At 44.5% G+C, this 144,179-nt stretch overlaps 1 protein-coding gene across 5 annotated transcripts; it reads right to left on the bottom strand.

Annotated features, from left to right (window-relative positions):
- Positions 1-28,700: 28,700 nt before the first annotated feature.
- JCAD (junctional cadherin 5 associated) lies at positions 28,701-132,487 on the bottom strand. 5 transcript variants are annotated; one of them, XM_025397190.1, is made up of 5 exons: positions 132,360-132,487; positions 86,175-86,296; positions 63,275-63,614; positions 42,149-45,903; positions 28,701-33,818 (listed from the first exon to the last, which is right to left on the bottom strand). In XM_025397190.1, exons 3-5 carry the CDS (start codon positions 63,553-63,555, stop codon positions 33,784-33,786), a joined length of 4,071 nt encoding a protein of 1,356 aa, XP_025252975.1. In that variant the 5' UTR covers positions 63,556-63,614; positions 86,175-86,296; positions 132,360-132,487; the 3' UTR covers positions 28,701-33,783. The 5 variants fall into 5 exon arrangements, with proteins under 5 accessions (XP_025252975.1, XP_025252977.1, XP_025252976.1 ...); XM_025397192.1 differs by lacking the exon at positions 86,175-86,296 and adding an exon at positions 60,515-60,554; XM_025397191.1 differs by lacking the exons at positions 86,175-86,296; positions 132,360-132,487 and adding exons at positions 60,515-60,554; positions 75,375-75,476.
- Between the last annotated feature and the right edge of the window lie 11,692 nt (positions 132,488-144,179).

Here is a 144,179-nt window from a genome sequence, read left to right as displayed (position 1 = left end):
GTCACAGACCATTATGCTGAGACAGCAAGGTTTGCAACAGAGAAAAAGTTTAATGATCACACCGATTGACGAGATGGGAAGAGACCCTCAAATCTGTCTCCCCCAGGAGTTCTGGGCTGGTTTTTAAAGGAGATCATGGAGGGTGAGGGGCTGGAGAACTGGAGTTGTTGATTGGTCAGGGTAAGAGAGGGTGAAATCATTAGGACGTGAAACCTTGCACTTCAGTGAGTCAGCTTCTGGTAGGTTCCTTCAGACCAGCTGACCTCAGTAGCTTCACTGGTGCCCAGGACCTGAAAGAATATCTCAAATGGAAAATGCAACATTTTGTAATGTTCAAGTTGTGATCTGTAGAGCAGTTAAGGGGAAATGTAACAGGTTCTGTGTGATTCTGGGGCAACAGACAGCAAAGCACTATGAGGAAGGGTCAGAGAGCAGCTGACCCCAGAACTAATGCTGAGTGTGTGCAAGCCTGGTTTATTTTTGTTTCTCTCCCTCCCTTCTTCCCTGATTAATTTTGTAAAGTTTATAGGGATGGTTTTGGAAGGAAGGAAGGAAAGAAGGAAGGGAGGGAGGGAGGGAATGAGGAAGGAAGGAAGGAAGGAAGGAAGGAAGGAAGGAAGGAAGGAAGGAAGGAAGGAAGGAAGGAAGGAAGGAAGAAGGAAGGAAGGAAGGAAAGGAGTTCAAACAGCCCCAGATGCATCAAATAGTAGATCCCTTTTTTCCTGTGATGATTCTTGTTTTTTCGCTCACTAACCATGGGGTCTGCATAGGCAGATGATGAGAAAAATGCTGCTGATGGTGGGGTTGGTGGCTCAGAGATGGACATTCAGAGACCCATGCCAAATCTCTGTGATGGCAACGGAGCTCACAGGTGGGGTGGGCAGTGAAAACAAAGCTGAAAAAGAAAGGCAGGTAAGCCAACAGGTGGAGGGGAGACCTCAGAGCTCCAGAATGCAAATGAGTTGTCTAGGTATCTTATGAAAATGCAGACCCATTAGAGTTGGGGTGGGGTCTGAGAGTTAGAACTCATAACAAGCTCCCAGGTGCCATTGATGCTGTTGGTCACCAGACCACACTTGGAGTAACAAGGGTCTACAGGCCACAGGTGAGAGATCTTGGCATTAAACACAGTGTATCTGTAGCAAGAGACTTGGAAACAGTCATTGCCATCCTCAGCCCGGAGACCTCATGTACTCCACACATCACAGAGCATGGGGGTTCCCAAACCTAAGGAAGGAAAGGTCTTGTGAACAGTAAGTTAATCCACCCAGAGGCAGAAGCTTGAGTGAGAAAAGAGGGTAGATCCCATCAACTCACAATTAACTCACAGAGTGATTTTAGGCAAATCTTTATTTACTCAATTTCCTTATTGAAAAATTGGAGAAATCTGCTTGAAATGGGATCATGCCTGCAAGGGCTTTTAAAAGTCCAAGCAAAGAATTCTTGCCTTTGAAGCGACTTCTCCACTACTCTTAGGGCTGAGAAGCAAGGTCAAAGAATCCTAAGTCAGGAGCATCTTAAGAACCCCGAGACCAGGAATTCCTACTTGGGCTGGTCATTTGAATCATCTGGAATAATTTAATAAAAACACAAGTCCCAAGGCCTAATCCCCAGAGAATCTTTATTTATTAATATAGATTAATTTATTAGTCTATAAATCTATATTTAGTCATATAAGTGGCTCATGCCTATAATCCCAGCACTTTGAGAGGCCAAGGCAGGAGGATCACTTGAGACCAGAAGTTCGAGACCAGCCTGGGCAATATAGCAAGAACCCCATTTCTACAAAAAAAAAAAAAAAATTGTTTTAAAAGTTCACCAGATTACTCTTATACTCATTTCTCTACTTTAAGCCCTATTTCAACGCGGTATTTCAAGGCCTCTCAACCTCATTCCCAGGCATCAGCAGTACTGGCTTCACTGTTCTCTCACCTCCTGACTCTCTCTGTTGCTCTCTTCCACCCAGTCTGACTCATATGCATATGTATTTTTAGTTAACTTTTTAAACAAACCAATATTGATACAGGATTATTAAAGCCCTATAGTTTACATCAGTGCTCACTCTTTGTGTAGCACATTCTATGGGTTTTGACAAATGCATAATGACATGTGTCCACCATTATGGTATCATATAGAGTAGTTTTACTGTCCCCCCTCCCCCCCAATTTTTTGTGCTCCACTTCCATCTCCATCTTTCCTCCAGCTTCCAAATCCAACCCCTGGCAACCACTGGTATTTTTACTGTCTCCACGGTTTTGTCTTCTTCAGAATGTCATATAGTTAGAGTCGTCCAGTACATTCATATTAAAGTGTTTTTCAGATCTGCTTTCACTTAGCAATATGCTTTTAAGGTTCCTCCATGTGTTTGCATGGTTTGATAACTCATTTATTTTTATTGCTGAATAATCCATTGTCTGGATGTACTGCAGTTTGCTCATCCATTCATCTATCAAAGGGCATCTTGGTTGCTTCCGTGTTTTGACAATTAGGAATTCATGTGCATACTTTTGTGAGGACATGAGTTTTCAACTCATCTAGATAAATACCAAGGAAAGCAATTGCCAGATTTTATGGTAAAAGTATGTTCAGTTTTGTAAGAAACCACTGAATTGTTTTCCAAAGAGGCTGCACCATTGTATTTTTCCACCAGCAATTAAGAGGTCCTGCTGCTTGACTTTTTTATTTTATTTTACTTTATTTTATTTATTGAGATGGAGTCTCGCTCTGTCGCCCAGGCTGGAGTGCAATGGCGCAATCTCAGCTCACTGCAATGTCCGCCTCCTGGACTGAAGCAATTCTCCTGTCTCAGCCTCCTGAGTAGCTGGGATTACAGGCGCCTACCACCATGCCCGGCTAATTTTTGTATATTTAGTAGAGATGGGATTTCATCATGTTGGCCAGGTTGGTTTTGAACTCCTGACCTCAAACGATCCACCCCACTTGGCCTCCCTAAGTGCTGGGATTAGAGGCATGAGCCACCATGCCCAGCTCAACTCATATATTTTAAATTTATTTTGATCTAGTCAGTCACTTATTTGGAAACCCTCCATGGATATTTGCTACTTCAGTATAAAACTGTGGTTTAGGGCCAAGTGCAGTGGCTCATGTCTATAATCCCAGCACTTTGGGAGGCTGAGGCGGGAGGATCACTTGAGCCCAGGAGTTTGAGCCAGCCTGGGCAACACAGCAAGACCCATCTCTACAAAAAATAAAAAATTAGTGGGCCAGGCGCGGTGGCTCACACCTGTAATCCTAGTACTTTGGGAGGCTGAGGCAGATGGATCACAAGGTCAGGAGATCAAGACCATCCTGGCTAACACAGTGAAACCCCATCTCCACTAAAAATACAAAAAATTAGCTGGGCGTGGTGGTGGGCACCTGTAGTCCCACCTACTCAGGAGGCTGAGGCAGGAGAATGGCGTGAACCCCGGAGGCAGAGCTTGCAGTGAGCCGAGGTCGTGCCACTGCACTCCAGCCTGAGTGACAGAGCAAGACTCCATCTCAAAAAAAAAAAAAAAAAGAAAAAAAATTAGTAAGGTGTGATGGTGCACTCCTGTAGTCCCAGCTACTTGAGAGGCTGAGGTAGGAGGATAGCTTGAGTCCTGGGATGATACTATGTGTATGGTAGTGGCTAACATTTTGAGGAGTGCTTACCTGTACTGTTATAAGTCCTTTACATGCAGTATCTCATTTTAGTCTCACAATAACCCTACTAAGCACTATTTGTATCCCCATTTTACAGATAGGAAACTGAGGCACAGGTTAATTGGCTTGTCCAATTTCACATAGCTGGGAGGTGGCAGAGGTAAGGTTTGAGCCCCAGTGGTCTGGTCATAAACTTTTGCTTGTAACCACTAAATCAGACTCTTTCTCATGTTGACTCTATACCTTTATTTTTCATTAAAAGATGTATTTTCTGGATGTATTTCCATGTCAGTTCATCTTATCTTTTTAGTGCCTGCATAATGCATATAATTTCATTCTGTTATGCTCTATGTCTTATTTAATTTATTTTTATTTTATTTTATTTTTGAGATGGAGTCTTGCTCTGTTGCCCAGGCTGGAGTGCAGTGGTGAGATCTCGGCTCACAGCAACCTCTGCCTCCCGAGTAGCTGGGATTATAGGCATGTGCCACCATGCCCAGGTAAGGTTTTTAATTAATTTATTTATTTATTTTTGAGGCAGAGTCTCGCTCTGTTGCCCAGGCTGGAGTGCAGTGGCATGATCTTGGCTCACTGCAACCTCTGCCTCCTGAGTTCAACTGATTCTTCTGCCTCAGCTTCCCCAGTAGCTGGGACTACAGGCACACACCAACACGCCCAGTTAATTTTTGTATTTTTAGTAGAGACGGAGTTTCACTGTGTTGGCCAGGCTGGTCTTGAACTCCTGACCTAGTGATCCACCCACCTCAGCCTCCCAAAGTGCTGGGATTACAAGCATGAGCCACTGTGCCCGGCTTCTGTTTTATTTAATAATTTCCTATTGATGTTTAGATTGTTGGCTTTTTTGTGATTGTTGCCCTCAGTGCTGCAGTAAGCCTCCTCCATGCTCGTATAAGGGTCTCTGTGCACACATAGAGACGCCGAGAACCGTAATTGCAGAATGAGATGTGCACCTGAAAAACTGTGACTGATAAGTGCCAAATTGTCCTCCAATTTTCATTCTCACCAACTGTGTATGAAAGTGTCCATCTCCCCCAGAAATAACTCTGGATATGAAAAAGTGTACAACTTTTGGTGAGCAGAACGAGTTTAAATGATCAGTAGGCGTTTCCTGCTTCCCACTGGGAAGGAGTGGAGGAGGTGGTTGTGAGGAGTTACAGAAGTTACAAAAGACCCTGTGCTTCAACTTGTAGATACACACCCTGCACCCCTTGCTTCTGCACTGTGCGTCACCCCACCGCACGCCACTTGCATGGAGAATAATTTGGTAGAACATTTTTTTTACCCCTATGAATCTACTTAATGGATCAATTCTTTAAAAATTGAGGTACAACATACTCACAGCAAACTACACAAAGTGCCCTCTGCTTAAGCATACGGCTTGATGGGTTTTGCTATGTCCATGCTCCATAACACCACATCTCCACACGGGACATTCCCAGCATCTCAGAAGCCCTCCACACTCACCACTGCCTCTCCAAATGTGACCACCACCTCAACTTAAATTATTATAGATTCACTTTGCCTGTTTGTGAACTTTGTATAAATGGAATAGTAAACTATGTTATTCTTTTGGTGTCTGTTGTTTCTTTTTTTTTTCACTCAATATTATTTTTGGAATTTATCCTTGCTGTTGTAGGACATAGTAGCTTATTCATTTTCATTGTTGTGTATATTTCACTGCATGGAAATCCCATCATTTAGGTATCCATTTGCATTGTTTCCAGTTTGGGGCTATTCTTGCATATGTCTTTTGGTGAACACATTGCGTATATACTGAAGAACAGAATTACTGGGTCCTAGGATTCACATAGGTTCAGTTTTAATAGATACTTGGAACCAGTTTTCCAAAGTGATTGTACCAATTTATACAACTACAGCCATAACTAAGAAAATGAAGAGGTAAGCCATAAAGTGGGAGAAGATCCTTGCAATACATTTCCTAACGAAGGATTCATATCTAAAATATGTAAAGAATTCCTACAATTCCAAAGAATTCCTTATTGATTTGTATCAATAAGAAAAAGGTAGGCAACCCGAAAGAATCATTCAAAAGTCTTGAATAGGCAGTGGAAGTAGTTCCCATTGCCCCACACCCCACCAGTTGTATTAGTCAGGATTCTCCAGACAAACTGAACAAATAGGCCATATATAGGAAGAGATTCATTATAACGAATTGGTTTAACATGAATATAGAGGCTGAGAAATCCTGTGATCCGCCATCTGCAAGCTGGAGACCCAGGAAAACCAGTGCTGTGATTCCAGTCTAAGTCCAAGTCCAAAGGCCTGAGCTAATCACGCGAATCCCAGTCCAAGCGCAGCAGAGGACTGACGTTCCAGCTCAAACAGGCAGGCTGGAAGCAAAATTTTGCAAACTCACTCTTCCTCTGCTTTTTTTGTTCCATTCAGGCCCTCAAAGGATTGGATGATACCTACCCACATTGGGGAGGAAAACCTGCCTCATTGAGTCCATTCCTTCAAATGCTAATCTCATCCAGAAACCCTCGCAGTCACATCCAGAAATATTGCTTAATGTGGGCACCTTGTGGCACAGTTTAGATGACACCTAAAACTAACCATCACACCAACGCTTTATGCGGTCAATCTTTTAAAAATTTTGAACCATTTGGTGTGGGAGTACAGACACTTCATTGTGGTGGTTTTTTTTTTTTTTTTTTTTTTTTGAAACAGAGTCTCACTCTGTTGCCCAGGCTGGAGTGCAGTGGCATGATCTTGGCTCACGGCAACCTATGCCTCCGGGGTTCAAGTGATTCTCCTGCCTCAGCCTCCTGAGTAGCTGGGACTACGCTTGCCCCCGCACCATACCTGGCTGCCTTTTTGTATTTTTTTAGTAGTGACGGGGTTTTACCATGTTAGCCAGGGTGGTCTCAATCTCCTGACCTGATCTGCCTGCCTTGGCCTCTCAAAGTGCTGGGATTACAGGCTTGGGCCACCACGCGCAGCCTCATTGTGGTTTTAATTTGCATTTCCTTGATGACTGATGGGGTAGAATACGTTTTCCTATGTTAACGGCCATTTGGATATTGTCTTTTGTGTCTATTCAAGACTTCGTAAGGTTTCTTTGGGGTAATCTACCTTTTCCTTATTAATTTGTAGGAATTATTTATATATTTTAGATCTGAATCCTTTGTTAGGAAACGTATTGCAAGTATCTTCTCCTACTTTGTGGCTTGCACTTTTATTTTCTTAGTTGCATCTTTTGATTAACAGAAGATTTTGTTTTTTTGTTTTTTTGTTTTTTTGAGACGGAGTCTCGCTCTGTTGCCCAGGCTGGAGTGCAGTGGTGTGATCTCGGCTCACTGCAACCTCTGCCTCCCAGGTTCATGCCATTCTCCTGCCTCAGCCTCCCGAGTAGCTGGGACTACAGGTGCCCACCACCACACCTGGCTAATTTTTTTGTGTTTTCAGTAGAGACGAAGTTTCACCGTGTTAGCCAGGATGGTCTCGATCTCCTGACCTCGTGATCCACCTGCCTCGGCCTCCCAAAGTGCTGGGATTACAGGCGTGAGCCACCATGCCTGACCAGAAGTTTTATGTTTTAATGTAGCCCAACTTACTTATGTTTAAGTCAGTTTGTGTATATGTGTATAAGAATACTCTGCCAATCCAAAGCCATGAAGATATTCTCCTGTACTAGCTTTTAGAAATTTATGATTTACCTATCACATACAGATCTACAATCCAACTGGAATTGATTTTATTAATAGTAAAAATTAAATTTTAAGGATAAAATTATTAATAAGATTAATAGGGGTAAAAATTAATGTCTCCTTCACATGCAATGTGGAATACTCCAAGGCACCATTGATTGAAAAGAACATCCTTCCTATTGCATTGTCATAAATCAAGGGGCCAGTCCGGGCACGGTAGCTCATGCCTGTAATTCCAGCACTTTGGGAAGCTGAGGTGAGTGGATCACCTGAGGTCAGGAGTTTGAGACTAGCCTGGCCAACATGGAGAAACCCCGTCTCTACTAAAAATACAAAAATTAGCCAGGTATGGTGCTGGGCGCCTGTAATCCCAGCTACTTGGGAGGCTGAGGCAGGAGAATCACTTGAACCCACGAGGCAGAGGTTGCAGTGAGCCGAGATCACGCACCTGCACTTCAGACTGGGAGACAGAGCAAGACTCTGTCTCAAAAAAAAAAGTAAAAAATAAAAAAATATATAGCACATACAATTCTGTACAGTACATAATACTTGATAATGATAATAATTAAACAACTATTACTGGTTTATATTTTTACCATCCTATACTTCGCATCATTATTTTAGAATGTTCTCCTACTTATTAAGAGAAAAAAGAGTTAACTGTGAAATAGCCTTAGGCAGGCCCTTCAGGAAGTATCCAGAAGAAGGCATTGTTATCGTAAGAGATGACAGCTCCAAGTGTGTTACTGCCCCTAAGACCTTTCAGTGGGACAAGATGTGGGGATGGAAGACAGTGATATTGATGGTCCTGACCCTGTACAGACTTAGGCTAATGTGTCCTAGTTCTTCTTCTTCTTCTTTTTTTTTTTTTCCTGAAGACAAAGTCTCTTTCTGTTACCCAGGCTGGAGTACAGTGGCACCATCTTGGCTCACTGCAACCTTCTCCTCCCAGGTTCAAGCAATTCTTCTGCCTCAGCCTCCCCAGTAGTTGGGATTACAAGTGCACATGCCATCATGCCTGGCTAATTTTTGTATTTTTAGTAGAGATGGGGTTTCTCCATGTTGGCCAGGCTGATCTCAAACTCCTGACCTCAAGTGATCCTCCACCTCGGCCTCCCAAAGTGTTGGGACTACAGACGTGAGCCACTGTGCCCAACCTGTGTCCTAGTTCTTAACACCACCACCACCAACCCAATTAGAAATAGGAAAAAAGCGTATAGAATAAGAATATAAAAAATATTGTTGTACAGCTGTACAACATGTTTATGTTTTAAGCTAAGTGTTATCACAAAGAGTCAAAAAATTAAAAAAACCTTAAAATTGCATAAAGCAAAAAATTAAGCTAGGGTTAACTTATTATTGGAGAAAAAAATATTATTAGTAAATTTAGTGTAGCCCAAGTGCCCAGTGTTTATAAAGTCTGCAATATACGTGTACAGTCACGCCCTAGGCCTTCACATTCATTCACCACTCACTCACTGACTCACCCAGAGCAACTTCCCATCCTGCCACCTCCACTCATGGTAAGTGCCCTGTACAGGTGGACCATTTTTTACCTTTTATACCTTATTTTTACTGTACCTTTTCCATGTTTAGGCATGTTTAGATACACAGATGCTTACCGTTGTGTTCCAATTGCCTACAGTATTCAGGACAGTCACGTGCTGTACAGGTTTTCAGCCTAGCGGCAATAGCGTGGGTGTGTAACTGGCTATACCAGCTAGGTTTACATCAGTGAACTCTGCTGACACGGCTCCAACAAGTAGAGGAACACTAGGTTCTTCCTCTGGAGTCGAACTGGAAAAAAACCACACGGACGGAAGTGGAATGGTTTTAAGGAGCAAAGGGTTTAATAAAGAAGAAAGGAGGAAGGAAGAGGAAAACAGCTCCCTTCTACAGAGACACAGGGAGGCGGGATTCCAACAAAGAGAAACCCCAGTGTGGTGGAAACCAGCCAGTTATTTGAGGAGGCGGGAGGAGGCGGTGTCTGATTGCATGGGGCTTAGGGGATTGGTTTGACCAGGCATGTCACTCACGTGGCCCTGGAAAAAAAACTGGCCCTCCCACTCTAGCTTTTAATATGCAAATGTGGGGCGCCATGATGTTCTCCACACGTGTGATATGGGGGCGCCGCCATGTTGCCAGGCACATGTGAGAGCAAGGACATATTTGGGTGGATCCTGTTTCTAATGGCCAGCATTTGTATCAAGGTTGCCGGCCTAGCTCTAAGAGCTGGAGCTTTCCTGCTAGACAAGAAACGTTTCTTTAGCTGCTTTAAAAGAAACAAAAACTTTCCAAGATCCCCTTTTCCTCTCTATCTACCTAAAATAATTTCTTAGTAACTCCTGTAACACTATGATGTTCACACAATGATGAAATTGCCTTCACATTTCTCATAACATATCCCCACCATTAAGTGACCTATGACTGAACATGTGTGTTCCTTATTTTGTCTGTTTCCCCCACTAGAACGCAATCTCTTTCTCTGACAGTCGGGTTTTTGTCTGCTTGGCTCTCTGCTGTCCCCTCAGTGTCTAGCATAGATGCCCGAGTGAAGCTTATGATGTTGTGAGTGTTCAATGAGATCACGTCTGTAAGGCAGCAAGGACAGTGCCCAAAGGCCAGGAGAGCCTCAGGACCTGGTGATGTCTGCCATCATTGTTCTGATGGTGGGGAGTTGGCAGGTGACTTCTCTGTGCCTCACAATCTGTCCAGGGCCGTGCTGGGGTCTGCCCACCATCAAGGGCCTCTGCAAGAATAGAGAAGTGAGGTGCCTTATGTGAGTCCTTCAGGCACTGAAGCTTCCAGAGGGCCCCCTCCCTACCATGACACCGGCCTCCACCCCCAGCTCTCCCCAGGACGGGGCTGGAAGGCTCCCACGGATTGCAGCAGGCCCCTCCACTCCTGTCTGGCACCTCATTACCAGAAAGACGTGGACCCACTGGAGCGAGTTCAGAGAAGCGCAGCAGCCCCAGGGAGGCGAGCTCGGGGGCTGATTTACGAGGCAAGGCTGGTGGGGGGGGATCACGAGAGCAGAAGACACCCTGGGAGCGCAACTATGAGATGTGTGCGGCTGGCGTGGGGTGGGTGTTTCTTGAAACATTCCAGGATGAAATGAAGGAGAGAAGCTTTGAGACTGGTTGTGGCGGGAGGTGTCCCTGACAAGGAAAGCCTCACGTCAGCAGAACATTCTTTCCATAGGAGAGTGGGAGGTTACTATTTAGAAAGCAACAGATTAGACAAGATCCAGCACGGTGAACTGTGATTGATGAAACTCCCTGAACCAGCCTGGATAGGATACCTTTAGTCTCTAGGACACTCAAGACATTGCCAAGGATCCATGATCTTGTCATCCTCATCCTGTTGGGCTCAAGAGCAGCCAGGGGAGCATACTTAACTTGCTGAAGTGAAAATAAACATGGACAAGTCAGGGAAAGGGCTGAGGAGAGTTCTGGAGTGTTTACACATAGCGATCTGCCAGGCCTTGCCTCTCAATAAACCAATGCCTTAGAGAAAGGTTTTTCAGCCTCAGAGCTCTTGACATTTTGGGCCAGATCACTCTTTGTTATGGTGGTTGTCCCTTGCATTGGAGGATATTTTGCGGCATCTCTGCCTTTACCCACTAGATGCCAGGAGCCTTCTACACCAGTCATAATAAAAATATCTCCAGACATTGCCACAGGTCCCCCTTGGGGGCAAAATCACCTCTGGTTGAGAACCACTGCCCCGGGTGAGCTAAGCATGAGAATCTGCTCTCTGTTCTGTCTTGAAACTCAACACTTTGACATGTTGTGAGCATCTTGCCATAGTGAACGTGTTTCAGAGATATTTCTTCTACCACACAGCTTGTGGATATAATCCACACACCATGGGGTGAAGAAAAAACTACCCCATGTTGGGCTTATTGAGAGAGGATCTTACATGGAGACTTCCAGAACACTTTTTTTGTTTGTTTGTTTAGGAGATGGAGTCTGGCTACATTGCCCAGGCTGGTCTTGAACTCCTGGCCCAAGTGATCCTCCCACCCAGACCTCCCTAAGTGCTGGGATTACAGGCGTGAGCCACTGCACCCTCCCCCTAGAGCATTTTTCAAGGATCTCTTTGACTCTGTATGATTTTCATCTTACCCTCCAACTATAGGGCCTGATTTGTAAGTAGGGTGCTCTCCATCATCATAACCTTTGGCCACTCCTGGGATCATAAGAAAGACTGATGGATTTCAAAGTATTTGGAAAATAGAGGCAGGCAAATTGCTGTTCTTGAGAAGAGAGGAGTTAACAGTCGTGCTAAGAGTGGTAGCGTGGCATAGAGGTTATGATCCCTGAAACTCACGTGGATAATGAATGTTTTGAGATAAGGCTCAGCTGCTGTAGCCAAGAGACCAGAAAGACGGTGCCTGAAGGAAGATAGATGTTTATTTCTCTCTCATGTAATGGTCTCCACGTTGGAGGACTGTTTCTGCTAAATAAATCAGAGCATTGACCCTCACTGGCAAGGACCCAGCTGTCTGTCTTGTGATTTCACCATCTCCTAGGGTGTTGCCCTTGGCTGCAAGGCTGGGGCCAGGTCATGAGATGTCACTGAAGGGAAAAAGAGAGTCTGGGACAGCAAATTCCTCTTGAGCAAGTGAGGCAGAAGTGGCACCTGTCTCTCTGAAAAGAACTTGGTTATATGGCCACACCCAGTCACATGGAAGGCTGGGGAGGGTGGACTTTAGCTGTGTGGTCAAGTATTCGGGAAGTAGGGGAGAACAGGCCAGAGAAGGAAAGCAATGTCTACCAAACAAGGAGTTCAAGTTTGAATCATAAAGTAAAGCACCCTTCAGAAAAGGACTAATCCATTTTTCACAATTTCTCTAGATTGTATTTGATCTCCTCAAACTCCCTGCATGTCCTTGGATTTGGGGTCAAAGGCTGTTCAAAGACAGGCATTCTGTCACTCCCAAAACAAACTCCCGAGGGAGAGACAGTTAAGCCATCCCAGGACAGGGGTTGCTTGAGAGCAGATGGGGGATGGTCCAAATTTTTGGTAGGTCTTCAGGGGCCTTCCTTGCAATGCTGGGATGTGGCCAAAATCGCCTTATGGCTTTTGAGGGTTGTCAGCAATGGGCAGACCCACATTTTCCTACTTCCCTGAAGAACTTCCGTGCCGGAGGAATTACCCTCCCAGCCTGGGGGTGAAACTAACTGTGCATAACCAAAGGGCAGATGGAAAATAGTAGAAAAAGAACAAAAGGGGCCAGGCAGGGTAGTTCACGCCTATAATCCCAGCACTTTGGAGGGGAAAGGCAGATGGATCACTTGAGGTTAGGAGTTCAAGACCAGCTTGGCTGACGTAGCGAAACCTCATCTCTACTAAAAATACATAGTAGCTGGGTGGGGTGGTGTACACCTATAATCCTAGCTACTCAGGAGGCTGAGGCAGGAGAATCGCTTGAGCTGGGAGTCGGAGGTTGCAGTGAGACAAGATTGTGCCACTGAATTCCAGCCTAGGAGACAGAGTGAGACTCTGTCTCAAAGAAAAAAAAAAGCTCACTTTGGGAGGCCGAGACGGGCGGATCATCTGAGGTCAGGAGTTCGAGACCAGCCTGGTCAACATGGTGAAACCTGTCTCTATTAAAAACACAAAAAATTAGGCAGACATGGTAGCAGGCACCTGTAGTCCCACCTACTTGGGAGGGTAAGGCAGGAGAATCGCTTGAATCCAGGAGGCGGAGGCTGCGGTGAGCTGAGATCACGCCACTGCACTCCAGCCTGGGCAGCAGAGTGAAACTCCTTTAAAAAAAAAAAAAAGCTAATCGAAAAGGAGCAAGAGAGCCTCCACTTGCCCTTGGTTTTTGGTCCAGATTCCTGAGCAGAGTCCTGGGACCTGTGTCTGGACAGGACTAGGAAGGGAACAGAAATGAGCCCCTTCCTTTCCCACCTCCTAGACAACATCAGGAAGGGCTAACCAAAGGAAGGAGACTGGGAGCGGACAGAGGACAGGTCAGAGGTGAGGGGGAGGGAGGGGTAACTGAGGGCTGCATGCCCTGCCCGTGATGCTTGTTTTTCCTATGGGGATATTTGATCCCAGTTCAATCCACTGCCAAGATTCCCTGAATGCAGGTGAAGTAAGATGCCAGGCAGCCTATTTAACATGTACACAAAGCCAGCCCGACTCCCCAGTCATCTGCTGTTGGAAGTACCCAAGGGGAGAGTTGCGTGGGAGCTCTGCTGGTCATGCGACACTTGTCACAAGCCCAGGGTGTGGAGAAAGGGTGGATTAACCACAGAAAGCCTGCACAGCCAGAACACCCCTGGATCCTCTAGCTGGGGAGAGTGTCTGGTTACCACGCACAAATGATATGCAGAATTTCTCATGCCTGTAGAGTTTGCCATGGTTCTCTGTTCTTAGAGGGGTTTTTTCGGGTAGCAGATGTGGCTGCACGGTAGAGTTTTATCAAATCACCGTGGCCTAATCCAAACACCAAGAAATTCTGATTTCGTTGGTCTGGAGGAACACAGACAGCAGTCTTTCTGAACATGCCTCCAGGACTAAGACCCACTGACATGTGGGAGCTCAAGTGATCTTCCAGTTACCCCACTGAGAAAAGGGGAACGTTTCATGGATAAGAAAACAGTCTCAGCAAATGAGATGATTTGCTTAAGATTATCTGCAGACAAGTCATTAGATTCTCTTGTCCAGAAACCACAATGTAATTGTCCCTTGGAGGAAAAAAATAATGTCTTTTAAAGTGGATTCATAGGTTTTGTGGTGTCTACAGATACTGTGATTTTATTTGACTCTCACAAAGTGAAGGAAGGAAAGCCATCTGAGTACCTGGGGTCCCCCCTGCATTCTCCATGTGCCATACTCAGATGCGGGAGAGTAAGGAACATTCAGCCAGTGGTTGACATGTGTTTCCAATGCAGGAACATTTGTTCCACATGTTTTTGGGCTCACCAGGAAACTCAGCCATCAGATATTCATGTCTCTCTCTCTTTTTTTTTTTTCCTTGTCGGGCGCAACACAAGGGCTCCCTCCACGTTGGAGAATTCTACTTTCCCATGGCTACCCTCGATCAGTCACTGCCACCTTCCTCAAGAAAATATCACCCCAGGGCCTGAAAGCAAGCTGTTTAGTGCAGAGCCTGGAACGTCTGAATCGCAAAGACAGGCTTGAACTAGAATTTCTGGCTCGAGACGTCTTGAGGCCTGCAGAGAACTAATACAAGAATAATTTTGTATTGAAGAATAATTTTGTAATGCTGCAACAAGACCCTCAAGAGGTTTGGGGATCCTGACTTATAAACAGGGCGCTCTTCTCACAGCTGCCTGAGGATGTTTGGGGCTGGCATCCATGACTCCCAGGATGGGAGAAAGAGTTAAGCTAAGGGACACTGTTGCCTTTGGTGTGGTAATGGAAGTGCAACTGTTGTGTACACGCATGATTCCCCTCACCTACAGCACATATAGTATACACACCTGCAGCACACGTGACACCCAGAGCATGTGCACTCCACACACGCTCTCACAACACCTGCATACACAACACACACATGCAACACACAAAATTCACAGTGCATGTGCACATAATTCAAGTTCACACAACTCCTGTATACACAACACACATGCTGCACACACAACACCCAATGTGCACTCAATGCAAGCTCACAACATGCATGACACATGCACACCACACACACATGCAACACACAGAATTCACAATACATGTTCACTCAACACACACCACGCACATACAACACACAGGACACACCATACATGTGCACACAACACAAGTTCACACAACACACGTAGCACATGCATATACTTCACACACACACACACAACACACAGGACACACAGTACATGTGCATTCATTGCAAGCTCACAACACACATGCATATACACCATACATACATGCAGCACAAACAACACAGTACATGTGTATGCAGCACACCCCCAATCCGGCTTCTTGGGGACTTCACTGAGCACTTTCAATAATTAGCCAGCAGGGGACAGCATTGCAAAGGCTTTGCAGGACAGGCATGCTCCCTCAGGAGGCAACAAGTGTCAAAGATTCATCAACTTTACAACCTACATCCAGTTGCCTATTATGTACCAGGCATTTTGCTAGGTGCTTCCAGCCATGATAAAAACGGAAATGTCTCTTCCTTCAAGACTAAACTTCCTTCAAAAACTCGAGAGGTGGAAGATGGTGTGGGGGTAAGGGGTTGCGACTGAGAACCATCACGTGCCGCCTGGCTCCGAGGCTGGGCTTGGGTAGTAAAGTCACTGCCTTGGATCTAGCTCTGCCACTTAGTCTCTGCCCCTTTTCTGTAACATGAAGCAGTGTCTTGCAGAAATACAGTGTGAGCTGCACATGCAATCCAAACTAAATTCTCTAATCAGGCGATTAGAAACGGGCAGGTGAAATTAATTTTAGTCATATGTTTTATATAACCCAGCATATCAAAAATAGTAATATATACGGCCAGATATGGTGTCTCACGCCTGTAATCCCAGCACTTTGGGAGGCCAAGGTGGAAGAATCATCTGAGGTCGGGAGTTCAAGACCAGCCTGGCCAACATGGTGAAACCCTGTCTCTACTAAAAATACAAATCTACTAAACATACAAAAAAAAAAAATTAGCCAGGCATAGCGGCGGGCACCTGTAGTTCCAGCTACTTGGGAGGCTGAGGCAGAAGAATCGCTTGAACCTGGGAGGCAGAGGTTGCAGTGAACAGAGATTGCTCTACCTGCACTCCAGCCTGGGCGACAGGGCAAGACTCCATCTCAAAAAACTAAACAAAACAAAACAAAATAGTAATATATATAGTCAATGTGTGATATAAAAAGATTGAGCTAATTTACATTCACTTTTTGTATGAAGGCTGCAAATCCAGGGTGTATTCTACACTCACAGCACGTCTCAATTCGGACCGCCTGTACACTATGCACTCAGTTGCCACCTGTGGCCGGGGCTTGCCATATTGAACAGCCATCCAACTAGAGTTTTCAGGCCTTGCAGGGTGTTAGAATCACCTGGGTGGTGGGGGAGTGGCTATTAAAAAATTTCTTGTGCCCAAAACAACAAAACAACAAACAAATACAGTGATCAGGCCCTACTATATTAATTCTAGTCTGTCTGAAAGCCTGAGGCTGTCATCCAAATACCAAATGCCAGCCTAGCCCATTTATTTTCCCTTTCCAGTGTGTACCTCCTTCCTTCACATCACACACACACACACACACACACACACACACACACACACACACACAGTTTGAAGTCTGAAATTAGGAGGATCACTTGAGCCCGGGGGACAGAGGTTGCAGTGAGCCAAGATCACACCACTGCACTCCAGCCTGGGCAACAGAGCAAGACTCTGTCTCAAAAAAAAAAAAAAAAAAAAAAAATCCAAACCACAACATAAAACAGAGGATAAAGAGAAGATACAGTCTCGCTCTTCTGTATTTCTTGGTTGCTGGACCTTGTATATCCCACAACCTTTGCTGACATCCCTCAGAGAAGCTCCGTCACTTTGTCCTCCTGCTGCCAGCAGATGCCAAGTCCCGGAAGGGCCCCTCCTCTTGTCACTGTCCCTCCAGGCCTGGCAGAGCCAGTTCCTTTGTTAGTGAGGAAGCTGTGATCCCGGGAGCAGTGGCCCTTTCCTCTCTGGGCGGAACACGGAGCTCAGCCTCTGCCCTCCCTCTCTCTGCTCCTCCTTGTCACCTTCCATTCACAGGCCTGGGACAAGGACCCTCCGGGATCCTTGCCTGCAGTCCTGTTGGTTGGCAGGCGCTGCTGATTGGCATGGGCTGACAGCTTTCCTGAGGGGGATGTCTGGAGGCCACCAGCTGCCTCCACACACAGGTGCCCAGGTGTGTGGCTGCTTCAGTTCCAGCAGTCACCACCTTTCTGGGGAAATTCCATGCAGGATGAAGGGCTGAGGGAAAACCCCATGTACTTTGGGACCCCAGGACAAGAGGATAATTGTGCAAAATCCCATTGACATCACTTTTTCTCTGCAGGGAGCTGCAGATTAATGGTAAAAAAGCAAATGAGCAAAGTAACTCCTAGTTACCCCATCCATGTTGGGGAAGAGAAGTTTGGAGACACTAGTGTTTCTAGTTATGTAACATTTATTTTCTAGACCTAAGTGTCTACTCTGCCATGGTATTAGCTGTCCTTGGAAGCGTCCCTAACCTTTCCAAGCCTCTGTTACCTCATCTGCAAAATAGGAATACCTGATGTGCCTGGCTCTCAGGGTTGTTGTGAAAACAGAAGGAAAACAGCAGCTGAGCATTGTCAAGGACTGTGACAGGGCTGAGGTTTTTACCCCATTTGTCAGGTTACAAGTGGGCCTGCCAGTTACATGAATGGGGATAGAAGACACAAGACTCCTGGGTCAGAGCTAAGGGAATTTATTACTCACTGCAACAGCAGTAGCCAGAGTCTCGGCATTTTCTTGCGTGGGATCTGTAGACTCCAATACCCAGAGCGCGATGTGAAGAGGCCCGGTGAGACGGTCACACCAGGCAGGAACGCTGAGTTTAGGAAAGTCACTTATTTTTAGAATGGGTAGGAAGCCTGCCTGACCTTTGTCCCTGAGAGAGACATTATCTTTATTCTGGGCAGTCAACAAACCTACCCTTTCCTCTGGAGAGAGAGACACTGACTCTATCTTCCCAGGCTGCTCTCTGCACAAACACCCTTGGAAAGCTAGTCCAGAACAAAAGCAGTCTGTGCCTCTCTTGGCAAAACAGGCTTCTGCCTTTCCAGGCAAGAGACCGACGGAGAATTTTCTCCCCACCACAGCACTATTGAGAAAGTGCAAGTGCTATGTACGTGTAAGGTACTTTAACCTCATTTACCCTCACAATTGCCCTGTGAGGTGGGAGGGGGTAAAAATGACCCTATCATGATGCCTATGTGGAAAGAGAGTCAGGCATGAGAGGTTCAGCACGTGTCCAAAACCACCCAGCTATTTGGTGAATCACCGTGTCTAGCACTGAGAGATCTAGACTCTAGGCCCTCTGCTATTTCTACTACACCACTGGCAAGATCATCTTTAATGCCCCTCAAGTCTCACTCATTCCCACTAGAATCTACAAATTGTGACAGGCCATCAACAGTGAGCAGTCAGCACCATTAGAAACCTCTGCAGCTTCCAAGGCTGAGTTCATTTGAAAGCAGGCAATGTGTGTTAAATAACCAGGCTTTGTTCCGGGTTATCAAAATTCTCCCACAGTCTGCTCCAACATGCCAATGTGGGTGTCGAGGGGTTACGAGGGAGTTTGCGGGCACTCGGAAGCAATTGAGACCCCGTGAGCTGCAGAGTGGTGAGCAGGACTGAGGCGTACGGGAGTGGGAAGTCGCTGACCCTCACACCCGCACTGACGTTGCTGCTCTTCTGCTTTGCGTAAGAGGGTTCATACCGGTTCTTTCTGTGCCAGAAAGAGGGACAGACTCAAAGGTTCTGTGGCCTGGGGCTTGAGGTCTCCCTATTGTTCAGCAAGTGTCAGCAAGGGTCTCTGGCCCTGGAGGGGCTCTCACTGAGCTCCTGTGGGAGTGGGACATGTAGGATCCGCAGTTCCTACACTGTCTCCTACGGGGCTTCAGCTTGGCTTGGACCTCTTTCCTGGTGCACAGTATGACTGCTGATCGACACTCACTGAACACTTAGCAAGTGCTAGGCGCTGTGCTATGCCAAGCCCCTCGCACACATCATCTTATTTAATCCTCACAACAATCCTTTCTATGGGTGACATGCTTGCATCGCATGGTAAGTGACAAAGCTCCAACTCGTTGCAGATCTTATCTGGCTCTGAGGCCCAGATATGCTTCCAACAAAGGACTTGTGAGTTATCTTCACATTTTTAGAAATAAAGTTGGGGTCCAGGGAGCAGAGCCCCTGAAAGGCTCTCTTTTGTGCCAGCCTGTCGCAGCAAAGTACTTCCAACTAGATCTTTAGGTAGACAGGTCTGCAGGTTCTGCTTGTAGGAAAAACAGCAAGCAATTAGCACAACCCGCCTGGATGTGGGGCTCAGTGAACATTTCCTTCCTTCGTTGGCGTGCACGTACACTGCCCTCTAGCGTTGAAACGCCAGCAGGCTGCTACCTCTGCTCAGCTTGCACAAGTCCCTCGCCTTCCCATGGGTAGCAGAACAGAGCCCGGCATTTCCCACTCTGAAGAATGGGCCACTTCCCACTGAATGGCCTCTCCTACACAAAGCGCAAGGAACCCCGCATGAAAATGTTCCGAGCATTTTTGTGCTGCCTGGGGCAGCTGGCCACTTTCAGCAGGCTTCACTCTATAAGCAGCTTTTTCCTCTGAAAGTGACTTCTGTACACCATTTATTATGATCTGTCATCTCTGAAGCCATTTATTTCAATGGCTAGTGATAAGTATTGATACTTGACAGGATTTTCAACTTGGATTTCACAAACCTCACATATATTTTCTATTCTCTCCCATGTCAGTATTCCTTTAGAAATCAAAACTACATCAAAAGAGATTCACCTGATTGCAGAGCTCAGTCTGTGAAGTCGGTGCCTCCGTCGCCCCGAGATTCCTAGAGCTGCCATGAGCAAGGCATATCAAAGAAACCTGCCCTTTGACAACCACGTTTTATTTTCACCAGAAGGCATCTTCTCTCCATTGTATAATATGTGATTCCAGGGTCTATGCAATGGTTCTGTAACTTGAAACTTCTCTGGATCAAGAGAAAAATGAAACTCTTTGTAGGCATCATTCATTGGGAGCACTCAAACTTAATAAAGATGATCTATTGTGAATGCAATACATTTTCTGCTGGGTTTAGCTTATTTTTCTTCATGGTACAGCCTTATATATGTGGGGTGGATTTGAACCAGATATAATATGGGTACAGTTATCACTCTGCAGGAAATCTCCTCAGAGTAACAGATCTTATCTTTATAATAAAGACAGCCATTTAAAACATTTCGTATAAATCGTACAGCACAAGGTTGGCATAACTCAAGCATAACATGCCGTCTAAGTTCATGCATGTGGCATTTCCCGTAGGCAGAAATAACTCTTCCGATGGCTTCTTGTTGTACTTCCATAATTGAAGACAAAGAAGACAGGTTCTATGGCAACATTATGAGGCCATCAAAATGAATGCTCCAAGCCCCACACTTAGTACTTCTTCTTTTCTCTACAGCAATTACAAGTTTTTCTTTTGTTTTCTGACCTTCTCAGGTTCAAGGTCAAACCTCCTAATAAGTTTTCTATTTCTGCAAAACAATTGCTTCTACACTCGGCAGGTTTTCTTTTGGGTTTTTCTTTTTCTTTTCTTTTCTTTTTTTCTTTTTTTTTTTTTTAAAAACAGAGCCTGGCTCTGTCACCTAGGCTGGAGTGCAGTGGCACCATCTCAGCTCACTGCAACCTCTGCCTCCTGGGCTCAAACCATCCTCCCACCTCAGTCTCCCAAGTAGCTGGGACTATAGGCATGAGCCACCATGCCTGGCTATTTTGTTGTTGTTGTATTTTTAGTAGAAATGGCATTTCACCGTGTTGGCCAGGCTGGTCTCGAACTCCTGACCTCAAGTGAACCACCCACTGTGGCCTCCCAAAGTGCTTGGATTACAGATATGAGCCACCTTGCCTGGCCCGCTTTTATCCTTTGTGTTACAAATGATCCAGTTATACTCTTTTAGTTATTTTTAATTGCACAATTAAATTATTGTTGACTATAGTCACCTGGTTCTGCCATCAAATAGTAGCTCTTATTCATACTTCCTATTTTTTGTAACCATTAGCCATCCTTACTTTCTGCTCCCTTCTGTCCTCCCCAGACTTTAACTGTCCTTCTACTCTCCATCTCCATGAATTCAATTTTTATTTTTAGCTCTCAGAAATACGTGAGAACATGCCAAGTTTCTCTTCCTGTGCCTGACTTATTTCACTTAACATAATGACCTCCAGTTCCATCCATGTTATTGCAAATGAAAAGATCTCATTATTTTTTATGGCTGAATAGTATTCCATTGTGTACATGTACCATGTTTTCTTTATCCATTTGTCCACTGATGAATACTTGGATTGTTTCCAGATCTTGGCTAGTGTGAATAGTACTGCAATAAACATGGGAGTGCAGATATCTCTTTGATACACTGATTTCCTTTCTTTCAGGTATATACCCAGTAGTGGGATTGCTGGATCAAGTGGTAGCTTTATTTTTAGTTTTTTGAGGAACCCCCAAACTGTTCTCCATAATGGTTGTACTAATTTATATTCCCACCAACAGTGTATGTGGATTCTGTTTCTGCACATCCTTGCCAGCATTTGTTACTGCCTGTCTTTTGGATAAAAGCTATTTTAACTGAGATGAGATGATATCTCACTGTAGTTTTGATTTGCATATCTCTAATGGTCAGTGACACTGAGCACCTTTTCATATACTTGTCTGACATTTCTATGCCTTCTTTTGAGAAATGTCTATTCAGATCTTTTGCCCATTTTGAAATCAGCTCATTAGATTTTTTCCTATAGAGTTGTTTGAGCTCCTTGTATATTCTGGTTATTAATCCTTTGTCAGATGGTTAGTTTGCAAATATTTTCTCCCATTCTGTGGGTTGCCTCCACTTTGTTGATTGTTTCCTTTTTTATGCAGAGGCTTTTTAACTTGCTGTGATCCCATGTGTCCAATTTTTTTCATGCAGTACTTGTTTTTTATAGTAAATACAGATAAGCAATCCATTCATACCTACATACCCATAACCCCAATTCCAGAAGTGATTATTGTTAACATTTTGGTGAAAACATGTCCAGGTTTGTTCTAAATTTTTGTTGTACTATGGTATTGACTTCCTGCTCTACCAAAATAAAATAGCGGACCTGGTGTACTCTGCCTCCCTGTTTTGTCTAATATCTAGACACAACTTTGCTTCAAAATAAATATTTATTGATAACTCACGTTATTGATATGTGCCAGGAATTTTGTTAGCCCCTGTGGATTTGTGAGACAGACACAGTCCAAACCCTCATGACACTGTTGCCTAGGAGGAGGGGACAGTGACATTCGATACTTTCAGCACTCTCCATTACAGTCTTTACAATGGTATGAAGGGGAAGCCTAAACCAGAACCGCCTAACCTCACCTGGCCAGGTCAGGGGAGATGCTGTGGACCACGAGGCTCAAACAGACATGGTGGGTGAATGGAAATTGACAGAAGAGAAGGCGAAGGCCAACCAGCACAAATGAGTGGCATACACAGGTGCCAAGATAAAGGACCCAGAGAAGAGCTGGTGGATGGTCTATTGTACTGTGTCTGAAGACACCTCAAGTGGCTATGGGACGGCTAGCATTAAAATCACATATGTACTAGTTAAAATTGAAGTGTTCTGGCCCCCATGCCGGATGCACTAAATCAGCGTCTTCTTCTCTTTTAACACATTCCAGGCACTGGGATACACATTGAAGTTTGATAGCCAAAGCCCTAGAGTCCCCATGGCTTGTGTGTGATGGCCAGGGAGCTCTTGCAGTGCAAGTCTTACAGGGTCTTCCAGAACCAGCTCAGCAAGGGAATCCATAGGAAGCATGGGGGACAGGCATATTTGCTGAATCATAAAAAGCAAATGAATGAAGGTTAGTTACCGTATTTCATCAACTGCACGGGCACTTTTTTTTCACATTTTAATTTCTCTGAAATTGGGATGCACTTATAATCAATGGCAAGTAGTAATTTCATCAATAGCCTTTTCTTCCTTTTTTGTAATGAAGCAAATAAAATGGCGCATCTTCTGCATGTGTTGAAATACAGCAGTTGTCTTCTCCCATAGTCCCCCAGCCTCTCCTTCCTCATCTAGAAGACCCACGTGAGGGGATAGTCTACACCCTTTGGAATATTTGCTGCCATGTTAATTTGTATTGCATGAACTTTCTCCCTGGACACAATTTTGCCCCTGATATCTTTCATCACTTTCTTCTGGCACCTGTTTCATTTTTGCCTTTAGTCACAGAGTCTGATTTAAAAAAAAAAAAAAAATTGAAATCTGTTCTGGGTGCATCCTCTGGATTTATAAAGGTATCTCTATAAATAAAAATCTCAATAACCAGGAAAGTGAGTTCAGAACGCTTCCTCTGCAACTGAGACCAGCTGAAAGAATGAAACAGAAAGGCAGAGCATTCAGCAGTAAAACTTAATATCTGAACAGAGAGGTCTGTTCTGGGGTTTCCAAGGCTTTGGGCTCCATCTCAGGCAGGAAGGCAGCGACAAAGGCCCTTCCTGGGGACTTTCTAGTAGGATGCAGGGGGCTGTGTCGTTCCATCCCTCTCTGTGTCATCTAGTCCTAACCTTTCCTCTTCCCCCGGCCCCAGTCTCACCCACCAGCTGCCCCTGCCCCAGCTGCCCTGATGGTTTTCTCCTGAAGATGTTAGGACCCTCATGTACAGCCTCTGCAGAAAATGGGAAGGGTCTCCTCTGTAGAGCACACAAGGATGGATGAGGTCTGCTGTTCCTAGAACCCAGAAACTTAGCATCTAGACCCCTGTGTTTGCCATTCACCTCTTCTCATGCATCCCTGTTATAAACAGCAAGGGCCACTGTCTGGGCAAAGTCATTTCCTCTATGGAAGGGGCCTTTCCCAGGAATGTGAGAGTTTGCACTTGACAGACCCTGGAACTAAATTACACAGGCAACTGCTTACAGATAACCCTCTTGGCCTTGTGGTTGCTCCCTTATTAAACTGAAGGCACTACTAACCTGCTTCCAACCTTTTTTTTTTTTTTTTGAGACAAAGTCTCCCTGTTGCCTAGGCTGGAGTGCAGTGGCATGATATTGGCTCACTGCAGCCTCAAACTCTTGGCCTCAAGCGATCCTCCTTCCTGGGCATCCCAAAGTGGGGGGATTAAAAGTATGAACCACCCCTTTCTTCGTGGTAGCATGTTTCGTTTTTTGGTGAGACAAAATCATCCTGCTGCGTTTGAGGTTCTGGTCACATCAGCTAGTCATAGAGACACAGGATGCACACTAGCTGCTTGGTATTGTCATCTAGTGAGCTTTCATCTGCCCTGGGGCTAACACTCAGCTCATCGATGGTTTAACTGTGTTAGGGCCTGCTGGTTGCCAGTGAATAACTATTGTAACTCTCTTTATTGGCAACAGAACTTTGATTTTATTTAGAACCACAGTGGTGCCCAGTTAAGTGGACTACATTTCCAGGACTCCCTTGCAGCTTGATCATGTGACTGAATTCTTGCAAATGGAATACAGTCCTTCTGGGGTATCCAGGGGATTGGTTCCAGGTCCCCAAAGGACACCAAAATCCATGGATGCTTAAGTCCCTTATATAAAATGATGCAGTATTTGCATATAACATTTATATGTCCTTCTGTAAACTTTAAGTCATCTCTAGATAACTTATGATAGTTAATACAATGTAAATGCTATGTAGTTATTATACTGTAACAGTTGTATTCTTAAGTTGTATTGTTATTTTGTTTCTTTTTCTTGATATTTTTGATCTGCAGTTGGTTAAATTTGTGGATGCAGAACCTGTGAATATAGAGGGCTGACTGTATATGCAGAAGAGTGTAGGACTTCCTGAAGTCTCTTTAAAGGAAGCTAACTCATCTGGGAGGATAATTCTTCCTCTTGTCAGCTGCCTAGAAAGTGTCCAAGATAGCCGGCACGATAGCAGTCATCTTGGACCATGAGGTTACTTACCTTCAGGATGGAAGCCATTGCAAGGATGCTAGAAAAGAAAGATATAAGGAGCCCAGATCCCTGATTGACAAGGAGCTTCTGTGCTGGCCCTGGACTGCCTGTCTCTGGGCTCCTTTGAAGTGTGAGACAAATAAGCTTTCACTACACTTAAACCGCTGCTATTTTCAATTTTCTGGCATAGGCAGCTTAACCCAATCCTAACAAATGTATTTCGTATTGTAAGAATATTACCTTTGAATTTCATGACTAAATAGAGGATCATTCTGTCATCCTCCTAGGATGCAACAAGCTAAAAGGAACAGCATGGATGTTGGGGTTAATGTGAGTAGGTCTGAATCCCTGCTTGGCTGCTAGCTGTGTGCTGCAGGCAGTAATTCAGCCTCTCTGTACCTGTTTTGTCTCCCACAAAAGGGTGTGTGTTAAATTAATTAATGCATATAATATGCGATGCCCACAGTAAGGAACCAACATGTTGTGCATTTTATTTTAAATACTTAAAAAATTCTAGGTATAGATTGAGGATCCCTTATCCAAAATGTTTGGGAAGAGAAGTTTTGGATTTTAGAATTTTTTGGACTTTGGGATATCTGCATATACATAATGAGATATCATGGAACGTAAGTCTGAACAATTTTTTTTTTTTTTGAGACGAGTCTCACTCTGTCATGCAGGCTGGAGTGCAGTGGCGTAATCTCAGCTCACTGCAACCTCCGCCTCCCATGTTCAAGCAATTCTCCTGCCTCAGGCTCCTGAGTAGCTGGAATTACAGGTGTGCGCCACCACACCCAGCTAATTGTTGTATTTTTAGTAGAGATGGGGGTTTCACCATGCTGGACAGGCTGGTATCAAACTCCTGATCTCAAGTGATCTGCCCACCTTGGCCTCCCAAAGTGCTAGGATTACAGGCATGGGCCGCTGCGACCGGCCAAAACATGAAATTCATTTATGTTTCATACACACCTTAGGCATGTAGCCTAAAGGAAACTTTATATAACATCTTAAATAATTTTGTGTACTCATCACATGTGGTCAGGTGTGAAATTTTCCGCTTGTGGCATCATGGCATTCAAAAAGTTTGGGATTGGCCCGGCGCGGTGGCTCACACCTGTAATCCCAGTACTTTGGGAGGCCGAGGCAGACGGATCACGAGGTCAGGAGACTGAGACCATCCTGGCTAATGCGGTGAAACCCCGTCTCTACCAAATATACAAAAAATTAGCCAGGCAAGGTGGCAAGCGCCTGTAGTCCCAGCTACTCGGGAGGCTGAGGCAGGAGAATGGCATGAACTCGGGATATGGAGCTTGCAGTGAGCCAAGATGGCACCACTGCACTCCATCCTGGGTGACAGAGCAAGACTCCGTCTCGAAAAAAAAAAAAAAAAAGTTTTGGATTGTAGAGCATATTGGATTAGGGGTGCTCAACCCGTAAATGCAGATTTGGGTTTATTTCCACACAAGCTGACCCTGTTACCATAATCTTAGAAATGTACCAGTGGGGCTGGGTGTGGTGGTCATGCCTCTAATCCCAGCAGTTTGGGAGGCCGAGGCAGATGGACCACTTGAGGTCAGGAGTTCGAGACTAGCCTGACCAACATGGTGAAACCCTGTTTCTACTAAAAATACAAAATCAGCTGGGTGTGGTGGCGCATGCCTGTAATCCCAGCTACTTGGGAGGCTGAGGCAGGAGAATCACTTGAACCCAGGAGGTGGAGGTTGCAGTGAGCTGAGATTGCACCATGGCACTACAGCCTTTGTGACAGAGCAAAGGTTTGTCTCAAAAAAAAAAAAATATGTATATATATATATATATATATACACACACACACACACACACCAGTGGAGTTAGATTAGGTAGAAATACCCATGGTTCCATGGTTGGCCCTGGTGTGGTGGCTTGCACCTGCAATTTCAGCACTTCGGGAGGCTGAGGCAGGCAGATCCCCTGAGCCCAGGAGTTTGAGAATAGCCTGGGAAAGATGGCAAAATTCCATCTCTAAAATTAAAAAAAATTAAAACAACCAACCAACCACGGTTAATGTACAGGACAGAGTGGGGAAGTCAAGAGAAGAAACAGTGACCAGGGTCTCCAGAATAAATCTCCTCTAACTCCAAGAAAAGCTGGGCTTTCCAGCAGAAACCAAACCAGAGGCCCCCTGGAGCTCATATGGGTTAGCACTCAGTTTCCCATGGAGTTTTGGTCCCCAAAACCCTGAGCAATGTAGGACTGACAGCTTTTCCAGCCAGTCAATTGCAAGCTGACCACTTGGGGAAACACTGGTGTGTGGGGTAGAAGCAGAAAGGCGATTTAGCTGGTGAGACACAAATATCTCCAAAACTAAGTACATTTAAAAGGACCCCAGCAGCCAAATAGTGAGAAAAGCAGTCTATGTGAGTGACTGCAGATTAATGCTTTGGGCTGACTGCCCAGTTTATAAACACCCCAGTGCCCTGCCCTAACGTAAGAAAAATATGTCGGGAGAATTCAATATTGTCAGTCCCTTGGCTGGGCCATAGCGACGGTGATGGGGAGACGCATGATAAGTTACTGGAATGGGGGAAGTGGACCACCCTGGTGAGAGAAATGGCAGGACTCCCACCCTGGCCATGACCCAGTCCGCAGTCACGTACAGACGTAGTTTTCCAATTGTTTTACTCTTGAACCCTTCTGGCAGGACAAAAGACCCTATGGACTTTCAGGTTTGCCAGAAAATAGTTATATAAGCTTAGAGTTGGAAGAAACCAGCTAATTTAGCTCAATCCCCCTCTCCACTTACAGGATGAAGTGTTCCAGGGAAAGGGTGTCAATGTCACAGCTAGTTAATGGCAGAGCCAGGCCCAGGATGAGTCCCCCAATTCCTGGGTTATGTGTTTCATCTTCTAGCATTAATGTGGTCTAGGGATTTTTTCAGTTATATTTTAATATGTGGATTCAATTATCAACCAACTAGGGGACAGTCCTTACTTTAAAACCCACATCTCAATGTGATCTGAAATTTCAGACTACCTAGAGGGCCCTGGGATCCTCAAGCTTTGGGGCTCTGCACATGTGGAGCCAAGGAAGAAATGAGGAAAACAGCTTACAAAAGCTTACGGGAGAGAGAGGAAGCCTACACTGGAAAGAAGGACCATGTTTTTAAAAACTCAGAAACAACAGCTTAGAGGTTTATTGGTCTGACGATAGAAACGATTGGAGAGTATGATGTTGCACCGAGTCTCCCTCCCTTCCAGAACTGCCCTACAAGAAGACAGAAGCCTGGAGGGTAAAACCTACAACACTGCCAGGCAAGTATTTTCCCCAGAAGGCACCGCTCTAGCTTCATTTTCCATGCACTCGACACCCACAATGTGCTGGAGGTTCTCTGTATATTGGATTCTGATGTTCTTTTGGTAGGAGAGGCTGGGGAGGACACAGAAGCCAGGGATGTGATATGTACAAGGCCACATGGTTACTGAGAGTCAATATTCACACCCAGTCCCCAAATTAACTCTTGGCCTCGTTCCACAATGTCAGTAAGCCTTGGGGGAGATGTAAACAGGAGCTTTAACTCCCAGGAAATCCCGGTGGAGACCAAAGGTGCTGGAACCCTGTGGGCTACCTGTCCCTGCATTACCCACACCATCTGAGCTGCTGCCCTTTAGGAAGCAGCCTCTAGGGCAGCTCTTGCACCCACAGTAAAAGACAACAGACATAGGTACTTTCATGCAAAATCTTTATTTGGAACATGTATGTTACTGAGCAGGCCAGCCGCCATCCTGAAATAGCAAGGATATTTACATTGTGCAGAGAAATACAAGAGCTTCTTGAAGACATTCATCTGTGCTTTGCCGGCATTTTATCTGTTGCTTTGTTCTGTTTCTCTCTTCCCTGTGCTCATTATTCTTCATGCACCCTCACCTCTCATCACCTTAAGGCATCCTGTACCAGCCTGATCTGGGGGCGGGGACTGCAGCCAGCAATCGGCCATTACCAATTGTGCCTTTCTGGGATCCTTTCTACCTGTCTTAGGTATTAATGGTGCCCAAAGAAAGAATAAACAGATGAAAGTTTCTGTGGTTGGCTGGGCACGGTGGTGCACACCTGTAGTCCCAGCTACTAAGGAGGTTGAGGTGGGGATAGTGCTTGAGCCCAGGAGCTTGAGGCTGCAGTGAGCCATGACCGCATCACTGCACTCCAGGCTGGGCAACAGAGCAAGACCCTGTTTCAAGGGGGGAAAAAAAAAGTTTCTTTGGGGTTGCAAGGCCTTGTTTTCACCAAATTTTAGAAGTCCCCCCGAGATGTTTCTGCTTAACTTCTCTTACAGGCCTGTGAGGGCTCGAATTTCAGCTGACCCAGGTGGAGAGTACTTCACTGATTTTTATAATCTGGAAATGACTGCTTTTCCCCCTGGCTGGGACATATTGTTTTCATTTCTGTTTGCTGCCATATGCTTCTCAACTTGAACTTGCCTTTGTCTCCTTGCTCCATGACAATGAATGTCTCACATCTCGGCTCTGCTGCAGGGCAGGGGTGAAGGGAGGTGGAAGAAAGAAGAGATGGTCCTTTGGCTTGGTTGTAAGCCCTAGCAGGGCCTGCCTTTCATACAGAAAGGTTCCTCCTCACTTGCTTCAAGGCATGGGGATGAACGGCCAGACAATCTGGACTTGCCTTTGGGTATAAGTTTCAGTCACTAAGCAGAGACCACAGAACAAGGACCTCCCGGTCCTCTGCTGTATTTGTACACACAAGTATCACAGAGCCTTTCCAAGGTCAAAGTCAGGAATCTGCAGGAGCCTTGGCTGCCTCCTCACACGGCTGATGAACCAAGGACTGTTTCGACGGGCAGGTTGCTAGCCCACATCAACCTTTTCAAGAGGCCTCAATCTGAATTTATGGTCTTAATGACTCCCTTTTTCTTTCCAACAAAACCTGCAGGCTGGAGGCCATTCTTCCTTTAATGTTATTTTATCATCTCCCCCTTCTTAGTGTGGTGGGTCCCAGAGTGGACCAACCCACACTCCTGAGGAAGGACCTCCCGCCATGCAGATTCTTAAAGGTCACTGGAATGTGTCTCTTAAATCCTGTCCTGAGTAGCAACTCTCCTCCCACAGACAGATGTACAGAATCTGCAGTCAAAAACAAAACAAAACAAAAAATGCAAAAATCCCCCAGGCCTGCAACAGCTTTGGCTTAAGAAACACACTCCCACCCCACATCCCATCTTTTAAGCTTCATCTCCCCTGCACAAATGGGTCTGGTAGAACAATGCTCCCAAACGCTAAACTAATTGCTTCTAAGAACTTACGACATGGGAAATGTTTCTCTAAGCTCAAATACGGATAGAGAGACAATTCTGCTGCACTGGTCCCTTTGCAAGAGATGCTATCCTGACATTTAACTGTGTATTATTTAATCATTTAAAACAAACAATAATAAAAAACTCAGCCAGAACACACAAACATGATCTTTGGGAGTCACAGGATGAAATGGTAGGTGAATGTTATCTTCCATCAGCCCCTTCTGCCTCTGAGTTGGGAAAGTAGTTGTTTCAACTGATCAGCTTCATCCTTTTTCTTCAGAAGCCCTAAACCGAGATGCTGTCAGAGTAAGTCATTTTGCTACTGCAAAAAAAAAATTATCAGGGTCTGGTTTCAGAGTCATTTGAGTTTTAAAACATAAACTTCCATTAACAATGGCCCTTCACCAACAGTAAAATGGGGCAGCAAAAGTTCTACTTAGAATTTCCACATGAATGAAACCAGCAAGGAACTCTGCTAAGGAAACCAGGATCTCGAAGAACAGATTCATGTTTTAGGGACTTTAAAAGAAGAAATCCAAGCAGTTATGCACATGGACATAATCCTGAAAACCCAATCGGGGCTGGGTGCATTGTCAGTGAGGAGTTTTTCTGTAGTCTGCAGAAACATGAGGTTGAAAGTGATAATATAGATATTTGGTTTTCAGTCATTCAGAAATTTTCTTCAAAGAAAGGCAATTTGAGCTAAATTACCATCATTTATCCCTTCTTTTGCAAATCAAGAAATACTAATCCATTGCGCATGTAATCCCTCATATAATGTTTAGTCCAAATGGTCAAAATTACAACTTTTAATTTTATGAGCTCCAAATTATTAAACACCAACAGTTAACTGTGTGCATGAGAACAACAAAGACAAATACAAAATATAGAAACTTTTTCTTCCAGCCACAAAAAAATAACAAAGTTATGTATGTATGAGAAATAGAAACAACTGAATAATTAGTGTTAAATTCAAGACCTCTGGGAAAGCTGTTGTTGGTTATAGGCTATTATTTACCTTAGAATATGAAAGTTTAAAGGTCAAATTTTCAAGGTAAACGTTTAAAGTTACCTTCCCCCCAAAAAAGATTTACATGTAGGCTTAAGTTTAGAATACTTAAAGTATAAATGTTGATAATTTCAACTTAATTCAGAATGGTTTCAGAAAGACATAACAATTTAAGATAACAAAACACAAGGGCATTGCATTTTGGTTTGGGAATCACAGAAGGTACAACAGTTTTTCTTCCTCGGGGATCCTTCTCTTTCTCTTGAGGAATGAACTAAAATTCAGTAATTTTGATTCAAAGAGGTATTTAGATGGTATCAACAAAATTTCAGAGGAAGTCAGAACGGAGTTCATATACATGTATGGGTATGTATGCGTACGCGTACATGTATACATGTGCACGTACATAAATGTATATACACATATACCTTCTTATGTTTGCATTTAAAGAGGGAAGTAAGACCCCACAAAGACCTCCAGGCGCCTCAGCCCTCATTTGGTACTACCAGGTGACTTGAATGATTCACCAACAACAACAGTGTCTGAACTCTTCCCCACTCAGCTTCTCCTGGGAAGAGGAGCTTTTCGTTCCCTCCGCATACTGCTGCTGTGAAAGCTGGAGCGCACTCTAACTCTTCGTAAGAGCTGAATTCTGGGCTGCAGATAAGTGTTTTGAAAAGATTTGGAAAGATTTTTCGGGGCGACTTAGATTCTGTTTTGTTTGTTACAGTCCAAATACATAAAGTTGTTATGAAATAAAATCATACGGTGCAGATGAGAACAGGCCGGGAGAGCCAGGCCAGCCGTTTTAGGGCCAAAGGACAGATCACCCAACGGTTCACATTTTAGGAATTTGAAATGTCTAAAAATAGATAAGGTGGTTTCTCTAAAAGAAAATAAAATGAAAGAGAAGGGGAAAAAAATAAAAGGGAAAAGGAGGACAGGGGTAAGGAAGGAGGGTAAGAGGTAGTAAGGGAGGGAGGGAGGGAGGGAGGGAGGGAGGAAGGAAGGAAGGAAGGTAGGCAGGGAGGGAGGGAGGGAGGGAAAGGCAGTGATTTAGGGAATGTTAGCTATCAAGAATACCTTACTTAGAAAGAAGGAAAAAATGCATAAACTTTGTGCAGGTTAATGCAGTATTAAACACAGTAGAATACATAGGCCTCATAATACTTTTGTAATGTCATATATATAACGTCCCCAAGCACTTTCTAAAAATATGCAGAGACTAATTCAAGATCATTCTAGATAAAAATACATATTTCTTTAAAGGGGTGGCATGGCGGGGTGGGGAGAAAAGTATGGTTTCAGGGCAGATCCCCACACACATACAAAGATAAAACTATGTTTTTTGGTAATTCTAGTTGATATGGCAGCAAAAATTGTCATAACAATGTTGGCTGGTTTTGAGAGGGTTATTTTCAAATATAACCTGATAGCTACATTTGTACAAAAATCTTTGTGAAAAGTTTATTTTATTAACCCTGTGATATGTCTATATTGACATTTTCTAAGATAAAATAAAAGTAGCAGAGCTGTCAATGGGTAAGGGACAGAGCTTTAAAGCAAAAGTGAACCCTCTTTGGGTTCCTCTCACACAAAGGGATACAGACTCTTAAATAAAATAATACTTCCTTAAAAATCTGCCGCCTAACAATTGTTTACATCATAGAAAAATAGCATTTTCGTAAAAAGAAATAGTCACTTTGTTAAAATGGTCTATTTTAAACCAGCAATTATTTTTCATATAAAGAATTTCTAAATACCCATACAGAAAATAAAAATAGATAATACTGAGTGCAAAGCAGACAATGGCATGTTTGCAACTGATCAAAATATTTCACTGCCAGATAAATAATACCCTTAGTATATTACAGTACAAGTTTTAATTTTTCAGGAACTTAGAAGATATTGCTTTTATTCTCTGTTGGCAAGTTACTTATAAGTAAAGTTACTTCCAGCAGCAGAAGGTCAAATTGATTAGAAATGGATCATACCTATTGATTCACATTTCCCCTAAACTGGAAGTGCTGAAACACCAGGCAACAGCCTGTGTCCCAAACTCCTTCACAAGAGCATGTACTGCAGGCCATGGAGACACAGAGGGGAGCACACCATTCACAGGCCTTTCCAAAGCGTTTGCTGGATCTTCCATGTTGAAATCTTCACCCAGAACGAGAGCAACACCAACTATTTACCAGCTTGGTCAAATCTGTCATGAGGGAGGGTTTCTGTGAAAACTCCTTCCTAATTATAGGCATTAAATCTTCATGCTATAAAAACAGATGGTTTCAACGGACGATCGCTTTATCGCCACAAAGCAATTCTGAGAGGATGGCAAGTTTCCTAGTGGCAGTGGTAAAGAATGTTATCAGGATGCTAAAAACCCAGCAGCTTCCAGCTTCTACATGGGGAAGTGGGCTGACAGACTAAATCTCTCAGCTCCTTGAGAATACTCAATTAGCAACGGAATGCAAGCTCCGCCAGCATTTCCTCACACCCTCTCCACTCTGCTAGGGTCATAGGAATCTGTAAAAAAAGAAAAGAAAAGAAAATCAGCGGTATATTCAACTGCTCTATTTTCTGTTTAATCCTTAGACTACAAATTTGTCTAGGGAACAAAAGCTACAAATGTATAAAGGTTAATTTTTGGACATTTTAATAATAATGTTTTCACTAAGGAGTAAAAAAATATTTGTCAAAAAGGCCTGTTTTCAAGGAATGTGCATAGTCATTACCCAAACACAGATGGGAAAATATGAACTGCTTAATACTTCGGTGGCTCCTTCCTGTTCACCGTGGAACATACGTCACTTTAAACGCAATGTTTCCAAACTGGCAGTGATGTGTTTGGCTGATATTAAGGTAGACATCTTATCTGGCTGATACTCAGGTAGAAGTCTTATCTTTCTTTCTTCTTCTTTTTTTTTTTTTTTTTTTGGTAAATTACAGCTCAAAAGAAAGCTTGCTTTAGAATATGCATCTTTGTGATCAAACGCTGTCGCTTGAAGGCGTGAGGATCCTCAAATCCTGAATGCCTGGCTGGCAAAGAGAGGCTTTCTGTCTCTCATCACCACTGACCAGTAGGCAGCCCCAGGGCTGGATGCTCACCTGTCAGTGGAAGGCTTCCAGAGCCTTCTAACACAGGTGTGTACGAGTCTGGGCCCTCACACTGATCCATTCTACTGCCGGCAATGGAAAAATCCCAATCTGTGCCCAGATGACCTGGATTTCTAAAACGGGACACCATACAAAAGAGCAATCATCCTAAACTGCCACTACTGCTGCTGCTGGGCGCTGCCAAGTCCCACAACCTCCAATTCACAGATGTCTGTCTGGAATCCAGACAAACCTAAGGCTCATGCGTGCGCCTCCTGTGGTAAGATTTTCCTGCCATAGCAGCTCAAAGGCTTCTTAATTTTTAAAGAAAAAATGTTTAAGCAATCTGGAAGGAGTACAGCCATTATGGAAACATTATGGAAGTTCCTCAAAAAAAATTAAAAATAGAACTACCGTATGATCCAGCAATCCCATGACTGGGTATGTATCCAAAGGAAAGGACATCAGTATGGAAGAGATATCTGCACTACAGCATTATTTACAATAGCCAAGTTCACTGCAGCATTATTTACAATGGGCAAGATAGGAAACTACCTAATCGTCGAGGTTTTCATCACTGGATGTATGGATAAAGAAATTGTATAGCTGAGTACGGTGGCTCACGCCTGTAATCCCAGCACTTTGGGAGGCTGAGACAGGCAGATAACCTGAGGTTGGGAGTTCGAGACCAGCCTGACCAACATGCAGAAACCCCATCTCTACTAAAAATACAAAAAATTAGCCGGGCATGGTGGCGCATGCCTGTAATCCCAGCTACTCGGGAGGCTGAGGCAAGAGAATTGCTTGAATCCAGGAGGCGGAGGTTGCTGTGAGCCGAGATCGTGCCATTGCACTCCAGCCTGGGCAACAAGAGCGAAACTCCGTCTCAAAAAAAAAAAAAAAAAAAAAAAAAAAAGATGAAGAAGAAAAGAAAAAGAAATTGTATATACACACACAATGGGATATTATTCAGCCCTAAAAGATAGGCAAATCCTGCCATTTTACAACAACATGGATGAAACTTAAGGCCATTATGGTAAGTCAAAAAAGCCAGACACAGAAAGACAAATACTGAATGATCTCACCTATATGTGGAATCTTTTTTTTTTTTTTTTTTTTTTAAAAAAAAGCTGAAATCACAGTAACAGAGATTAGAAGGGTGGTTGCCCAGGGGCTGGGGTAAAGGAAAAGGGGAAATACTGGCCAAAGGCTACAAACCCTAAGCGATAAGATGAGTAAGTACTGGAGACTGAGTGCATAGGGTGGTGACTTTAGTTACTAATGCCATCATGTACACTTGGAATTTGCTAACAGAGTACATCTCCAATGTTCTCAACACACTTGAAAAACTGGTAACTATGAGAGGAGATGACTATGTTAACTGCCTTGACTGGGGTACTCATTTCACAATCTATAGATGAATCAAGACACCGTGTTCTATACCTTAAATATATGCAATTTTTGTCAATCATGCCTCAATAAAGCTAGGGAAAAAAGAAAAAGGAAAAAAAAACAGCAAGGCTCAGCATGGTCAAAAAAGGTGTTTCACATTAAAAAAAAAAAAAAAAAAAAAGGAAATCTGGAAGTATCTGAAAAGTTAGAAAAACAATCTTTTGGCCAAACGAGGTGGCTCACGCCTGTAATCCCAACACCCAACACCGTGGGAGGCTGCAACAGGTGAATTACCTGAGGTCATGTTGGAGACCAGCCTGGCCGACATGGTGAAACCCCATCTCTACTAAAATACTAAATATACAAAAATTAGCCAGGTGTGGTGGTACATGCCTGTAGTTCCAGCTATTCGGGAGGCTGAGGCACGAGAATCACTTGAACCTGGGAGGTGGAGGTGGCAGTGAGCTGAGGTCGCACCACTGCACTCCAGCTTGGGCAACAGAGTGAGACTCAGTCTCAAAAAAAAAAGAAAAACGAAAAACAATCTTTTCTGAAATCCATCTGGACAACGTGCATTAAAAAGGCCATAGACATTCCAATTTCTCCAGCAGCAAAGCGTCTTACACATCCTCCTCACTCCTTTACAACCTGGCTGAGACAGACGTGCGATACGACAGGTCTCATGACTGTGATGACTGATACAACCTGGCTGAGACAGACGTGCCATACGACAGGTATCATGACTGTGATGACTGATACAACCTGGCTGAGTCAGACGTGCCATACGACAGGTATCATGACTGTGATGACTGATACAACCTGGCTGAGTCAGACGTGCCATACGACAGGTATCACGACTGTGATGACTGATACAACCTGGCTGAGACAGACGTGCGATACGACAGGTCTCATGACTGTGATGACTGAGACAGCGTTCAGAGTACTTTCAGCCCTACATTACTGAACAGATGGGACAGTCTCTGCATTTAGGAAAAGAAGTTTGCGCCTGCTCAAACATCATCAGCTGCACGCAGGGGTAATCTGGCTAAAAGGAAGGGGAGTTCACATAAGTTCTTCCTGACTGTTGATGCTTAACAACATCCGTGAGACAATATAAGACATTAATAGCTGGGTGCTTCATTTCTGTGCTCAGTCAGCCTCAGAGTGCTCACATTCTGAGAGGGTCTGCCTGTGAGCAAAGGTGTCTTTTTCTCCATTGAGAATAAGGTGTGCGGTCACAAAATTATGACAATGTGTGGAAGTCACACTTCCGGCTAGTGGGAGCATCTGTTATTAAGATGCTTAGTTTCTTCCCGGCTAAGCCTCACATTACATAACACTAGGCACTGAACAGGCCATGCCATGTCTGTCTGTACCACCCCACCCAACACACACACCCTTCAAGACCCTTATTATCTGTGCTGTGTTGTACCCACCATCAAGCGTCTTTAGATTACAGATGGTCATTTCAGCTCACATCTTTTTCGTGGTCTTCTGTGCCAGGCACCCTAGAGACACCTCCACAGGACACGCCTGCTGCCCACAGTCCCCTGGGCTCTTTCTTCAGCTCATGGACTGTCCAGGTCCAATAAAATTATAATGTGGGCCACAAAACATTATTTTTTAGAGACAGGGTCTCACTCTGTCACCCGGGTTAGAGTGCAGGGGCACGATTACAGCTCACTGCAGCCTCAAACTCCTGGACTCAAGCGATCCTCCTGCCTCAGCCTCCCTAGTAGTTGGGACTACAGACATGCACTACCATGCCTAATTTTGTTTTTCATGTTGTGTAGAGATGGGGATCTCGCTAGGTTGCCCAGGCTGGTTTTGGGCTCAAATGATCCCCCCACCTCTGCCTCCCAAAGTACTGGGATTACAATCACGAACCACCACACCCAACCATCATTATTTTAAATTTTCTAGTAGCTATGTTAAAACAAATAAAAGTAAACAGGTAAAATTAATTTAAATACTATATTTCACCAAATATATTCAAAATATCGTTTCAATATGTAACCAATATAAAAATGATTGAGACATTTTAGATTCTTTTTTTGCACTAAATCTTTGGAATCTGGCATGTATCTTACACTTACAGCACATCTCAATTTGCATGAGCCATATTTCAAGAGCCCAGTAGCTGTATGTGACGAGGGGCGACGATATTGGACAGCACAGGTCTAGAGGGTAGGGTGGTTACCTGGAGAATTTAGAATCCTGTTTCCTGTGGGTTCCATTTCAGCTGAGGACAACTCACTGAAGACTGTCCTGGTGGGCATTTCACATATTAATGCCCTCGGAGAGGTGCTAATGTCCAGCCTTCTCATGGCGTGATCTGGCATTATGAAGCCTTCCCCGATTTCTCTCATTTCGGGCCTCACACAGATATCTCTTCTCATTCTTCCCCTGGACTCATATTAACAGGGCTTGCAACAGAGGATGACGGAACCAGGAGGTTCTGTGTACGATCAATGCCTGGGATGACACTTCCGAATTGGAGCATCAGTCATCCAGCAAAGATGGGAGTCTGTGACCCGAATTGGTTTTGGGCTGCTGATTTCTTAGCCAGAGGCATGAAAGACCACTAAAGACATGTGAGCTGAAACGATCAACTTTAACCTAAAATAAAGACACTTGATGATACGACAGGCACGACACAAGGGTGTGTGTGTAGGGTGGGGTGGTGCGAATAGACATGGCATGGCCTTGTGTTACAGTTCCAGAACAGATGCTTGAATTTAAGTGGGCTACAAATTTAGGAGCAATGAAGCAGTTCTAGCATGCTGGGGTCATGGGGGCAGCAGTGGGGTGGGGAAAAGATGAGGATTCTTATGTTTAAAACGATTAAATACATCAAAAGGAAAGCAAAGTCCAAGCGCTTATCAGTGACATAACAACAAGGCTTTACTGTAACTTGTGAAGCAACAGTGAGTGGAAAAGTGGACATATGTCAAAAGTATTACTACCTCCATCATATGACCTCAGCTGTTCTCAAAACGAGTGGTTTTGAATATTGAGGCCTGGTGACCATCACATGAAAGGCCCATACAGGGCCACCTGAGCAAAACAAATGTGAGAAATCGTCCCTAACGGTGCTCTCCCCTCCAATTATGGTCATGCACCACAGAACAACGTTTTGGTCAATGACAGGCCACATAGATGACAGTGGTCCCATGAGACAATAATGAAGTCGAAACATTCCTATCATCTAGTGATGTCATATCATAGTGCAATCAATTTCTAAACAAATGTGGTATAGCCTAAGTGTACAGGGTTTATAAAGTCTACAGCAGAGTAGAGGAGCTCTCTGGGCCTTCACATTCGGTTACCACTCACTCACTGACTTGCCCAGAGCAACTTCCAGTTCTGCAAGCTCCATGTATGGTGAGTGCCCTATAAAAGTGGTCCTTTCTTTTTTTAATATTTTATACCATATTTTTACTGTGCATTTTTTTTTGAGATGGAGTTTCACTCTTGTTGCTGAGGCTGGAGTGCAATGGTGCAATCTCAGCTCACTGTAACCTCTGCCTCGCGGGTTTAAGCAATTCTCCTGCCTCAGCATCCCAAGTAATTGGGATTACAGGTGACTGCCACTACACCTGGCTAACTTTTGTGTTTTTAGTTAGAAACGGGTTTTCAACACGTTGGCCACACCAGTCTCGAACTCCTGACCTCAAGTGATCCACCCGCCTCGGCCTCCCAAAATGCTGGGATTACAGGCATGAGCCACCATGCTTGGCCTGTACCTTTTCTTTAGATACGTTTAGATACACAAATGCTTACCATTGCGTTAAAATTGCCTGCAGTATTTTACACAGTAACAGGCTGTACAGGTTTGCAGCATGGGACCAATAGGCTCTACTACGAAGACTAGGTGTTTAGTAGATTCTACCATCTAGGTTTGTGGAAGTGCACTCTCTATGGCGTTCACACAATGACGAAACTACTAATGATGCGTTTCTCAGACTGCAGCCCCATTAAGCGACACATGACTGTATTTGAAAATGCCCGAGGAAGCTGTCAACACGAGTAGCTCTCTAGCTGCAGATTTTTGGCCATTTTATTGTGTATTAGCAAATGCATCAGATGGAGAAGAGAAAAAAATAATTAAATGTTCTGCTTGTTAGTAGCGATGGTTAAAAAAAAAACCAAAAAGGTCATGAGGGAGGTGTTGTTAATAACTGTAAAATGAAAGTCTGCATTACCTGGGTGTTTTTAGATACCTACTGGACCTTCTCATGCTAAACAGTCAAGCTAAAAATGAGGGAGTGCTTTTCTGCACTGGCAATTTTGTGTTATCAAATACTCCCTGGACTGGGCACCATAACTGAGGCAGGAGGATTGCCTGAGGCCAAGAATTCAAGACCAGCCTGAGCAATGTAGCAAGACCTCATCTCTACAAATAACTAAAAAAACAGCTGAGTGTGATGGTGCATGCCTGTAGTCCCAGCTACTTGGGAGGCTGAGGCAGGACAATCGCTTGAGCCTAGGAGTTCAAGGCTACAGCGAGCTACGATCATGCCACGGCACTCCAGCGTGGGCAACAAATTGAGACTCTATCTCAAAACAATCAAAAACCTCCCTGAAATAGGTGTCCATGAACTGAGACATAGAAATATTTACGAACTGGTATTTTATTATAACAGGATTTATTTGTCTTATTTTAAACTCCTTACAATTTTCAGGAAGATGTAGGACTGAGAAAATCATCCTGATTTTATAGATGAAGAAATTTGCTTTAGAAGTCTATGACAAGTTTTAACTAGCCTTAAAGTCTAGTGGGCAGATGTTTTGAGGAGGAAGGGGGACTGCAGAGGAATTACACTGAAGGCTACAATAAATCCCGACAGCTCAAAAAATGGGCAGGTAACTCTTTTCCACCATAATGGCAAAGCCTTCACATTCTCAGTATTCTCTACCACTGCAAAGCCCCAACTTGTCCAACGAGAGGATCCAAGGAGCCCCGATGAAGGATTATTTCAATCATGTATTTTGCATAGGGAGCAGAGGAGCAACACTGGCTAACACCCCTAAGAATCCCACCGTATTTGGGGGAAACTTGAGAGTGCCCATGTACATTTTTTTGTTCAACAGAAATCTCTGACTACTTCCAACTGAAACAATGGCTCTTTTCTATCTGCTTCAATATTCTTGGGTTTCAAAACAGAAAATAGAAAGGGGTAGGAGGAGCGGAACCACCTGTTGAAGACTGGGTAGGAAGAGGGAAGGGCCCGGCTCAGGAGAGAGCATTCCTCTAACTCAACTCGTGGGGGGGGGCCAAGTTTTCTTTTTCCCTTACTGTAAAAAGGCTTGGACTGGGCCAGGCTCAGTGGCTTACACCATAATCCTGGCACTTTGGGAGGCCAAGGAGGGCAGATTACCTGAGGTCAGGAGTTCAAGACCAGCTTGGCCAATATGGCGAAACCCTGTCTCTACTAAAAATACAAAAATAAACTGGGCATGGTGACACACGCCTGTAGTCCCAGCTACTCGGGAGGCTGAGGTAGGAGAAACGCTTGCACCCAGGAGGCTGAGGTTGCAGTGAGCCAAGATCGTGCCACTGCATTCCAGCCTGGGCAACAGAGTGAGACTCTGTCTCAAAAAGAAAAAAAAGGGAAGGGCAGACAAGAGGAGGAGAGGGGAGGGGAAGGGAAGGGGAAGGGGAAGGGGAAGGGGAAGGGGAAGGGTAGGGGAGGCGGAAGGGGGAGGGGAGGAGGAGAGGAGGGGAGGAGACGGGGGAGAAGAGGGGAAGGGGGAGGGGAGGGAAAGGGAGGGAAGGGGAAAGGAGAGGTGGGGAGGGGAAGGGGAGGAGAAGGGGAGGGAAGGGGAGGGGAGGGGGAGCAGGCTTGGACTAAATGACAGAAGGTCCCATCCAGTCCATGGCTTATGATGTGGATCTTTTGACATTTATCTCAACTCTTCTTCTGATCACCTGAGCTCAAGAGTTTGAGACTAGCCTCAGTAACATAGTGGGATCTCGTCTCTACAAAAAAGTTAAAAAATTAGCTGGAAATGGTGGTGCACGCCTGTGGCCCCAGCTACTCGGGAGACTGAGGTGGGAGGATCGCATGAGCCCAGGAAGCAGCGGAGGTTGCAGTGAGCAGAGATTGCACAACTGCACTCCAGCCAGGCGACAAAGTGAGATGCTATCTCAAAAAAATAAAATAAATATGCTGCAAGATCTTGAAGTTTAAGATGGCTTCTGGATAATTCTTCGAAAATGAGGAATCTTTTGATAGAACAATTCCCAGGGTCAACTTGATCTTTTCTGAATATGCAGATTTACATTATCCACCAACCTGGTATTGTGCACTGACTAAAAACTCCAAATGCATACCGAGCACCTGCCTGCCTGCCTGATTCCTCACCTGGGCACCAGAAGTCTTGATCCACGCTCTTCTCCTTTTGTGCTGCCGGATGCTCCTTCTCTTCCCTGGAGATGCTGCCCTTGGAGATGGAGAGTGAGTGGCCCACTCTCTGAGCCCGGTCCCCACTGCCAGGAGACACAAGGCCTCCCGGGAGCCCAGCCTGGCCCCTCGTGGTGGCCTTCAATTCCTCGGCCTCCTCCTGGGAGTCGGCATTCCTGAAGCTCAGGAATCTCATCCGTGACACTGAGCTCACCTCTTTCATTCTCATCAGGCGGTCAGGGTCTGCTCTCCTAGGCGGGGAGGCCAGTTTCTCTTGTAAACTTTCAATCACTTTGGAAGGGCTTCTGAGTCTCTTTTCTGAGCCTGCCACACTTGGGGTTCTTTCTACAAAATGGAACAAAGTGGACCTGAAGGGTGGTTTTGTCTCCACATCCTTTTGTTCGAAGAACTTGGACTCCAAGGGGCTGGGCTCAGGCTCAGGGACGGGGTCTGTGCTGGTGACAACCCCGTCCACATCTGAGTGCTCGAAAGCCTGAGGAGCCCGCCTGGCACTGTCCCTGTCCCCTACAAAGAGAGGGCTCTTGGTCCAGCCACACTTCCTCCTGCCATAAAAGGCATCAGTGGACACCCTGGGGACATCTGCCGGTGCTGGGCGAGATGGCGACTCTTCCTGGGGGGACTCTGGGGTGTAGGCACTTGCATCGGGCTCAGCAGGCTGGTTCTGTGCCACTCTCTGGGTGCCCGGCAGGAGGGACTCCACTGCCACCTCAATGCCCAGGATCCTTGCAGCCCTGGCTTGCAAGGACTCACCTGGGGGGATTTCTATTGTGCTCGCTTCACCCAAAGACCCCTCTAGCTCGCTGGCACCCTGCTCTTGCCCAGGGGTGAGCCCCACAGACCGTAAGTCTGGAGCTGAGAGCCCTCGGTTCTTGTTAGACAGGGACAGCGGGAGCCCTGTGCTCCTCTCTCCACCACTGTCACCCTTCCGAGGGACCGCTTCACTTGGTTTCACAGAGCTGAAAGCACTGGTGATTTTCCGACTTTCCTGGGGCTCCCTAGGTTCAGCTGGATAGGATGGGGGCAGTGGTTTTGCATCACTTGATCTTGACATTCTCATCACAGGAAATGGGCTACCTGCCAGCTCGTCCATTCCATTGCTAACCTCCAGGTGTCTCTTCTCTGCACTCATGCTTCCATCTGCTGACCACAAAGGTGCACCGCCACTGTCTTCCATGCAGAAGCGGCCTGGGGATGGAGGCCAGGCACGTGGGTGGCCAGGCTGCAGCTCCTCACTCCAGCTCTCAGACTTACTCTTACCTCTTCCCGATCTGCACACAGGGCTCTCCGGCACCCACACCCTCGGCTGTGGCTCAACCCTCATTTCCAGGCTGTTTCTGCGGAAGCCCACATCTTCCTGTCTGCAGTGAGCACGGTTCTCCTGCTGCGGCTCTGCCTCACTTCCCTCACTGCTGCTACTGCTGCTGCTACTGCTGCTTTCTTCCTCTTCCTGGAGCTCCTTGTTAAAACTTTCTAACTGACTGATCAAATCCCAGGGACGACGGCTGACCGGTTTCAGGAGAAACTGCCCAAAGAGTTGTTTACTGTTGCACGGGCCTGTGGGCTCCCCCTTCACCACCTCCCGCTTAGGCCCAGGGTGGGCTCCAAGCCCGTGGACATCCATGCAGGGCTGACTTCGGCCTGCTTTTGGCATTGGTGCCTGATCTACGGACAAGGAAGTCCTTGAGAAAGCACTGTTGCTAGATGGGCTGAGGGACCTGTGGCCTTTCAGGTTACGGGCACTTGGCCTCTGTTTGTGATCGCCAGAAGGGAATGCTGTGTGCGCCTGAGCTTCGGAGGCAGCAGGGTCTGAACGTTTTGGACTCAAAGCTGCACAACTCGGCCCTCCTGGCTTTGCACCAGGGAGCAGCTGTGAACTTTGGGGTTCCTCGGAGAAACTGGTTTGTGTTTGCTGATCTCTGTACCGGTGCCCTGGCCAAGAGCCAGAATGCTTGAGTTCTCTGTGCTTTGTAAGGTGGATGAAACTGAGGTCATTTGTTTGTCTGTCTTCTTCTGGTTCCCCTAGATCTTGTTTTTGGAACTCCGTTCTCCCACCCATGCTTCCTGTGAGGGCCTGCAACTCCAGGTCGGTGGAAGACATGCTCAGCAGACTCTGTTCTTGCAGAGCCGGGCTCTTATCAGACCCATTCTTTTGATCAGCACTGGGCTTTAAGTCATTGTTGTCCATATCTCTATCTGGCAGATGTGATTCTGATTTCACTGGGATAGAAACCAAACAAAATATAGTCTCATTCATTTTTGTCTTTGAACTTTTCTTGGTCCGAGTCCCAGTTTGGAACTTTTTGAGCTTGGTTTGAGTTTCGCAGGTGCTCTCGCCCTGTGAGTATGGGGAGGAAACTTGTCTCCCAGTGTGCCCGTGCTGGCTGCCTCTCACATCAGGCCACTGTCCCCTTGCCACACAGCGGCCTCTCTGGTCAGGGAGGCCGCTGTTTTCCCCATCCCCGGGAGGCTGGCCCCACAGCCACCGGGGGCTGGGACTGGCCAAGACCGGGCCTCTCTGATCCCCTGACAGGGTTATTAAGCTCTGTGGATTCCAAATGGCACCATCAGGCTGCATTCCTCCATGAGCCGGCTCTTGGGCAGTGACAGGACTGGAGTTATATGATTTATCGTCAAGCTTTATGTCTTCACAGAAACCCTGGGGCTGAGCTAGTTTAAAATGTCGTAACCGTGGATCATCAAAGGGAATGTACTGAACGAAGCCGTCGTAGGCAGTGACGGGTCGGGGGTGTGCAGGGAGCCCCTGAGGCGAGCGGGCACTCGCACCATACTCATTCCCAGTTCCAGGGGGGCCCGAAGGAGGCTGACCGCTGGCCCCAGCCTTCTCGGTCGGAGACTGCTGTTGACTGTGATCGCCACACACGTTTATGGGCGCTGTGTCTTCCAGGTAGGGGTTTGGGATGTTCTGTGGGGGCGATCTGTATGAGGGCGGAGGCACGTACACTGGAGGTTCCAATCCAGGGTCAGACAGGCAGAGCTCATGCCTGGGGACATAGGCGTCCATCTGCTGGCTGTCCTGAGAGTCACTGCTGTCCGCTCCTCCCCTAGACTGCTGGTGCGAGCTGTAAGATGGGGGCTTGAGGGGCCTCCCAAACTTAGGCCGGGGAAATGGGGCTGAGCAGCCACCCTTCTCAGAATTCCTCGTGGAGTCCAAATTCGGTGTGCAAGTGGGAGGATACGGTGGCATTTTAGGTGAATGTCTTTCATTGAATGGAATGGGAATTTCGGTGCAACTCAGACTCTCGGGGGAAAGAACTCTAGGCAGTGAGCGGGATTTCCCTTTGTTTTGAGAATTCAACACATGTTCTCCTTGAATGAATGGGTACAGGTCTTGAAACAGCCTCTCCCCATCCCCATCAGACATCTGCCTCCCTAATTTCCTTGGTTGGTTCCAGCTTTCCAGGCTGACATTCTGCCACCTGGCAGGACCCGACATTCTCAATTCTTCTTCCCAAACTGGCTTCTTCATCACATGCTCTGACCTTCCTCCAACTTCCCATGGACCCTCCCTCATGTGGACAGGCAGGCTGTGGGCTTGGGCCATTCCTCTGGCCTCCAGGTTTTCATGCTCCCTCGGCTTCTGGCTCCTGGCTTCTTGCCGTCCTCTTCTCCGGTAGGCTTGGTCATTACCAGTCGGGGGATGAGAGGACCGTGCTGAGGTGGGTTGATTATAAAACCTACAAAACAAAGAGTCACAGACGTTAGGCACAGAAGAAACATGTCTTCATCTGCTTCTGTGACTGGCATTCGAAGTCAAACTCAGGTCAGCAACTTGGAAAACTTGGTTCCCAGCCACAGTACTTGCCAGCTTGAAAGAAAACATATCCCATTAATTATGGTTGGAAGACAGCCACATGTTTTGGCATCAAGGGCCAAGAAGGGGCAGCAGTGGGCAGCCCACAAGAATACAGGGATGTTGGGCATACTCCAGAGATGTCAAGGTCCTTATAAACATTAAAATGTTCGGTGGGAGGCTGGGCACCATGGTGCATGCCTGTAATCCCAACATTTTGGGAGGCCAAGGTGGGAGAATCTCTTGAGGCCAGGAGTTCGAGACCAGCCTGTGCAACATAGTAAGACCCTGTCTCTACACAAAATTTAAAAATCAGCCAGGTATGGTAGTGCCCACCTATCTCAGCAACTCCAGAGGATGAGGTAGAAGAATTGCTTGAGCCCAGGAGTTGGAGACTGTAGTGAGCTGTGATGGCATCACTGCACTCCAGCCTGGGCAACAGTGAGACCCCGCCTCATAAGAAGACCGAAAAAATGCCCAAGGGAATGAGGGTTAACCATACAGCAGCATTTTTCAAGGTGTGGTCTTGGACCACTTGCAGCATATTCCTGGCTCAGTCCAGACATTCTGTGCAATCTCTGGGAGGGAATCTGGGAACCTGCTTTTAAAAACACTGCTTTTTAGCAGGGGTTCTGCAACTTTAGTGAGAATCAGAATCACTGAGTCCTGGAATTGCTAACACACAGATTGCTGGGTCCCATCCCCAGCTTCTCATCTGGAGAGGGGCTGGAGAGGGGCTCTATAATCTACAAGTTTCCAGGTGATGCTGATGCTGCTGGTCCCAGGGCCTTACTTTGAGAACCATCATTGCTGGTGGTTGTTCACTCTGACTGCACATTAGAATCCAGGAGGACTTCAAAAATCCAGATGCCAGGCTGTATCCTAGACACACTACATTACAATCTGAAGACGTGTGGGTAGTAAATGCAGGGGGAGGCAACCAGGCATCCGAGATTCTCCAAGTGTCCCCAGGGATTCCCAGTGTGCAGCCAAGACTAAGAAAGATGTCTCTAGCAGAGTCCCCTCATCTCTCTGATGGTAAGCATCACCCAGTGGGCTTGTAAAATATACACATTACCAAGTCTCTCCCTCTGAAAGTTCAGACTTGGTAGGTCTGGGTTAGGGCCCAGGCATTTGTATTTATATTTTTATTTATATATTTATTTTTGAGACAGGGTCTTACTCTATCACCCAGGCTGGGTGCAGTGGTGTAATCATGGCTCACTGCAGCCTCAAACTCCTGGGCTCAAGCAATCCTTCCACTTCAGCCTCCCAAGCAGCTGGGACTGACTACAGGTACTTCACCATGCCTTGCTAATTTTTAAGATGCTTTTGTAGACATGGGGTTTTGCTGTGCTGTCCAGTCTGGCCTTGATCTCCTGGCCTCAATAAATCCTCCCACCTCAGTCTCCTCATGCGTTGGGATTACAGACATGAAGCACCATGCCTGGTCCATCTGTTTGTTTGTTTTTTGTTTTGTTTGGTTTTTTTGAGACTGAGTCTCACTTTTTCGCCCAGGCTAGAGTGCAGTGGCACAATCTCAGCTCACTGCAACCTCCACCTCCTGGGTGCAAGCAATTCTTGTGCCTCAGCCTCCCGACTAGCTGGGATTACAGGCGCCTGCCACCACACCCGGCTAATTTTTGTATTTTTAGTAGAGACGAGTTTTCACCATGTTGGCCAGGCTGGTCTCCAACTCCTGACCTCAAGTCTTCTGCCCACCTCGGCCTCCCAAAATGCTGGGATTACAGGAGTGAGCCACTGCGCCCGGCCCCATCTGTATTTTTAACAAGCACTTCAGAGGATTCTTATCCTAAATTTTGGGAAACACTGCTAGGGCTCACATTGAGATTGACTAGAGGAAGAGGGGAGCCCTGTTCATGGGTTGAAACTCTCTGCAAGGCAGGAAATGGTAGTATCAAATGCAGGGTGTTGTCACTACCGGGCCACACATTAGGATTTCCTTGTGAGCCTTTAAAAAATACCAGTGCTCAGGGCCCGTCTCCAAATATTTGGATTTAATTGGTCTAATGAGAAGCCAGTATATTTCAAAATCTCCCAACTGACTCTAGCATGCCTGGAGAGTTCAGAATCACAGTTCTAACGCAACCAAAGGAAAGTATCTGAAGAACATCATGTGCAGAAATATTAAGCTACTACCCATGAATGATCAGAGACTAGGGCCATATAATAGGGAAAAACCATTAACTGGAGGGAAGTTCAGGGGACTCAATAGTTTTGATTAACCATGGGCTGGGCTGACACTGAAAAATGTTTCAAGTGTAAGATAGCTGTTTGCTTTTTAAATGATTACAGTAATGGATTCATTGTTGAAAATGAATGTTGGAAGAATATAAAAAAGTACAAAAAGCAAAAATTGCTTATACTCTTTCTACTCAGAGATGGTTACTTTGATACGTATCTTCTCGCCTGTGTGCGTGAGGATGTGAATTTTTGAACAGCCTGAGTATTCTACTAGGTATCTGGTATTATGTGAACATTTCAACATTTCCTGACACTTGTAGCACAAACAACAGCAGCCACTTACACAGCGATTGCTGTGTGCTAGGTCCATGCCACATGCTTTCTGCCTACTCATTTAAGCTTCACCAACATCCTTCTGAGGTAGGAGCTACGGTCATTACCATTTTACAGAGGAGGAAACTGAGGCACAAGTGTTCAGTAACTTGCTTAGTCCTAACATTTACTGGGCACTCAATGCATGGTGCTAAGCACGCCAAGTAAATTATTTCATTTCAACGTTATAATTACCACTATTTCCCACTTTTACAGATAAGAAAACTGAGGCATAGGTAGGTTAAATGATTTCCCCAAGTTGCACAGCTTGCAAGGATTTGGGAAAGAGTTCTAAGCCAAGAAATGGGAACCTAAAGCGCTCAATTAACCCCACGTTTTACTTCTTCCAGTGTCATGTAAACCCCCTCAGATGCTTAATGTTCGTGGATGAGTTGTATTCCCTCACACACACGGGATTTACTTAACCCTTCACCAGTGTTGGACATTGATATGGATTCTATTCTAAAACACTTTGAGACACACCACTGTTCACAAACACGGGATGCAGATCTCAGATCATTTAGAGTAAGTCCTTAGAAAAGAAGTGAGTAGATCATGGGGTGTTGTGTGACACATATTGTCAAAATGACCTTAGATAAACTATCCAATTTATAGGCCCTCCTGTCGTGCAGAGGACAGCCGGTCTTCTTGAACCTTTTCATCCCCAGTTATTACAACTATTTTTCCCCATAACTTCTCACTACTTTAATTTGCATTTCTTTGATTACTAGTGAGGTCAATTTCTTTCTCCCCATGTGCTTAGGTGTTGTTATACATTTTGTGGTTTCAAATGATTCCGGTGACACAGTCTGCTTTTCAGCTGGTGGCACAGCGAGTGAACACAACATGAAACCGGGAGGTGCAAGGCCACCAGTTCTATGCAGCAACAGTGCATGAAGCCGGGGAAGAGTCCCTGCTGGGGACTGGGCTGCAGGAGAGCCCTTCCAATCACAGAAGCAGAAGGCTGTGGGCAGGAGCCCTGGTAAAAACTTCTATTTTTATTGCTACTATTCTTATTTTGGAATTACCTCTTTGCCTTAAAAGGTAAAGATAGACCCTCAAACTCTATCCAATGCCGGGTGCAGTGGCTCATGCCTGTAATCCCAGCACTCTGGGAGGCTGAGGTGGGTGGATCACCTGAGGTCAGAAGTTCGAGACCAGCCTGGCCAACATAGTGAAACCTCGTCTCTACTAACAATATAAAAATCAGCCGGGTGTGGTGGTGGGCGCCTGTAATCCCAGCTACCAGCTACCCAGGAGGCTGAGGTGGGAGAATCGCTTGAACCTAGGAGGCGGAGGTTGCAGTGAGCTGAGACCATGCCACTGCACTCCAGCCTAGGCGACAGAGCAAGACTGTACCTCAAAAATAATAATAATAACAATAATAATAATTCTGTATCTCTTCTACCCTCTGATAACTTGTTAGGCAGCCACTTACAGCAAAGCTTAATTATGGGCTGGAAAACCAGAAAATATCCAAAATCAATCTGAGGTAAGGCATTTGCCACTGAACAGCCTCAATGCTTCTGTGTTAACAACCTGTACATGGTATAAGCTATCTTAACACCGGGCACAGTAGTAGGAGGTCATTTTCTTTTGTTGTCATTGAAATTATGTTTTGAGCATTTGAGTTTTGAGTGCTGAGAAGGGGGCTTCCTGGTCAGGTTCTATGCAGATTATTCATTTTGAAAGCCATCGCCACTGGCCCCCCTCCACATCCCTTTCCTCCCTGTCTCCCCACTTTAGCTGAGCCAGGCTTGCAGCTCCAGAAGCCGCAGAGTCTGCCCTTGGGGACTCCCGTGTGACCGCCCATCAGTAGCCTGAGAAATGCTGTAGAACATGAGCCACTGAAAAGTCTTCAGCACCTACTGTCCCTAGGCTCTCAGACTCCATAGAAAATCCAAGGTCAAGACTTAACAACTACCATGTAAGAAGGCATTACAATTGTTACACCCCACTGCGAAGGGCTAAAAGAAATCATTAGGAAGTATGTGGTTGGTGCTTTGCACCAGAAACAATCTACCGTCTTACCTCTGCTCTTAGGCTGATGGTGAGTGGGCTTTTATTAAGCACCGTTCTCATTCCTGACAGTCCTGTGAGCGCTTTCCTGGATTGCCTGACTTTAGGGAGGAAATGATACCATGTGGCTTTGATGCATTTTCTCAATTGATATTTGGGTTTCACAGTGTGCTTAGAGAAGGGGCTAAAATCCTGAGGTGCTACTTGTGCAAGTACACACCACGAGCATAATCGGAAGACAGATAAAAAATGACAGAAATAGGACAAGAATACAAACAGCCCGTCACTTCCTACAGAGGGAGCGTGGTTGGTTTTCTTCTCCACCCAAAAATGTTACATTATCACTTTAACTTTGTCAAAACTGCCATATATAACAAACCAAAATAACTAAGAATTTTGGGTTAAACTTCCTTCTGTTTGCACAAGGTGCCAAAATTCCAATTTAATAAAAACCCAGGTCATCTGGGAAATTTTAAATTATCCACTTTACAACACAGTCCACATATCATAGAAAACTATAAACCATTTAATTAATAAACATCTATTTTGTACCTAGCAAGGGCCAGGCTCTGACAGGTGCAAGCGCACTCGCCATGGGAATTGCTCTGGTAGATTTCTCCTTCAGACAAGTTAGCAAGAATGGCTCGTCTAGTAGCTTCGCTATAGGACGCCCATTACCAGTTAAAATGTACACTGCTGCATATGGTTTCAAAGCCAAAAATATATTTTCTGATACGTTGAAGGAAATGAGATCAAATTTTTCTTTTTAGAAAAATGAAACTAATTATCTTACATTTTAAAAGACATTAACAATGGCACTTTTAAGAAAACATGCTGAACACATTAACACAGGGTGGGAAAAAGATAAGGAAAGCAAGTGGAATGTGATCGCCCAGACAAATTGTGTCCACGAGTTCAATGGGACAAGCAGGGTCTTTACACAGAATTCCCGGGCGAACAGGACGGAGGTGAAACAGAAGTTACGCTTGCCAACAGCCCCATCTCTCATCTCAGGAGAGACGAGGCCAACGAAACAACCGCTAGCAACTGCTTGGGAAATATCTGAAATATGAGCATGTGGAAAACAACATGTTTAACGGAAAATGAGCAAATCTACTCACTGCATATGCAGCAGCTAATTATGAGAAAAATTAGGAGACAGTTCTGTTCGTTCACACGACTCCTTCTCAACCACAATGGAAAATGATACCCTTCTTTTAAAAAGTGAAAGTCTCCTTAGAATAGCAACATTTGCGCCAGGCACAGTGGCTCACGCCTGTAATCCCAGCACTCTGGGAGGCTGAGGCAGGCGGATCACCTGAGGTCAGCAGTTCGAGAGCAGCCTGACCAACATGGTGAATGAAACCCTGTCTCTACTAAAAATACAAAAAATTAGTCAGGCGCGGTAGCAGGCGCCTGTAATCCCAGCTACTTGGGAGACTGAGGCAGAAGAATGGCTTGAACCCAGGAGGTAGAGGTTGCAGTGAGCTGAGATCGTGCCACTGCACTCCAGCCTGGGCAGTAGAGAGCAAGACTCCGTCTCAAACAAAAAAAAAAGAAAAGAAAAAAATAGCAACATTTGGAATGCCTGTAACCATTGGCTTACATTCTCCATCTTCTCAGTGGCCTCCAAGGTCCTCATGAGCCGCACTGACTTGTTATCGCTGGGGCAGCTACAGCCTGGCACTGGGCCTGATACCCAGCAGCACGGGATAGATGTGTGGATTAACTTAAAAAATCAGCTAGAGGCTTGCTGCCCGCCTGATGAACTGGGGGTTCTGTGGGAAGTGAGACAGACAGTTACCCTTCCCCGCTGCATGAACAAAATCCTGAGCCTTGTCCTCCCGTGGGGGCCCTCAAAGTCCAGTCAGCTGTGCTTTGCTGTGGTCATTGGGGTGGGGCTGGGGAGGCCCCACTAAAGCCATGCCTTTATCCAGCGATCCCTTCCTGGTTCCCAAATCTGCAGTCTAGCAGATGCCTACTGCTTTCTATTGCTTTCCAACCCTAGTGTCATGTTCTGGACCAGTGGATGGTCATGGCATGTTGGCCTAGCCTGTTCCTTCAAAACCCACTCCCCTTCCACAGGCATCTGTATCTAGCCATTGGTATCTAGATGCAGAAACTGAGCACCAAGGCTGTAGGTCTCACTGAAAGAGCCAGGAGCAGCGTTCTCTTCTGGTTGGCAGAAGGGGCTTTGGGCATCTCTTTAGAGTGGCTCATATTCACCAACCCCAGTGTCAGGTGCCTAACATGCTTCTGTGATGGCCTCAGCCATGTTCCATTCCAGAATTTGCTCTGAAAGCTCTCTGCATCTGGAAGCCTGCAATTTCATTTTTGGGCATGCCTTGGTCTATTCAGTACCACCCAGCGCAAACGTCCCTCTGACACAGGGTAACGAATGAGCTAATTTTGGAAAGGGGAAATCTGGGGTCCAGAGAAGATGAAGACTGAAGTATAGAGGTTAGCATAAAATTAAAGGTCAGTCAGAAAAGAGAAAACTGCTCTGAAAATATAATGGATAAATATCAGTCTTCAGCAAAGTTCAATTTGAACAAGAATTGTAGGTTGCACTGGCAGAATTGTAACTAGAAAATCCACAAATGCCCAGTCGGACTGCTAATGCGTTGTCAGGCCTGCTTTTTATGATGTCACAATGAATGACTCCAGATGACAGACGGTGCAGATTCAGTTAAAACATAAAGTACCTGGCAGACTATTTCCGGAGGTTACAGTTTTGTTATTTAAACACACACACACACACACACACACACACACACAAATAATGGGTCTGGAAAAGGAAGCATGATAAATTTGAGGACTTAGAAGTGATGCTAAATTTGGACATTTGAAGAAGGGGCACAGGAAAGCAATTCAAAGGCACTTGAGTTATCAACGTGCACAGAGGAAATTAAGTAGGAGGCATTTTGGAAAGGCACCCACTGATAGCGACCTGGATGGAAGCCCTTGAAGTCACAGTTCCTCCACAGCACGGGCTTTGAACTCCTGTGCTTGGGTCTGGCTTCCACAAAGATGAGCTCAGAATGGAAAAATTAAAAAAAAAAAAAAAAAAGAAGTTGGAAGCCATCGCCACTACAGTGCCAACCTGGCCAGCCACAAGACCATAATATTTTTTAAACTCTGTTGGTTAGAAATGGACACAAATTGCTCTTCTGTGGTTGCCAGCAGGTTTCTGAATCATCTTTGGGTTAGGGCTTCAGCAGACTTTTGATTTTGCAAGGTCTAGTCAAGAACTTTTATACACGCAAGTAAGTCAGAGACCACGGTCCACGGGCCCCGCCCCTGGGACTGGGGTTTGGGTGGTTGCTTCCTTTGCATAAATTAGTAAATTCACAGCTGGTGCTGATGTGAAGGATGGAGCCAGCTTGGAAACTGTCGTGGTAATTCTAGTAGTATATCTTTTTAATGCACGTAACAAAATCAGGGGCTGGGAGATCGCTCATGGAAGGGGACGCCTCGTTGATGTGGACCACTGACCAACCTACAGGTAGAGGAGACAAAGAGAGACCCGGCATGGAGGTTCACGCCTGTAATCCCAGCACTTTGAGGGGCTGAGGTAGGAGGATCGCTTGAGCCCAGGAGTTAGAAACCGGCCTGGGAAATATAAGGAGACCCTGTCTCTACAAAAAACTTTAAAAAGAAAAATTAGCTAGATGTGATGGTGAGTGCCTGTAGTCCTAGCTACTCAAGATGAGGCGGGAGGATTGCTTGAGCCTGGGAGGTCAAGGCTACAGTGAGCTGAGATGGCACCACTGCACTCCAGCCTGGGTGACAGAGAGAGACGCTGTCTCAAAAAAAAAAAAGAAAAGAAAAGAAAAAAAAGAAAAAAAGAAAAGAGAAAGAGAGAAGAAAAGAGAGAAGAGAGAAGCAGGATGGAGCAAAGGGATGCAAATGAAGGAAGAAGGGCATAGGTCCACGTGGAAGAAGGAAAACAATACCCTGGAGAAAAGGTAGGTGGAGCTGGTGAGGGTTCCTGGGGCAGCCGCCAGCTGTGTGCAGTAACACGTCCCTGACGAAGGTGCTAGAACCTCTCACTGTAAGTCAGGGCATCTCTGAACAACATCCTTCCTGCAACTGCACTTCTGAGGGAAAAAAGCTGGGTCACAAACCCCTAACCTCTGACTCACGCCAGCTATTCAAATGAGCCCACTCCTTTTACTGATTAACATGGCAAGGACACACTGACGCCTTCTAATCAATGTAAAGGCAAGAAGCCACACTGGGTGGCCCTTAGTCAGCGACAGACTCCCTACAGGGCCATACGCTGACGCTCCTCCCACGCTAGGGTCCCACTGATAGAGGACCCTGTCCCTCCACATCAATGATCACCCTGGGAGCATCCCAGGGCCTACCGGAAGCCACCCCTGAGGGTGTCTTCACAGGCAGGGACAGGAAGCACTAGACTTATGGTTCCCCACCAGAGTGACTAGGAGAAGTCCCGGTGACTGCACGCAGCGCAGACACTGTTCCCTCCCACAACGTGAGGCCCTTCCCACCTGATGGCTGGGTAGCCGGACTGGCCTCGGCTTCTGATGCCTCATCTGTACTGCAGGGACAGAAGCCTTCCTTTTGAGTTTTCTGGGAGGGATGAAATGACATAATACCTTCAAACTGTTATTCATCACTTTCTTGTGGATTCCCTAACTTGAGGAAGAAAAGGTACAGATGGAGAAAAGCAGGCTGAGAAGACAATGTCTGTGGCCCAGCCTTGGGGAGCCCGATGAACCTGCGGTTGACACCCAAAGACAGCTGCCTGGGGTCAATGGAATAGTCCAGGCTTAGGGTACCTGCAGAGGGGTGGTTTCTGGCCTCTCACCACACCATCAGGGAGCAGTGTTGGAACATTGCCAGGAGAGTGTGAGCAGCTGCCCTGGGCACTGGAGGGGCAGTGTGGGTTTAAAGGCCAATACCACGGCTGTCCAGCGGAACGCTCTCGGCAGCGTCCTTAACTGCCCCTGCCTCTGATGTCTCATCTGTACTGCAGGGACGGACTAAGCCTTCTTTTTTGTATTCTGGGAGAAATTAAATGAGATGATACATTCAGAGTGTTTAGCACAGTGCCTGACACGTAAGAAGCCCTTGTTTCATTTAGTATTAACTCAATTAAAATACATTCTCAATGGAGCAACTTATCTTGAAGCTCTGTTTGCTTGATCTCCTGGGGAAGGGGGTGCGGGTGGCACACAGGAAAGGGTGAAGAACCAAGTGTCTGTCTGAAGGTGATGATTATTTCAGATTGGCATTGTCTTTGTCTAAGTTGTAATCAACAGGCCTTCACAATGCCAGGAAAGAGTGACAGAGCCGACTGTCATCACGAGACGCTGTTCCCCCTCGGGATGGCTGGTCTCTGACGAAGAAGCTACACCCATTTCCACAATATGGATGTAGAACAAACCAGTATTTCATTTATTAAAACAAGGCAGGAAGAGAAGCTCTAATCCATTCTGTCTCATGCATATCTAATAGGTAAGGCAGATTATTTCAGTATTTTCATATTTTCTCTTTAATAAGGGCATGTCAGATTTTTACCACGTACACCAGTGTGAACCCCACAGTGCCATCACTGACACAGAGAAAGACCAGCCTCGCTTCTCATTTGCCTTTTTCTAGCACCACTCTCGCTTTCATTTATTTATTTGTTTATTCAACAAATATTTATGGAGTATTTGCGGTGCCTCTGACCCACGGTTCTTCAGAAGCCAAGATGAGGGCTATGAGAGGCAGAAAAGGTGGTCACTATGCGTGGGCTCCTGAAAGCCTGAAGGACCCTGCAGCTGGGTCTCTGGTAATGACACCCTAGGGAGGCTGCCTAAAGGCCCCCAGGCCCCACAGCTGGTGCATAGCAGCCCGCCAGTGACACCCCCAGTCCACACCCTGTCCTTTATCGAGCACGCAGAGGCACAGTCATCTTTGAGGCAAAGGGGCTGGACTGGAAGACCCGCTCGGGTCTCTCTTGGACCCCGCCTCACATTCCCACCCTCAGTGTCTCTCCGTGGGGCCTTTCCTAGCTCTCGGACTCATCCAGTTCTCTCGCTGAAGGCAGAATTCCACATGAACAACTCTCCTCTTGGGGATGGCATAACCACCAAGACACACGAGGCCCTCGGCGGTGCTGCCGCTGGATCTTCCTTGTCATTCCAGAAGCCTGTGCCTCCACACCACTGCACTTCCAGAAGCCTCATGTTCAAGGGACACAACCGGCTTTTTAGTGGGGAAACTGGTGCTGGTAAAAGCCACATGGGGCACACGCGGGAGAGAGGACCAGTTTCCAGGCCCTTCTGGAAGTTTCCACACTTACGAACGAGACCAAGGAGAAGGGCATACAGAAGACAGTGGGGGAAGAGGCGGCCTGCCTCTTCCTAGTGTTCATGAGCATGCCAGCCCTCAAGAGAGACAGGCTTTGCCCCGTAACAAGGTCAAAATCCCAACGGCTAATGCTTAGGATGGGAAACAAGCGGTGAAAAGGCAAATTGTGTTTGTGGATTTATAAGTTTGTAAAAGAAAGAGGAACATAGAAACAGATGTTAAACTTGAAGCATTCTCTGTTTTTGGAAAACCCTTATAAGCAGGATATGATTTAAGAGAAGCTTTAAAAGACCCTGAAAATGAACTGTTTACCATATCCAGTAGCACTATCTAGAATGGATGTTTACTGATCAGATAGAAACCTCCCAAGATGAGGGCCCCAGACCACCACATCAGAGACTCTCCCTAGGTTGCTAAGTCTCTCATTAGTTACGACTGCCGCTGATGACAGGAGATAATTACAAGTTATTCTCATGGGTAACTAACAAAAAAATCTTACCCGAATTCCTGGGGCTATGCAGAGAAGAGCCAATTATGGTATAACTTTCAGCTTCAAACCTCTGCTATGTTAAGAGTATTTTACAGCTTCCTCTGATTATAATATTTCAAAGGAAACACATTAAGGAAACCCTGAGTGCCTGATAACAGCCTTTTACATATTTTAATGATCGTTAAGTATTATTTAGTTTTGGCTACTTGTATTTTAAGCATGCAGTTTCCTCCATGTGCAGATAACACAGTTTTTCCTCTTTGCCCACTTCCTCTTAATCTGTGTGTGTGTGTGTGTGTGTGTGTGTGTCAGCAGGCAAGCTTTGGACATGGCCTGTGGGTCTTTTCCTGGACCACGTAAGTGACTTTCATGCAAAGCCTACAGCCAGTTTCATCACTACACTCTGTTAACTGAGACCATTTAGGAGTGGGCTAGCATCTAGATGAGCTCTCCGCGGAGTCAATGACTTAAAAAGGGGAAAATGCCAAGTCTTCAGTGTTACTTGTCAAATGGTCTGTGAAGAGAACATGTTTTGGGGTACACAGGCAGTCCCTGTGGCCTGCAAACTGTCCTCACCCGCAGCCCCTGCAGCGGGGAAAGCACAGGCATCCATGCCTGGTCATTCCCTCCTCCCCATCCAACCTCCCACTCCCTTGTCCAGCCCCCTCCCCTCTGATCGGAAGGGGCAGACACCCTAACCCAGACTCAAGCATCCACTGGCTGTCTAAAACTCAATTTTTTCAAAAGTTTCAACTAAGAGATGTGGGCAGTTGTCAGCAGTGGGTTCTGAAGCTAAGCCGTCAAGAGGAGCAAGGGTGGAGTCTAAGTCTCCGCCAGCCAGAGGTAGGGGGAAGCAGAAGCTGTCAGGGAAGGGAAGAGGAGCATAAACAAGTACCCGGAGACGCAGAGATGGGTGGCAATGGGGGACAGAGATGAATGAGTCCCCAGGGGAACAACCCACAGTCCAGGGGGACGCCTTCTCATTCCATGTCTAATGAGGCCAGCCAGTCTTTCTCCATTTCCTATGAATGGTCCTGAATCTCTCCATGAATCCTTACAACGACCCCTCCCTTTCCTTTTAGGTAGGTTCCACTTCCTACCTTCCAAAGGATCTATCAAGGAGGGAAACTCTACTGCTAGGAAGTCTTCAGCCCAGGGGCAAGGAAGGCCCCTGAGCCAGGAGTCCCACAGTCAGGCTTCACAGTCTATCTGCTGTGCTTTAAACGCTGGTAAAGTTACCAGTCATACGAACGATGGCCCAACACATTAACATGTAGCTTCCAAAAACAATTACTGTCTACTCATCAATTTAGATAAACTATGTACAAGGAGAACCAACTCTTGGTCCGTCTCCACTACTTACACCTAAGAGATTTTTAGCAAGTTCACATGCTCCTTTGCCTTCCTTCACAACAGAATTGTCATTCTTCTCCTGTCCTAGATGCTCACTACTACTTGATCTGCTAATAGTGAAAGCTCAAAGCAACAGCCACCTCAGCACATTAGGAAACAAGTATCCTGAATGCTCAAAAATCTCATCAAAGCTTCATATTTGTATTTTTTTTCTTTTTCTTTTTCTTTTTTTAAGTTTTACTAGATGTCCCTCGAGTAGAAAGGGAAAAAGACAAAAAAAAGTTTTACTAGATAGAGCTGGTCCTTAAATCAGAAACTCTGTTCTAAACTAATACTAATCATTAGAGGGTAAGGAACAGTCCTGACCATTCTCACCAGACAATGCTGATATTCCAGCTAAGCCCCAGATGATGGATAATCCTGCCTTCCATGTATGCTCCCTTTACAACGTCCACAGAAGAGCAGTGTTATGTGCATTATCTCGTGTAGACAGGTCAGGATGCAGTCTTTATAGGCCTCTCCAGACAGGAAAGGGACACAGCTGGGCTGTGGGAGCTGTCACACGTCCATGCATGCCAGGGAGAGGGTGGAGGACAAGGGACTGAGAAAAGACCATCCAGTGATGGTAACCCCAGGAGCTCACAGAATCAAGTGCTCCTTTCAAACAAAAACAGGCCTTACCTGGGGAGAGCTCAGCCAGGCCCAGCGCTGCTGCAGGGAGGCAGCCCCAAGGCTTCTGGCAGCCCAGGGTGGGTGGGGGAGTTGTAGCCTAAGCTGGGCTCCCTCCACTGCTGCATTGAGTGGCCATTGATGGCCAGTGACATCCTCTGGACTTTGTGTTTGCTATGGTTTAAATGTTTATTCCATCTAAAACTCCTGTTGAAATTTAATTGCCATTGTAACAGTATTAAGAGGCGGGGCCTTTAAGAGGAGATGAGGTCATGAGAGTTCCACCCTCCTGGGTGGGACTGGTGCCCTTATAAAAGGATGAGTTCAGCCCTCTCTTGTTTGATCTCACTCTCACTCTCTCACCTTCCACCATGAGATGACACAGCAAGAAGGTCCTCATGAGATACCAGCACCTTGACCTTGGACTTCCCAGCCTCTAGAACAGTGAACTGATAAATTTCCATTCGTCATAAATTACCTGGCCTGTTAACAGCAGCACACATTGGATGAACGCAATGCTCTTCAGTTATAAGACAATAACCTTGCCAAAATGCCTAGGTCGCCACTAACCTGTCAGAATAAAACAAATTTTCAATCAGCCCCTGTGGCCTTCCAAACGACCTTGACCTCCATCTTTCCCAGGACATCAGTGGGGTGCTGAGGACTGGCCCAAAGTGTGGGGACACACTTTAAGGCAGCCCTCAACCAAGAAACTGCAGAAGAGGAACCCTCCTGACCCTTCCCAACCACGCTGATGGTTTCAAGTTGGACAGGGCTATCCTGGGCTCCAGGCACCCCCTAGACCGGGAGGCCAGCCCAGCAGAGGTCACTGTGTGGGATGGAGGAGGCAGCAAGACCACAGCTGTGCTTTTGAGTAACCAAAGACTGGGATCTGACAGCACCATTTATCCATCAGATTCAGAATTCACATAAGCCATAGTAGTATTGGCTTCTCTTATTATTATTTTTTTTAAAATTTAAGCTGTTTACTACTGACACCTATTTACTTCTTCCCAAAGCACTTTGTTTCTGATGGGGAAAAACAATTCTCCTTCATGCCTACCTTTCTGTTTCCCTCCAATTTTCAGTTCTCTATTGGGCACCTAAAAAATAAAGTCTTTCATTTCAACCCAGGGAACCTCGCAGCCAGTCTCTGAGGCTTGGGGCACTGGGAGGGATGTTTGCAAACATGTATGCATTTGCTGTTTCTACCCTAGGACCAACCTTCAATCCAAAAGCTACTCTACATCACCTAAGTGAATCGGCCAGTCTCAGCAACATGGACAAGAGGCCAGATCTGTCGAGAACTCTGTCATCTGTATGAAAACATCCTAGGGCTACACAAAGCCACTTACCTGAGCCCTTCACTCAGGACGGAAAGAAAGGCAGCTTGCAGATCTGATTATGCCACAGTCCTCAGGAACCTGTTACCACACAAGGGGTTAGAAAGTCCTAAGCGAGTTGTGGATGAGGTTGGCAGCCACACTACCCACACAGAATTCTAAAGGGGTTCTCCTGCCTCCTACCGTGGGACTCAACTCTGATCCAGCCCCTCAAATTTGAGGGAGACCCCACATAACCTACATGGTCCATCTGCGGGGATTCCACAGCCCTGTCTTTACTTCATTAGAAACCGACCGTTCTGCTTTTCAACAGTTGCTACAATGGGGGAAAGAATAAACTGAACTCATGAGCATGTATTAAATAACCATATATGCCCAGTACTGTAAGACTCTGTACAAGAAACAAAAGAGATAGGAGACAAGGTACAATCTCAGTACCTTGAAATCCAGGTTGGAAGATACGGATATACTCAGCACAAAACTAAATGAAAAACAAACAAACAAACAAAAAACAAGCACCAGTTTGTGTGGTAGTCATTAAGGTTATCTGAACCCTCAGCCAACTCACCCATAAGCTCCCTCTTCCAGCTCCATGCTGGAAAATGGTGGTCAAGAAAGTGAAGGCCTTGACAGTAGTCGACTGAAGTGTGAGTTCTAAAGCGCAAGGCGAAACAGAAACAGCTTCCAGCCCCTTCTTCATTGTGACTTTTCCCCGTGAGCCTGGCTCCATCAGTGCTAACTCCTCTGGCCCCTCGCTGGAGAAGCAATCTGACTTGGCAACTTAAACCTGCTTTCACTACGCTGGGCAAAAATGAGGGCTCTCACCTTTGCTTTTCTCCAATAATGTGTTAAGTGCTCTGACTCTGAAACAAAATCCTTCCGATTTTTGCCTGAAAACTGTCAACCGACAAGGAAGGTCCTTTCTCTGCAAGGGTGACCTCTAACCATGGGAGGCGAGTTCGTTCCCATCAGACTTGCCCATTTTGTGTGTTTGTTTCTCTTAAAGAAAGGTCCTTGATTCTGTCTACGTCCTTCATCCATATCTAACTGCTGACATGCAGTTACATAACACACTCTGTGGACTCACAGCTCTTCCTCCCCAATCTGTGCCTGGTCCCAGTGCAGCACTAAAGGCAAATGCAATGTTAGGAAGGGATGACAAAGGTTTCCTCCAGGTGGAAACTGCCTGAGAGAGGGCTTCAGGGCTCCTCTCCCAGCCTGGCTCTGTGGCAAGCTGCCGAAATTCTTTTTTTTTTTAACCATCCTGTTCCCCTAGCCAACCCGCCCTCTCTTTTTGTTGTAAGGAAACACCCACAGATGCAGCTGTATTCAGATGGGATCCCACATTAGGGCCAGTGTGTGTGCAAGGAAAAGATAGGTCAGAAGCCAATGGAATGATATGAATATACCAGAAGAAAGGTTTTGTCTTACAAACTGAGGGGAATACAGACCCCTTTTCAACTCTCCGTAACCTGCAAAATGTTGAATTGTGTCAATAAGAAAGCCAAATACACTGTGAATAGGTGCGTGGTTGTGAACTAGCTTTTATAAAGTTCTAAAATGACTCCTAACTGAGGCAAGATGAAGAGATTACAAGGGAACCAAGCAGCAGAGTCCTAACACATGGCATTTAGCATGATAGAACGTGTTTACTCACTGCTATTTATTGAAGGCCCATTATGGCAAAGCCCTGTGCTAAGTACTGCTGGAACACCCTGAATATCTCAGTGGAAACAAGTGATCTTAGGCTGGGCGTGGTGGCTCATGCCTCTAATCCCAGTGCTCTGGGAGACTGAGGTGGGAGGATTGCATGAGGCCAGGAGTTAGAGATCAGCCTGGGCAACACAGTGAGACTCTGTCTCTACAAAAAATAAAAATTAGCCAGGTGTGGTTGTGTGCACCTGGCCCAGCTATTCGAGAGGCTGAGGTGGGAGAATCACTTGAGCCCAGGAGGCCAAGGCTACAGTGAGTTATGACTGCACCACTGCACTCCAGCCTGGGCAACACAGTGAGACCTTGTCTCTAAAAAAAACAAAAAGTGGCCAGGCACGGTGGCTTACTAATCCCAGCACTTTGGGAGGCCGAGGCGGGCAGATCACGAGGTCAGGAGCTCGAGACCAGCCTGACTAACATGGTGAAACCCTGTCTCTACTAAAAATAGAAAAATTAGCCAGGCGTGGTGGTGCATGCCTATAATCCCAGCTACTCAGAAGGCTGAGGCAGGAGAATCACTCGAACCCTGGAGGTGGTTGCAGTGAGCTGAGATTGTGCCACTGCACTCCAACCTGGGCAACAGAGCAAGACTCCATCTCAAAAACAAAACAAAACAAAAAAAAAACAAAAAAAAAGTGTTCTTGTGTCTAATACCATTTATCCCTCATTGGCCCCGGCCAAACATAGAGTTGAAAGAGTTTGCCTACACATCACCCACTGCTAACTCCTGAGTCAAAAGAGAATGGTGGGTTCACAGTGAAACTTACCCCGCCTCTGAGGTTCTGGAAGCAGAAGTGCTCTGGGGCTCCCCAGGGCCTCTCGGTGTGCTGCGGCGGCTTTCGGAGTCACTCACGTGTCCTTTCCCCGTGGACGTCTTACGATGTGCGAGGGCCGCAGGGCCATCCTCATGCCCATTCTGCAGGCCCTGGCCTGCTCGTGTCCCAGTCCTCGCTGCCTGGCGCCCCTTGGGGTTATCCTCGCGTGGTGCCGGGAGGTCTCTCGACGGTTTGTATCCATGAGAGATCAGGAGGTCTTCTACACTGTACATGATGCCCAGGCTTCAGCAAAGCTCAACCGCTGGAACCATGGTGGTGGCAGGACCCAGCACTGCAGAACAACAGAGAGCTCTATTTGTGACCAGGTCTCCCTGAGGGTCAGTCTTACACCTCCTCGTCCCATGGTCCCCCCACCAAACCAGACCACGGTGATGGACACAACACAGAACCTGCACAGAAAGAGGAGACACAGGGATGGCTCTGCCTGAAACTGCTCTCCATTCTATTCATGTAGAAAGTGGGTGTGGCTCTGGCTCTAGAGGACGTCGTGGAACCCTGAGGACCTCACCCTTCGATGGCTGCCTCTGGTAGAAGAGCATGTGGCACGGCGCTTAAGCAGTGACATCAACACTGTCCACCTTCCCCTTGTCCCACTCACAAAGAGCAGGCGGAAGGAGTGTGGACAAAAAAAATACAGATCTGGGAGCTGCAATGACTCCTTCATGTTTCTAAAAAGAGAAACTACCAATATCCAGCTTAATCTCAGGACATGCCCCTGCTTTCATCCTGTAGACATACCTTTGCTCTACGAGAGAGTGAGATCTTTAATCAACACAGTCATGATATGCTTCAGCGGAAGCGACTGAAGCAGCAACTGCCAGGGCAGCCCCTCCATGGCAGTTAACTAGCAACCAAAAATAGATTTTAATTCTTTGGGTTCACGATGAGAAAACAAACAACACACTGATCAATCATACACACCCAACTCACTATACAATACCAAAGTTCTCTTTTCCTTATGAAAGTTTTTGTTTTTTTTTTTTTTTGAGATAGAGTTTCACTCTTGTTGCCCAGGCTGGAGTGCAGTGGCATGATCTCGACAACCTGCAACTTCCGTCTCCTGGGTTCAAGCGATTCTCCTGCCTCAGCCTCTCGAGTAGCTGGGAATACAGGCATGCGCCACCACGCCTGGCTAATTTTTTGTATTTTTCGTAGAGACAGGGTTTCACCCTGTTGGCCAGGCTGGTCTCGAACTCCTGAACTCAGGTAATCCACCCACCTCTGCCTTCCAAAGTGCTGGGATTACAGGCATGAGCCACCACACCTGGCCTCCTTATTAAACTTTTATGAATCAAATTTCTTTCTAGTAGATCTTGGGGAAAAGTTTTTGCATCTCTCAGCCAAGGATGTCCACACCCAAATCCTGCTATAGTACCTGAATCAACAGCAGCAACTTCCTCCAGTGTAAGCTGCACAAAATGAGAGTGCCCACAAAGAATGAAAATGGGCAGAAACCTACCTGAAAGCAAAAGAGGTAGAGCCACCCTGTTTATTCCTACATGAGGACATCCTTCTTCCTAAGTCTTCCCTTTGATGATAAGGCGTAAGACAGATTGGTCAGCCGGGTCCACCCACCACTGCTTCCACGAGGGCTGATGGTAATGCTGGCCTGGGTGAGAGGCACACAAAAGCCACAAAAGCCAGCCCCACCAGAAAAGCTCAGCCAGCTCCAGCCCCACTTTGCTGGTGGACGGAAATAGAGTTGCTGCAGCCATGGCGAACAATGGCCAGGAAACGCCTGCTGGTCCATGTGCAGGTGAAAGGAAGATGCCTGCAGCATGTGCTTCCTGTCACTGGGAGCTCTTACTTGGGTCGGTTGCACAATTCTGCTCTGCCTGTCCTCACTCTTCATCACCTGCTAGATTACAGTAGGGAAAGTCTCGCCTGTCAGCATGGAGAGTACCAAACTTTGGAAGTTGATAATTTTCCATTATGTCCCTATATTTTATGGAAGCTGACAAGCTCTGGCAGCTACTGTACTAGTAAAAAAATCTCCATAGCAACTCTGCCACTCCTGACACTCCTACTGCATGTCTTTCGGGGAGTTGTACAACTTGGGTCATTTGCTTCAACAGACAAGGAAGGACCAGAGAAGCAAGAGTTTGTTCTTCGACTCAACAGAGCAAGTTCCACCATGTGAGCGATTATAGAGGAATGAGATCCCATCACAAGCAAAGGGCTTCAGGAACACAGAGTCAGGCTTTAGGGCAGGGTCTTTGGTTTGTTTGACACTTTATCCCCAGCAACTTGCACACAGTATGCACTCAATAAATACTTGTTGAGAAAATGCACAAATGAGAGACAGAACTGTTTGAGCTAGGTTTTGAAGAATGGTTAGGAGTTCATTAGGCAAAGAGCATGTGTATGTGTATGAGAAGGGGAACTGGCATTTAAAATAGATTATGAGTAGAATTATCCCAAGGGTAAAGAAATGAGGCTGGGCACAGTGGTTCACGCCTGTAATCCCAGCACTTTAGGAGGCTAGGTGGGTGAATCACTTGAGGCCAGGAGTTTGAGACAAGCCTGGACAACATGGTGAGACCCTGTCTCTACTAAAAATACAAAAATTAGCCAGGCATGATGGCAAACACCGGTAATCCCAGCTACTCAAGAGCCTGAAGGAGGACAATCGCTTGAACCCAGAAGGCAGAGGTGGCCATGAGCCGAGATCATGCCACTGTACTCCAGCTTGAGTGACAAAGCAAGATGCTGTCAGAAAGAAAGAAAGGAAGAGAGAGAGAGAGAAAGAGAAAGAAAAAAGAAAGGAAGAAAGGAAGGAAGGAAAGAAGGAAGGAAGGAAGGAAGGAAGGAAGGAAGGAAGGAAGGAAGGAAGGAAGGAAGGAAGGAAGGAAGGAAGGAAGGAAGGAAAAGAAATGGCTTAGTAACAGAATCCTGGCAGCCTAGAACAAAGTCCCCAGGCTCACTGGTTCAACATCACACACAGGGTCAGCATCACAGTTAAAGTTAGCATTAGGTCTCACGACACTCAGTTTCTCTCTCTTACTATGCTGGGCTCTTTAAAATAAAAGCAAATTGCACTGTACTCCAAGTGGCCACCAAACACACTGAGGAACAGGCATGTGCAGCACACAGCTGGTTGTGCTACAGTCCATTTGTCAGAATGGCAGAGAAGACATAACCCTCACAAAACACAGATGTGGGGCATTTTCTTCCTGGGGCTGGATAGGTTGGTCCAATATGGCTATGTGTTTGCATGGTAATTATATTTAGTAAGAATATCTTTCAATCGTAGTTAATGGATTCTTCCCTCCCCCGCAGCCCAATAAACTCTTCCTCTACAAACTCCAAGGAAAAACCTGAACTATAAACCCAGGATTGCAGCACACATGAAATCTAATAACATCAACTATTAATGACCATCTGAAATGTGCTAGATTCTGTACTGGCACACTTTCATTCATTCTATGCTTCCAGCAAACTTCTCGATGTAGACAGAAACTTCTCCATTTTCACAAGAAAACTGAGGCTGACAGTCCAAGGTTACACAGCTTGTGTTAGATCCAAAGTTTGAACTAGATCTGTCTAGCTTCAAAGTTCAGGCTACTAATTTAGGTTCACCCATCTATATTTTCTTCCTTAACATCAAAAAAGTTTCCTAATTTACCAAATAATCCATGAACATAAATAAGGAAAGATACAAGGCATAGTGGCATTAAAATTGAAAACCATGTATTTAAAAGGAAAAAAATTCTCCTTTATTCTCTAGGAGCAGGATGACTCTTCTAGATGACTCTTCTCACACACCACACACACATGCACATACACGCGTGCGCGCACACACACACACGAATTGATGCCTCACTTGACTATAACGTCTTGATGGCAACGCTGGTGTTAATGTTTAAATGCTCAGTAATATGATTCGTTCTCGAATACACCATGCAATTGCCTTGTGACCTTAACAGACCTCTTTCATCATTTGGGGTTTTGAGCTTTTCATAAATAACATGAGGCTATCATAAAGCATGCTGTATGAAACTGAAATGCATATATAATAAGTGGGAGATGAGTAACTTTAAAAAAATAAATTCTTAAAGAAAAAAAAAGTCCTATATAGAAATAGCCATTCTTATCTGCAACATTAATAGAATTTGGACTTAATTTGAGTAGACAACAGCAAACCACAAATGGGTTTGGGCAAGGGAAATCTGGCAGGAAAGCAGAGGACTAAAGTGGATAGAGCGAGAACAGATGGGGGACCTGTAGTTACAAGTCCTTTCTATTGTAACATGCACAGGGGGCTGGCAGAGGGGATAAGAAAAAAAAGGAATAATAAGAGTAATTTTCAGGAGAAGAAGTACAATGGATTTTAGCCTCAGTGACGAGGATAATGATCATTCCATTAATAGAAATATAGAAACTGGAAATAATTGTTGGTTTGAGAAGATGACAGCTCATTTGATTTTGATTTAACCAACCTAGTCTCACAAAATTCTCTTTTCCCCAAATCATCATCAAATGGATTTTCATCAAAGATTAATTATGTGTCCTTCCAAAGAACCTGAATAAGACCACTTGTGCAGCGATCTTATTGCATGGCACCTTTTCAAAGTTCTTTAAATATTAGCTCTATGGTGTCTATTCAAATGGAAGGGATTATAAAATTAGGAAGTTGCTGTTAACCATCCACTGACATTGAGCATAGGGCTGGGTTACCTCCCGCTTTGCTGTTGGGATGAGTGTCTGTTTCTCAATGGTGCATGGTATTTATCTGTGAGCTGAATCAAGCCTGAGTCACTGCACAGGAGGAAAGGAGAGAACCCTTTGGGTCTCAGTCTTCTCCTGAAAGAGTAAAATGAGAAGGCTGAACTAGAGGTTCTTTAGAGTCCTTCTAGCTCTAGGGAGCAGCCCCCTTTCTCTAGCCTATTCTCGCCTGTGATGAGCAGCAGGCATCGAAGTCAGCTGCCCCAGGAAAAAAGAGTACAGCTTGTGGCCATGACACAGGCAGGGCTAAATAGGTCATCTGAAGACAGAACCTCTGACCTTGGCCTTATTAGCACCTATGCAGAGGCCACCCAAAAGAGCAGAGATAAATGGCCACCCACTGAGGAAAGGAGTGGGTTGGGGTAGGCAGGCCAGAAGCGAAACATCCAGCAATTCTCCATCCCAGAGTGCAGGCGCTTCACACTTACGCCAGTGTAAATTCATCAGGGCACTTGTTTTACATTGCAAGTGCCAGGCACTGGGCTGAAGAATATAAAGACAAATAAGACCCCATCAGCACCCTCCCTTGCAATGCTATGGTCTACACGGTATTATTTCAATTATGGATTCTCTCATCACTAAAGGTTGAGACTGGCGAATGAATGCCATTTAACAGGTACCATCTTCTCCCTTTCCATTTATAAAAATAAACATTTTAATTCTCATATTTACAGTTACAACGCTCAAGACAGTGAAAGGAAACAAAACATTAAGGAACTCATTAAATCAACCAGAGCTTTTTTTCCTTTTTAAAATTGGCCTAGAACACAAACTAAAAATTAACTTTAAAAAGAGAGACAAACATACTATTAAAAAGATGAAAAGCATGGTCATCCTCACCTGTAATCAAAGAAATGCAAATTAAACCAAAATGCCATTATTCACTTATGAGATTAAAGCTTTTAAAAAGCAATGCTTGTTGTTGGTAAGGGCATGAGGAGCTACAAGGGTTCTCCTGTTTGTGTGTGTATAAATGGGGGTGGGGTGGGGGGTGCAGGCTATATGTAAATGAAAATGAGTATTTCCCTTCTTAAAAGTGATTAGCCAGGTTTGCTGGCTCACACCTTTGATCCCAGCACTTTGGGAGGCCCAGGCAGGCGTATCACTTGAGGTCAGGAGTTCAAGACCAGCCTGGCCAACATGGTGAAACCCCATCTCTACTAAAAATACAAAAAATTAGCCATGCATGGTGGCGCTCACCTGTGGTCCTAGGTACCTAGCAGGCTGAGGAGGCAGGATCCTTTGAACCCGAGGCAGAAATTGCAGTGAGCGGAGATTGTGCCACCACACTCCAGCCTGGGTGACAGAGCAGATACTCTCTAAAAAAAAAAAAAAAAAAAAAGAAAAAAAATTATTAATATGTAACAAAATCTTTAAACATCTGAAACCCTATGAAATAATCTCACTTCTTAGGATTCATCCCAATGAAATAATCAGAGATACACATAGTTTTATATAAGGATGTTTATCCAAGTTTTAATTATAATAACAAAATTAGACTAAATGTCTAATTTATTAAAAAAAGAAAAAAAAAAAGAAAAGAAAAAAAACTTCTGGGCCAGGTGCAGTGGCTCACACTTGTAATCCCACCACTTTGGGAGGCTGAGGTGGGCAGATCACCCAAGGTCAGGAGTTCGAGACCAGCCTGGTCAATGCAGTTAAACTCCGTCTCTATTAAAAAGACAAGAAAACTTAGTCAGGTGTGGTGGCATGCGCCTGTAGTCCCAGCTACTCGGGAGGCTGAGGTGGGAGAATTGCTTGAACTTGGGAGGTGGAGCTTGCAGTGAGCAGAGATCGTGCCATTGCACCTCACCCTGGGTGACAATCAGACTCCATCTCAGGAAAAAAAAAAAAAAAAAATTCTGGTGCATCCACATGGTGGACTATAATATGTATACACACGCATAAAATTATGTTTTCAGGTATACAACAGCACAGGGAAATGCTCGTGATACCATACTAAATAATAAAGACAGGATACAGAACCCTATATTCAATGTCATACCAAATTTGTTTATATACATATGTACTTGAAAGGGGAAAAAACACTGAAAGGAAACATACCAAAATATCAGCAGAGGTATTGGACTCTGAGTTAGTTAGTTTGTTTGTTTGTTTGTTTTGAGATGGAGTCTTGCTTTGTCGCCCAGGCTGGAGTGCAGTGACGCGATCTCAGCTCACTGCAAGCTCCACCTCCTGGGTTCATGCCATTCTCCTACCTCAGCCTCCCCAGTAGCTGAGACTACAGGCGCCCGCCACCATGCCCAGCTAATTTTTTTGTATTTTTATTAGAGACAGGGTTTTACCGTGTTAGCCAGGATGGTCTCAATCTCCTGACCTCGTGACCTGCCCACCTCGGCCTCCCAAAGTGCTGGGATTACAGGCGTGAGCCACCACGCCCGGCTGGACTCTGAGTTTTTAAAAAATTTCTTGATTTATACTTTACTGAATCTTATGATATTCTGTCATGAAATGTATTAGGTCCAATCATATGAAACTGTCATTTTGCATGTCAAAAATAGTCAAATATTGACAATTTCATATACTTACTATACTTAATATTAACTTCATATACTTAATATTAGCTTAAGTATATATAACAACATACATAATATACACATTATTATATAATGTTAATATAACAATATTGTTTCATCACCAATCATCATTATTCATAACTTAATATATTACCAACATATTACATAACTTAATTAAGTTATATATAACTATTTCATCATCAGAAAAACACTTTCATAAATGAAATGCTGCTTAGGTTAGATTAGGAAAACGCATCTTTAAAAATATGTTATGTAATTGGAAGACTCAATGACAATAAAAGAAACATTGAAGAAAAGAAAAGAATAAATGAATAGTAAATTACATAAGGCTCTAGTATATGGTACATGTGCCTTATCTGCCAGAGAGACTCTTAACCTGTTTTCAGGGAGCCAAAATCACATGTGCTGCTGAAGAAATCTAAGTTACAACCAGCATTGTAAAAAGGTCTTAATTAGACATTGTTACTCCTCTAAAAGACCTAAAACTTTTCAGTTGTATTCACTGACATTCCATGCTTAAGATGTAATTGGTCCTTCAAATTGTTGGCAGTTCAGTGTAAATATCTTTTCAACTGACAACATTTAGGTCTAATGCTATGATTAATATATAACAAAGTACTTTCTTTAAACAAGAGGTAAATCACCAAGACATAAAACAAACCAGAATGCAGTATGTTGCTAACTGACACGTAGGTTTTTAATGCTTTCCACAGATTTTTTCCTAAGGGTAGAATTGTGTATTTTCCTATGAACAATAGAATTGCTATTTCCCTTTCCAGTCTTAATTATTAAATAACGCAACAGTTCCAGTTGAAGTCCTGGGACACCAAGTTCTCACAGACTGCTGTTACCATGCCACACGTGTGATGACCAACTCTGCCAAGGCACTCAAGTTGTCAAAATCTCACAAGATGTAAAAAGTCATATTTAATCTGTGAAGTAATCATTTTAGGAGGACAACCTTAGCTTTCTTTAAGGTGACAAAAAAACAAATGAGTTGGAAAACTTGGGTCTAAGATCAAAAGGATCTCAGAACGTTAATCTCGCTGGGGTGGATTGGTATTAAGGCATTTGTTCAGAAAAAGAGAAAGAAAAAGAAAAAAGTCCCCAACATTATGCACTGAATTTTTTTCCTATTATCTCTTCTGACTCCTCTTTTCTTTCCACAACTAATGTGAATACACACACACATGCACTTACACACATACACTCTTTCTCCTGTCTTCTCTTTCATCTCTAAATTCTGTGTCACACAATTATTGCTTTGGCTAGCAATATTTTTTATGAGACCCTAAGTACCTCATGAATATTTCTGAAAGATTAGAAGTCATTAAGAAAGGACTCAAACTGGATAAGATTTTTAAATCTTTTGGAATTTTTGGCTGTTTGCAAAAATAGCTGTAAAACATTATCATAGGATAGAATTTTATTCCCTTATCATCATAGATGTCAAGCTCCACATGTAAAGATACCTTAAATAGTCCATTAAACTTACCCTACTTTTGGTTTTGCTTTTAAATATCTTCAGAATTAAAAAAAAAAGCCAAGTCTTTATCAAAATGTTCGACTTAAATTATTTCATATAATCTTTACATTTTTATTTATTTTCTATGTACAAAAGTCATGTAAAGTGATTTCAAAAGTAAACACTGCAAAATTCAGTGCTTAAGTAAAAAGCAAAAGTTCCTAGTAATCCCACTGTGCCAAGAGATAACCAGTAGCAACAATCTGGTTTCTGTTTCTCCAACTATTCTTCCTACACAGACAAGTTGCTTGCTTTTTTTTTTTTTTTTTTTTTTTTCCTTTCCTTCTTTGGAATATATCTTGGTGCTTCTTCCTGACAGTATCTAAATTCTTTCATTTACATACAGAAAAAACAAGCTTTACAGGTCAACTATAAAGATAACCAACAAGCACAAAACTCTAAGGATACTTCACGATCTGATAATAAATCTGCCAGGCTATTTAGCCAGGCTATTCCCAAGCGTATGTATAGAAAGTTGTTGGGAAAGATATTTAGTTCTAGATAATCCAAATTTTTAACAAGACACCTTCAATTCAAATCAAGATAATTGAGGTTTTAGTATCTGGGGGAGGGGTTCCTGTATTTTTCTAAACACCATTTAGTGTTTAAAGAATATATCAAAGCCCAACCTCTCCCCTCCCTGCTGGCATTTGTAAGTCAGTGGACCTCAACATTCCTTCAATCAGCAGGCCCTTGAAACAAAGCACAAGAGCAAGGTTTTAATGAGAGAGATAACCCCTTCTCATCCAAAGGGGTAAAAACAACATCTGTTAAAAACTCAAGTAAACTGCAGTAATGGGTTCAGCCATAGGCCCAGAGGACTTCAGAGACAGAGTCTTTGCTTATCAAAATAAAAACCACAATAGAACAATTGTTTCACTCCAACGCTCTGTGTTCTAAACTCTCTCCAGATTAATTAGCATGGAGTTTCGCCAAGCTCATTAAAAGAAAAACTCCGGACTCCTAAGGATGACTGGTGTTTACTGTCCTCCCAAAATGGCCAGTGAGAACCTGGGGGAGCCACAGACTTCTGGGCTTTCTGTACTGATAACATTTCTAGGATTTATTTTTAAATTGCATGTTAAAAATTAGACTACAAGACTCTTTTCATATTTACTTTTTTTAAGTGAAAAAACTGGTCCTTATTTATTTTCCTTGTATACCTCCAACCCTGTTACATTTTATAGCTGCCGAACAATAGACCACAGGCTTCTGGAATCTGTGACCACTCAGATGAGTTATTAGATAACCCTGATGACTTTGTCAAGTCGTCCAGAGCATGTGGACACTCAGGCCAAACTTCTTTTTTCCTGAAACAGGCTTTCTCCACCCACCCAAATCCCCTAATTCTCCTGGGCCTGCCAAGGGCCTGACCTTCCAGTCTCTGCAGCAAAGGGTGAAGTTTTACAGGAGAAAGGCCCAGCAGATTAAAGGCCTCTGTTCAACAAATATTTGCTCGCCCACTCCAGGCGGACTAACAGTTTGCTACATGCTACATGCCCAGAGTGACACTTAGAGACTTTAGGAAGCTTGTTAAGCTGGTGACTAAGAATCAGACACCTAATGTCAAGGTAAATAATTAAGTCCCAATCCACAGAACCTTATGGAAAACCAAACGACTTTACCAAACTCCCAATTTCACACGAAAACCAACACAAGTCCCATGAAATAGAATCTGCATATGATTTCCAAAAAAGCCTGTATGCATTCTTGCTTTGCTGGGTGGTCTTAAAATTCTAAAATGAACTGACATTCCCAAAGTTTTACCTGTACAGCCCATGACCCTCAGTTTACACCATGCAGACTGCCTTTTTTTGCCAGAGCATTTCTGGCTGCCTGAATCCTACCCGTCAGGCCCCTTCCCCCAGATCTCTGTATTTTGCAACCCTAGCCCTCAATCTCTGGGATGTCTATTCCTTGTAAATCTGAAAAGACAAAAGGTTGGAGAAGGAAAACAAGTTGTGGGAGAAACATCACATTAAACTGTCAGGACAGGAAACCCTGGGAGTTGTGTGGTCTGCACTGCCCCACCCCTCTCCCCAAGACTAAGACCAAGCTACTGGATTTGGGGAGGGAATGAGGACACGTGAGGCGGGTGGAGTGGGTGCGGGGGTGGTAGAGTGGGTGTGGGTGTGGGGAGGTGATGTGCCCAAGCTAATTCCACCAAGGCCTCCACTCCTGAAGCGCGTGGATGACCAAATACCAGGGCATGCCCAGGTAGTGCTGGCCTAAAGTTCTCATTTTTATTTTTTTCTTCAGTAGTGAAATCACAGCTTCTTTACAAACGCCCAGAAGAATCCCAGGCGCTCCGCTTCTTGATAGGAAGCGAGAGGGGCCCGTTTAGCTGCTGGTGCTGGGCCCCACTGTGGCCAGGGCATCGAGGTAAACCCTGGCGTTTTGGGGGTGAACGGACCCCGACTGGAGATGGGGGAAGCAGAGGGTGCCCACGGAGATCTGAGCGCAGAGACCCTGGGTGGGCGGGCTCCAGATCCCATAAAGGAGCTGATTAAGGGGATTTACAGCACTCCTAGGCAGGGCTCCTGCCCTTCTCCCACCCCACGCGCAGCCCGGAGCCGCACTCGCTGGGAGGCAGCCGCGATTAGCGCCCTAATCCCCAGCGCAGACCGCGCAGAGACCGGAGCGGGAGCAGGAGCGGGAGCGGGGCCGCCGCAGGAGCCCCCACCGTCCGGGGCAGTCCAGACTGCCCGGGCAGCGTGGGAACTGGGACCTCGGGGACCCAGCGCGGCGGCTGTCAGCTCCGGGGTGAGGTCCGCGAGGTCGGGGCGCGAGGGCGCGAGGGCGCGGGAGGGGTTGGACACAGGCTGGGGAGGGCGACTTCGAGAGGGAAGTGAGTGACCCCGGCCCCCCAGGCCTTCCGCGCGCCGAGGGGCGACGCGAGTGCTAACGCCAGCCGCGGCCCGCAGTGCCCGCCCCGGGACCCCCACGCCCAGAGCAGGGCACCTGAGGGGAGGGGACACCCCTCCCGGGCTGGCAGGCGCCCTCCACCCCGAGGCTGCGGGGCCAGGCACCGTGCAGGGGGCCCAGGCGGGGCTGCGACTGGGGGTGCGGACACCCCCCACCGCCGGGGTGCCTGGGACCGGAGCGACGTCCCAGCTTGAGAAGTTGGGGGGAGTGCGGGAGGCTGTGGGTGAGGCCAGCGAAGCGCCGTGGGAGCGGCCCTAATGGACGGTGGGAGCCAGGAGGGTTAGACGCTGGGACTTACCGAGCGGCTCCCTCATGTCGCCTCGCGCCGCCGCCGCCGCTCCGGCCGGCCGGGGACCAGCGCGACCCGCCCCGCCTGCAGCCGCCGAGGCCGAGCATGCCCGGAGCACCGCCGTCCGCCCCGCCCACCGCCCGGGCCCGCCCCGCCCACCGTCCGGGTCCGCCCCGCCCACCGCCTGGGGCTGCCTCCTTTGCGCTGAGGGCGGTATCCAGGCCAGGATCTTCCTAGGCTTTCAGGGGTCTGCCCGCGTGGGTCCCGCGGAAGGCACAAGTAGGCTGACCACCCTTCCCTCTTTTCTTGTCACTTGGGTTTGGGCCACGTCAACCCTGTGGAAATGTCCAAAGACACACACACTCTCACAGATACACACAAAGCAAACATATTCATATACACTCACAGTTACACACAAACACACAAAGATGTATGCAAACACACTCATATACACCCACACACAGATGCACACAAACACACTCACAGGAAACAGGCACACACACAGATACAGGACACATAGATGCACACAAACACACAGTCACAGACAAGTGCACACAGACACACTCATATACAGTCAGACGCAGGTGCACACAAAAACACCCATACACAGTCACACACAGATGCAGCCAAACACACTGGCACATATACATACATACGCAGGAACACAGTACAGCTATACACACACACACACAAACGCACCCACATAACACATTGATATTATGAAGAGAAGGAAACAGTGATGGTGACAACAGCTTGAGATATACTTCTTAAAAAAAAAAAGTCTTCAAGTCAACTAATGCGCTGGAAGCCACCTTCAGATCAGCTGGCCCATCCTCTCCTGTGGCAGAGGAGGAAACCGATGCCAGGAGTAGGATTTGCCTACAGGGCAGGGGTAGGAGGGGAGATAGGAGGGCAGTGGGAGAGTTCAGACCAGAATGAACGTTTCCTGACACCAAACCCACTCCATGTTTCTGTTACAGCGGGAAGGGGCAGAAAGATTAGACTGCTGCCTGGGTGTGCTCAGGGCAAACGTTTTCATAATTTTGGAAGGCAGACAGAAGACAAAAAATGTGAAATATTGCTGATGCATTGGGGAGAGACAGGGAATATTAGTTAAGTCCACCTAGACAAAACATGGATGGCACAGCGGACTGGTGACCTTGCCAAATGAGTTTTCAGAAAACTACTTAGCCACATCATGATTTTAGGACCGTATTTGCTGTCAAAACACCAATAACTAACGTTTTTTGCTCTATCACCATGTCTCAGCCCTTCCTATGCATTATTTCTTTTAATCCTCATCACAGTTTGATGATATGGGCATCACTTTACAGATGAGGAACAGGCTCAGGGAAGGGCACAGATGGCAAGCTGCAGAATCTAGCCCAAGACCCTTGCTCTGAACCACCAGAGCAAGGTCGTTTCTTTGTTCTCTTGAATTGTATGTTCCTCATGGTTAGTAGCAACATATAATCTAACAGAGCATAAAAGCTAAACACACTATTGCTGGAAAATAACGAACAATGTAATTGAGTGTTGTATTGTGCATTATCAGGAGTGCATGGGAGGAAACCAGATGGCGGTGATGGGAGCAGGCAGCGTGATCAGGGACTCTATAGCCACGTAGCTCGGGTCCTGGGCTTGGCTTCTCTGCTACTTTCTAGATGTGATACTTTACTTCTGTTAGCCTCACTTTCCTCTCTAACAAAGTGGGGTAATGATGGTTTGCATCTCATAGGAGAGTCATGATAATTCAATGAGATGATGCCTTCTTATCACTTAGTTCAGGTACATATAACAGTGAAGAAAATGGTGGCCAGGCATGGTGGCTCACGCCTGTAATCCCAGCACTTTGGGAGGCCAAGGCAGGCAGATCACCTGAGCTCAGGAGTTCGAGACCAGCCTGGGTAAGATGGTGAAACCCCATCTCTACCAAAAATACAGAATTAGTCGGGAGTGGTGGCAGGTGCCTGTAATCCCAGCTACTAGGGATGCTGAGGCAGGAGAATCACATGAACCCGGGAGGTGGAGGTTTCAGTGAGCCAGGATTGTGCCACTGCACTCCAGCCTGGGCAATAGAGTGAGATTGTCTCAAGAAAAAAAAAAAGGAAAGAAAGAAAGAGAGAGAGAGAGAGAGAAAGAAAGAAAGAGAAAGAAAGAAAGAAAAAGAAAGAAAGAAAGAAAAAGAAAGAGAAAGAAAGAGAAAGAAAGAAAAAGAAAGAAAGAAAGAGAAAATGGTAGCTACTACCATTAGCACTTGCACTGCTATTGCTATTTGGGTTGGAGCCACCAGGGAAGACTTTGAAGGACAAGTGGGCTGTGGCTAGGGGGAGACACAAAGGCTGGGGAAATAGGATTCAACAAAATTTAAAAGATAAAAAAGGAAATGCAGAAGTTTTTTTTTTCTTTTTTTTTTCTGGGGAGTCACAGTTATTAACAGCAGTGATATTCTTGTCAAAAAAGCATCATTCAATGATGGATTGCTTCTGTGACTTATAGAATTCCTGTTTCTCTTCAATTTGCCAACTCAATGAAATAACTTTGTGCTGGGGTGGAGCACCTCTATGTGCCCAGCATGGTGCAGACACCTAGGGAGCCAAGTATTCCTGCTAGAACATTTATCAGCCAGTGAATTGATATTAGGATGTGTTTTCCCATAGAACAATGTCATATTGTTGGGTTTCTGGGTCAACCCCATGGAAGTTTTATAATGTACCTAAGTGCTGCAGAGTTGCAAAAAAAACAGAGAAGAGTTGCAGTAAATCAGAAAACAACGCTGATTCAATGCTAGGAGCTAAGCTAAACCAAACCAAATCAAGTTTAATAAGAAATTGTATTTTAGCAGAAAGGCTGGCAAAGGCAGATTCGATTAGGGGAATGTAATGGGATTGAAATACTGGAGATTCTAGAGAAGATGACTTCACAATTTCAAGATGCTTGTGGTTTCTTGACCCTGCTCTTTATCCTAACATCCTCATTTCAAAATGTTTGGCTTCCGTCTTTCCTCAGTACTGATGTATCCCTAGCCCTGCTCTAATGTTTTCCTGGCATGACTAAAACCATTTCAAATGAAGAAGTAGAATGAAAAGATGGGAAGAGAAAATGGTGGTGAGGCTGGGGATGTGGGGAGAGGGGCAAGCAGAAAGGTGGAAAGTTTTTCTAAAGATCTGGGAATGGAATTAACAAACAGGAAAGAGGGTGTATTCGTCTGTTCCCATGCTGCTAATAAATACATACCCAAGACTGGGTAATTTATTAAGGAAAGAGGTTTAATGGACTCTCAGTTTCACATGGCTTGGGAGGCATCACAATCATGGTGGAAGCATCACAGTCATGGTGGAAGGCAAAGGAGAAGCAAACACACGTCTTACATGGCAGCAGGCAAGAGGGCATGTGCAGGAGAACTCCCCTTTATAAAACCATCAGATCTCATGAGACTTATTCACTATCACGAGAACAGCATGGGAAAAACCTGCCCCCATGATTCAATTACCTCCCACTGGGTCGTTCCCACAACACATAAGGACTATTACAACCCAAGGTGAGATTTGGGTGGGGACACAGAGCCAAACCATATCAGAGAGTAAGGTTGAAAAGATGCATAAGTATGAACAGGTGATTAATTATAAATGTAGGAAGATAATAAAGATAAAAGGTAGTGAAGAAAATCCACTGGACCAGTTTCCACACCATTCGCCAGTACATGGACAAGGGATGGTGGGCAAGACGTGAAAGAAACCAGTGTAACCTCCTGCCCGTTATCCCTACCCACTCCCACTTTCCTGCAATTTGGGTCTCTTGCTTCCGCCTACTTGATCTTGGGAGATATAAACACAGGAAAAAAAATACCTATCGCTTATGTGATGTAAAATATAAACTATGATTGAAAACAGCATTTAACATGAAACTGTTAGAAGTCTGGCATAGTCCTGGGAGAATGTGCCAAGAGCCAGCCCCGGATGCCCAATGTCCCCGCCTTTCTTGAGTCCTGGAGAAGGGATTTCACAGACTCAGGAAGGAACTTGGATTATTGAGTCATTGGGCAGATGTGCAGTAACCAGAGAAATAATGCTTAACAGCCTGCTTAAAGAAAGAAAAAAAATAAAAGCCAAGATCTTGTTTCTCTAACTTACTGCCTGTTCAAGGACCTAGAGTAACCCTCCTCCCTCCCTGCTTTAGGGCCCTTCTCTGTAGACTATAAGGTTTCCTTTAACTGATTTAGATACTGATTTTGTTTTTCTTAGTCTGTAAAGACACTACTAGTTCTCATTTTTAAAAAGATTAATGCTCTTTTTTAAAAACAAATTAATTTGTTGTCTTCATTGACATATAATAATTGTACCTATTTATGGGGTACACTGTGATGTTTTGATACTTGTATACATTGTGTAATAGTTAAATCAGGGTGTTTAGCATATCCATCTGCTATAGTTTGAATATTTGTTTCCTCCAAAACTCATGTTGAAACTTAATCCCCAATGTGGCAGTGTCGAGAGATGGGATCTTTTTTTTTTTTTCAAGACAGAGTCTTGCTCTGTCGCCCAGCCTGGAGTGCAGTGTCGCCATCTCGGCTCACTGCAACCTCTTTGCCCAGGGTTCAAGCAATTCTCCTGCCTCAGCCTCCTGAACAGCTGGGATTACAGACAAGCACCATCGTGCCCAGAGATGTTTTGCATTTTTAGTAGAGATGGGTTTTCACCATGTTGGCCAGGCTGGTCTCGAACTCCTGACCTCGTGATCTGCCTGCCTCAGCCTCCCTGAAGTGCTGGGATTACAGGCATGAGCCACTGCACCTGGCCCAAGAAATGGGATCTTTAAGAGATCATTGGATCATGAAGGTTCTGCCTTGGATTAATCTATTCATCTATTCATAGATTAATTAATCTATTCATGGATTAATAGATTAATGGGTTAATGAAGTAATGGGTTATCATGGCGGGGAACTGGTGGCTTTATAAGAAGAAGAAGAGAGACATGAGCTAGCACGTGAGCACGCTCAGCCCCTCACCATGTGATGCCCTATAGGTTAGGTTGACTCTGCAGAGCCCCCACCTGCAAGAAAGATCTTACCTGAGGCAACCCCTTGACCTTGGACTTCTCAGCTGTAAGAAATAAATTTCTGTAACTGCAAGAAATTTCTTTTCTCTATAAATGACCCACCTGCAGGTATTCTGTTATAAGCAATGGAAGGACTAATACACCATCACCTTATACATTTACCATCTCTTTGTGTTGAGAACATTCAAAATCCTCTCTTCTAGCAATTTTGAAATATACAATACACTTCTTAGCTGCAGTTACCCTTCTGTGTGATAGAACACCAGAACTTATTCCTCCTAAATGAAACTTTGTACCCATTGACCAAAAAAACCCCACATTCTCTTCTGGAGTGCAGTGGCACAATTTCGGCTCACTGCAACCTCCACCTCCCGGGTTCAAGCAGTTCTCCTGCCTCGACCTCCTGAATAGCTGGAATTATAGGCACGCACCACCGCGCCTGGATAATTTTTGTATTTTTAGTAGAGACGGGGTTTCACCATATTGGTCAGGCTGGTCTCGAACTCCTGACCTCGTGATCCACCCACCTCATCCTCCCAAGGTGCTGGGATCACAGGCGTGAGCCACCGTGCCCAGCCAAAGCCCCACATTCTCAATAAAACCTTGAGGTCTCTTTTGTTGGCTTGTTTTAGAAAGTCGGGCAATGGTGGTTACATGGAAACTGTCAAGGATCTCGTGAGGATAGAGAGTAGATTGATGGGTACCAGAGGCCGAGAAGGATTTGGATAAAGAGAAACTGATTAATGGGTACAAATACACACTTAGAAGAATTAAGACCTGGCATTTGATACATCAGTAGGTATCTATGTTAACATTAACCAATTGTTCATTTCAAAATAGCTGGAAGAGAATACTTTGAATGTCCTTAGCTTAAAGAAAAGATAAATATTTAAAGTGATGGATGTTCCTATTACCCTGATTTGATTATATGAATTTATCAGATTATTACATGGATCCTGAAAATATCTACATCTAATATGTATTAAATAAATAAATAAAAAGATGTCACATTGAAAAAAATCTAGAAAGGATTTTATGTCAACAAATGCTAATAAAACTTGTTTGTAGTTATTGCTATGCTTTATATTAATTCACAGACTATACTGCATATATATATATTTTTTTTTTTTTGACATGAGCTCTCACTCTGTCATTGAGGCTGGAGGGCAGTGGTATAATCACAGCTCACTGCAGCCTTGACCTCCTGGGCTCAAGCCATCTTCCTCCCTCAGCCTCCTAAGTAACTGGGACTATAGACACACACCACCATGCCCAGCTAATTTTTGTATCTTCTGTAGAGACGGGCTCTGCCTGTGTTGCCCAGTCTGGTCTTGAACTCCTGGGCTCAAGCAAAGTTACCACCTTGGCCTCCCGAAGTAGTGGGATTAGAGGCATGAGCTACCATGCCCAGCCCTGCATAATTATTTGTAACCAAGAACTAGAAATCTGTTTCTCAAAGTCTGCTCCATGGACCACCTACACCAGGACCAACTGGGGGAGGGAGAGTTGACTAAAGGCCAAATTCCTGGACCTCATCAAACCAATGCAATCAGAATTTCTAAGTTCTACCATTGAGATCCTGGAATGTGTACTTTAAGGAAATGCCCAGGTGATTCTCACATACAGTACAGTGTGCGAAGCAGGGATGGAGCACAATAAATAGAAATGATGTGTGTCAAGAGAGGAATGGATTGGTTGACACATAGTATACAGTGCAAAGACAGTAGCCGTCGACATCATTGTATGATGATGGGGAGTCACATAACAACGTCCTTTTTTTTTTTTTTTTTTTTTTTTTGAGACGGAGTCTCGCTCTGTCGCCCAGGCTGGAGTGCAGTGGCCGGATCTCAGCTCACTGCAAGCTCTGCCTCCCGGGTTTACGCCATTCTCCTGCCTCAGCCTCCCGAGTAGCTGGGACTACAGGCGCCCACCACATCGCCCGGCTAGTTTTTTTGTATTTTTTAGTAGAGACGGGGTTTCACTGTGTTAGCCAGGATGGTCTCGATCTCCTGACCTCGTGATTCGCCCGTCTCGGCCTCCCAAAGTGCTGGGATCACAGGCTTGAGCCACCGCGCCCGGCCAACAACGTCCTTCACGAATCAAGTGCATTAGATGTTTGCTGTTGGCTTAGAAGATTTGACACTAACTGAAACAAAACCTACAACGCTGGGGACCAAGAAGAGAGTGACAGTTTTTCAATCCTATACCTCCACTGTGAGGAGATTGAATCTGCATAGTTACTGCATGAGAAAAATCATTTCTAATTGATTGCTCTCCTCATGTCAGCTTGTTCTCACATAAAGCCACATATTAATGGAAAACAACTTCTCTGTCATGCTCACCGTAGCAAAGAGCTGCTATTTACTAGTGGTAGACAGACATTCCAACCTTCCCCCTGCCTGCAGTTTATAAAATTTTTTGTCAAATTCATAAGGAAACCCCTCAAGTGGGCCTTGATTTATGTCCGTCCATGTACAAAAGGGTAGCACTTATTAGCAGGGTTTTATGGTTTTGAAGCACAGTCATGCATCACTTAATGATGAGAATACGTTCTGAGAACTGTGTTGTTAGGTGATTTCATTGTGCCCTCCAAGGAATGGCAGTGGCTGTCAGGGATCCCGCTGGTACCGGGGGGATGCCAATGTGACTTCAAGTAGACAGGGGTGTGGCCAGCACCGGAGTGGTCCAGACGTGGGCACTCCCTGGGCTGCCTCTCCCACCATTCCATACCTGCTAATCAAGAATGAATCAAAATTAACCCAAGCATTTTTTAACCCCATATGACTTTTTGTTTTTAAAATGGGAAATAGGCCGGGCTCCGTGGCTCACACCTGTAATTGCAGCACTTTGAGAGACCGAGGCAGGCAGATCACTTGTGGTCAGGAGTCCGAGACCAGCCTGGCCAACATGGTGAAATCCCTTCTCTACTAAAAAATATATGCTTGTAGTCCCAGCTACTCGGGAGGTTGAGGCACAAGAATTACTTGAACCCAGGGGGCAGAGGTTGCAGTGAGCCAAGATGGCATCACTGCACTCCAGCCTGGGCAACGGAGTGAGACCCTGTTTCTAAAACACTAAAAAATAAAAATTAATAGCCAGGTATAGTGGTACATGCCTATAGTTCCGGTTACTCAGGAGGCTGAGGTGGGAGGATTGCTTAGGCCTAAGAGTTCAAGGCTGCAGTGAGCCATGATCATGCCACTGTACTCCAACCTGGGCAAAACAGCAAGACTCTGTCTCAAAAAAAAAAAAAAAAAAAAAAGAACTATGCAAATAACTATGAACTACATTAATTGTGAAAAGAATGCTTCCATTTGGGGAGAGAATGGTGTATCAGGCTTTTATTAAGTCAGTGATGTCTAGCAATACAAAAATGACATCAAGGTGGGAGGGAGAGATGAGAACTACTTTTTTTTTTTTTTTGAGACAAGGTCTTGCTCTGTTGCCCAGGCTGGAGTGCAGGGGCACAATCTTGGCTCACTACAACCTCCACCTCCCAGGATCACACAATCCTCCTGCCTCAGCCTCCCTAGTAGCTGGGTTTACAGGCGTGTGCCACCACACCCAGCTAATTTTTTGTATTTTCAGTAGAGACAGGGCTTCACCATATTGGCCAGGCTGGTCTCAAACTCCTGACCTCAGGTGATCCTCCCAATTTGGCCTCCCAAAGTGCTGGGATTACAGACCTGAGCCACCGCAACTGGCTGAGAACTACCTTTGTTTTAATGTTTCTTATGTACCAGGCACTAGACTAGGCCTTGACTTACGTCCTTCCATGTACAAAAGGGTAGCACTTATTAGCAGGGTTGTATGGTTTTGAAGTACAGTCATGCACACTTAATGATGAGAATACATTCTGAGAATTGTGGTGGTAGGTGATTTTATTGTTGTGCAAACATCCTAGAGTACACTTACACAAACCTAGGTGGTGTAGCCTACTACATACCTAGGCTACATGCTATAGCCTATTGCTCCTAGGCTGCAAACCATGCAGCAAGTGACTCTACTCAATACTGCAGGCAATTGTAACACAGTGTTATTTGTGTACCTAAACACAGAAAAGGTACAGTAAAAATACAATATTATAATCTTATGAGACCACCACCGTAGGTGTGGTCCATGGTTGGCTGAAGTATTATGCAGTGCATGATGGTGGTTCTTCTAGTTAAGTGTAAAAGAGGATGTATGGCTGGGCACGATGGCTCAGGCCTGTAATCCTAGCACTTTGGGAGGCCGAGGCAGGTGGATCACTTGAGGTCAGGAGTTCGAGACCAGCCTGGCCAACATGGCAAAACCCCATCTCTACTAAAAATACAAAACATTAGCCGGGCATGGTGGCGGGTGTCTATAATCCCAGCTACTTGGGAGACTGAGGCAGGAGAATCTCTTGAAACCAGGAAGCGGAGGTTGCAGTGAGCCAACACTGTGCCACTTCACTCCAGCCTGGGTGAAAGAGCAAAACTCTGTCTCAAAAAAAAAAAGGATGTAAATCTCCCATGAAATAAAACTTTCCATTTCATTAGTCACCTGCCTCCCTCAAACTCCCATTACACATTGAAGCTGCTGGTGCAGTACTGCATTTATCAGGGTATATCTTGGATTTGCTTACATGATTCTTGATTCAGCTACTGGATTCCAAATACCTGTTGGAAGACACTGTTCATCCCTGCCCTAACTGTGTTTTCTTAGTTTAGACTTAGTTTGTTTATTTGGCCTTCATTAATCACAGGACCAAACTAACAGCCAAGGTTACTCACACCTCCCCTGTGATCCAGAGCCTGCTCTCTCAACCACCTCCTTATCTGACTCTTTCACGCAAGCCAATATTTTCCCAGCCCTGAATCAACCCAGGGCCAGGTCCCGGACAACTAGGGATAACAGTGTCCCAAAGCCACTGGAATTATTCCAACCGGCCATTTCTAGGCTCTTTCCCTTGTCTCTCCTTGCCTTTCCTGTGAAAATCCCAGTAATGGCTGTGGCCAAGGCCTTCTGACTCCTTTCTGCCTCCTGACAAGCACTGGTGCTTACCCCAGGCTTTGCATGGCCTGAGATGCCTCTTGTTTATAGGTCAACTGTGAGTAGCTTTAATCTTTGCTTTCAATAGCATTGGCCTCTCAGATGTCACTTAGTCACCTTTATAAACTACGACCCAGGCACAAATCAACTTCTCCGTTGACCACAGCCTAGCACCATACCTTTGGACAGGTAGATGAAACATGTCTGTTGAATAGAATTTTTGAATACCTCTGAAGTGGAAATGGTCTCTTCAGCTCACATTGTGGAAATCCTGAGTGGGGACTCTTCACCATAGGAGTGAGGGCCAAAGCATTAGCTGAGAACTGGGGGTGACCAAAGGAATGAGGCAAAATGACCAGAACAGCCAGGCGCAGTGGCTCATACGTGTAATCCCAACACTTTGGGAGGATGAGGCAGGAGGATTGCTTGAGCCCAGGAGTTTGAGACCAGTCTGGGCAACATAGCAAAACCCCCATCTCTACAGAAAATTTACAAAAAAAAAAAAAATAATTAGCCACTGTTAATTCTGAGGCAGGAGAATGGCTTCAACCCGGGAGTCAGAGGTTGCCATGAGCCGAGATCACACCACTGCACTCCAGCCTGGGCGATAGAGCGAGACTCTGTCTCAAATAAACAACTAGAAAAACCTCCAAAAAACACTGTATTAATTCTTTAATATATAAAATCCACCACAACCCCATATTTAGACGTGCCTATAGGCATGGTGGCATGCACCTGTAGTCCCAGCTACTCAACAGGCCAAGGAGGGAGGATCGCTTGAGCCTGGGATGTCAAGGTTGCAGTGAGCTGTGATTGCACCAATGCACTCCAACCTAGGCAACAGAGTGAGACCCTGTCTGAAGAAAAAGAAAATGGCCAGAAAATGTTAGAAAATGTCTAGGCTCTCTTGAATTCTTTGTCAATTTGTTTTAAATCTGTTGGGAGTTTTATTTCTGCTTTTTCTGTGTTCTAACTTAAACCCAGCTAACCATCCCAAAACTCATTGGTTAGCCTCTTATGGACCTGAATGACATGTATATCAAGCAGATGGCATGCTATTTGTGTGTTTTGTTTAATCCCACAAAAATCAAAACTTCTAAAGCAAATCAATCAAACCGTGCAAATAAGAGCGACTACAGAGGATAATTAGTGGTTTGTAGGAAGGCCACCCGTAAACATGAAATACAAGTCTGAGAAAAGAAAATAAATCAAATGAAAGTCAGCTTATCAGCCACAGTTGAAAAATAACTGTGAAAGTCCAAAGCCAGTGTCTTATCTAGCTGGAACAATTGGTCAGTGTCTCTGAGGCCCTGGTAACTGTTGCAATGTTTCCTTTCTCCGACCCCCTCCCGCCCTGCCCTGCTAATGTAATGCATTTTTCCCAGTCGGCGCTGATAAGATCCAGCAGGATGTCCTGTGTCATCTGCACTTGCCATCCCTAGAGGCTCCATTCTTGCGTGGGTACCCACAGCAACTTCCTTGTAAAAGAATGAATTGAGCACTACTTTCAAGTCAGCAGGGAACTACGTGCACTTTTTAGTTGTCTCAAATTAGTGGATGTATGAATTATTTGTCCGCATCTTTTTACAGTCTTCCATATAGTTCTAGATGCCTGGAATGTGTATTAGAACTTTTGTTGAAACCACCAAATACCTGTAGGTTGCTATAACTAACTGGTCACAGATGTAGCATTAAATCCACCCCAAGTTTTTTTCCCTGCAGCTACAGCATATGCCGGAGCCATAGTTTTATACATCTTGGAACAGACGCTATTCAGAAACAAAACCAATACGTTTTTTAAAGCAGTACTACCTTATTTGGGGTCAGGGGCTACCTATTTATTTTCCAGGGGCCTGTTTATCAGTAGGCACATCTAAATATGGGGTTATGGTGGATTTTATATATTAAAGTATTAATACAGTTTTGTTTTGTTTTTTTTTGAGACGGAGTCTCAAAAAAATCGCCCAGGCTGAAGTGCAGTGGCGCGATCTGGGATCACTGCAACCTCCCCCTCCCAAGTTCACGCAATTATCCTGCCTCAGCCTCCCAAATAGCTGGGATTACAGGCATGCGCCACCACGTCTGGCTAATTTTTGTGTTTTTAGTAGAGATCAGGTTTCACCATAATTAGCCAGGCTCGTCTTGAACTCCTGGCCTCAAGCGATCCATTTGCCTCAGCCTCCCAAAGTGCTGGAATTACAGGCATGAACCACCACGCCCCAACCTAAAGTATTAATAAAAATGTAGAAGAACATTTCCTAGTTCTTCTAATTATTTGCTGTGACCTCACATGACAAATTGTCCTAATATTATCATTATTGTTGTTTTTACTTTTCCCGGCTCCCTTCCCAGTGAAGTGTAGTATCAACGAGGCACTAGCACGCGGGAAACCTCTGGAAATGGTGACAGACTGTGGACTGTGAGGACAAAAATCTTCTAATGTTGAAGTCATTGCAGGATGGTAAATCTGATTTCAAGCCACGTGATGTACAGTTTTAAGGGCTTAATGACTATGTTTAAGAAAATATACTTAAAAGTTAAGGCCAGGTGCCGTGGCTCACAGCTGTATTCCCAGCACTTTGGGAGGCCGAGGTGGGCAGATCAGCTAAGGTCAGGAGTTAGCGACCAGCCTAGACAACATGGTGAAATCCAGTCTCTACTAAAAGTACAAAAATTAGTCCAGCTACTCTGGAGGCTGAGGCAGGAGAATTGCTTGAACCTGGGGGGCAGAGGTTGCAGTGAGCCGAGATCGCGCCGCTGAACTCCAGCCTGGGAGACAGAGTGAGGTTCTGTCTCAAAAATAAATAAATAAATAAATAAGTAAAGTTAAAAGACAAGTTTTTTACATGTAGATTTGAAACACTAACTACATTGATATGAACACAATAAAAAGGAATTCTGACACTAATACAGTATCGCTTTGGGAAAACAAAATATGCTCCTCTTCCTCATAAAGGCAGGTGAACAGAGGTTAATATTACAAGCTCCATTCATTCAATACTCTGTTCACCTGAGATTATAATCCTAACCTCAGGAAATCTTGACGAAACACTTTATGGTATTTCAATAGTTTTAAGTCTAAATGCTTTTTTAGAAAACCTGAAAAGGCACGTGCTGTTTGTAATACTATTCTGGAAGGAAGGAAAGAAGGAAGGGCAGGGCAGGGCCGGGAAGAAGGGAGGAGGGGAGAGGGATGTAAATTAGAGGCATGTAAATTAGAAGCCATCTGAAGCTAAGAAATGAAAGAAAAAGATGAGAGGCCATGAAATTCCTTTAGTTCATAATTAACACTCTCTGTTCTTCAGTAATGTGTATTTATGTAACATCCCCATTTTCCAGATTACATGATTTATCTTATGTTCTATGCTATATTAGACACTACGTCTACTGTATCTCAATATAAGTCTATGCCTTCCTGCAGCATTTGTATATCCATAAAAATCTCATTCATCACACCAGATTGCAAGTTTTTAATAGAAGACATCTGATGACAATGGTTACTCACAAAATAAACTAAGACTGGAAATGTCATAGTCTGAATCTATGAAATTATAAATCAGTAAATTTATGGATCATTTGAAAAGAAAAAGAAATACTGGTTGGCTGTTATTATTGGTTAGGAAGCTAGAGGTAGGGCCCACAAATCTTAAACTATTTCTGTTTTTTTTTTTTTTTGAGACAGAGTCTCACTCTGCCGACCAGGCTGGAGTGCAATGGCGGGATCTTAGCTCACTGCAACCTTCGCCTCCAAGAGATTCTCCTGCCTCAGCCTCCGAGTAGATGAGATTACAGGTGCCTGCCACCACACCTGGCTAGTTTTTGTATTTTTAGTAGAGACAGGGTTTCACTATATTGACCAGGCTGATTTCGAACTCCTGTGTCCACCTCGGTCTCCTGAAGTGCTGGGATTACAGGCGTGAACCACCTCACCCGGCCACAATTTCTTTGATTCTAATGTGCACCAAAGTTTGAGAGCCATGGGGCATGACCAGTACTAACTAACATTCACTTTACAGGGACAGGTTCTCTTGGGAACACCTGGTCACTCGCCCTGTAGATCTCAAGAACTACAAAGTGATTGATGGCCCCATTTGGGGAGCTGAATGTATTCACAGTAAAGTGCTTCCCAATTTCCCTGTTTATCAGGAGGTAACATAACCCGGAAGAGGAAGAAGTACGTAGGCTTTGGGGTCAGACAGATTTGGGTTGGATCTCAATGCTGCCATTCATTGTGTGTCTTCAAGCAAATGACTTCATGTCTCAGCCTCAGTTCCTTACATGATAATGATCCACAGTCTGGTTAGGAGAATTAGATATTTGGTGAAACCGTTTAGTGCAGAGCCAACATTCTATAAGCATTAGCTGTTCTTATGCTGCCCCCTCCATGAAGTTTCTGTGAGAATGAATGAGAGAAACGCAAAGCACCTGGAACATCATGGCACTCTACAAACGGGAGGTGGCTTCCATTTCTGGGGACTAAATAGAACTAATGAGCAGCTCCCTCATTTACGGAGAACATGGAGGGTTACTATTTCTATATTCATTTACTTTTTGTGGGAAAAATATTACAGAGATGGAAGGTGATTAAGAAATTTTAGAAGGACCATTCCATTTAGCATTTGCAATGGACAGGATAGCAAGATTGTCCCTTCCTTCCTTCCTTCCTTCCTTCCTTCCTTCCTTCCTTCCTTCCTTCCTTCCTTCCTTCCTTCCTTCCTTCCCTCGCGCCCCCCCCCCCTTCTGTAATAGTACTGCAAATAGTATGTGCATTTTCAGGTTAAAACAAAGCATTTAGACTTCTTAAAACTATTGAAATACATAAAGTGTTTGGTCAAGATTTCCTAAAAGGCAGGGTATTTAGAGCTACTTCCATTCTGCCAGGGAACCCAGATAGCACAAGACTGCAAGATAACACTTTAATGAGAAGATTCTTATGTAACGGGAAATGTGAGCTTAATCTGAGCATATGGCTATGAGTGCATGTGCGTGCATATGTGCATGTGTGTGTGTGACACCTGTGTGTGAAGAGGGCAGTAAAAGCTGGCTTTTACAGTTTAGAAGAGTAGTCTTGGTGTTGGAAATCTTGGCAAAAATGCTATGGACAAAATATCCCTCTGATGGTAAATTCGGAGTATTCTTTGAGGCATATAGGATACATTTACATCTCCTCCATTGGATATTGACACACATTGTACCTGTGGCTAAGACATTACTTCACTTCCTTTCACCACTTCTTCCAAGTTTAATTGGAGGATGCCAAGCAGGCAACTGGCCAAGCAGAGAGGAATGGGACCATATTATAAACTCACTGAAAGATTCAGTGATTTCAAATCCTCAGCCAACCTAGCTATCCGGGCCTGGCTTCCATATGTTGCCAAGCTGATAATATCCCCCTCACAGATCGGGAGTCATGAGGGTTGGTGCTAATGTGCACAGCTCTGCACCCACCTAAACACACAATGACGACTTCTAGGCAGAGACAACAGGACCTGCAGCTGTGCTCACCTCCAGCTGCCAGCGATCCCCTCATGGGAGGAGAATTCAGAGGAGATTGAGTGCTTTCAGTGTGGTAGGGCTGTAGATGAAAGGAGAATTCAAAAAGGGTCTGGAAGACGTGGTTATACTCCTCAGAGGTAGGTAGTGGTAGAGGAGACCATGAGGCCTGTGTTTCCTATGGCATGGCCACCATCCCACACAAGACTGCTTTCTGATATAGGAAGGAATACCTCCTTTCCATCCCCCATGTTATACTACTGTTTTTTGTTTTTATAAGAGACAAGGTCTCCCTCTGTTACCCAAGCTGGACTGCGGTGGCACCATCTTAGCTCACTGCAGCCTCAACCTCCTGGGCTCAAGCGATCCTCTTGTCTCAGCCTCCAGAGTTGCTAGGACTACAGGCACATGCTGCCACATATGGCTAATTTTTAAATTTTTGTATAGGCAGGGTCTCACTATGTTGCCCAGGCTGATCTTCAACCCTGGTCTCAAGTGATCCTCCTGTCTCAGCCTCCCAAAGTGTTGGGATTACAGGTATGAGCCACTAGGTCAGGCCAGACTTGTTTTTGAAGGGTTTAATTATTTTGTTTAAATTATGATTGCACAATCTAGAAATATATGTAGAATTCTAGGAAACGTCTTATTCTTCTATGAAGAAAAAGGCCTTGGAATCTAAATGAAAGACTATGGAGTTATCCTACTTTCTGAAGAGAATAAATGAGCTTTAGGAATGGAGGATCCAATACAATCCTAGTTCCCCTTTGACATTATGAGGAAGTTCATCCCATATAAGCTTACAAGTTGCTTCCAACATGTGTTTAGTTGGGTTATTTAGGAACAACATGCTCTTCTCATTCAACCTGTAGGTCTGATGACATTTCATGTAGCTTTAGTCCAACTCTGTGGAATGGCCCAATTGATTTAATATTCACATTGGTACCAATGATACAGGATAATTGCTATTTAATAAATGGGCTAACAGTCAGCTAAAGAGCTGGTGTACCTAAGGTTTCCTCCCACTGTTAGATTTCAGTCCAAAGCCCTACCCTTTTTTAACCCACCCTGGGAAGCTACATCCACGCTGAATACAAATTCTTGTATAAAATGAAGCCAGTATCACATCAGAAATGCCAAACATCAAACACCAACAGATGCCAACCTGTCAGAATTCACGCTGTCAGATTCTGAAGCAATGCACTAGAAAAATGTGATGTGAGCAGGAAGGGGAAAAATGCATTTGAAATGAGGGAGGGTTGTTCTTGTTTTGCTGATATCCATGAAAGGGAGGAAGAAGTCCCTCGGAAGAATGAGGGCGAAAAGCAAAGGACCTCCCATGCAATTGGGTCTACTCCGTTTGCTTGACACAGCTGTATCCTCACCATATTATAGCACTATTTCCAAGCATTGTCATTTGTTCTGAATCATCTAGACTAAAATGACAAACGGAGTTAGCTTGATGCTTCCTGAGGCATATGTGATTTTACTTCCAACTTGTAAATATGGTTCAAACAAGGACTTTTGTTTTTTTTTTTTTGGAGACAGAGTCTCACTCTGTCACCCAGGCTGGAGTGCAAAGGCATGATCTAGGCTCACTGCAACTTCCACCTCCTGGGTTCAAGCGATTCTCCTGCCTCAGCCTCCTGAGTAGCTGGGATTACAGGCGCCCACTACCACACCCAGCTAATTGTTTTTGTATTTTTAGTAGAGACAGGGTTTCATCATGTTGGCCAGGCTGGTCTCAAACTCCTGACCTCAGGTGATCCACCTGCCTCGGCCTTCCAAAGTGCTGGGATTACAGGCGTGAGCCACTGTGCCCAGCCAACAGGGAATTTTTGAGCATTTGTACCTATACAGAAATCTGACAGTTATTTTAGAACATCAAAGTTTTTATTTGATCAAAATAGTTACAATGTACAGGTGTTTGCTGATTGTAGAAACCACAGGTGAAATTGATTTTCATTGTCTTTTTTTTTTTCTTATTTTATGTTTCTTTGAACTAGGATTATCCCTCAAGATTTTCTGTATCTTAATCCCCCAAGTCTGGGGGTCACACTCAGTCAGACAGAGAAACAGGGCTTCCCTTTTCAAAAAAGGGCGGTGTCCCAGGGCTGTTTGGCTACCCCTTTTTAAGTTGTAAGTGAAATTAGGAAGGATTATCTATATGCAGCTAGAACAATATGTAAGGACACATGTGGGTATATGGCATTGCTATCCATTAGAGTTTAAAATAAAACTCGGCTGTGATGGTACCAGCAGACAGCCTGTTACCTTCAACTTCACAGGAATGAAAGTCAGCATGAAAGCAAAGCCATCATGCTTGTCAAGGGTAGAAAGAAACAAAAGACATACTCTAAGCTGGTACAAACCAGCTAGGAGGGCTGAATTGCTCAGGCCCACGTTTCACTCATTTTAAAAGGAATTCTCGGCAAGTGGAGAAGGCACATTCCCCAGCAGAACCCACTTGCCCAGAAGGGAAGGCAGAAAAATGGACACATATTTGATTGAACTTGGAAACGCGTATGAAGACATTTGGTATTGCAGCGTATATTAATGCCTCTGCAAGGCAGCCTGGGTGGGCCACCGAAACCTGCCTCCCAGGGTCACAGCATCAGCGAAAAAACAGCTTCACAGAGTCCGAGTGTCTAGTCTTCTTGGGTGCAAGGTAATGTATTTACAAACCCCTGGCCAGAAGACGGTATTGGGAACAGAGATGCCTAAGCTCCTGGCAAGGAATTGAGCAAATAGAATCAAATAGAATTGACCTTTCTATCCTTTTTTGTTGCTTGCTTTTTGAGATGGAGTCTCGTGCTGTTGCCCAGGCTGGAGTGCCCTGGTGCAATCTCAGCTCACTGCAGCCTCCTCCTCCTGGGTTCAAGTGATTCTCCTGCCTCAGCCTCCCGAGTAGCTGGGACTACAGGTGCATACCACCATGCCTGACCTTTCTGTACTTTTGTTTAACCATTTAAAGTATACATTTCAGTGGCAGTAAGTACATTAATGGTGTTGTACAACCATCACCACTATTCATTTCCAGAAACTTTGTATCATCCCAAACAGAAACTGTATTCATTAAACAATAACTCCCCATTCCCTTCAGCTCCTGATAACCTCTACTCCATTTTCCATTTACAAACATACCTCTTCTGGATACCTCAGACAAGTGGTATCATATAATATTTCTCATTTTATGTCTGGCTTATTTCACTTAGCATGTTTTCAAGGTTCATTCATGTTGCAACACACAGAATTCACTCCTTTGTAAGGCTGAATAATCTTCAATGGTACATATATGACATTTATCCATTTATCTATTGTTGGACAAAAGTTTTTTCCACCTTTGGCCATTATGAATAATGCTGCTATGAACACTGGTGCACAAATATCTGTTTGAGTCACTATTTTCAGTTCTTTGGGCTATATACCTAGAAGTAGAATGGCTGGTTCATATGCCAATTCTATGTTTAACTTTTTGAGGAACTGGCAAACTGTTTTCCATAAGGACTGTATCATTTCACATTCCCACCAGCAGTGAAGGGAGGGTTCCAGTTTCTCCACATCCCTGCCAACATTTGTGGTTGTTTTGTTTTTTACACAGCCATCCTAATGGGTATGAAGTGGTATCTCATTGTAGTTTTTATTTGCGTTCCATACTTTTTCTAATTTAGTTACTAAAGATAGGTATGGCTTTTCCTCTGAAATTCCAGTAGCTTCTCTTGGTCAACCAAACAATGTGTGTGTGAAGCCTATTTCTTCACAGATTTCAGGGCTGCTCAGCAGGGATTTCACCTTGTCACTGTCATACCACACAGCACAGACTGATTGGAATTGAAGGAAGGCAAACGGCTGAATCAAGAAAGGCACTTTGCACTCTCTCTGGGGCAGGATGAAGCGTTTCTTTCTTTTTCTTTCTTCCTTTCTTTTTCTTTAATACACCAGCATCAGAGAACTGCCATTTAGTGCAAAGCAGGCAATTCACCCATCAAGCCTGTGAAGGTAGTTGAAGTAGCTGCTCTAATGGCTGAATGGCTGGACAAAAGCGTCCATTGTGGGGCTCACTGCTTTTGAGGATAACAATGATTGTTCTGATCTGACAGCAAGACCATGAAATTATACCTGTGATAGAAAGAGCTGCATCTTGAACGAGTCGCTCCTCTAATGATCAGCTAACGGCAACAGGTGCCCTTTATACTACTGACATAAAAAGTCACAGGACAATCGTACACTCCTTTTTTGAAGTAGATGTATCTGAGCTGCAGCAGGCATCTCTCTGATGACAGTTAGGAGGATGGTGCCCCTGATTCTGGGACTGATGCTGGCAACATTCAGGAGAGAAAGGTTGTGGCTGGCCTTCCCAAGTACATGCTGGTAAAAGAAGGTCATGTGCTACACTGGTCTTCTTTGTGTGCCCTTGAAGCTGGGTGCTGTGAAGGTAGGTAGGTAAGTGTCCCACAAATCTGGCTCTAGGCTCTAGTGCTCAGACTTTAGTGAGACTATTCCAGCCAACAGCAGGGAAACCCACCTCTGCTGGTAATGCCAGCCTAGAAATCTGGGGGAACTTGTTAGTAGGTCAAGAATAGTAATCATCACAGGGGCTTCTGGTGAATTGGCAACAGAGATCAAAAAGGTAGAAGTGAACTTTGAAGTGATGGAGATGTTACTTTTTCAGATGGACTCTATTGAGTTTTAAGAATAAAAATTTCCAAGAGAAATAATTTGATTGGTCTACTTAATCACCGTCGCCCCTGTCTAGGCAGACCTTCTTTGCAAACCTCTTCCTGGTTCCTGGTCATGGATTGGTTGCCCTTGGGTCAGCTGATTCACCAGGCTCTGATCAGCTGAGGGGGCTTGGTCACATGACACACAACATGGCTACTCCTACTGAAAGAATAGAGGGCAGTGGGAAAGATAATTTCTTTTCTTTCAGAGGCTGTGTATCACAACTATAATTGATGGGCCTGATACATTCATACCTAACTCCACACTTAGGAAAACCAGACAATTGGACTTCACATTTTTCTCCCTTGCCTAAAACTTAGAATGGTTTCTGCAGATCATGAGAATGTGTTATAAAAATAATTTAGGTCAGGCCTTACTTGCTTTTACAATTGTTCCTAATCATCATTATTCATCATTTACTTAATTTTTCAAACAACCCCTCTTCCCACAGAGAGAGCAAGAATGATAAAGAATATCTACATAAGTCTCTTGGCAGAAAAAAACTCCTGTAAGATAGTTTCCTGACTGAGCTACTTGAGTCGAGTAGTTTAGATATTTCCTAGAGGAAGGCCAGGGAGACCCAATTCTCTTCCTGCCCAGTGGTTTTGTTGAATAGTCAGTGAGTGAGGGAAAAAAAATTAAAAGTTCCTTTTCCCTTTTGGAATTCTCATCTTAGAAGAACTACCAAGTTTCAAAGCACCACTTGAATCTTTTTTCTTAAATATTTAGTGTTGAGTTCTCTTAATCCCTGTTCCCTCCTTCCCATATTCAAACAGCAACATTGAGAGAACTCGCCTCTCAGTTCCTGAGGCTTATGACTTTGAGTCAACTTCTATCCCGCCCTTCTCTCTCTTTCCCCAATAGTGAGTCATCTCTGAGTCCTGTATTTGTATCCTCTTGACCCATCCCTTCCAATATATCCCTGCAATTTTGGCACTAGTCTTATGTCTGGGGCTCTTCCGTTGGCCTTACTCTACAGAGTTAGATTTCTTACACAGCCTAGAGAGCAATCTGACATAAATCCCATTTCAATCATGACATTTCTCCATTGACGAATCTATGTTCAAGCCACTGTCGAATTCAAATGCCTGTATCACATGCTTCCTACATTTAAGTTCCCCAATCTCATGATTCATTAACTCACCCCCAGTCAGTAGGACAGCCCCCAACCTCACCACTCTGCAGGCCACTGAGCCAGGCCCCCTGCCCCATCAGTCTTTCTACCAGCCATTTCCCCTCTGGAATGATCCCCTTATTACCCACTCCTGTGCCCCTATTCAACCCAAGTCCGGGAGCTATCCCCCAGCATTAAACCACGGGCCTGCACATACTGCATGCTTTCCAGGAACTGCCCTCTTATGGTCAAACAGCATCTTCTTGTCCATGATGTTTGCTACCCAGATGGCCCCCGAAGCCTCTTTCATGACTTGTTCTCAGTTTAGGGAAAGAGGAAAACAGATTCTCTCTTCTCACCAAAGCAGCTCTATTTTAGACTCGCACCAGGTGTACTTATACCAAAATCTCTAAAGAGCAATGGAACATACCTTTTCTCTGCCCCAAATCTCCTTACTACTGACCACCTGGGATTTCCCAGATGAAGGCAAATGCCTCCTGAAGTTAAGCTTAAAAGGCATCTGTGTTACCTGGAAGGGATAAGACATTATTGATACCTAGTGAATTTGTACCATGGATTATTTTAACAGATTGGCTAGAGCATGAAAGGTAAAGGAGTAGAACAAAGGGCAGCTATATTTTGATGTGTTATACATCAGTCTGGAATTTCTTTGGTTACAAAGGGCAAAAACCCGGTTTGAACTATTTTGGTCAATTTATCTTGGAAGACTTAAATTGAATGACAGAACTGGAGGAAGGGTTGAATGAATAAGTTGGGTAAGTGAAGGCATAGAGCTGAATCTGAGCCCAACATTTGTTTTTTATTTTATTTTCATTTTATTTTTGAGACAGTCTTGCTCTGTCACCCAGGCTGGAGTGCAGTGGCACGATCTATGCTCACTGCAATCTCCGCCTCCCTGGTTCAAGCGATTCTCTTGCCTCAATCTCCTGAGTAGCTGGGTCTACAGGCACATGCCACCACACCTGGCTAATTTTTGTATTTTTAGTAGAGATGGGGTTTCGCCATGTTGGCCAGGCTGGTCTCGAACTCTTGGCCTTAAGTGATCCACTCACCTCAGCCTCCCAAAGTGCTGGGATTACAGGTTGAGCCACTGCACCTGGCCTCCTGAGCCCAAGATTTAAATGCTAGCAGGTACCAGCAGCAGTACCGACATGTTGCTGCCTAGAAAAGAAATCTGTGTACCTAAGAGCTGCCCCTAAAGGGATCACTCACGTCTGCTGCGTAGCGCTCCTGAAATTAGTAGACACTTGCTTGGAAGCTGTGTGTAGTATTATAACCTCCAGTATTGCCTACAATTCTGTTGCACAAAGAACGTCTTTTAGTGTTTAGAGATATCAAATGTGTTTATAGCTAGAGGGTCAGTGGGTACATTAAATTTCCTCATTTGCTGATATCTAAACTGAGCTACATTTGTTTAAATATATCTTTTACGTCTAAGTGTAATTGTGCTTTTACCTTTTTCTTTGAAATGAATTATTATGAATATATATTTATATCTCACACATAATGGTGATGATTAAAACCTTAAAAAGTGCCTTGGAACAGATGGTAGTTTTAGAACAAAACAGATCCATTAGCTGTCAAATCCAGCTTCCCGTAGGATGAAAAATAGAGTTAGTTCTCAGGTAGCACTGAGAAAAGCTCTCACTTAATCTAATACCTTAGGTTATGGATTATTTTGTAAAAAAAATTGGCATGGGAAAACTGTGACAACTCACAAAGTGCAAAAAATAAAATAAAATAAAAAGTCATATTATTCTGTAAGCAAACAACACAAAACCTAATTGAAAGTATATTTTAAAAGATGATATGGGCTGGGCACGGTGGCTCACGCCTGTAATCCCAGCACTTTGAGAGGCCGAGGCAAGCAGATCACTAGGTCAAAAGATCAAGACCATGCTGGCCAACATGGTGAAACCCCTCTCTACTAAAAATACAAAAATTAGGCCAGGCATGGTGGTTCATGCCTGTAATCCCAGCACTTTGGGAGGCGAAGGTGGGTGGATCACCTGAGGTCAGGAGTTTGAGACCAGCCTGACCAATATGGAGAAACCCCGTCTCTACTAAAAACACAAAATTAGCCTAGTGTGGTGGTGCATGCCTGTAATCTCAGGTACTTGGGAGGCTGAGGCAGGAGAATCGCTTGAACCCGGGAGGTGGAGGTTGTCGTGAGCCAAGATCACGCCATTGTACTTCAGTCTGGGCAACAAGAGCGAAACTCTGTCTAAAAAAAAAAAAAAAAAAAAAAAAAAAGCTAAGAGTGGTGACAGGCACCTGTACTCCTAGCTACTCAAGAGGCTGAGGCAGGAGAACAGGACAATCACTTGAACCTGGGAGGCAGAGGTTGCAATGAGCCGAGATTGCACCACTGCACTCCAGCCTGGCGACAGAGCAAGATTCCATCTCAAAAAACAAACAAACAAAAATACAAAAACAGAAAAAGGTGATACAATTGATTTGGAATTAAATGGTGCAAATTTCCAGAGTTTTCCAAATACACATAGTTTTCCTATCTCCATTTGTGTAATCTTTCATTTTTTTCTTAACCATGAGAAGAAGGAAAAAATAATCTCTAATTTTATAGAAGTAGTGTTTTCTAGAGCCAGAGAAATCACTAGAGATGACACAATGATTTGTCCAAGGTCAGACAACTATTTAGAGTCAGAGCAGAAGCTGGAGTCAAGTCTCCTCTCCTTTATCCTTTCTACCACCTCCGTCAAATGCTCAGCAGTCCTTTTCTAAAGGAATGGTTCTATAAATAGTCACTCGTGTCAGATTTTCTGTATGTGTTTGTTCTTGTGGCTCTACTAAGTAAAATGTTTTGATAAAAGATCTTTAAACAACATGTTGCATGACCACAAACAGTTCTCAGGGCAAACAAATATATTTGCGGATGTCCTGTTCTACTCAATAGAGACAGCAGAGTTCTTTGTATACCACAGTATACAGGGTCTAGAGACAGCTAAATTTAAGCTAAAATGCCTATAAGCAAATCTGTATTTAAGTAACGCAATTCATGGTTTTACATGGAAATGAAATGAAACTTCTGTCCATCAGCACTAGCACAAGTCAGGCACGAGTCAGAAACATAGGTGTTTAAGCCATAAGAAAGAAAATGTGGCTGGGCATGATACTTACGCTTGTAATCCCAAAAGTTTGAGAGGCCAAGACAGAAGGATCACTTAAGCCCATGAGTTGCAGACCAGTCTGGGCAACATAATGAGACCCCATCTCTACAAAAACATACAAATAGCTGGGCATAGTGGTACACACCTGTAGTCCCAACTGAGGAGGTTGAGGTGTGAGGATAGCTTGAGCCCAGGAATTCAAGGCTGCAGTGAGGTATGATCTTGTCACTTCACTCCAGCCTGGGCGACAGAGTGAATGAAAAAAAGAAAGAAAGAGAGAGAGAAAGAAAGGGAGTGAGAAAGAAAGAAAGAAAGAAAGAAAGAGAGAGAGAGAGAGAGAGAGAGAGAGAGAAAGAAAGAAAGAAAGAAAGAAAGAAAGAAAGAAAGAAAGAAAGAAAGAAAGAAAGAAAGAAAGAGGGAGGGAGGGAGGGAGGGAGGGAGGGAGGAAGGAAGGAAGGAAGGAAGGAAGGAAGGAAGGAAGGAAGGAAGGAAGGAAGGAAGGAAGGAAGGAAGGAAAACATGCAAATAGGCAAAGAAATTTTATAGAATCTGAAAACTTCACTATTATTCAGAAGTGAGAAAGAGAAATTTGACTTGATATAAAATATAGTGTGATGATTAATTTTATGTGTCAGCTTACTAAATCAAGGGGTAGCCCAGGTATTTGGTCAAACTTTCTTCTGTGTGTTCCTGTGAGGCTGTTTTTTGGATGAGCTGAACATTTAAATTGATAGACTTGAGTACAGCAAATCACCCTCCCTAATGTGGGTGGGGGCCTCAGTCGATCTGTTGGAGGAATCAATAGAACAAAAAGACTGACCTTGTCCTAAATAAGGGAGAATTCCTCCTGCCTGACTGCCTTTGAACTGGGATGTTGACTTTTTCCCACCTTCAGACTCAAAGTGAAACACTGGCTCTTCTAGGTCTCAACCCTGCTGGCCATCAGATTGGAATGTATACCATTGGCTCTCCTGGGTCTTAGAATTCTCAACTCACCCCGAAAATCTTGCAACTTGTCAGCCTCCATAATGGCATGAGCAATTTCTTATAATAAATCAAATCTCTGTCTATCTATCTGTCTATCTGTCTATGTATCTATCTATCCATCCATCCACCCACGCACACACATCCTGTTGGTTCTGCTTCTCTGGAACATGCTGATGAATACATTTGGCAATTATTTGCACTCCGGAAATAATCATAGTCACTCGATCTAAGTTCATCTTGTTTATAGAGTCACTGTTTTCAAACTGGTTTGCCATCACATTAATAAAATAAAGAAACAATCCTGATATGAGAGCAGTAGGTATCCTGATATTCATCAGTTTCTTTTCTTTCAGTTATATAACCTTTCTTGTTTTAATCTTTTGGTTTCTTTTTGAGCTCAGGTTTGGTGTTATATTTTTCCCTATTTCAAAGGAGTAACTTGATTGTCTTTTGGTGTGATTTATACACCTGGTGTCAGTATGATTCAAATTGGGACATCAGGGGAAAAGCAGGCTTAGGTAAAATGATTTTGTGACCTTGAATTGGTCTTTACATTTCTCTAGTATTTCTACATTCATCTTTTATTCATCTTATGGTAAGTTCGTTCTTACCATAAGATTCCTTCTAGCTCAAAGATTCTGTAACAAATAAAATACGTGGTTTCTGCTTCCAATAAATTTGTCATCGAGCTAGAGAGAAGATATTCTGGATTGCAGTACAGGCAAAGGTTTTGCAGAGGCTTTGAGAAGACAGAGATGAAGGAAAGTTGTGTGATCATGAAAAGCTCCTTGACAAGGATGAGATGCCCATACATGATGGGATGAAGGAAGAGCTTCCCAGAGAGGGGCAATGTGAGTTGAGAGCCAAAAAAGTGAGAACTGGTTTCAAGACCAACGATGTATGCTGGGAATCATGTGTGGGGGTGGGCAGTGGAGATGGGGAGCGATGGGTTGAGCCTAAAAAAGTGGCCCTCCAACCACTTTGCAACTGAGCAGAGAGTCCTGATCTCTAGCATCCACCATGACTCAGTTACCTATTCTATGTAATAGTGCCCATGGGTTTAAGGTGATGTCCAATCCATGAACTGCACGATGCCCTACACATCTGCGTAGCGGGAATCTATGACATTGCCGAGTGTTTGTTTAGCCAATGTCAAACACCAATCCAGTTCTTCCCCCAAGAAAGTCTATTTGTTTAATGAAGTCTTTTGAAATGTTAAAATTCAAAATTATGTGACAAATTGGGTGAGTTGTAGGCAAAATTTGTAAAACTCTGTATATGTCTGTTAACTCATTGGAAAATGGGAAATTAAGACTTTTGTCAGCATTAAACTATCACCAAAAATTAAAATTAATTTTAATTTTTTAAATTAAATGTAAAACAATTACATTAAAAATTTATTTTTTTAAAGAAAGGATTTTCCTCAAAAAAGGAACATGTACAAAGTACACTATTGATTAACTATCTTAAAAAAAAAATCTAGAAGCAAAGTCTGCTCATTGTCTGCCTCTTTTGTACATTGAACTTTTCCCCTCCACACCCTTAGTGGACCAATTCATGTAATCAGCATGTCAGCGATATAGGGCATTATCCCCAAGGGAGCATTCACTGACAGGGCAGAAGATAGAAACTACTACTGAGTTTGAAATGAGCTGCATTAGACAATCCAGTTGAGAGCTTACTTCCTTTGGTTTGCAGCTGCCTACAGGATGATGTCAGTTGACAGAAGATGGAAAGTTCTGTGTTTGAGTGCACCAGTTTCTTCAGCTTTGGATTTTCAGCAGTGAATTCAGCACACTGAAAGCCATGTCACAAATCCTGATCATTAATTACCACCCACCCTGGGTGGAAATCCAATCCTACTAATGAAAAAAGTTGTTCAATGCTTCGTTCCAACAAACAAAAGTCATCCTTGCTTTTTAAACTGCAATACTTCCCAGGGCACATACACTGGATGAAACAATGGTGGGGCTGTCCACCAAGCCTTTTCAAACTGTGGATTCAAACTCTTTCCAATCTGATGCATGTGATTTGAAAATGCTCCTATACCTTTTATAAGTAAAGAAGTTAGATCAGTCTGAGAAGTCAGAAATAGTTTTCTAAAAGGGTTACTGATATTTTTCTCTTTTTTAAAAAGGAAGAGCAGATTTCTTAGTGTTGGTAGATTTTTATTTATTGCTAAAGAGCTCCTGCTGTCACCTGTTACAGTGGAATAAATATAGTATACCGAACCCTAGACTCAGGGTCCAGAGACTTGGGGTGAGGAGAGTCCTGACTCTTCCCAAATAAGCACACAGTGTGGTAGGGGAACCCTTATTCCTGCTAGTGAGATAGAGTCTTGCTCCAAACTCCTCTCCACTTTTTTATAAACTCTACCCCAGGCAAAGAGGCTAAGCGGCATCTGATTGTCAAGTCTGGGAAGAGGCCAGGCACAGTGGCTCACGCCTGTAATCCCAGGACTTTGGGAGGCCGAGGTGGGCGGATCACCTGAGGTCAGTTCAAGACTAGGGTGGCCAACATGGTGAAACGCTGTCTCTACAAAAATACAAAAATTAGCTGGGCATGATGGTGGGTGCCTGTAATCCCAGCTACTCAGGAGGCTAAGGAGGGAGAATCGCTTGAACCTGGGAGGTGGAGGTTATAGTGAGCCGAGATCACACCATTGCACTCCAGCCTGGGTGACAGAGAGAGACTCTGTCTCAAAAATAAAAATAAAAGTAAAAATAAAAATTAAAAAAGTCTGGGAGAAGGAGCTGAATACCGTCTAGCACTTCACTCCTTCATCTCTTAGAATGTACCAGTTAGTACATACTCTTGGCCGGTTCTCAAGGAGGGTGGCCTGTGGTTGTTTAGCAGTAACACTGTCCATGGCACGGAAAGTATATCTCATTTAGGGGCATGGTATTAACAAGCCCACTTGGCCAGTAGACTGAAGCATCATTCTCCAGAAAAAATTCTCCATTTTTTCTGTAATACATTTGCCCAACTCAACTAATTCTGAATGTGGGAAGAGAACAAGCGGGGCGGGGAGGTGGGTATTACTTTTTCATTCCTATTGGAAAAGGTCTAGCATGGTATCTGAAACCTTATTGGATCTCTGTAATTTTTTTATTCTTTTTTTTGAACCAGAGTCTCACTCTGTCACCAGGCTGGAGTGCAGTGGCGTGATCTCAGCTCACTTCAACCTCCGCCTCCCAGGTTGAAGCCATTCTCCTGCCTCAGCCTCCAGAGTAGCTGGGACTACAGGTGCGCACCACCACGCCCAGCTAATTTTTGTATTTTTAGCAGAGACGAGGTTTCACCATGTTGGCCAGAATGGTCTTGATCTCTTGACCTCGTGATCCACCTGCCTCGGCCTCCCAAAGTGCTGGGATTACAGGCATGAGTCACCATGCCCAACCGACTTCTGCAAATTTTTACCTAAAATTAGTGAAGGTGGAGAGTGGGTCTGGTGAAAAAGCAAAGTAGGCTGAGTGTGAAAATTAGAAATAGGAAGTTAGTTTGACGATTGATCCAGCTTCGAACTCCCAAAGACAGGTCATTAGCATTAGAATAGAAAACAGGGCAGTCATTTTCCCCACGGGAAGTTCAAGCTAAAACAGTCACCCTAGGAGCTCCAGAACACACCCCTGTTCCAGATCCTGATGGTCTCAGCCAAAGCTGGAGGAGTTCTCACTGCAGGCCTCCTGATTCATTTGTTTACTTAGAGCAAGCAGAGAGATCGGTCAGCTTAGTGTTCAGGTTTTAAATCAAATCGTTTCGGAGATAGCAAGATAAAGGCCCTGATTCAATTTCAGATTCTTTCTCTTTTAAAAATAATAAGATACTGAAATACAATACCTAAAGGCAGGAACTGGATAAGGTCCATGGGAAGAAAAGAAAACAACGGACAGATAATTTATCTGTATCCCAAGGAGAGAAGCAGAGTCCAAAAATAATGCTCATTGGTGGGGCGCGGTGGCTCACACCTATAATCCCAGCACTTTGGGCGACTGAGGCAGGTGGATCACCTAAGGTCAGGAGTTCGAGACCAGCCTGGCCAACTTGGTGAAACCCTGTCTCTACTAAAAAAATAGGAAAATTAGCCAGGTGTGGTAGTGGCGCATGCTTGTAATCCCAGTTACTTGGGAGGCTGAGGCAGGAGAATCCCTTGAACCCAGGAGGTGAAGGTTGCAGTAAGCCAAGATAGCACCACTGCAGTCCAGCCTGGACGACAGAGCGAGACGCCATCTCAAAAAACAAATAAATAATGCTCATTCACCAAAATGGAGCTTTATTTTCCCTCTTCAGTGCAAATTGTAGAAACCATTGATGACAGAAGGACTTACAGATCCTAAATCCCTCTTAGGTTCTATGGTGGCAGTGAATCATTGGAAATATGACGGATTGAGCACTGTGCTGGGGGTGGAGGCTGTACCATGTCCTTGGTAAAGTCATTTTCCCACTACGCATCAAGATTTCGTCCTCTGCAAAATGAAGAAGCTGAGAGCTTTCTTCCCTTGGTGGTGAGGGTGGGGCTCTGGCTCCAGCTCCCTCTACCTGGCGAGTGTGACTGCATCACAGTGGTGTCAGCGAATGGCTACTGGAGAGAAGGCAGAGGCTCGGAGAAAAGCATCTGTCTTCCAGCAATTGAATAACACCTCTTCTCGCCCTGCTCAGTCTGGCTGCCCCATTTGGCAGTCACTTGCAAACTACTGCTGTGTTTCCATCTGTCAAATCCCAGCAGAACATCAGGGATAGAGGGTGTGAAGTGTGGATGCTTCTTCCGTGGTTTTTTTTTTTTTTTTTTTTTTCTACTAATGGCTGTCAGGGATGGAAGTGTTGGAAGACCTTTTCAAAAGTCCCTTCTGAAATACATAAAAATATCTAGAGTTCATTAGATAATTGCTTCATAGAATACAGGGTTACCACCACCATTCTTGTAGCCAGTGACACTGTCTGATTTATCCAAAGGGTAAGAAGTCATTGCAGATGAGTTAATCACTTGGAATAGAGCAGCAGATGCCAGATGTCTAATGAACAGCAAGGCTTTTCTGTATTTTAAGGTTTTTAAAGTACACACACACACATACACATCAGCTCTGCTGTATAAAAGTGATTCACAATACATGAAATCATGATTGTTTCAAAATAAATTCAAAATGACTGATTTGTTTTGTTCCCAATTATGTTGGTGAGAATGGTCAAAAAGAATGTGTGTGTCCATACATTCCCTAGTTAACTTCACGAACAGCTAGAGAATATGTGGTCATTTTTCTTCTCAACCTGATGGGTGCTTATTTAGCTAAGTGCCATCATCTTTTGTTTAGAGGTTATTACCCAAACAACTGCTGGGCCCAGCAATATGATAAATAGTGTTCTTTGTATTCCTTTGTTTCTGAAGCTAATGACACAAAAAATACCCTAAGAGGACATCAAGCTCCCAAACCATCATGAGAACTATTTAGTTACTTGCAGATTTCTTCCAGAACTTTTGAGAAGAACTTATTTGCACAGGCCAGTTGCGGTGGCTCATGCCTGTAATCCCAACACTTTGGGAGGCTGAGGCGGGTGGATCACTTGAGGTCAGGAGTTCGAGACCAGCATGGCCAACACGGTGAAACCCCGTCTCTACTAAAAAAGCAAAAATTAGCCAGGCGAGGTGGCGGGTGCCTGTAATCCCAGCTACTTGGAATACTGCAGCAGGAGAATTGCATCAACCCAGAGCCAGAGGTTGCAATGAGCTGAGATTGTGCCACTGCACTCCAGCCTTAGTGACAGAGTGAGACTCTGTCTCAGGAAAGGAGAGGAGAGGAGAGGAGAGGAGAATGTGAACATTCTACTTCTTATTCTTGTCTACTCCTAAATCCCTTTCCATATTCAGTCAAAAGTCCTATCAGACCACGACACGCAGGACCCTAAAAACTGAAAATCAAGTCACTGTAGGGAACGTGGCGCCTCCAGGCCTCTGGGACACAGCTGTCCTCCCAAGGTGGAAGGATTGGTCGCTTCCAGCTCATTGTCTGTCCGTTAGCTTCTGCTCTAATTCACATGTTATTGATAAATAAGATGGAGGGCGAGGGAGGGAACTGGAGCCAAACCCCACGGCAGGATTAGAAATGCCAGCCGGATGCAGGCAAAGCCTTGGAAAACAACAGGGTGCGTGGCTGGGCCTCCCATAGCCAGCCTGGGCCAAGCTCATTAATCTTCCAGGCCCACTGACTTATTCAGACCACAGGTGCACACGCTGGTCGTCATCTTCATGGCCAAATAAAATCATCAAAACTCTAGAGGAGTAACAACATGGTAGCTTAAAGACAACTGACTGGTACGTTTATGACAGGCTTTGCAATATGATTTCTGACAGTTGTTTGGCATCATTAAGAGATCACTAAACAGAGCTAAGAAAAAATTGTTCGAAAATAGATGTGATTCTGGACGAGATTCTAATAACATAATGGAATCTCTTCCTAAATTTGTCTTTAAAGGAAGCTCTTGTCTTTAAAGGAAGCTCTTGTCAAAAACAAGGCTGAGAGGATAAAGATAGGTTATAACAACACATGAGAACTGGCGTCAGATTTTTCTTGGAGGGGCGTAGGAGGTAGGAAGGTGGGAAGATGTGAAAACATAACTTTATCAACGACTTGAATTTCCTCATAATAGCAATAACTGTTCTTTGTTTTTTGTTTTTAGTTTTTAACAGAGTCTTACTATGTTGGCCAGGCTGGTCTTGAACTCCTGGGCTTAAGCAATCCTCCCACCTTAACCTCAATAAGTGTATTTTAAATAATTTTATAATTATTTAAGTCCTTGGCTATTTAGAGATACCTACGTAATTATCTATGGACATAATAATTTGATGCCAGAGAATTGTTTTAAATAAGACAGGCAAAATACTAAAAACAGTTGAAATTCTTCATTTATGGTGGTTTATAATATTTTCTCTACTTTGGACTAAGTTTTTAAAATATATATATTTTTAGGCCAGGTGCAGTGGCTCACTCTTGTAATCCTAGCACTTTGGGAGGCCAAGGTGGGTGGATCACCTGAGGCCAGGAGTTCAAGAGCAAATGGTTACACCCCGTCTCTACTAAAAATACAAAAATTAGGTGGGCCTGGTGGCACGCGCTTATAATCCCAGCTACTTGGGAGACTGAGGCAGGAGAATCTCTTAAATCCAGGAGGCAGAGGTTGCAGTGAGTTCAATCCCCCACCGCAAAAAAAAAAAAAAGTATATATATACATATATATACACACACATATATACACATATATATACACACACATATATATACACACTCATATATTCATATATAAAGTTAAAGTAACTTTTAAACTCTTTGCAAGTTCTTTAAAGTTTATCTACTTTAGGTCTAAAAGCAAAGAGTAGATTATCGACGACACTAGGGATCCTCTGGAAGGAGAAAGGAGAATGGCCAAGGAAGCAGAAGAAGGGGAGGGGTTTGTCTGGTGAGTCGCTGTGCATGGGGACCCAAGGAAGGTGACAAAGTGGCAGGAAGGACTGAGGACAAATATTCTCATGTTGGTGTGGAACTCCAGCTCCTCCTGGCTTATGCTGGTAGACAAAGCAAAGTAACTGGGAAATTCTATAGTTGTCAAAACCATCACAACCACTCCCACTCTCCCATCTAGTTCCCAAGTCCTCCAAACAGAAGCTAGCAGGCCAATGCGTTGTTCTTAGTTGACCAAACCTAGGAAACAGCGGGCAAGAGAGAATCTCACCACGGAGCACCAGCCCAGCGTTTTATGTCAGGAAGTCCACACGATGAGTGGCTTGAGAGTCCTCCACAAAGAAGCTTTCTCCTTCCTGTGGACAGGATGAATAACAGCACCCAGCCAGCACGTTGGATGCTTGGCATCGGGAGCTTTAACGTTCCCAGCTTTGTCTATCTTTGAACAACCCCCCAAACTTGTGACATGTAATAATTTGTACTTTCACCAGAGTATGGACTAGAATGGTACAAGAGCAATGTTTGAGGGTGAGAGTGAGTCATTTAGCTAGTGAAGGAACCTCGCTTACTGCTTAGCATCTCCACTTCAACTCAGGATTCACTATTTTTCTGCTTGGTACCTCTGGAGGGGTTTTATGGAAAAATAGAATATTCTGTGGCAGTAGAGATCCCTAAATAAATTATGCTTATTCTGAAAGTGAAAAGACGGCAGAATGCTCTAAGTAGGCCATGAGTTTTAGCCAGAAAATAGAGCTTCGGGATAAATTTTAAAATAATGGATTTACCACAATAAACAATTGGAAAAAAAGAATAGAATAGACTATGGAAAGAATTCAAACTTTGCAGATACACTAAGGTTCTAGATATTGAGTCTACCACTGTGTTTTCCAACTTTGAGATGGGAAAGAGCTGTGTTCTTGAGGTAGATACTGAGACCATGCCAGGGAAGGAATCTACCTCTAGCTATAAGCAAGGGAATTGATTCACACTGGGCGTGGTTTAAATGTTGATAAAACCCACAGTCTCCTAGTTTTTCCATGTAGATCCCAATGGCATACTCATTCTATGATAACTTTTTGTGTCCACGTGTTCGTGTTGCTTACAAGATAGCATTCACATCTGGGCACCCACATCAGTTTGGATAATTTGAAACTGGCATTTCAGGGCACATAAGCTGCCTGTGGAGGGGTGTGAGACAGACATAAGACTCACAGCTGGCCCCCTGCAGGACTGCAGAACAAACCGAGAAAGAGGCTGGCTGACTTGCTGCATCAATGATGAGTCTCTTACAGGATTGCTTGGTGCCTTCTGTTCCTGAGCTCCTGCCAAATCATGTCCTGAGCTCTAGCCCCCTGCATGTGGCTCTCTTTTATTATCAGAGCCTCACTCTGATCCTCAGGACTTAATTCTGGTTGGCACCACTAAAGCCATGGGAATCCCGGGGATAGAGTCTAGCTCAGAGAATCAGCAAGTATTTGCAGACCCAAGTCCTTTTGCAAGAGTCTTCAAAATAAACGCTAAACTTCTTGCTTGTGTAGAATATTGGCTGACTGACTATTGCCCGGACTAATTGGGTCCTCTCCTGAGAGCTTGCGCATCTTGTTCTAAAGAGGTTGGGGCCTTCATGGGATTCTGTCTTTGTCACATAATACTTTGCTCAGCTCATGAAGACTTACAATGAGATGGTTGATGCCACAGGAAGGAAAAGAGTGTGATTCTCTTTTGGGGTTGATAAAGGAAAATCATTAGGAACTTGCCTCCCTGCATTGTCATTGCTTTGTTAAGTCAAGATGAAAGTTCATCAACTGCAGACTTGGCACAGTGGCTCATGCCTGTAATCCCAGCACTTTGGGAGGCCAAGACAGGCAGATCACTTGAGGTCAGGAGTTCGAGACCAACCTGGCCAACATGGTGAAACCCTGTCTCCACTTAAAAAAAATACAAAAATTAGCCAGGCACAGTGGTGGGTGCTTGTCATTCCAGCTACTCAGAGGCTGAGGCAGGAAAATCGCATGATCCCGGGAGGCGGAGGTTGCGGTGAACCAAGATCATGCCATTGCACTCCAGCCTGGGTGACAAAGAGAGACTCCATCTCAAAACAAAGACAAAAACCACAACAAAAACAAAACAACAGAAAACTGCTTACAGAGGGCTATTATGAAATATGGGAAATACAAAGGAACAAAGCCGCCCAGGTGCCATAGGGCTGCTGACACTGTACATACAATATTCACCTTTTGTTGAAAGCAGAAGAGCTACTTCTACCTGCATTTTCCCTTATGCAGTCTGGAGGGGACTGCATGGCAGCCTTATGGAAAGAAATCAGTTCTCTTACTGCTCCCAACTAAGACACCATCCTTGCCTTTGGGAAAACCAGCCACCCACTCCTAACTTAGTTTCTTCCCCACACACCTCACCGATTTAGCCCACCTGTTCCCCGTCATTTTCATTTCCCCACCTCCTCCCGAATTTCTGTCTCCCTGATCTTGCTGAGATGTGGAGTCGTTTCCCTTCTTTTCCTCCTCCTACACTCTCTGAAACAAGCACACCAAGTCCTCCATTTGGGAGTGCAAAGGAGGACATCTAGTTCTCACCAGAAATTAGTTTCATTAATTGTCTGAGTTGGTCGTTGGACCCAGTGATTCAAATTTCAGCCCGGGGTGGATCTTGGCCGGTGCACCTCCAGCTAGCGTGTAGTTCTGAGTCCCTTTGGTCACCTCATCCTTTTCCTTAGCATCCCTCTGGCCCTTGAACGAACTTTATGTTTATTCTCTGTGCCCTAGAACTCTGGGTCCTTCCCTGGTTCATGCCTCTATTTTTCTTTCCTGCATAGAACTTGCAGTTCCCATTTTGCCCATGATGGACAAGTTCATGGCTCTCATCTCTTGATGTTATTTTCTGATCCCTGACCCATTTCTTCACTTCTCTGTCAGTTTTGTTGATAGATATTTACTGATCATTAAAATTGATTCTACCCCTGGGGGAATGAGTCATGGCTTTTTAACCTATTATTCTAAATTAATTCCTGGGCCAGGCTTGCAGTGACCCTGTGGCCTCAACAATGGGCACCAGTGTCCCAGGTGCCTTGGAGATATTTTCTCAGCTCCACCCAACAACCCATAGCCCACTTTTCATCTCATCCCATTGCTGAGCTTGCCTCCCCATTTGACCTGCTTTGACTTTGAATTTGGGGCTGGAATTGTGCATTTTGTTCTTTTCTCATTTGCATTTCATGTATCTGAGTACTGGAGCATTTATCCCGCTGTGTTTTAATTATTTGCTCACCTGTGGATCTCCCAGGCCGGATCACAAGCTCCTTATGGTCAAGGACTATATCTCACTCATCTTAGAATCCTGAGTGCCTGGCTCATGAGAGATGCTCAGGAGATATTGATGAGGTTAGCAGCTGAATTCCCCAGAGGAGAAGCCTTACAGCCTCCTATAAGCCCAGACAGTACTTCACTCCTGGAGCAGTGGTAATAAAAAAATGACCACATTAGTAAGTGATAGGCTGTTCCTATTCATCCCAGAGACTTTTTGCAGGGGTTTTTTGTGCATTTCTATTTGCTCATTTGTTTTTCAGTAAGGGGGAACTTCTCTTTGAATCTTGTGGCATGTTAAGTCCACTGACCACAAGTTAGGGAAAAAAATGCAGTGTTTCGCTTTTTTTGTTTTATTGTCAGTAAAAGTCAAGGTTCAGTCCACAGGATCCACACAGCCATCAGAGGGGCCAGTGTATGGAGAAGGTGCCAGGAAAGATGCCATCAGCCTGGGCCATTGAGGTCTCCTCTGTAACCCTGCCTCTCTGTGTCTTCCTGATTCACCTGCCCCACTGCCCCAGGTGCTGGGGACAGAGGCACGTGTATTCCAGACCAGCATTGATGATGGGCAGCCCCACCAAATCAGCCTGGAGCTCAACTCCTGCTGCACCACCAACCCCACCTCCCTGAGCCTCAGTTTCCACATCTGTAAGATGTGGAAAATGCCACCTATCTTGCAGAGTTGCTACGGGGATCAGTGGTAATGCAAAAATGCTATTAGTATTGTTATTATTATGGAAATCTCTAGGCAGGAATCACATTCTCAAGCTAGCACATAATGAAAATCAAGGAATCACTAATGCATTATTCATCACACCTTGACATGACTTTTATGTAACATTCAGCTGAAGTGTCTTCGATCTGTGTCTTCTTATTTGCTATTCTGAGCTCAGAACATAGGATAACTAGCTCATCAGTTCAATGAGCTGGGATTTTTTTTTTTTTTTTTTTTTTTTTTTTTAATGAGCATCTGTTTGTGCCAACATCTCAGGTCCCTGAATGTACCTGTTCTCCTGAGGTTGAGGTATAAATTGATGAAGGCTCAAGTGGTGTCATGGAATGTCTCAAATAGATTAAGGCTGCACGACACGTGTGTGACTTGTATTCTATTTGGAGACAGTGTGGGAAGGTGAATCCAGCAAGAGCTCAGATTTTCCAGCGAGCAAATGTAGAATTTTAATTAGCTTCAAGTCCATTTCTCTGCTGGAAATAGATCTCTGAGCATTTCTTCAATAGCATTACAGTAATTATAACAATTCTGAAAGGAATAAGTTACAGGATGTATTTTTGTAAGCTTAGCAGAATAAGAAAGGCCACATCCAGTTCTGTATTTGGAGCATGCCTGGAGTTGCTGTCAAATGATGCTCAAGAGCATCAATGACAATAATGTAGACCATCCTATCCACAGTACTCTAAGACTGTACTGGCCATGGCACTTCCTACAGTAATAGAAATGCTCAAACCAAATCTTCACTGTCTAATATGGTGGGCACTGGCCACATGCGGCTAGCATAACTAAGGACTGAATTTTAACTTTATTTAATTTTAAATAATTAAAATTAAATAGTCACATGTGGCTAGTGACCACTGTATGGAGCAGCACAGATACCAGTGGTGCTTACTCTAAGCCCCCTGCAGTCTGGGGTATTAGTGGGACAAAGGAGGAAATGTCAAAGGCCCCCAAGGCACCATAAAGCCCACACCCTAAAGCTCAAAGCAAATCCAATTTGCTGAGTTCTCTATTTTTCATCCTACAACATATCAGACGCGTCCAATTAGAAAAGAGATGCAGGGCCAGGTGTGGTGGCTCATGCCTATAATCCCAGCACTTTGAGAGGCTGAGGCGGGCAGATCACCTGAGTCAGGAGTTCGAGACTAGCCTGACCAACATGGTGAAACCCCACCTCCACTAAAAATACAAAATCAGCTGGGTGTAGTGGTGCACTGTAGTGGGCCTGTAGTCCCAGCTACTCAAGAGGCTAAGACAGGAGAATTGCTTGAACCCAGGAGGTGGAGGTTGCAGTGAGCCGAGATCGCCCCACTGCACTCCAGCATGGGCGACAGATGGAAACTCCATCTCAAAAAAAAAAAAAAGAAAGAAAGAAAAGAGACGCAGATGCAGGTACAATGGCAGCACCCCTCCCCAAGAAGTGAAAAAGTTTGAAAGGGGAACAAGACTCAAAGGAGAAAAACAGCCTGGGATTCCTGAGCCCAAGGACAAGCAGCCTTTACCTCAAAGTCGTCAAGGAAATGTTAAGAGTTCAACAACAGATGCTCCAGGAAGGGATAGAGGGAAAAGAGCAACCCGAATCCAGACTTCTGGCCATCAAAGGTGGTAAAATATGGACGGTATTGGTGCACAAATGGGTGAGTTTTGGTGATCTGGAGAGTCCAGCTGCTGGTCACATCTCAGTCCCTCCGTAATAGCACCTTGTGATGTCCTATTGCTCTTGGGAGAGATAACTACTGCGACCCTCAGGTCTGCCTAAAGTAGCTTTGCCCACAGAGCCTGCCTCAGCGTATATGACTTCTCCTGACTCTTTGTTCTCTAGCTAGGCTGACCTTCCTTCTGCTTCCCGAAGGTGCCATGATCCTTCCTCCGCAAGACTTCTATCTAGAAGGTTTCTTCCATGCTACCCCCGTTTCTCCCCCAGCTGGTTCCTAGGTACTCTCAGATCTCAGCTCAAGTGTGCTCCTTGGAAGGCCCCCTGAATCCCCAACCCATCCCCACCACATCTAGACCTGGTTTCTTTGTTAGTCACTCTTCCCCCTGCATTTCTTCTCCACAAACACCTACTTGAATATACACGCGCATCAATGAGATGAACTCGTTTATTCATCTGTAAACTCCAAGAAAGCTGGGATTGTGTTTGGCCTGATTCATTCGCTTTTGTGTCCTCAGTTCCTGGATCGTGCTCAATAAATGCAAAATGAAAGAATGAATGAACTCCAGTTTATTTGTAAGATTTTCGACATGACAAGTGTCCTCCAATCCCTAACACTTTCACATCTTCCTAAAAAATCTCTTTAAGCTCTAGGATGACTCATATTCTCTTTGAGTGCCATTCCAAAGTTCTTACTGTCCAATAACTTATTATCATGAAATCTTCAACCTTAAAATTCCACCTACTTCTCCTTTGTTTGCTCCACTTACTATATCGTCCCCCCAAAACTTCCTGATTTTTTTAAACCTTTGGAGCTCATGTTGCAAGCTGAATCACATCTGTGGTTCTTTTCTTAGCAATGTGCTTGCCTTGATTTTTTCAGTTTCCTTCACTTGGTTTATCTGATAACCTCTGAGCTCCTTATACTTGCTACTAATTACTTAGGTATCTATTACTTAGATAGCCGCATTATCTTTTGAGATTTGTAGTTTATCCTTCACCCAGAATTTTTCTATTATTTTTTCCATAGACTTTCTCTAAACTGTGAATCTTTCTATTTCCTATTCTTTCTATTTTAAAGAAAATTATTTAAAAATGGGGATAATGAAACGTAAACCTAATCCCAATTCATCTTACACCTCATCTTTGAAACATAAAACATCATTGCAAAAGAAAGATTTCCATCCTGGCTAACACGGTGAACCCTGTCTCTACTAAAAATACAAAAAATTAGCCGGGCGTGGTGACGGGCGCCTGTAGTCCCAGCTACTCAGGAGGCTGAGGCAGGAGAATGGCATGAACCCGGGAGGCAGAGCTTGCAGTGAGCTGAGATTGCGCCACTGAACTCCAGCCTGGGTGACAGAGCGAGACTCCGTCTCAAAAAAAAAAAAAAAATCTCAGTTAATTATTTCCAAAGCCTTCAGGGGATTTATTCCTAAATTCTCATTTTCTGTCTCATTCTTAAAGAATCAGGGGTAAAACTCTCATTAGTCCTAATTACCCTCCCTAAATCCAATCAAGTCATTATGCCTCAGGCTTTGTTTTCTTTAGAATGAGTTTCTTCCCTAGTTAAATAATTTTCTCTTTCTAATAGACTTTATTTAGTACCAAATTCTTGATATAAATAACACTACTCTGTAGTAAGTGTTTATTAAGCACTTACTATGTTCCAGGCACTGTGCTAGGGAAATAGCAATGAATAATAAGATGAAAAAAAAAAAATTCCTGTCCTCATGGAGATTATATTTAATGGGAAGGGGTATAATAAACATATGAATATATATAATATAATTTTAAATAATAGGATCTACAAATAATCTATATGCCAAATGCCATATACAATGAAAAAAATCTGAATTTATACTAAAATAGATGTTAGATATGAGTTCTAAATTTCTTTTCAAAGAATCAATATGTCAGTATGTTCAATTCTTTGCCTTCTACTTTTAAACTTAACTTCCTCATAAAGCAACCTTTTTCAATTATCTGCTCCACCCTGACTCATTCCGATTACCTGCTACCTGCTCTGCCCTGACTCATTCTCCACCCTGCATAACCATTTTTCCTGCCAAACCATTCACCCCGTAACTCTCCTTAAATTAGCCAATTGGAATTAGTTTAGCCTGCGCGGTCTGACCGTAGCCAATAGGGGAACGACACAGCAGCAGGGGCCACGTGCTCAGGGATAAGAACCCCTTCCCCTCCCTTGTCCAAATGTGCGCTCACCATTGCTCCATCTGTAAGGGCACATCCTTCTATAGAAGTAGCTTGCCTTGCTGAGAATTAAAAAGAAAATTTTATATTCAAGTGCTATTTATATTTATTTTGCGGCACCAAAACTTTATTTATAACATAGAGAAGGGTTGATAATTCTTGGTGGAAATTATGACTTTGTTTTGTTAACAATGAGTCAAAATCTAAAATATTTGAAATGATTTATTTATTCTGATTTATTATTTTTGTTGTTCTTGTTTTGTTTGGGGTTTTTGTTGTAGTTGTGGTTTGAGACAGATCTCACTCTGTCGCCCAGGCTGGAGTATAGTGCACGATCTTGGTTCACTGCAACCTCCGCCTCCCAGGTTCAAGCAATTCTCCTGCCTCTGCCTCCCAAGTAGCTGGTATTACAGGCACCCACCACCATGCCCGGCTAATTTTTTGTTGTTTGTAGTGGAGACGGGGTTTCACCATGTTGGCCATGCTGGCCTCAAACTCCTGATCTCAGGTGATCCGCCCACCTCGGCCTCTCATAGTGCTGGGATTACAGGTGTGAGCCAGCCCCCCAAGGCCTATTCTACTTTATTCTTAAACAAAGCCCGAGGCATAATGACTTGATTGGATTTAGGGAGAGTAATTGGGACTAATATGAGTGACCAGTGGCCCCTGACACAACCCTCAGGAGATCCTGAGAACATGTGCCCAAGGTAGTCAGGGTGCAGCTTGGTTTTATACCTATTAGGGAGACATGAGACGTCAGTCAACACATGTAAGATGTGCATTGGTTCAGCCAGAAAAGTGAGATAACTGGAAGTGGGGGCTTCCAAGTCACAGGCAGATTCAAAGATTTTTCTAACTGGCAATTGGTTGAAAGAGTTATTATCAATTAAAAGGAATGTCTGGGTTAAGTTAACAAGTTGTGGAGATCAAGGTTTTATCACGCAGAGGAAGCCTTCAGGTAGCAAGCTTCAGAGAGAATAGATCATAAATGTTTCTTATCAGACTTAAAGACTCTGTTCTGCCTGGTGTGGTGGCTCACGCCTGTAATCCCAGCACTTTGGGAGGCCAAGGCAGGTGGATCACAGGGTCAGGAGTTCAAGACCAGCCTGGCCAATATGGGGAAACCCTGTCTCTACTAAAAATGCAAAAAAAATTAGCTGGGCGTGGTGGTGCCCACCTGTAATCCCAGCTACTCGGGAGGCTGAAGCAGGAGAATTGCTTGAAACTGGGAGGTGGAGGTTGCAGTGAGCCGAGATCGCGCCACTGCACCCCAGCCTGGGTGACAGAGCGATACTCGGTCTCAAAAAAAGAGTCTGTTTTATCAGTAATTCCAAAAGGGAGGAGGGTATCATGAGGCATGTCCAACTCACCCTTCCTATCATGGCATTAAACTAGTTTTTCAGGCTAACTTATTTATTTATTTTATTATTATTAATTTTTTTAGAGACAGGGTCTCACTATGTTGCCCAGGCTGGTCTCAAACTCCTGGACTCAAGCAATTCTCCTGCCTCGGCTTCCCAAAGTGCTGGGATGACAGGCCTGAGCCACTGTGCCCAGCCCAGGCTAACTTTAGAATGCCTGTGGCTGAGAGGAGGGGTCCATTGAGATGGTTGTGGGGCTTGGAATTTTATTTTTGGTTCATAGTCTTTCAAGTATAAAGTCCTGTCAGAAACATCTTAAGAAATCTTAACTTCACTTTATTGTGTCCCAGTGAAAGGGGAGATTTTCCACTCATTCACTCAAGAGACATTTGCATGGTGTCTACTGTGGGTAAGGTTCTAACATACATGTGCAGTGTTGCAATGAAGAACAGGAAAGCTTCAACCTTCTGACCTCAGGAGTGGGACTGAAGTAATGAGCAGATGCCAGTGTGTCCTTTGTCTAAGAAAGGCCAGTGAAGGCCAGAGGTAAGCTGGTACTCTACCCTTCAGACCACTCCACAACTCACCTCCCACCTAATCAATTTTCTGTGGCTCTAGATGAAAGAATCCTGGTTATGATTTTTATTATTATTTTATCATGGTAAGAACACTTTACATAAGATCTTAACATACCCTTTTACATTTTTTTCTTTTTTTGAGACAAACTCTTGCTCTGTCGCCCAGGCTAGATTGCAGTGGCATGATCTTGGCTTACTGCAACCTCTACCTCCTGGGTTCAAGAAATTCTCCTGCCTCAGCCTCCCGATTAGCTGGGATCACAGTGGGTGCTTTCCACCACCATGTCCAGCTAATTTTTGTATTTTTAGTAGAGACAGGGTTTCACCATGTTGGCCGGCCTGGTCTTGGACTCCTGACCTCAGATGATTCATCTGCCTCAGCCTCCCAAAGTGCTGGGATTACAGGCCTGAGCCACTACACCCAGGCTCTCCTCTTAAATTTTTAAGTGCACATTACCATATTAACTTTTAGGCATAATGTTGCACAGTAGATCTCTAGAACTTACTCATCTTAGGCAGGGCGCGGTGGCTCAAGCCTGTAATCCCAGCACTTTGGGAGGCCGAGACGGGCGGATCACGAGGTCAGGAGATCGAGACCATCCTGGCTAACCCCGTGAAACCCCGTCTCTACTAAAAAAATACAAAAAACTAGCCGGGCGAGGTGGCGGGCGCCTGCAGTCCCAGCTACTCGGGAGGCTGAGGCAGGAGAATGGCGTAAACCCGGGAGGCGGAGCTTGCAGTGAGCTGAGATCCGGCCACTGCACTCCAGCCTGGGTGACAGAGCGAGACTCCGTCTCAAAAAAAAAAAAAAAACAAACAAACAAACAAAAAAAAGAACTTACTCATCTTGCAAAACTGAACATTTATACCTATTCAACAATACCTCCCGCTTTCTACGCCAAACCCTGGCAACTACCATTCTACTCTCTGCTTCTATGAGTCTGACTATTTTAGATTCCTTATGTACGCAGAATCATACAGTATTTGCCCTCTGGTGCCTGGCTTATTGTATTAGTTTGTTCTCACACTGCTAATAAACACATACCCAAGACTGGATAATTTATAAAGGAAAGAGGTTTAATGGACTCACAGTTCCACAAGGTTGGGGAGGCCTCATAATCATGGCAGAAGGCAAATGAAGAGCAAAGTCACATCTTACATGGCAGCAGGCAAGAGGGCATATGCAGGGGGAACTCCCCTTTATAAAACCATTCGATCTCATGAGACTTATTCACTATCATGAGAACAGCATGGAAAAGACCCACCCCCATGATTCAATTACCTCCTACTGGGTCCCTCCCATGACACATGGGAATTATGGGACTTACAATTCCAGACGAGATTTGGGTGGGGACACAGCGAAACTACTATATCACTTATTTCATTTAGCATAACATCCTCCCAGTTCATATTGTTGCATATGGCAAGATTTTCTCCTTTTTTAATGCTGGATAATATTCCACTGTGTGCATAGACCACATTTTCCTTACTCATTCATCTCCTGATGAATATTTAGGTTGTTTCTGTATCTTAGCTATTGTGAATAGTGTTTCAGTGAACATGGGAGTAAAGCTATCACTTCAAGATCTTGACTTCAATTCTTTGAGCTATATACCCAAAAATAGGATTACCAAAAAACAATATGGTTGTTCCTCAAAAATTGAAAGTAGAATTATAATACGATCTAACAATCCTGGTTATTCTTTTCCTGTAATATTTAAAGGTGTATGTAAGGAGATAAAGGCAAATAATTCAGATTCATACACTTAGAGTTAGAAGGAACTTCAAATGTTATATGTCAAATGTTAAAATAAATGTTAATGCTAAAATTGATGTTAAAATAAATGTTAAAATAGATAAGAAAATACCTGTTCAAATGTTAAAATACCTGTTCAAATGTTAAAGTAGATGAGGAAATGCCTGTATATTTCTGTATAAATACACACGTACAGACACACACACACACACACACACACACTCACAGCCAGTTCTTTTGATCCCAAATAAGCCCTTTCTCTATTGCTACTGTAATAACCTACTGATAATAAATATTTAGGGAGTCAACTTTTCTTTTTCTGTCTTTCTTTCTTTCTTTTTTTTTTTTTTTGACGGAGTTTTGCTCTTGTTGCCCAAGCTGGAGTGCAATGATGCAATCTCGGCTCACTGCAACATCCGCCTCCTGGGTTCAAGCGATTCTCCTGCCTCAGCCTCCTGAGTAGCTGGGATTACAGGCATTCACCACCACGCCTGGCTAATTTTTTTATTTTTAGTAGAAACTGGGTTTCACCAGTTAGCGAGGCTGGTGTTGAAGTCCTAACCTCAGGTGATCCACCCGCCTCGGCCTCCCAAAGTGCTGGGATTACAGGCATGAGCCACCGCGCCCGGATGTAGGGAGTCAATTTTTCAATTAAATTCAACCAACATTTTCTGCTGTATGGTTATGTGCAAAATAGCTTGCAAAGTACTGCACGAGGCCCCCAAATGAATAAGACCTAGTTTAAATTTTCAAGAAGTTTGCCGTATAACACAAGAAATGCAATTCAATGGGAGAGTGGTAAGTGCTATGGCAAAGGCACAAAGGAAGTATCATAGAAATGAACTTCCTTCTTATCATTTCATAGAAATGAAAAGAAATGAACTCTAGTTTGAATAGTTCCTTTTGGAACTAGCCTGCAGGCAGAGAGGGAGGAAAAAGGGTATTAGAAAGAGGAAACTGAGAAGTTAACTTACAGAGGCCTGGGGGCATGTGGCTCATTCAGGAAAAGGAAAATGATTTCAGAGGTCGAGGAGTGTAAGGCCTGAGTTTGTTGCAGGTGGGAGGGAGAGTGAAGCAATTTCGCAAGGTGCTTTACATGCTGTGTTAAGGGAGTTTGGATTTGATTCAGTAGCAGGTTTTTGAGCAGAAGAGTAACTTTATTAGAGCTGCACTTTATACATGGAATCAACCTAGGTGCCCATCAACAGTGGATTGATAAAGAAAATGTGGTACATATACACCATGGAATACTATACAGCCATAAGAAGGAATGAAATCACGTCCTTTGCAACCGCATGAATGCAGCTGAAGGTCATTGTCCTAACAAATTAATGCCAGAACAGAAAACCAAATACCATATGTTCTCACTTATAAGTGGGAGCTAAACATGGAGTGCTCATGGACATACACATAGGAACAATAGACACACTGGGGACCACTAGAGCGTGGAGGGAGGAGGGCAAATGTTAAACAACTACCTGTGGGGTACTGTGCTCACTACTTGGGCGATGGGACCATCCACACCCCAAACCTCAGCATCCCACAATATACCCATGTAACCAACCTGTGCATGTACCCCCTGAATCTGAAATGAAAGTTGAAATTATTTTAAAATTAAAAACATATGCTTGTCAAAAGTTTTGTTTTGTTTTGTTTTGTTTAATGAACTGTGTTTTATGATTAAACTCAGAGAAGAGAGAAGAACAGAGGGTTGGGGGTTGGCTGAAAAAAACGGCAGCTCAATTCTGTTATTCGCATGTTACCTGTGATAATAATAGTTAGCATTGATTGAATGTGCTAAGAGCTTTGCATACATTAGCTCACTTAATTGTCACAACATTCCTGCAGGCTAGGAGCTTTTATTATTTTTACTTTACAGATCAGGAAATCAGTTTGAGAGCTTGAGTTACTTGCTAGAAAGAGGCAGGATGTAGGAACATCCAGGTCACTTTAATTCCTAAACGCACCCTCTTCACTGAACTGCTGTCCTGCCCTGTATTGCTAAATCCAATTAGCAATGATTTCTTTGAGACAGGTATGCATTGAGAGAGGTGAAAATAATTTTTCAACATCCCTATAATGGCAGATATCTGAAAAGATGATAAGAAGACAAAGGCAGAGATTGACTGTGCTGTCACCAGCCCTGCAACTGTGACACTCAACCGCTAAGGGGCTTCTTTCTCTCTGCCTGTTTTCTTCTTTTTTTTTTTTTCTTTTTTTTTGAAATGCAGTATTGTTCTCTTGCTCACTGCAACCTCTGCTTCCTGGGTTCAAGTGATCCTCCTGCCTCAGCCTCCCAATTAGCTGGGATTACAGGCACCTGCCACCACACCTGGCTAATTTTTGTATTTTTAGAGAGCCTGGTCTCAAACTCCTGACCTCAGACGATTCATCTGCCTTGGCCTCCCAAAGTGCTGGGATTACAGGTGTAAACCACCAAACCCAGCCCTTTCTGCCTATTTTCTAGTCCAAATCCTCAGTTTTTGTTTGCATGTACTGAAATAATGCAACATAATTTTCACATTAGTTTCAGAAAATTAAGAATCAGAAAAATAAGGCTATTGTAAAATAATTCACATAATGTTTGTCAAAACCTAATGCCAAAGTGTTATTTTTGATCATCTGCTATGAGAAATTAGCATCGACACTAATTGACATGGCTGCTTTTGATAAGTGTACAATATCAAAAGCTGATTTTACAATTTATGTATAAAGATCTAAAATGGTGATTTTGCATCCTATATTCTGAATTGGTTAAGACTCAGCATTAATGTAACTCTGCTAACTCTTCCAAGCATTTATTTCCTAGTGATCACATCTAGGCAGGAATACAGCACTCCCTTCAGGATAAAATATCTTCCAGTACTAAGACCCCAACCAATATTTTTGTTCCTTCACAATTCCAGAGCAATAGAACCACGATTATAGATTACGCTTCATTCATCATTTTAAAGAGATGCAGGCTGGGCGCGTTGGCTCACACCTGTAATCCCAGCACTTTGGGATGCTGAGATGGGAGGATCACTTGACGCCAGGAGTTCAAGATCAGTCTGGGCAACACAGCGAGAACCCATCTCTACAAAAAATAAAACCTATGAAAAGTTATCTGGGCATGATGGTGTGTGCCTGTAGTCCCTGCTACTTGGGAGGCTAAGACAGGAGGATTGCTTGAGCCCAGGAGTTGCAGACTGCATGGGGCAACAGAGCAATACCTTGTCTCTTAAAAAAAAAAAAAAAAAAAAAAAAAAGGACAACGCAAAAAGGCAGATGTGTCTCTGTAGAACTTTGTCACTGTGAAGCCTACAGTAGCACAGAAGATTAATTTGGATGAATGTTATAGTGCTTTGTCACCCAGGCTGGAGTGCAGTGGCACTATCTTGGCTCACCGCAACCTCTGCCTCCTGGGTTCAAGTGATTCTCCTGCCTCAGCCTCCTGAGTAGCTGGGATTAAAGGTGCGTGCTAATGTGCCCAGCTAATTTTTGTATTTTCAGTAGAGACAGGGTTTCACCATGTTGGCCAGGCTGGTCTCGAACTCCTAACCTCAGGTGATCTGCCCACCTCGGCCTCCTGAAGTGCTGGGATTACAGGAGTGAGCCACTATGCCTGGCCCATTGTAGCTCTTTGAGCTTAAATGTCTTGGAAATTGCCTATTTCCCCATTTGATTTCTCAATTATCCTCCTCCTGACTGGGCATGCTAAGAAGGCTGCCAGCTCAAATGTAGGGAGACCACAACTGGGTGCAGGCAGCCCTGCATGCCTGTCCTCACAGCACTGCTTTCTATGCATTTCTCTTCTGTTGTCACTTACTGTCCCATGGCAGACCTGATTCTTTATTAACACTAGAGAATTGGGGCAGAGCCTTGCACGTCCTTCCACATGGGACTGTTGATGAGTTTGCAGTGGGCTTACACAAATACTCATTTAATTGTCAGAGGTGTTTAAACCAGAGCGACTCCATCTTGAATAGGGGCTGGGTAAAATAAGGCCAGGACCTACTGGGCTGCATTTCCAGTAGGTTAGGCATTCTAAGTCACAGGATGAGATAGGAGGTCACATGATACAGGTCGCAAAGACCTTGCTGATAAAACAGCATGTGGTAAAGAAGCTAGCCAGAACCCATCAAAACCAAGATGGTGATGAAAGTGATCTCTCATCATCCTTGCTGTTCATTATATGCTAATTATACTGCATTAGCATGCTAGAAAACACTCCCACCAGTGCCATGACGGTTTTCAGATGCAATGGCAGTGTCCAGAAGTTGCCCTATATGGTCTAACAAGGGGAGGAAACCTCAGTTCTGGAAATTGCCCAGCCCTTTCCTGGAAAACTCATGAATAATCCACCCTTTGTTTAGCAAATAATCAAGAAGTAACGATAAGTACAATCAGTTGAGCAGCCCACACCACTGCTCTGCCTATGAAGTAGCCATTCTTTTGTTTCTTTACTTCTTTAATAAACTTGCTTTCACTTTACTCTATGGACTCGCCCGAAGTCTTCCTTGCGTGAGGTCCAAGAACCCTCTCTTGGAGTCTGAATTGGGACCCCTTTCAAGTAACATGACGAGGTATCTAAATTAACACATGATTGAATGAAATCAGAAAACACATCATCCAAGGAAGTCAATCCTGAAGCCCCACCATTTCAGAATGAAGATGAAACTTATTTCCTTTTCAATTGCCTAAAGAACAACGACCTGAAAACTTTAAAAAAATGACCATAATGTCTAATAAAATATGCACCCCTATCCTGGAATGCCCCTTTTCTGTCTAGGATACCTTAATCAGTAGGTTATGTTCCAGAAATATGTTCAGGAGCCCTATCTTAAGAATGATGGCAGCCGGGTGCAGTGGCTCACTCCTGTAATCCCAGGACTTTGGGAGGCCAAGGCAGGCGGATCACTTGAGGTCATGAGTTTGAGACCAGCCTGGCCAACATGGTGAAACCCCCATCTCTACTAAAAATACAAAATTAGCTGGGCGTGGTGGTGCACACCTGTAGTCCCAGCTACTTGGAAGGCTGAGGCAGGAAAATCACTTGAACCTGGGAGGTGGAGGTTGCAGTGAGCTGAGATCACGCCATTACACTCCAACCTGGGTGACAAGAGCAAAACTCCATCTTAAGAAAAAAAGAGTGATGGTGTTATCAGGGGTGGCTGTCATGGTGTCAGGAAAGTGTACTTGGCTCCCCGAGGGTTTCTCTTTATTCAAGCTCAGAATTTTGGAGAGGGATACCACATAGCCTTGAGTTTGGGAACACTGCTTTGCAATGGGGTGATGAGAATTTTACCAGAAAGACTGCAGGCACAGAACCATAGTACACACTCAAAGTAAGGGGCTTATAAGGAGAAGATATCCCATCATTCATCGTTCATTCATTGAAGATATCCCAACATCTAGTTCTCACATATAAGCACCCTCGTGGTGTCCAAAGCCAGAAAGAAATGATGGCAGTGATCATCCCCTCACTAGAGTTTTCACTAAGTCTGTGGGAGGAGATTTCAGCCACTACATGCTTCTTCCTTAAGTCAGAATTCTCCAGCCTGGGTAACAAATGCCTTCTTCACAAACTCGCATTTCAGTCTACACATCTATGGAAGGGAAATCCTCCTGAAGTATAAGGGCCCCTTCTATGTGCTCAACATTAAAAAACAAACAAACAAACAAAAAAAACTCTCACATGCTTTTGGCAAATTTTTGTAAGTATGTTCCACAGTGAACATTTTAAGAGTAAACTTTTCTCTGTCCTGAATCCTGAGGAGGCAGAGCTTGGAGTCCTTGGCCCAACTTGCTGGTTGAAACAACAAGGGCTTAAGCTGGAGACAGAGGGCCACAGAGCTACTCTCTGCTGCATGCCCTGGCACCCAGCATCTCCCCTCGTCCTCAGGCTGCCCCTCCCCAGCCCCCACGCTTGGTTATCTTGATAATCTGTCTGTGTGCATTGAGGCCATTCTGTACACTCCTCCACCAAGCGGGAAGACTACGATTGGCAGAGTGGAATTAGCCTTGATGGGATAAAGAAGCCACAGTGGATTCCTGAGGCTGCCTGTACCAGGGGTATCATCACAGACCCTCTGAAATGCACGTCTAGGCTTGGTTCATTAAGGACCTTTCACTCAGAGCATCATGAACAGCAGGTAGGTGGGGTAGGACTAGTTTCATGGTGCTTTAGGAGACTGCAGGGAGGGAAAGAGCAGAGAGAGAAGGTGGACTGGCAAGTTAGTTGCCAAATCTCTCTGTCTCTCTCTCTCTCTCTGTCTCTCTCATCCAACCATCTTTGTTTTGGAAAGCCTGCCCATTCTCTGAACTTCACTGATACCCTTGACCCTTCACTTTTGACTTTCTAACCAGGGTCTCCATTCTGGTCTCCCTAAGTCCTAGCCCACAGTCAGCTGCAGGGTCATATTTGCCCCCACTCTCTGGGGGGGTAAACTCAGATCTCTTGTTGTCTTCTCAAATACAAAGCAAACCTTCTCTTTTTCCTGCTCCCAGTGTCCCTATCTAGTTAGTGGTTCCACCATTTCCCCAAACTTCCAAGTTCAAAACTTGAAGTTATCTCTGATAACTTTGGCCCTCTGTCTCCAGCTCAAGCCCCTGTTGTTTCAACCAACCAGTCACCTAATCTTGTTTTTTTATCTCCTTCAGTGTCTCCCTCCTGTCTGTCCCTGTCACTCTGCTCTCCTTGTGGCTTCCTGAGCTCTGGCTCTCACGATCTCAAACCTTGATTATCCAAATAATTGCTTTGCTGCTCCAGCCTCTGTCCCCATAATCAAAGGAGTGGGTAGACGGCGGAAGGATACTATGCCACGGCAGCATCAGCTGGGGGTGGGGAGGACAGATAATATGGTATAGACGCCCTGATGTATGGACTCCCTGATATATGGGCTCCTTGATATATGGGCCCCTTGATGTATGGACCTGCTGATGTGTGAACCACCTAATGTATGGACCAGCTGATGTGTGGACCCTCTGATGTATGAACTAGCTGATCTGTAGACCAGTTGATGTATGGGTCAGTTGATATATGGACCAGCTGATATATGCAACCCCCCATGTATGGACCAGCTGACGTATGGACCCCCTGATATATGGGCCAGCTGATGTATGGACCCCTGATGTATGGACAACTGATGTGTGAAGCTCCTGATATATGACCCCCCAATATATGGACCAATTGATGTATAAACCCATGGATGTATGCACTCTCTTATGTATGGACCAGATGATGTATAGACTCCCTGATGTATGGGCCAGGTGATGTATAGACCAGCTGATGTATGGGTCAAATGATGTATAGACTCCCTGATGTATGGACCAGGTGATGTATAGACTCCCTGATGTAGGGACCAGGTGATGTATAGACCAGCTGATGTATGGACCAGGTAATGTATAGACCAGCTGATGTATGGGCCAGATGATGTATAGACTCCCTGATGTATGGGCCAGGTGATGTATAGACCAGCTGATGTGTGGGCCAGATGATGTATAGACTCCCTGATGTATGGACCAGGTGATGCATAGACTCCCTGATGTAGGGGCCAGGTGATGTATAGATCAGCTGATGTATGGACCAGGTGATGTATAGACTCCCTGATGTATGGGCCAGATGATATATAGACCAGCTGATGTGTGGACCAGTTGGCGTATGGACCAGCTGATGTATAGACCTGTTGATGTATGGACCCCGATGTATGGACCAGCTGATGTGTGAACCTCCAGATGTGTGCCCCCCCGATATATGGAGTAGCTCATGTATGGACTCCCTGATGTATAGGACAGATGATGTATGGACCCACTGATGTATGGGTCAGTTGACGTATGGATGCACTGATGTATGAACCAGCTGATGTGTGAACCTCCTGATGTATGCCCCCTCTGATATAGGAACAAGCTGATGTATGGGCCAGGTGATGTATGTACCCCCTGATGTATGGAGCAGCTGATGTATGGACCCCTGGTATATGGACCACCGATGTGTGAACCTCCTGATGTGTGACCCACCAATATATGGACCAGCTGACATATGCACCCGCTGATGTATGGACCAGCTGATATATGCACCCACTGAGATATGGACTAACTGATGTATGGGCCAGCAGACGTATAGACCAGCTGATGGGTGAACATCCTGAAGTATGCCTCTCCCCCCGACCTGATACATGGACTGGTTGATGTGTGGACCCCCTCATGTATGCCCTGCTGATGTTTGGACCAGCTGTGGCTCTCCACTCACTCTGGACCTTCCACCCTGTTCCTCACCTGCACACTGCTCCTCCTGGCCATTTGAGTGCCTCACAACCCTTCAGGACCCAGCCCAGGGGTTACTTCTTCTTGGGTGCATTTTCTTCAAAAAAATTGTTTTTGTAGAGATGGGGTCTTGCTATGTTGCCCAGGCTGGTTTCTAACTCCCGGCCTCAAGCAATCCTGTCCCACCATTGACCCATCTGAAGATGGGAGAGACCTTAGGCCCAGGGCTGGGGAATAACCATAATTTGCTCTTCAATTATTCTGCAAATACATACTGAGTTCCCACAGTGATGAACAGTCTTAAGTCCTGAGATACAATAATAGACAGAATCCCTGTCTTCATGAGGCTTTCATAGTTCTAGGAGGAGATAGGTAACATTTCATTTATTCATTTAAATAAGTAAAAATGTGATGTGACATGACGTGGTAAATCATAAAGCTATGTATAAAGAAAAATAAAGCCAGATAAAGGAAATACAAAGTGAATGACTGGACAAATGGCCAACAAGCAAATGAAAAGAGGCTCCATGTCATTAGTCATGAGGGAAATGCGATTCAAATCCACAGTGAGCTCACACTTCACACCCAGTAGGATGACGATCATAAAAATAACCGGAAAATAACTTTTGGCAAGAATGTGGAGAAATTGGAACCTTCCTACAGTGCTGGTGGGAATGTGAAATAGTGCAGCTGCTGTGGAAAATAGTTTGGCAGTTCCTCAAAAAGTTAAACATAGACTCACCATATGATCCAGCAATTCCACTCCCAGGTAGATGCCCCCATAGAGCTGAAAATATGGGTTCAAGTGAAAACTTGTCCACCCATGCTCATGGCAGCACTATTCACAATAACTGAAAAGTGGAAACAACTCAAATCACCATGAACTGATAAAGCATAAACAAAATATGATACATACACACAATGTACTATCATTCAGCCATAGAACAGAATGGAGGACCGATGCAGGCTACCTCATGGACGAACATTAAGAATATGATGCTGGGCTGGGTGCAGTGGCTCACACCTATAATCTCACTTTGGGAGGCTGAGGTGGAAGGATTACTTGAAGCCAGGAGTTCAAGACCAGCCTGGGCAACAAAACAAGACACTGTCTCTACAAAAAATTTTTTAAAAATTAGCTGGGCACAACAGCATGCACCTGTCATCCAAGCTACTCAGGAGCCTGAGACAGGAAGATTGATTGAGCCTAGGAGTTCAAAGCTGACTGCAGGGAGCTATGATTGTGCTACTGCACTCTAGCTTTGGCAACACAGTGAGATCCTGTCTCTTTAGAAAAATTAAATTTAAACAAACAAAAAAAATTATTATGCTAAGTGAAATAAGCCAGACACAAAAAGTCATGTAATGTATGATATCATTTACATGAAATATCCAGGCTGGGCACGGTGGCTCATGCCTGTAATCCCAGCACTCTGGGAGGCTGAGATGGGTGAATCACCTGCAGTCAGGAGATCGAGACCAGCCTGGCCAACATGATGAAACCCCGTCTCTACTAAAAATACAAAAAATAGCCGGGCATGGTGGTACGTGCCTGCAATCCCAGCTACTCAGGAAGCTGAGGCAGGAGAATCACTTGAACCTGTGAGGCAGAGGTTGCAGTGAGCTAAGATTGTGCCACTGGACTCCAGCCTGGGTGACAGAGTGAGACTCCATCTCAAAAACAAACAAACAAACAAAAAATCCATAGAGATGAAATGCAGCTCAGGGGTTCCCTGGAGCTTGGGAAAGAGGATAATGGGGCGTGACTGCTTAATGGGCAGAGGGTTTCCTTTTTGGGTGATGAAATGCTCTAGAACTAGATAGTGGCAACGGTTGCATGACATCGTGAATGTACAGTACGAAATATCACTGCTCTGTACACTTTACAAATGGTTAAAATGGTAAATTATATATTATGTGTATTTTGTCAAAATTTTTAAGGAGAGTCAATGAAGGTGGTCATGGGGTTCTCTTTGTATAGCAGGATCAAAGAAAGCCTCACAAATGAGCGGAGATTTGGGCAAAGACCTGAGGCAGGAGGATATGATATGAAACCTCAGTGAGGTAGGCAAAAAGCCTCCCAGGGCCAGGTGTGGTGGCTCACACCTGTAATCCCAGCATTCTGGGAGGCCGCAGGCAGCAGATCACCTGAGGTCAGGAGTTCAAGACTAGTCTGGCCAACATGGTGAAACCCCGTCTCTACTAAAAATACAAAAGTCAGCCTGGCATGGTGGCGGGCATCTGTAATCCCAACTACTCGGGAGGCTGAGGGAGGAGAATTGCTTGAACCCAGTAGGTGGAGGTTGCAGTGAGCCAAGATCGTGCTACTGCACTCCAGTCTCGGCGACAGAGCGAGACTCTGTCTCAAAAAAAAAGAAGAAACTTCCCAGCAGAGAGGAAGGAAGCACAAAGCAGACAGATGGCTCAGAGCAGCATTCATCAGAACTCAGCTCCACCCTCCTCGCAGGGTGCCTTCTGGGCCCACCCCCCTCCACCTCTCTTTCTTAGTACTTCCCTTTTTACCTCTGATCAGGGCATGCACTGTTGCACTGTCCCCCAGACACCATGGACCCTTCCAACCTGTTCCTCATCTGCACACTGCTCCTTCTGGCCCTTTGAATACTTGAACACCCTTTGGCACCCCACCCAGGGACCACTTCTGCTTAGGTGCATTTGCTTTTAAAAATAATTCTTTTAGAGATGGGATCTTGCTATGTTGCCCAGGATGGTCTTAAACTCCTGTCCTCAAATGATTCTCCAGCCTCGGCCTCATAAAGGTTGGGTGCATTAAAGATTTGAGCATTGTGTTTACGACTCCTCAGCAGTATGACACTGGGCACTCAGCCCCCTCTGTAAGTTTCTCTTTCCTCATATGTAAAATAAGGGCTATTGAGAGAATAAAATAAGATGATTGCAAAGTGGTTGACTTAGTTCCCTGTGCACAGTGGGCTCTCCTGAATGGTAGCTGTATGGCCACTTCAACCTCACCTGTAATCTGAAGTTTGAAATTTGGCACTTGATTTTGTGCTATCTGATAATATTTTGTAACTATTTGATAAATGTAGATGGGAGATACAGGATAAACACCAAGGGTGATATTTATTTCTTTGAAACTGCCTTCCCCCAACCCTGGTAACTGTTTCGATGCAGAGCATATATAATGCATGCATGTGAATAAATGTTTGACTGACAACTGATTGATTGATTATTTGGCTTTATCATCAAGTAGGTAGGAAATTTTCTTCAAATGCAAGTGTGAAGGAAAAATGATAATGTCTCAGGAGAGTTATAGATTGGCAAACTAGAAAATACCTGGTCCAGCCACAATGAGATATATTGAAAGCTTTCATAGGCACAGATGTTTACCAAAAAACACAAAACAGCACAATAAAAAAAGAAAGACCAGGAGGTGTGGTGGCAGGTTTTTCAGAAAAATGACTCATTCTGCAAATGAACTGTTCTTTTAGTTCAGGAGACCATAGTTACTGGTATTGGAAGAAAATGTTAACACATTTTGCGATAGATTTAAGACAAGTCTCTAATGATGTATCACTTGGAAAGTCATGAGTTTAAAAAATATGAAAATATGAGATAATAGAACTGTATTTCACAAAAATTTTAAAGCAGAATATAGATAGATGATAGATATATAATAGATGATAGATAGATAGAAATATAAACAGATAAAAAACAGTGGCACATAATTACTTGAAGAGCAGCCACATGGAAGGAGAAGCAGTTTAGTTTTATTCAATAAGAACATATGATGCTAAAGATAGTTCTGGGAACTGCTCCTGTATGAGCTGGTCACGTGACCAACCTCAGAGCCACTGCCCCAGACAGTGAATAAGACCAATAGACTGTATTTTCTACCTTTGTAACCTATATACAACCAAATACGATGCGCTGACTCTGCCAAGGCATCTCTCTTTCTCAAACACCCAGCCCTTTCTCCACAGAAAATTGTTTCTGCAGCTCTCCCTCCAGGAGATCCTTGTTTTATCACTTTATTTCCCTTTCAGAGAAACCATCACAAGCCCTGTTCACCAGCAAAAAGCTAGAAAGCAGCTGCCGTTTTTCAGTGATTACCGGCCCTATTTTCTTAATCATCCTTTCGACAAAACAATGGAAAAGGGAAGAAAATATTTACCTGAGGAAATCCCTGATTTCTTCATGAGCGTCTAAAGAATTGAATTTTTCAAAAGCCCCTCGGATGCTCTGCTGAGAATTTCCTAAATCTAAAATCCTCCTCCGATAGCAGCTCTAAGTTTGAGCTCTGAATAGAGGCTGTGTGTTATTTTAACCACAAGGTTTCTAGTCAGTAGGGAGGAGAGATGGAAATGAGGTATGCTGGCAAACACAGCACCCATCCACCTCAAGTGAATCAAGCTCACAGATCTGATGTAAGAGGTTCGAGGAGATTTGAAGAACCCTCAAACCAACTTTTCCTAAACTAGAGATTAAATAACTGCGGAAAATTCCAAAGGAGTAAGATAAGACACTTATGGTCTTTTCTAAAAAAAGACGTGTTGGTATGCCCTGTCGAATACTGTCCCAAAAGAAGCTTGGTACTGAGCCTGTGTGGTCCTGGGTTTTGGACAAGAGAATTACCTTTCTCGTGGTAGCCTTTCTCCACAGAGAAAGGGGGTTAAAGGTACAAAATAACAAAGGAGCGTGACTGACCAAGTCAAATCTTTTGTGCAAAAACAAAACCAGTGTCATGAGAATCCATAGGAAGTTATAGGGTAAGGGAATAGCTATTCTGGAATGTTATTAAGGGAGGATTAGTGTGTGTGTGTGTGTGTGTGTGTGTGTGTGTGTGTGTGTGTGTGTGTTGTTCCCCACCTCCCACACAACTTAAAAAGCAAAGATCCAGTCTCAGCTTCAACCAGTTGGAGATCCTCCTCCTTAGTAGTTTGGCAAATACAAATGCCGCCTTTGGACTTGGAGGAGAATGATTTATGGCACGCAGAATCAACAGCAAAAATGAGGGTGGATGAAAGGGCCAACGATCCTTTACAGCCAGCCCTTTGCAGATGCCAGAGGGGTTTAACTCCACTTTTGGAAAAAGACAGCAGTGCTCCTATTAAGCAGGGTCATAACTCAGTTTTATATAGAGTCTTTCATCTCAAAGGAGCTTGAGGTGCTTTTGCACCAAAATATAAATTATCATGTGCACTGTCACCTCAGGGACGAAAGGCAGCCCTGCCTGGGAGCAGTTGGCCAAGATGCAACCAGTCAGTTTGGAACCACAGTTAGACAACAGGACACGCGGCCAGGAGGCACTCCGCAAGGAGAAATGAGTGGGCCTGTCCTTCTTTCTGGTAGCCGATCCTTTTCTTCACAGAGCTCAGTGGGACCTCTTCATTCTGCCCATCACTTCTCTTCCGGAGTCGCCCTATGCCCTCCCACAGAGGACTCTTTCCATCCTACCTGCACACACAAATTCAAAATGTGCACTCAGAAAAGAGCCAGCAAACAAAGTGGTAAGCAATGGTTTGCAAATTTGATTCTGTAGATGAAGAGTTGGCCGGACAGGTGTGGTGGCTCACGCCTGTAATCCCAGTACCTTGGGAGGCCAAGGCGCGCGGATCACCTGAGGTCAGGAGTTTGAGACCAGCCTGACCAACATGGTGAAATCCCATCTCTAGTAAAAATACAAAAAAGTTAGCCAGGCATGGTGGTAGGCGCCTGTAATCCCAGCTACTCGAGAGGCTGAGGCAGGAGAATCGCTTGAGCCCAGATGGCAGAGGTTGCAGTGAACCAAGATCACACCATTGTACTCCAGCCTGGGCAACAAGAGTGAAACTCCGTCTCAAAAAAAAAAAAAAAAAAAAAAAGGAGTTGGCCAACCATGGCTCTCGGGCCAAAGGCAGCCCACTGACTGTTTTTGTCAATAAAGTTTTATTGGTCTATAACCACACACTCATTTACACACTGCATCTGGCTGCTTCTGCATGACAGTAGCAGTGTGGAATAGATGTGGCAGAGACTGTGGGGCCCAACAAGGCCCAAACTATTTGTTAGCTGGTCCTTCATAGAAAAAATTTCTGCTACAGAGGGTTTTTGTTTTGTTTTGCATTATTTTTATTTTTAAATGGGTGGAAGAAAGGAACAAGGAGGTTGTTTTCAATAATTCCTAAAGATCATACTATGGAAGGAACATCTACTCACACCACCAACTCATATTCAGGCCTTAAGTCTCCAATTTCCTTCTTCACTCATCAGAGAAAGTCTTTTACACAGATACTCTCATTCCTGCCTAGCCACACTGATGGACAGACACAGAGTACCTGACCTCACCTCCAAGAACTCAACATGGCTGTCTCTCAACTGGTCTCTCATATAGAAGCCTTGGAGCCCTGTCAGGGCCTCCTCCTTGTCATTCCCAAGGGTACCTTGTCTTTCAAGCTCTCTATGGATCTTCTCAGGCTTCTTCCTCCAGCCTCTTATCATATTTTGCTCATTCTCTTCTTGTAGTTCTTACCTTAGTTACACCCCCATTATCTATTTTTGTCTTTGCCTTTCTTACTACACTGTGGGTTTCCTGAGAGCGAACACCATGTCTTATTCATCTTTTTATCCCTAGAATCTAAAACAGTCAAAGACATAGAGGGGATACTCTATTAATGGTTATGACAAAAATAACCCAATCAGTCTTACTCTACCAGAATGTAATCTCAAGGGTGGTGAATAAAAGGGTTGCCTGATAGTCTCTGAAGATGAGGTTCCTAAAATGGTCTTCCTCAGGGATGAACCTGGCCTTATCCTTCTAACTCTTGCCCCTGAAAGAAGAGCCTCATTGCAGAAATATGCATCAACTACAGTTAGGAAAAGGATCTTTCTAACAGCTAGAGCTGTCAAGCTCTCAGGAGACTCTGAAGAAGGTCGTGTTTGGTGGGAAGGAGGCTGGGTGTCCCCTGAGTTTCCTTCTGTAATAACTAACTCTAAGGCTTGGTAGTAGTCTGTGTTCTCTGGTAGGACACCCTCAGAAGACAAAGCGATCACGTGGCCAAGGGATGCAGCTTTGTCCCCATCAGGCCCAGAGCATGAAAGGACCCAGCCTGGTCATGGCAAGTGGCATTGTCATCAGCATTGTGCCATTATTTCAGTGGGTGACATCACCCCCCTTATTCATATCCATTTTCATGGTCATGTTGTGGCAAACCTGGGAACATTCGGTAGTGAACAAAAATTGCACAGTTATCACACATATGGCCACCTCACATCTGGTGACCAGTTTCCCTTTGGTGAACTTGGACTTCCCACATTGAGTTCACCTTCCCCAAAGTAGAAGCCAGGACTCTCTTTTCCAGCCTCATTTGCCGCTGGGGCGCAGGCAAGTGCTATGGGGCGCACAGCAGGTGCACTGCAAGAGACTCAACTAGTAAGAACCAGGAGGAGGCAGAAAAGGGAGCGAATCTGTGCTATGGGAGGCCAGTGCCATCTGGCAGGGGGACACAACTCTCTGGCTGGTCTCAGAAAGGGCCAGTCTGGTGTCCTGTTTGGTGTCTGCCTGGCCCCACTTCTGTGGCTGCAGGGGACTCAGTGTGTCACTTGTTCAGTGCTCCTGGTTGTGCAGTTTCCATGCCTGGCTCTAGTCTCCCAGAGATTCTGTGACCTAGTAATAGCCTTTGATCAACTTTCTTTTTCTCCAACAAGCTAGTGGTATCATTTGTAACTAAGAGTGTAAATGTGTATGGTTGATACGGGTACTGAAAACAAAACCATATAGTTTCTTTTTGCTTTCTTGACCAACTCTCAGGATTTGTCTTTCTGGCCTTGATGCAGTTTTGAATGAATATATGTCAATGTGATTTTGTAGCAATGCCTGGCTCATTTGCCTTCGGGCTCATTCTTCACTCTCTTCCTCTTTGCCTTGTGTCATGGTGTTGGGGACCAGCAGTGGGCTGGCCCTGCTCCTTGCGTATTGTAGACTGTGTTGTGGTTTCCACTTGAGTCCCACCAGTGGGAGACATGGTGGGAGGGGAAAAGGCAAGAAGTTGGGAAAAGCCAGGGTATTCTCCCCCTGTAACCTCAGTTCATGTCTCCAGCAGGGCTACGTCCTCTCATCTGGGACTTGCGCTCTGCTGGGGCAGGTCCCCTGGGCTCAGCTTCTGCCAAGTGTTTCTGGCTCTGTCCTTCAGCCTCGAAGGGAGGTGGGGTAGTGGCTTCCTGCTATTTCTGACCTCTTCATTGCCTCACCATCCCCAGTGCACCTCTCTGCTTGTCCTTCATCTGGGTAACCAATTCACTTACCAAATTTCCTCTATTTTATTTATTTATTTACTTACTTATTTTTTGAGACAAAGTCTCACTCTGTAGCCCAGGCACAATCACAGTGCACAATCACAGCTCACTGTAACCTCTGCCTCCTGGGTTCTAGCAGTTCTCCTGCCTCAGGCTCCCAAGTAGCTGAGGTTACAGGCACCCGGCTATATTTTGTATTTTTAGTAGAGACGGGGTTTCATCATGTTGGCTAGGCTGGTCTCAAACTCCTGACCTCAGGTGATCCACCCTCCTCAGCCTCCTAAAGTACTGGGATTACAGGCGTGAGCCACCACACCCAGACAAATTTCCTCTATTTTAATGTTTAGAGCAGATCCCATTTTCCTGGTTGGACCCTATTTGGTACAGTTCTCTATACCTCTCCTGTCCAGGTTAAAGAACCAGCTCACACCCGTCGGCTGGAGATGAGACTGTCTGGGCGAGCTTTGTGCTGCTTGATAGAATTCCCCTTCTTGCTTTAGACAAGATCACTTCTACAGAGTTGACTACAATGAGGCAAGTGTTAGCAAGCCATCTACATAACTCTTCTGGCCTTTTTGGAGAACGAGAAACAGCACTCAGAGAGATTTGTTGATGGAAAAAGTCATGATTAGAAACAACAGCTGATCAAAAAAAAAAAAAAAGAAAAGAAAAAAGAAATGGCCAGGTGCGGTGGCTCACGCCTGTAATCCCAACACTTTGGGAGGACAAGGTAGGTGGATTACCTGAGGTCAGGAATTTGAGACTAGCCTGGCCAGCATGGTGAAACCCCATCTCTACTATAAATACAAAAATTAGCTGGGCATAGTGGTGGGTACCTGCAATCCCAGCTACTCAGGAGGCTGAGGCAGGAAAGTTGTTTGAACTCAGGAGACGGAGGTTGCAGTGAGCTAAGATTGAGCCATCGCACTCCAGCCTGGGTGACCGAGTGAGATTTCGTCTCAAAAAAAAAAAAAAAAGAAACAGCAGCTAGCTGAATCCTTGCCTCAAGGACCAGAAGATCCCATGAGGAATAAAGCAAGGAAAAGAAAAGAAGGACCAAAAAAGGGTGATATATATGCAGCCGGCAGGGAATTTAGAAAATTTTGTCAGCTTTTAGAAAAAAAATTATAAGTACTTTTCTATCTAATTCATGAGTGGGGGAAAAGACTAAGTATGCAAATTATTTGTTATGGCATTGTTTATTAAATTAAACCTCGATGTCCAACACTAAGAAAATTGTGATTTTCATCATAATACGTTTTACCCCATGGAATAGTTTACAACCAATAGCAGGGTTAATTAAGAAAGGATGTAGCAACTGAGGAAATAGTTACAGCAATGTTAAATAAATAAAAGTAGCAGAACCAGTTAACTTATCGACTCTGTGATCACAGCCATTTAGAAAGCATAAATGTCTATGGAGAAACTGGAAATGAGGTGGGAGAAGGATGAGCTGATATGTGAAGGTGATGTGATGGTAGTTGTATTGGTTTTTATGAAATTGCCTTTGTTTTTGTAAAGTTTTTTGTTTTTGTTTTTGTTTTTTTGAGATGGAATCTCTCTGTCAGCCAGCCTGGTGTGCAATGGCATGATCTCGGCTCATTGCAACCTCCATCTCCCAGGTTCAAGCAATTCTCCAGCCTCAGCCTCCCCAGTAGCTGGGACTACAGGCACATGCTGCCATGCCTGGCTAATTTTTGTATAGGATGTTTGTACAACAATAAGTACAACAATAAATTCCCTTCTGATGTGGTTTGACTGTGTCCTCACCCAAATCTCATCTTGAATTGTAACTCCCATAATTCCTACATGTGGGAGAGAGGGACCCAGTGGGAGATAATTGAATCATGGGGGCAATTTCCCTCATACTGTTCTCTTGGTAGTGAATGAGTCTTACAAAGTCTGATGGTTTTATAAGGGGTTTACCCTTCCAGTTGACTCTCACTCTCTCTTGCCTGCCACCATGTAAGAGGTACCTTTTGCCTTCCTCCATGACTGTGAGGCATCCCCAGCCATGTGGAAATGTGAGTCCATTAAATCTTTCTTTCTTTATAAATGACTCAATCTTGGGTATATCTTTATCAGCAGCGTGAAAGCAGACTAATACGCCTTCCCATCCTTTTCCTTTCCTTTCTTAGCTAGGGTCTTGTGATACTAAGTGATAACAAGAAGGAGAGAGGCAGGGCTGAGAGGCAGCCAATCACCAGGATTTAGGGCACAGGGAAGAGGGCATGGAGGCAGCAAAGAGTATGAAGAAGAAGAAGAAAATTAAAATAGCAGAAACTAGATAATATGAAATTTTAGTGATTCTTAGGGCCTACATATGAAGAAGAACATGTAGGATTTTAAAATTTGGGCTAAACAACTGTACTAGTTCATTGTTGCATTGCTATAAAGAAAAATCGGAGACTGGGTGATTTATTAGAAAGAAAGAAAGAAAGAAAGAAAGAAAGAAAGAAAGAAAGAAAGAAAGAAAGAAAGAAAGAAAGAAAGAAAGAAAGAGAAAGAAAAGAAGATTCATTTGTTCACAGTTCCCCCAGACAGTACAGGAAGCATGACTGGGGAAGCCTCAGGAAACTTACAATTATGGTGGTGGAAGGTGAAAGGGAAGGATACGCTTCTTACATGTCCAGAGCAGGAAGAAGAGAGAGCAATGGGGGAAGTGCTACACACTTTTAAATAACCAGATCTTGTGAGAACTCACTCACTATCAAGAGAACAGCAAGGGGCAAGTCCGCCCCTATGATCCAATCACCTCCCACCAGGCTTCTCCTCCAACAATGGGGATTACAATTCAACATGAGATTTAGGTGGGAACACAAATCCAAACCATGTCAATAACATATTGTAGCTTTCATTTTGAATACTTTATAGTTTCCATGTTATCAGCGTAGCAGATGGTGAAGCTGTTTCTTGCCACAATGACCAGGTGAAAACACTGATGCTAAGATAAGTTAAGTGACCTGCTCAAATTTATACCACTAGCAATGGCAGAGCTAGGCCTCGAAACAATTTCTTGGGTTTCAAGTCTAGCGTATTGGTTTCCATGCCATGGTTGCTTCTAAACAACTAAGGTAGTGGTTGATCAAAATCAGTGTCCCCAATGGTCAGAAGTGGCACTGCCCCTTGAACAGTCTTGAGACATCCTTCTAAATGTCCTTGAGTTGCTTTGGCAGAACACAGCAGTGTATTCCTGCCTCTCTCTCTAGATAAAAATTGTCTCTGGAGCAGGATTTTCTTATCTGCTATTGGGGAGGCTTCCGGTTGTTTGCAGTGGCTTCTCTCCACATGTTAATTCCCAGGCTGCAGAAAACCTGCTCATGGAGAACATCAGCTGCTTCAGGAAGGCTACACATAAAAAGGGCTGCGTGCAAGATAATAGGAGATCATAGGACCCCTCACAGGACAGGTGTAGGATTAAATGTTTTTAAAGTATGTGTATAGGAATTCACGCAACACCTACCACATAGAAAGTTAGCTACCTACCTGGTAGTAAGAGTCCCACTAGTCATGAAAATAGGGATAGCAGCAAGTCATTAAGGGACTAGGGTTAGAGAAATAGCCCCATGACATAATTTCCTTCTGAAATTAGGACTAGGAGAAAAATTTCTTCTTTTTCCTCTCCAAAACTTACATTCTAACTAACCCGTGTGACTTTCTTTTAGCCAAAGTTGCAAGGAGACTCAATTAGTCCAGCTTCTTGTCATTTCTTTTTTTTTTTCTTTTTGAGGTGGACTCTCACTCTGTCGCCCAGGCTGGAGTACAGTGGTGTGATCCTGGCTCATTGCAACCTCTGCCTCCTGAGTTCAAACGATTCTCCTGCCTCAGCGTCCCGAGTAGCTGGGATTATAGGCACATCCCACCATGCCTGGCTTATTTTTGTATTTTCAGTAAAGATGGGGTTTCACCATGTTGGCCAGGCTGGTCTCGATCTCCTGACCTCAGGGTGATCCACCCACCTTGGCCTCCCAAAGTGCTGAGATTACAGGCATGAGCCACTGCACCCAGCTTTGTCATTTTTTTGGTGTCCCATTTCTCACCTTTTTTATAACTTGCCTCCCACATTGGGTCTTGTAAATGGTTTGACATTAAATCTGTTTTGGAAGGAAGTGGGATATAAGATAGTTGATTACTAAATAAATCAGGTAGTTACTGTGCATAGCTCAGCTGACAGAATGGTCATCTCCCTTGTCTCCTTGTTATATTGTGAATCAATAAATTTACACCACTAGTGTTTAATCCATATACTGAGTATAAACAGTATCTGGTAGGTCCTATTTACTTAGTCACTGTTCAATAAATGACCCCTGACATTAACATAAAGATTAACTTTCACAAGAGGGTGTGCTTCTAAATTTCTCACTATGTTATTCTCTGGGAAAACAGGCTCGGGCTTCCTTGGTGAAGAATGTGTGTGTGTTGTGTGTGGTGTGTGGTTTGTTTCTTTTCTGAGTGTACATTACATATATTTCAGGGCATAGTTTAACACTGTGAAAGGTAAATAAATCTGGGGTCCCCAAATCACTAAGCTAATGGGAAAAGTCAAGCTGGGAATTGCTTAGGGCCAACCTGCCTCCCATTCTATTCAAAGTCACCCCTTTGCTCACTGAGATGGATGCATATCTGATGGCCTCCTTTGGAAAGACTAATCAGAAACTCAAAAGAATGCAATTGTTTGTCTGTCACCCACCTGTGACCTGGAAGGCAACTCTCCACTTTGAGTCTTCCTGCCTTTGCTTCAAGTTTGTCCTGCCTTTCTGGACTGAAGCAATGTACTTCTTACATATATTGATTGATGTCTCATGTCTCCCTAAAATGTATAAAACTAAGCTGTTCCCTGACTAGCTTGGGCACATGTCATCAGGATTTCCTGAGGCTGTGCCACGGGTGTGCCTTCTCAACCTTGGCAAAATAAACTTTCTAAATTAACTGAGACCTGTCTCAAATTTTCAGGGTTCACACAACTTAGCATCATCAAGTCATTTGTGTATTAACTTGGTAGGTACGTATTGAGCCCCTGCTGTATACCAGGCCTTGAGCTATGCGGATTCCCCATGATGTTTTCAAGTACTCCACGGTCAAGCCTTCCTCCAGAGTCAGACAGGGGCTAGTGGTGGGCCATTCATTTTGTACTTGCTGTCTGGCCTTGTAAACTGCTTTTTTTCTGAATGGTTTTCGTCTCTTTCATCAGAATATGGCCCTCTCTAGAGCAAAATCCTTATCTTACTCATCTTTGAAGGCCCAGTGCCCCAGTAAATTGTCCTAGACATATTAGGTTCTCAGTAAACTGTTTTATTGATACTGAGATCACATCCTCCCTGTGGTTTGAAATAAAACAAGAAGATATTACATGGGAAGTAAAATTTGGTGCCTTCAAACAACAACAACAAAAGGGGCCCAAGATTAGAGGCAGATGGGGCAGTCCAAGCCGCAGATTAGGAAGGCTACAGACAAGCGTTGCAGCAAATCTAAAGGCAGGAGCCCACAGCCAAGACAATGGCTGAATAAACGCACGGACGCCCAGCCCAACACCACACTTGAACAGACCCTGCCTGGGAAAGAAGAATGCATGTGGCAATGACAGTGGTCAGGGGTTGTGCTTTCTGAGAACTGATGAGCATGTCATGAACAAAACCATGGCTAAGCACTAAGCAGAATAGAATCTGTCTCCTACATTGGCCAAAGAAGCACCATCTTTCAGAGTAGGAGGGATAAAGAATGAGAGTTGCCAAGTCTGTTTTTCTCAATACAAAACTGGTGACCAGTGGTAAGTGCTCTTGGTAAGAGCAGTGGCATTTAGTTTGGAAGTAGATGTGATGCAGGATATAAAAATCAGTAGATATAAAAATAAAAATGTAAATATCTCCAGGGAGCAAAAAGCCACTATTTCAGTGTATACAGCATCACAGCAGCAAAAAGTGCCCACAGGCTCCATTGGTTTGACCTTGCTGAGTGCTTCTTGGGAAGAAAGCTTTTTGGGATTCATGGGACCACGCCCAGGGTTCTTGGCCTCCACCATCTAGGTACCAAGATTTTGACTTGACACAAACTCCTCTGAAATCTTTTTGGTAGTTCTCAAAACTTGACTTATCCTCAGACTTACCCCTGAAAAGCTTTTTTAAAAAGCAGATTCTTGGGTTTCACCTCTAGAAATTTTGATTCAGTGTATTTTTTTTAAATTTTTTTAGAAACATGGTCTTGACTGGGCAAGGTGGTTCATGTCTGTAATCCCAGCACTTTGGGAGGCCGAGGCAGGTAGATCACCTGAGGTCAGGAGTTTGAGACCAGCCTGGCCAACATGGTGAAACCCCATCTCTACTAAAAATACAAAAATTAGCCGGGTGTGGTTGTGGGCGGCTGGAATCGCAGCACTCGGGAGGCTGAGGCAGAAAATCGCTTAAACCTGGGAGGTGGAGGTTGCAGTGAACTGAGATGGCACCATTGCACTCCAGCCTGGGCAACAAGAGTGAAACTAAGTTCCCCCAACTGCCCCCCTCAAAAAAAGAAAGAAAGAAAGAAAAAGAAGCATGGTCTTACTCTGTTGCCTAGGCTAGAGTGCTTCCCCCAACTGCCCCCCTCAAAAAAAGAAAGAAAGAAAGAAAAAGAAGCATGGTCTTACTCTGTTGCCTAGGCTAGAGTGCAGTGGTGCAATTGTAGCTCATTCCAGTCTTCAACTCTTGGGCTTAAGCGATTGCCCCACCTCTGACTCCTGAGAAGCTGGGACTATAGGAATGCATCATCACACCTGGCTAGATTTTTAAATGTATTTTTTATTGTAGTGGCAGGGTCTTGCTATATCACCCAGGCTGGTCTTTAACCTGTGGACACAAGCGATCGTCCTGCCTTGACTTTCCAAAGCACTGGGATTCTAGGTGTAAGCCACTGTGTCTGGCCTCAGTAGATCTTTTTTAAAATGTCATTGGGTGATTCTTGATTCTGGAAACTGGTGGTGTTTTGACTACACTGATCTGAAGCTCTTTCTTCTTTGTTAAACTTTGCTGGGAATTAAGGGATGGAAGAAAAGGGGAGACTGTGGTTTACCGTCAGTGATACGTAATTGGGAAGACCAAACTTGCACCTCTGAACAAGGAGAGACCAAGGCGTGAGAAAGGAGGACTCAGGAAGGATTTGAATGCTGCATCAGATGTCCCTAGACTGGAGAAGCGGCAGGGCTTACTTGGCAAGAAAACAGCTTCAGCAAAGCCACAGAAATGAGGCTAAGGCGAGAGCAGAGGACGGCCAGCCATTTGGGGCGGAGGGGACACATATGGGAGTAGCTGGAAATAAACCTGACTTATAGATACTTAGCAAGTGGCTATATAATTCTTTTTAAAGAACACTGCTCACAGACAGTGGCCCGGTGGAGAGCGTGACTTGAATCAATAATTTCCAACCACGTTGAAGTTCCGAGACACTGTAATTGTTGGTTTGATTTCACAACGTTCCACTTTCCCCCTCCATATCTCTCCAAAGAGCTCATCAGAATGGCATCCAAGCCCTGAACACATCAAGTTTTCCCTTTGTGGGGCTTTGCAAACGCTTCTTGAGAATTTCCAACTCTAAGATAAAATAATACTTGGGCTGAAAATCTAAGCACCATGTTTCCATGTGGGCACCCACCACCTGAGTTCCCATTCAGACACACTCCACAGCCATGTCCATTTGGAGAGATGGCAGAGGGGAAGCCTACCAAAGTCTCTTAACTACTGGTCCTACTCTA

This window comes from Theropithecus gelada, chromosome 9 (assembly GCF_003255815.1).
Source record: "Theropithecus gelada isolate Dixy chromosome 9, Tgel_1.0, whole genome shotgun sequence".
NCBI classification, from domain to species: Eukaryota; Metazoa; Chordata; class Mammalia; order Primates; family Cercopithecidae; genus Theropithecus; species Theropithecus gelada.
Note: the sequence above shows the minus strand (reverse complement) of the source record. Positions and strands in the feature narration are given on the sequence as shown.

Coding starts and splice junctions, on each gene's coding strand:
- JCAD (XM_025397187.1), bottom strand. CDS start 63,555: ATGTACAGTGTAGAAGACCTCCTGATCTCTCATGGATACAAACCGTCG. Junction 45,904..63,274: donor TCCAGAACCTCAGAGGCGGG/GTAAGTTTCACT, acceptor TTTGTTTTGTAG/GTTTTATAATCAACCCACCT.